Genomic DNA, 144179 nt, shown 5'->3' with positions numbered 1-144179 from the left:
CATCAGATAAATTTTACGATCAAGTATAAAAAACGCAACATAAAGATTGGATGTAAATTATGCTGAGCATAAAAGCTTTGTGGAAAAACGAAGTAGGTGCAAAGTAATTTTATGCTTTAGTGTACTGTAGTTTTATTTTTTGCGGTCACAAGATATAAAATCGGTCATAAACCGTTTGTTCTCCAATAGCGTTGCTACAAATTTTTTTGTATTATAAACAGATTTCATACTTTATTTATGAGAGCAACATGTAACAGTTGAAAATGTGTTTAAAATATGAATATAAACCATTCATTAAAAACTCGTACAATCTTCACACTTTTTCACATTTGCATTTACTTAATATATTTCGACAACTCTTCCTAACTTATTTTAAACAATTCAAACACATACATGATATATAATTCAAACACATACACATCACGATTGTAATATAATCGCTATAATATTTAGTTTCTAGTTATAGATTGCTGCGTTTCCTCCAACACTAAAAATAAACATACATGCAAAAATCCAATGCATTATTCGCAATAACTAATCTCCATAAAAAATCAAACGGTAACAAGGCACAAAGGTCTCGCTCATTCATATCTGATACTTCCCACATTATTTTTCTGGGGGACGAAGTTATATCGGCACACTTCCGGCAATACAACAATACATTTACGAAATAATGACTCATTACTCCTAGATAACCCTTCAAACACGCTATTTATTACTGTTAGGGAGAATTTACATTAACATCTCGCGTGAGTGAGCACGGCAAACTTATGGACAATAAATAAGTAGGAATTCATAATTTCACAAAGCTCAAAAGGTAAATTATATTCAAATACAATATGTGGTATTGAATATTTTGCATGTAAACTGTGTAAATTGATGTGAAAAACTTTTATGTACCATAACTTAACAATTAATGGTGAACTATCTTGTACTACTTGTAATACTTTTCGTACTTTTGTAAGACTTTTCGTAATATATACTAATAAACAACGTCGTCATTATCCTCATGCTATATGAAAGAAACTAGTCTAAATTCTATTGAATACTATCGCAATGAACCATAATACGCATTCCTCGATTAGCAATTAGTCATTACAATTTAATCCCTACTCATGAGTCAAGGCTCTACAATTAAAGCTAATACCCTAAATCGAATTCAAAACCCAGTGAAGCATCCCCAGGCAAGTTAAACCTGTAACTACCAGACTTCCGTGACCAATCGTGACGGATAAGGCTAATTTATCACGCCGTGCTTCAATTTTATAATAACTTGCAGGTTGCGTGTGTGACAGAGTATTCTATTAGTGCCGCCTTGGCGATTAATCTTCGGCCAATGTTATTACTGTCTAAGCTGGATTAATGATTGTTTGCTAAGCGATCGGTATCGGGCGATTATAATACCTTCTGTGGGATCAAATGCATCCCACTTCAATATACTTCGTCGCGGTTCTCATTTATAAAACATATGTATAATATATACCTACTTCTAGAACAGTAACTACTGCATAGTAATATATTTTTGTTGTTTTTGGGTCGTTGGCATTTGAAAATACAGATATATCATAAGAACAGGTGCTAACATTTAAAAAAGAGGTCTTTATTCTATACTTTTGATTTGATTGAGATATTATAAGAATTTCCGTCGTATTGACGTCTAAGATATTTAATAAATAAATAAATAAATAAATATTATAGGACATTATTACACAAATCGACCTAGTCCCACAGTAAGCTCAATTAAGGCTTGTGTTGTGGGTACTAGGCGACGATAAATATAATATTTAATATTTAATAAATACATATATAGATAATAACACCCAGACCCAAGAACAAATAATTGAGTTCATCACACAAATATTTGCCCTGACCGGGGATCGAACCCGGGACCGTCGGCTCAGTAGGCAGTTACTTTACCACTGCGCCAACCGCGTCGTCAAAACCGTGTATTATGTTTCTTCATAAATTATTTTCGTAATAAATAAGTTATAATAATATTTTGGTAGCGGATAAGAAATAGGTAAGTATCCACATACATAAACTTTTCGTCAAAAGCAATAACTAGTGAGGTTTTAAGCCACAAAATATTCGCAAAGGATGGCATCCCTTACTTTGAAACACCTAGACATTTCCATACGGTAGCCATTACCTTTATTGGCTAAAGGTATAAAGATAGGGATAATTCCGAACCCGACGACCGTTCTATTTATTGCTTTAATAAATATTTATGTCATAATCCGAAGTAATGGAAGTGAATTCCAACTTTGCTATACACAGCACCTGAATATTTCCCTGTGTTTTGAAATCTTCCGTGTTTTGCGGAATGTGGGTCAAGCTGTCCATGAAATTTTATCTGCTGTTACCTTCTATCTGGTAGAAAAAGCATAGGTTTATGTTTGAACGTATTATTTAGTACATAAAATTTTAACTTTTCTTCTACCTCATTAAAGAATGAAACCGACATATACTGATGCAGATTATTAAAACTTTAATTTGACTTTTGCTTTGATCAGATCTACATGCAGTATTCCCGAACAATTACTACATTATTGCCTTCAAGGAAAGATAGGTTGTCCTGATTCCTGGAAAGGTAGATAAGCTATACTGACTTTGATGACCACTTGACATCGGGTGGTCCAATTGCTCCTTTACCTGATTTGCCATAAAAAAGCTTCATACTGATGTTGCAAAAATAAAATGACGGAAGTTGCAATACTAAAAACAGCATAAAAATTGAACAACAATGTCCTGAAAGCAAGCCAACTCAGCCAATACATTTTACAGGCTAATCATTCTCTTCTATAGCATAGTAAAGTGAAGCGGAGAGAATTCATAACACGTTCAGTGAGCATAGGTCATTACCTAAGATTCATTGAACCGATTTCTCAGTTAAGATTGGTAGGATTGCAGTATGGCATTAATACAACGGATTGATTGGATATTTAGGGGAATTAGATTTGTTTTTATTATTTGTTTTAAGTGTTTATAGTTAGGTAGATTATTGTGTTAAAAACTTTACATGTATTAAACAAACAAAAAAATTTTGTGCTAAAAATAGTACCTATGTGATAAAAAATGCTCATGAGTGATCTTATAAATGTTACCAATTGAAAGTGTGATTAAAAAACTCAGATAAAGAGGTCTTATAACAGATTTCTAAATTTTATTATTGTAACTTTTGAGATTTTGGGTAACACTATGTATAAGTGTTACCGGCAGGTGTGCCTGTAGGTATACATGTTATATGCAATCTTGCTTACAATCAAAAATATTTTACACATTTTAATTTCAGCACTACGAGTCAATGTACTAAAATTAGAAAAGGAAGTCTTAAAGCTCTCATTATAATATTCAAAATATTTGATACGACCAAGTCATCGTGAACATATTTAGTGAAAATTTATTAGTCACTAACGAGAAGATCGATAAATTAAAACTTCTAAGCTCTGACAGACTCTATCCAAATCTTAATGCAAGTAGCTTTTTAACAAATTTCAATCTTCTCTAATGTGTTTTATGGTTTGGAAACAAGATGTTGGAGATTAATGTATGAGAAATAGTTGGATTTAAATATAGGTACTTAAAATTTAATTAAAATAATTTCTTTTTGAATACTTTAAATCAATGCATTCAAATTTTATTCAAAAAAAATAAAATACGTATAATGAACGAACGACAGTATAAATGGATAATAAGGAATTTAAATATTTTTATAATTAATTATTTGTGACATGAGAGACACACTACTCTCTTTTGTTTGTATTGTAATCATTTTCAGATGTTGAAACTCTTACAAATATACTTTAATATCGTTGAGATTAAAATAATAATCCCTATCGATTAATTAATGCAATAAATAATGCTCTTCAATATAATATAACAAACTCGTTAGAATAATGTAGGTAACTGGTTATATTGAGATCAAATCGCAGTTCTTTACAGACCGGCAAGTCAAAGTAAATTATTATAATTTATAAATGCTAAGAAAAAATTAAACATATCAGAATACATAATATATTTATGGAGTATGTTTTTAAAACGCGTCTGTTATTATTGATTATAACTATTAGAGATTTAATTAAAAAAACTAACTCAAACGTATAAATACAAATAAAGATGACGATGCCCGAATTAAAGCAACCTATCAACGGGTTAACGAGTCAAAGAATTAATATCTTACATCGTAAAATAAAAGCAACTTAACGTCATAAACACCATGGACTTTTCGAAGAAATATAGTCTTTGTTGAATGCTTCATAAGATTTTAAATCGCCTGTATCGGCGTGTTGTTATAACAATCGTTGTTTGTTCAATCATATATCTTGTAAGTGAAAAGCTGCGTAATGAGGTCTGTTTATGATAATTTTATGCATGGGCAAATAATGCTAGTCGTATTTTAATTATTATAACAAGGCGGGCTTACTAACAAATAGTTCTGTAATATATTGTTGGTGTCTATGATATTATGGCTAATGTACGGACCACACACATGTTGTAGAATCATTTAGCCCGAAGCTACTATTTAGACTTTTTATTTTTATCTCTCCTAATAAAGGTTAGAAACATGACACGTTAAGCGCAACGCGTCGTAGATCAAAGGGCAGAGGCAACAAAAAGACACGTCCCCTCGCCATTGTTATATGTCAATTTTTCGTCACAACACAAAAAAGTTGAACAATTAGCATTTGGAAAGGACGCAGCGCCGATAAATTGTATTCAAATTTCGCGTGACGCCTTCCACTGTTGACAGCGTGACAGACCGAGACAGACTGACATAAGGTGACAAGTCTCGCCTGCACTGGGGTTAACATGACACAATGAGTCATGGGAGACCAAGCGTGACAGAATAAATACGTGTTGCGACAAGTTAGCCCGTTGATTGATGGACGGCGATAATTTTTCATTATGGGGGTTACCGGCTACTAGCGAATATACGGGCAATGCACAGTAATCAACGAATATTTCATAAAAAAACATTGCTAAGGACCATTAATAAACTATAAAAGGAGAACAATACAACAGCCGTACAAAACGAAGTCTTAGAATTACATTAATACAAACAGAAGGAAAATAAAGTCTCAAGTATTATTCGTTACTACATAATCATAAGATTTCGCGCAAAAAGAGCGATCGTAATGTATCTGAATAATTTTATTATCGAGAATAAAGCTCGATGGCTCAGAAAATACTCATGAACGATTGTTACAATTTACAGACGGAAATCGGGCGGAAATTGAAAGTATAGCGAAATACTTATTTTGGACTAAATGCGGCTCTATCAGTGTTGAGGAAAAATACTCTTATACATAGGTAATAATGTTTACAAGATAGTATAAATATTTTTCCAAGTTATTTTCATTTCATAATTTTGGCTATAAATTGTTATAATACCTATGTTGTTGTAATTGGAATTAGTGGCTTGTTTATAGTCTCCACCTTTGAGGAGTTAGAGGTTCTATTTCGTGCCTTAATATTGGTGAAGAAAATATTTAACACTAGAGCGCTCGCGCCTAAAATTTTCCTTGAGTGCACGCGTGGGTCACATATGTCACCCAATACGACGCACGTTTTTTTTCATAAAAATCGTAGTTAAAAAAGTAAACGAAGTACTTATTTATGAATCAACTTTATTTTTAAGTGATGAAACAAAAAAAATATCAATATTTTCTCATTTTACTTAAATTATGAGCTAAACATAAACCTCTGTGAAAAGTAACTAATTTATTACTTATTGTGATCAATCAGTTTTTTTTACTTTGGAAACTACAAATTTGGTAAAAATAATCATCTAATTATAAAGTTTAAGAATAAGTTGTTCTTATCCAATAAAATTTTATTTTCAACTAGGTTTCCGCCCGCGGCTTCGCTCGCGCAGTCAAAGAAAACCCGCATAGTTCCCGCTCCCGTGGGATTTCCGGGATTGCGTCATTTTCCCGGGATAAAAAGTAGCCTATGTCCTTCCTCGGGTATCAAAATATCTCCATACCAAATTTCATAAAAATTGGTTCAGTAGTTTACGCGTGATTGAGTAACAGAAAGACAGACAGAGTTACTTTCGCATTTATAATATTAGTATGGATAAAAAATAAGTACATATGTCCTAGACCTCGAATATGAGTATTTTATTTCGATTTTAGTTACCCATATATAAATAATTGCTTAAAAGTATAAATTGATCATAAGAGCAGTAAAAAATAAAAGCGGTATACTTGATTTTCACTCGTAATTGTATGATTTCAAAAACTTCCTAGAACGCTCGCGCGGGGGACATGCGTCACCCATGTACTTTTATATTTTCGCAGAGTACACTTCGTTGCACCAAGGAAGCTGACACGCTGCTAAAATGTCCGGTGATTGGTAGTCGGGGAATACCTGAGACAACAACACTCAAGCACGATTGTTTAAAAAAATATTTAGCAATATATAGCACTGGGTGACCTATGTCCCCCGCGCGTGCGCTCTAGTGCTAAGAGAAATAGGCATATCCAGGAACTAAAAACTATCATCTGCGATGGTCGTTGAATATTACCACCCTTATAAAAACCCTGTAGCCCCATTATATTGATCACTTTTATGGCAGTAACTAATAGCAATTTTCCGGTTCTATACGTGATAATAACCTTGCAAAAATAGATGTTTTCAATTTTTTTATACTGGCTTACTTACAGCTTATTTAACATTATTTATTAAACATTAATTAAACAAGTTTGGTAATGGAATTCTACGAAAATTGAAGAGCACTGATGAAAATTGGCTTTAATATTTATCTAATTGTTTTGTTTCCCATCAATTAATCTTTTGCTTCAAGAGGAACAAATAGAATAACATTCCTGGAAATAAAATATGAAGATGATTAGTAGGCGGAAGTCCTAACTCCTACGGAATAAGAAATTTATACAAATTATTAATATGCCATATAAGCTTCATTCACTAAGGGCCGATTTTTCAATGCTTGGATAAAACTTATCCGTCCAATAAAGTATTACACGATAATATTAAAATGTCACGTAAACTGTCAAATGCGGGCAATTAGAATACGTTTTTAAAATGGTAGTTTTATACATTATTCGACGAATAAGTTTTATCCAAGCATTAAAAAATCGGCCCTTAGACATTTAAAGTTAAAAATTTATACAAATTTTGAATTATTATAAAAATATTATTAGTGCTGTAAATTAATTAAAACTTTGAGCTAAATATAAATACAATTAAATTATCATAATAAATCATGTTTTAATCGAAATACGTAAATGTCTAACGAGATTCCCATTGTTTATATTCAATATACACGTTGTTCTGTGTTATTAAATACATAACTGTATGTACCATTGACCATACCTACTCAAAAAGTACCATCATACATAATTATAGGCTGGTATATACAACATCATATCGAACATTAAAGTCAGATCAAATACAATGTCACGTGTTTGATATTGCGTGGGCGAGTCCAGTAAAATCCGATACGAGCTGTCGTAAACACATCGAAACATAAGCGATGTGCAAAGAAACAACGGTTGAAACAGCACAACTAAAGCGCGCTCTAAACTGTCATGCGGCATGACATGCATGCTTGTAGCATCGTCTTAAATAGACAGTGTTAAATTTAGTAAAAAAATTATGAAAACGAAACAAACAACTGTCAGAAATTAATTAACTGAGAAAGGAAAAACGAATAACACAATATCTTAATACAATTCGACTTAGGTACTAATGCGTCTTTTTGCAAGCTTCTTCCATCCTACAATGATATTATACAAGTACACAGTGGTGCAAAATAATACGGGCTAAGTCTCATCTTCATAATTTATATATTTTTCAAATTTAAGCCGCATTGTTAATAATATCATGCAGCATGACAGTCTAAGGAGGACTTAACACACGTCTTACAATTGTGCCTTTCAGTACGTATACTGTTATTTTATTTGTTCTTTACTCAGTAAATTCTATTACCCGCTTGATGGTTTTGATTCGAAGAACTCAGTGTTTGAATTGACTGGTTGCTGTCATAAGAGTTGTGAGAAAGTTTATGTATGACGATGTTTGTTTAACTCTTCATTGAATCTTGTATCATCTTTAAAGTATACATTAAGTAGCCTTATACTAACATTCCAATGTTGCAGTACCTCGTAGTCATAACGTCTCTTTAGTAATAAAAAAGGAATTAAAAACGCCTTTTTTGTATCTGTTGAAGCAAGTTTATTCCTATTAATAAATATTTAAAAATATAGACTTATTTTCAGACAAAGAACTAGTCTTTACATCTTTCGTTTTTGTCAACACAACGTAAACAACGTATTTTTCTATTTTTTTTTCTTCGTTTTTTACTTAACAAAGACTGGGTTTAAAATAATATAGTTGGTGACAACGTGTACCTCCACGATTGCCTCAAGACAAGTTTGTATCCAATATTTATTCGGAATCTTGCGTGCCCACATAATATTAAACCGTTTCAAGAAAATTACAAGTGGCGGGTGACATTAACATCTAAAACAGATTTAAGTATACAAATTTTGTCTTTAAAAAGTCTGTAATAAGCTACAATTGCTGTCAGAATACCGCTAGTCAAACCGGATTGGCTATTAAAAACTATTTACTCGTTCTGCATCGCGTAAAACATTTCGTTACCAACGAGCAATCATTATGCTCTAAGTGAAAGACAATGGAGCAATTTAAGCAATTTATATCTTTATCGACATTCTTACTGCCAACACTAATGCGCCACTGGTTTCTTGAATCGAAACAGCTAATGGACATTGTTATTACTTGCTACCTCAAAGAAAAAGTGCATTAGTGTACTGTAAGTGGGATAAAACTATTTGAATATACAGCTTAAGTAAAGTGCCCCGTGAGTGCTTGAACCACTTAACATACAACGATTCGCCTCATTCATTGTAATTACCGTATTTTATTCACTGCGCTGTTTTGGCGGTAAATACTTAAACGAAAACGAATAATATTCTGTGCCGGCCGATATTCAATTTGAAAATCGAACGCACGCTCTTTAATTACATTTAGTATCAATTCTATTGTTTCCAATTTTCGAATTTGGATTTAATATTCGTTTGTTTGGAACGCAAATATAGCCAGCCAGTTTTGGAAGAACTCTTCCAAGTAGGATATTTTATTTTCTTTGATCCGCAATTCAGTAAGACGTTCAAGTTAGTCTGGGTCTTTTTAAATTTGGTATCATTTAGTTTGTGAAGTTTTGAGTATTCCCTTCTTTGACTCTTATCACGGTTAGTTAGATGCTGCGGGAGAGACTCTAGGGGTATGGAAAGTGAGTGCCCCTTCTTTGAATATTGCATTTGATGTCTGAGAGTTTGTCTTAACACGGCAAATATCGGGGGATTTGTTAAAACAGAACAAAACCCGATTGATGCAACATTCCGGCTCCTGTAATAAATAAGATAAGAAATAAAAAAAAATCTTCATGACTTAAATCGCTGTATTAAAATGAAGAAGCCGTTTAACCAGTTAAATAACTTTTTTAACAATAAAAAATAATACAATCCGTACTCTACATTATCAACATCTTTTTTACGATACTATAAATCAGGACACATCAACAAAGTCGACCCAGATTAAGTCATTAAAGAATAAAGAGACATACATTATACTCAAAATAATTCAGTCGAAAGCTGATAACTTGTATTTATGAGCCGTTTTCGATGATTTACAATAATTCTGGATACACATTACGACTTCAAATACGAGTGTTGTGTGGTGTGAGCGATGCACACGTCCGAATATAATGAATTTCTGAGTCAGAATTGGCAAATAAATAATTCATTGTGAACGAGGTAAGTTCCTAGTGTTGAGAAAGCATATTTCAACCCATATCGTAAAGTTGAGAGAATGACAACAGTCATAAACTTTTATGCCCTGTACCATCGCGCCGTCTCAATTACAATTACAAATTATTACAAATTTCAACTTCAACTAAGCGTCATTATATGGAATATGCTAAAACCTTACAAAGTTGGCTGTTCGTGGATACTTTTGTTCGTACGCAGTAAATGTGGCTAATGGTTTTATTTCGATGCCTATGAAGTCTGCCCACGTGAAGTCAAAAAGAAAAGGAGACGGTTTAACATAACAAACAAAACTGGTTACATTGTAGCTATTTGTAATTTCACGCAAAGACTGGCAACCTCGTGCATTTACGGCTTTGGACTCGGCCGCGGCATTGAAAATAAGGCAAGTGAAATGGGCATCTACTGACAACAATCATGCAGCTCGCTCCAGTTCTAGTATCTGTGTTCGCTGTCCGAACATTCAGGTTAAGGGTTCTCTTACTTTAAATACATTTGATACAATTATATTTACAAAATGCGATGAAATAACTATGACAGAGCATATTTTCAGATAGCGGGTATCATGTTACAATCTGTACATAGACTTTTATCTAAGCTATCGTTATTTTATTAATTTAATATCTAAAAATTTATAAAAAATTATAGGTATCTTGTCTAAAAGAGACAATATTATGAATTACATATTTCACACTGAAAAAAGCTTATATCTCTACATTAAAATTAAAATTAAAACGAATTAAAAAGCCACCCATGTTTTCTAAGTATGTAAACGTTCCTGGAACTCATTGCGTTAAAATCAAAGGCTTTGCCGTTCTAAAAATAGTCTGTTCTAGCCTTAAGCGAATTATGCACTCGATTCCTGACCCACTATTACGGACTCTTACCCACATGCGTGTCACATAGCCTGTAATTTGCGACATCGGAGATTATATTCCGTGATTTATTTACATAAAACAATCGTCTTGACCTTTCTTGGAACGCTTGTGTGTTATTATGGGCTTGTAAGTGAATTAATTGTGTAAAAGTGAAATAGTATTTGTTTGATTAATTTCTCTATTCAAAGAGAAACAAATTCGAAGACGAACAATTTCGAAGACAGCTAAAGGCATCAAAGAGGCGCTTATAAAATTTATATATTATATCTACCTAAATGTTGTTATATAAAGGCTCTACATTCAATTTGATGATAATAAGCGTCTTACTATAAAAGATAGTTTTTATCGGAGACTGAAAGCATTGATTTTGGAAAACAATATCGACTTATTCCGTACTTGGCTAAACTGCTAGTTACTATTACAATCCGTAGGTGACCAAAACAATAGGTTTTATTATTGAGTATTTATAGATCGATATTTCGCCCGATTTCAATATTTCGTTATTCAGGATATTTCTACCTATATATCCTGAATAGCGAAATATTGAAATCGGGGAGTCTGCATCGGAAGATTCTTTCAGAAAAGTTAGTGCTGTGACTGATGCGAAGACATTTTTTGTTAAAAAGTACCTAGACTAAGGTCAAGTAAGTAAAATTAAAATCTGGCTAAGCCCAATAAGCAACTTGATATAAACTGTAACGAATAACTGCACCAGATCAAAAAACATTGTTATGCATGAAGGATAAAACTCCACAACTGTACGGGCTAAATATATTTGTTCCGACACAATTTCACTACCGTTCCATATAAAATATAGGAAAACGACCTGCGAGATACATTGCAATGTTTTTCAAACTTTCCGATAACAACACATTGGTTTAGATTTTATTTTGTTTTATTGTTCGACGCCAGCGTGTATCATTGAGGTTTACGATGAACGTCCGTTTATATTTCCCGAGGAAGTTAAATTTTCCAGTTTTTAACTATTAACTTATCGTTAATGATATAAATGGAGTTCAATTTTCTGTAATGGGGAGATTGTTTTAATTTATATACGAAATAAAATTACAGCGATGATAAATTTTTGATAATAAGCATAATAGAGTGCATTCTTATTTTGTAACATTACTGTACGACATTTTCATAAATTATTTAGGTACCTATAGTACCTATATGATGAAGAATGATAGAGAATTAATTTAAAATTATTATTTTTTAGCTAACAACTCCCCTTGACGAAAATAAATCGTACCGTCAACCCGACGTAAGCACGTCGCAAAAACATCATAATCCAAAAAGTCCGTCAAGTACATTTAAAAAGCGTAAACAGAAATCTTATTAAGCATAAAACATTGTGTTCAAAGGAGCACCGCAATTAATCCAGACACTGTCAACCGGCGGAAGGCGATTAATAACAAAAGCTGACTTGACTGAATCGCGAAGCTAACAACAACGCTGAATCGACGCACAATAAATTTGTGAAATAGACGTGCGTGCGAACTGGCGAAATAAAATTTTATGTGCGCGCCGTATGTACTATGTACTGCTAACATTTATTTGTAGTTGCATGATTTGGCCGAACGCTGTTTTACGATTTGGTATTCAATTTATCGCTCCAATTTTTACTATCGAGTGACAAAGGCCCAATGTTTTGGGTACATGTTTTGGTAACAGGGTGATAGGTATCTCGTTAAACTATGTATTGAGCTTATGCTATTGAATTGTTAGAACGTGTATTGTTTGTAGATTTCATATATTGTTAGAACTTAGAAGTATGATGATGATCATTCAAAACACGAAAATAGTTGCGTATTAGCCACAGTTGTGAAATTAAGCTTTCGCGGTTTTACGATAAGGTTTTCTAAACTAGTTTGGTAATTTTAGATTCCACTTTTATTAAATTTTATTCACCATTATTCTTATTTCTAAGGGCTAATTAATAGGGATAAACTTTTACAAAAATAATTTCAACCTGAAACTACAGTACATATTTCAGAGCTACGAGTAGGTACATTATGTTTACTTTATCATTAAAAAATACCATCTGTCCATTGTAAGTAATAAATAAATATCACATTTCTTCTTCTTTCACTTCAAAGGCTCGATCTAACCACAGAACGTAAGCTTAGAAGCTTACTCGGTGTACATTTTGCAAGCCTTAGGCGAGCTGGGGTTAGGGTCGTAATTAGACATCTCCGACAGTTGACCGCTAGAATTTAGTGCTACGTTCTACAAACTTGATTTTGCTGGACACCTCTATTAAGAAAATACTTGTTAGTCTAGTTTACAAGTTTAGTTATAGCTGTGAAAGAAATAATAAACAGAAAAGTAATACTTTTGAGATGAAGTAGAGCTGTCTGTAGAGTAAAAATAATTATCTAAATAAGTCCAGCATTGTATGAATAGTATACTATTTTTCAATTCATATCTCGTTTGAAATCGGCAACAGAAGATTATATTATGGTAGAACTTACGTTAAAAGATTTTATTTCTTAAGAAAATTAATTAATTAGCTTAAAATAACTTTATTTTAGAATCCTCGTTTAAACAATTTCAATATTCTTAGAAATTAAAGACTTTTTAACGGATTTTAAACGCGATTTATTCATTCTATTATTTTCCCGACGTTTCGAACACTTTACAGCGAGCGTGGTCACGGGGTGTCTCCCCGTGACCACGCTCGCTGTAAAGTGTTCGAAACGTCGGGAAAATAATAGAATGAATAAATCGCGTTTAAAATCCGTTAAAAAGTCTTTAATTTCTAAATGTATAATACTCGCGTAAAATCAAACATCAGAAAATTTCAATATTCATTTTAAACATTTTCATTGTGATGGTATCGCAACAGCGATCTACACAAAGTCTATAAATGTAGTTATAGTCACAGTATCATGACACAATAACCCAACAAGCTCTGCGTGCTGTAAAATTAGTACAATGTAGTAATTAATAAAACATTTTAGACATAATTTATGCTGCGGACAAATATTTGTGAAAGGCTTCATGTACTAGACACGTCATACGGCTCAGTAAATTAATAAATTCAGAATCAGGCTTAGATAAAATATACAGTGGAAAAAGGGTAATGATACCTTACGGTTATTTATGTATTTAATCACGTGGCAGATTAATATCTATTAGGGATTAAAAGAAATTTCATTTATCTAGTGTTATTGTAACCCAATTCAATATGAACAATTATTGTAAAATTGTAACTAAATAACGCCTTCATTGAAAAATAAGCTTTATTGATATACTTTTTATTTATCTGTCGACCATTTTACGTCGTTTGATATAAATCGTATTTATTTTAACCTACAAAGGATCCAAGTCGTAATTTGTATTTTGAAAGGTAGGCGGTCGAAAGGAACTTCTTTGACAATATTAGTAAAATGTAACAACTTATGAAACACTAAGGGCCGATTTTTCAATCCTTGGATAAAACTTAACCGTCCAATAAAGTATTACACGATAATATTAAAATGACACTTGAACTGTCAAATACGGGCAATTAGAATACGTACCGTTTTAGACATTATTCGACGAATAAGTTTTATCCAAGCATTAAAAAATCGGCCCTAAATAACGCAATACAGTTATTATTCCATTATAAATGTTCGTAAGTGCTAAAAAGTCTAGAAATGAATACCCATAGAAAACGTACCTACTAAATGCATTTTTAATATCAAAACAAGCAACTCCAAAGACGATTACCTATTTGTGAGAAAATACCGTAACGCCATAAATCTTGTACACATGCTTTGCAAACATCTATATTTTTTGTGCCCACCAACATATTAATTGACCCGCCATGTCGCAATTTTGTGAGACTATACATTCTACATCCAGCATCAATCATTTTTTAGGGTGTCGTACCGAAACGGTAAAACGGGACCTTATTACTGAGACTTCGTTGTCTATCGGTCTGTCTCCAGGCTGTATCTCATAAACCGTGATAGTTAAAAATGATATATACCTAGCTAAAATTTTCACAAATTATGTATTTCCCTTGCCGTTGCCGTACAAAAAATTAAAAAATATACATATTAAGGGGGGTCCCCATAGTACGGAACCCTTCGTGCGGGAGTCCGACTCGCACTTGGCCGGTTTTTTTTATACGCTTGAAGGAAATGAATTATGCTCTAAGTGTACACGGTCTCGCGTGAAAAAATGTGTGAAAAATTACGTCGATTACCTCTAACGACACAATGATGGTACTCAGAGCATTTTCGGGAGCCCAAGTGCCATCATATAAATTGATATAATTTTGACCTTCATTTTAACCCCCGCGATCGCGTTTTTTATTCACTTTTCAACGGGTAATGGATGTAATATTTAGGATGTTTAAGCACATTTAAGTAAATTTGTAGGCAGGTTAATTAAAATATCATTTACACAAAATATATTTGAAAATAACAATTGCGAAAATAACGTTCCGCTTATAATAATAAAAAGGAGGGGCTACTAGAAGACTTTATTACTCAATCATAGATCATAATTGCACTACCTAATATCTATGAAATTACGTCGGCATATAAAATCGAAACATTGATTGATATTTCGTTAAGAGGTTATAAGCTTTTGGCTGTTATTACGTGAAATTTATGTTCATCGGATATACTAAAATATAAAATAATACAACAAATAATTAGAATTTATTTCAACACATTTTTTATTTCAATTAAAGATATTCGCAATTCCAATATAACTTTATTACTGCATAAACAACGTTCAAATTGCTCTCGTTATCGATATTGTATTAAGCGTTCGGTCCAAACATTTTTATCCCTGACTCACCGGATTCGAGGCTATTCTAATAAACAAGAAGAGATGAAAGCGCGGTATAATATAAAACCTCTTCAATAAAGATCCGATCGTACTAATTATCATGGAAGTAACTCCTGTCCAGAACCCGTATCATATCTTAAAGCAGCATTAATTCCAGTGTGGAAAAAAGACAGCGCTATATGGGTCATATAGCGGCATCACTTTCCCAACCTGGAAATAATATTGCTACAAAACATAGTGGTAACCCGCCTGGACCCATTACCAAATAGCTGTCATTAGACGATAACGTTCTACCAGTCTACCACCCACTGTGACTGTTTATACTTCACAACTAATATTTCGGAGTTATTCTTATTATAATGGGCCTTTTTACATTAATTTCGATACACAACTGGAGAGGAGATATGAAAATTAATATTTACATACGTGTGGTCGTTACTTTTGTGGAAATATTTAAGCTAATATGGGTTTCTTCATATGCTATCTTGCATAATGCATAATTGTTATGTATTTCAATAAGAATATTAAGAAAAGGTATAGGTAGGAAACTGACTGTGTATGTTTCATCTTTATCTATTTATTAAAAGAGAAAGATATTTAAAAAGATTTAAATACTTGAATAAATGCAACCATTGACTGATAGTGCTTACAGTAGAGAGCTTTTTTGAATATTTAAAAAGTAATCGTTATTTAATTATATTAACATTTAGCAGATGCCTATAAAATTAAATAATACACCCTTCCGATCGATTATACTCCACCATAGGTAAAGGCATAGATTGTAGGGTATTACAAAGTGGATGATAAGAAAAATAATGTGAGAAACTTCGCTCGTAAATTTCGACAGAAACGTCTGGTTTCGTCGCGGTCCACGATCGGAACTGTCAGATTATCCTCGCTTCGACAGCCACAACGAACTTTTACGTTCTAACTTTATGTTATGCAATAATCTTTAGCCCTTTATCTATAAAACCACAAATCTTACACGACTCCAATCATTCAAATACACTGCTGCACGAATTGACAACAGCAAAGCTTAATGTACCGCCACACGCAATGTACAGCGTTTGTTTACAAAACAACACCAAATCTCGATTTGTGTAAATAATTCTCGATAATAGCAACGCTCTACCTCGAATTAATATAATAGAAATTTAAATAGATGTTGCGATACGTAATAGATTTTTAAACCGTAGATAAAGCATAAAATTATATAGTCGGTATCCACGAGGTGAGTTACCTATTATGTTTCGTAATAATGTCGTCTCGATAAAAATCAATTGTGGTGTTCAGGAGCTAAAATAATAACAGTGATCTGACCGGCCGCGAGCCACTGAGAGCCATCGACCTTTAATCTTTATGAAGTTATTCTATTTACAAATGATACAAAGAAATTAATTAAATATGATACGGTCTTGTGTTATTGTTTATTATTAGTGGGAATTAATCGTATCACTGTATAATGTTTATACATATTGTTTGGAATAACATTGTTCAAAAGATTTTATTTGTAATGTACTTTTTGTATTTCTAATTAATAGAAATAATACACATCCGTAACATACAATTCATACATTCACATTATTTCATAAAGGCTGCAGCCTTTACCCAAACAAAATATCCGAATTGATGATGTGCATGTACCCATGTTACCTAAACAAAATATTCGAATTAATGATGTGCATGAAACTACTATCAAAATATCCGAATTGATGATGTGCATGTTCCCATGTTACCTAAACAAAATATTCGAATTGATGATGTGCATGAAACTACTATCAAAATATCCGAATTGATGATGTGCATGTTCCCATGTTACCTAAACAAAATATTCGAATTGATGATGTGCATGAAACTACTATCAAAATATCCGAATTGATGATGTGCATGTTCCCATGTTACCTAAACAAAATATTCGAATTGATGATGTGCATGAAACTACTATCAAAATATCCGAATTGATGATGTGCATGTTCCCATGTTACCTAAACAAAATATTCGAATTGATGATGTGCATGAAACTACTATCAAAATATCCGAATTGATGATGTGCATGTTCCCATGTTACCTAAACAAAATATTCGAATTGATGATGTGCAATGATGTGCATGCAAACAAAGCTGCGAGCGAAGTTTATTAGTGTACCTACACATAGCTATTATAATGTGCACTAAGATCTTTTTCATCCGTAATTAGTAGCTCCATGCATATTATCATACATATTGAGATATCAATAAATAATTAAATAATTTCAGATATTTAAAATTTAAACCGTTTAGTGATAAGTAACCAAACCAACTTCCACGTTCTTTCATACTCCCCCTAAAATTTGCATTCATTGGAAGAACACAAGAACTTCCAACACTAGTAATTACGAATTTAAGCGTTAAATGTGCCAAGGCAACCATTTCCTTTATAATTACCAAACTTACCTCCAAATTAAATGCATTTTGTTTTGACGATAAGACATCACTGTCGAAATGCCGGGATGGGCGAGTGAATAATTTTATCTGATTTATGTATTTCGTCTCTACGGAACCTCGCTTCATTACGGGTTGACTTTGAATGATGATCGGTGTAAGAAAAATACCACGTTTAACCCTTCGATGTATGATTTAATTCCCGTACGTAAAAAGTAAAGTGAATTTTGAAAGGAATTCGATCTGACGTAGTGCGTATTTCGGTAGTCCTTTTGAAATTGAAGATTGATTTTTTATTGATTTTTACTTTCGGTTTCGCACATAAGGTAAAACTCGGGTATAAAAACAGATACTCCCACGATAAAAAGTTATCATTTACTTTCATAATTACCTTTATCTAGTTTTAATGGCACGTTAGATAGGGGCTGTATAGCATATGCCCTTCATTATTTATGTACTGATAAAAATAAATGCTCTTTAATGATATCATCACTAAAATAAATGTCAAAGTAACAGTCAGGGTAGCACACGGTGTAATTTTAATAAAATCATTTTTATATTTTAAAGTATTTCAATGGATTGTTTCATAATATTCAATTCACCAAAGTTTTTAAAGTTAGTTTGAAGTTGAAGTATTTTATGGTACAAAATTAAAGTAATTATATCCAGTTTACTTTCTAACAAAATATAGGTACAATTTGCTAGTTACAATATCAACACTAAAATTTACCTACCCAAAAATTTTCAAAAATCAAAAAGCTTTGTTCCTTTTCTTACTTATCAATCGCCAAAATATCCAACCTAGAGCATCACAGATAATAAAACGTAAACGTTAGCTATCTGCCGTCCGGAAACGGATCTTACTTGGCACACCGGATACCGAAGCAAGGCACATCGCCAACAAATAACGTAGACGCTATACTTTGTAATTAGACAGTACCAAGCTGGAAAAAGAAAATAATTGTTGCTACTAGAGAACGTTACTTCACTTTGTGCAATAGTTTTAAAACTTTTGCGTCACAATACATAGACGATTAGGAATCCAATGCCTACTATAATATATGGGGAAACTAAATGCAATAAAAACAAGCTATAAATAAAGAACAAATTGCGTATTCGTAACACACCTTTATTGGGACGAGTGTAGGCTTACATCTTTTTAAAATACATAAGATTAGCCATTAAAATTCAAGTCGATCCACGTCGCGGAATTACTTAAAACGTTGAAACATGAATCGACTTCATACCGCACAAAAATATTAGTATCCCACGAAATGTTTTCATTGCATTGTGTTTAAATTTACACTATATGTATGCATGCCACGTGACGTTAGGTTTTGTAAGGTAAAACGATTGTTTGATAGCCAGATGTAGACAAAATGATATAAGATGGGCAATAAGAAATTCTAAGGAGCGCGGCCCTCACTGCGGGGATCTTTGAATTAAAAACAAAACATTTCGGCCTGCGCAAGCTGCATAAAATGCGGCATGAACCACTTTTTGCGCTTAAATTAATTATATTTTAAACGCCTTGATTTATCTTATTGAACCATCTTGTTGCGTTAGAATAAAAACGTTTGCTTTTTTTATATTTACGATCGATATCCTTCGTCGTTGTATCCAGATGGTATATTTATATATAGCCTCTATAAATTTACATCCTCTTCAAACTTTACTTGTTTTATTAGGAGTATTGTTTTATAAATAAATAATAAGTGTATTTTAAATTATGTAAGACTTATGTTATATGATCCATATTATATAGAGGACCATTAACAAAATAATGTCAAGAACAAGTGCGGTATTCAAAGAATGGTATCTTTATTAATTTCACTTCATTTTTACAATTAAATACTCTATTAAATAACTACAATCATTGCCAAAAAGTACAACGAAGCTACGTTCTAATAAATAATCATTAATTATTCTCAAACATTTGATCCACAAACCAACAAACAGTTACTACCCTAAAGTGACTTTCATACGCACGTTTAAAATTAAATACCCGCTTCCCGGATAAAAATGCGCGACATATAATTCAGAGCATATCGCAATCCCCATATCTAGGGGTACTTCAACAAAACAAGTCACGTATTAAATGAGAATATTCGGGCGAGCCTCTAACTTATTTATCATTCTCTTCAGAGCTACACCCCATGAATTTTATACAAGATTGAACGATTTACTGGCAAAATTGATGAAACATCTATTGAATGATGTCGGCGCTTGATGAAGACAAGGAAAGAAGTGGTACCATTTATCCAATGCTTCACATAACTCATGTGTCCTTGGTAGAAGAATAGCAGTCGAATCGATTGCTTTTATTGTAGATGATAGAATATAAAGATACGTAACTATTATATAGATTATAGAGCACAATTTAGCTCTTCTAAAATCGATTGTTCAGTAATCGATTTTATTTGCATAATATAAATAATTCTAAAGGAACCATATAACACTACCAATTTTATTATTTAAACCCATCGAGATAGTATGTACTACGTACTGGAGAGGCGATCGCTACTACACTCTCTTTAACACGAGCTAGAGGCAAGAATCACAAGTCTCTTTAGTCTGTGCCGGACTGTGCCCCCCGCTTGCCGCGTCAACACGTGTTATTGCTCTGTTCAAAATGCCTTCGTGTGTGCTAAGATATTGTTTTAACAGTTCCCATAATACAAACAAAGCCCGAGGAGTGACTTTTCACCAGTAAGTTTCCTTATTATGAGTAAGTCATGCATTTTACTAATATTGTTAACATTTTGCGAAAAATCACCACGCGTTCTGCGTTTCGCGCCATTTTTCATAGACTAACAGCACAGACGTGACACTATCGATGAGTCTGTTAAAAAAATGTACTTAAGTGGATTTTTTAACTATGAAATATGAATATACAATATATGTATACTAGGAAAGATTACCGTGGTGTAGTACCTAAATATTTATACTTTTACCCGACTACGCAAAGTAAAACGGTAGGTTATATTAAGTAATATTTATTTATTTACCTATTTTTATTTATTAAAAAAAGGTTCATCAACAGTTGTTCCAATAGGATTTATAAATTATTATGCACAACAATTACAAATAAACACAACATTCACAGAAACTAATACAGTAAAAGTTCCTTAATCGCGCTTCCTTTATTCGCGTTTTCACTATTCGCGGATTAAAAAAATGCAACCCAATTTCTATATTCGCGACTAAAAATTTTTTTTATTCGCGGATTTAATAAGTACATACATAATAATAAAATTATTCCAATAGGTATCTTACCCAATATCCTTGTCAAATGGACTAATAAGAAAGTAAAATAGATCTTATTACAAGTTTGCCTAAAGTACATAATGTTATGTTCTTAAATGATATCGCCGAGGCCTTTGACACAAGCCGCCTTTGTCGCAAGCCGCCTCTGCGGCGATTGATGTTTTTGAGAATGTTAATAAACAGAATGGAAGCAACCTTGGCTTATAACTTAATAAATAAAGTATATTTTTAAATGTAGTTCCGTTTATAGTAAAAGCCGCTTTGCGTATTTATTGTTTCGTCTTTCACATTAGTTACAAAAATTGTGATCGAGTAAGGGGGCGTCCATAAATTACGTGAGGTGTTTTTTTAAATTTTCTGCCCCTCCCTCCCGCCCTGGTGAGATGTCGTGAGATTTTATTCAACCCCCTCCCCCAGCCTCGAATCTCACGTGAGATTTTTCAAAATGTGAGTTTCTTATACGTAAACGCCATCAACATTGAATCATCGTATCCATTTAATTAGGGCTATTATAAACCAATACTCCAAAATTCGATTACATCATGAAGCAAAAACTGATAAAACTATTGATTACTACACAAAACGACAAAAGCTTACTAAATTGATATTATTTAAAGGAAATTAAAATACATAGTTTAATATAAAATCCTCTTTTTATTAATTCCCTAGTATCAGTACCACCAGATAGTACCGAGTAAACAGATTGCACAATGTGTCGCATCTGCACGCATTGCTTAATCTTTGAACTTGAAGCCACGCCTCGCTCGTTCCACACGTACCCCACCACATCGGCCGCGCGCAATGTTTTTGTTTGGAATAACCTCTCTAGTAGTACATATATCTCGATGTTTAAACCTCAATATAACATCAACGATGAAGTACTTATTCAAACAATTGAAATGACGTCTTCACATATTTTACCAAAAGTATTATTAAAAAAGCCATTATTAAATATAGCAAAGGTAACCAAAAATCATAAAACGTTATTTAATAATACATATTTCTCTTCTCAGACTGGGTGGCAAATAAAACAAATAAACAAGTTTTTCTATTATAAACGAAATAACTAAGTTATCTGCTAAGGCTCTACTTTCAAAAGAAGCCTTAAGAGCTTTCTCACCTCTTAGACTTGTGATGAATTTTGATGAGACCTCGCTGTTTATTGCAAAGACCATTAATATTAACTTGAAATACTTTTCTCATTGAAAATTCTATTTTATTTTCTAAGTGCGAAAAATATTCAAATTAACATGATCAAATCTACGTTAAAACCCACGCAAACATATTATGGTACCCGAATAAAGCAGAACTATTTTCGCTCTTATTTCAAACCTATTAAGGTAAAAAATCTATATCTACATATGAAAATGAATGAAATATCTTTCAATAATTAAATAACATATTACAAAATTAAAACTGACGTATCGCTTTAACAACGCACAATCTACTCAGTATAACTTACAGTGTAGAATATAATATATTATATTTACCGCAACAAATAAATAACAAACGTCATTGTGAGTCCATAATAATTTTATCACGTACATCCACACCTCCAATTTTATCTTATAACTCGATTTTCAATTACACGATACACCGAGCACAAGCCCTATGTAATGAAAACGTTCAGTGGCTCATACCTGGCTAAAGAAATCACTTCCTAGCTGATATGGGTGTTCATATTGTATAGACATTGTAATTGAATGATTTTTCATTTATCTTCATGTGATTGAGTTTGTTTTTGTCAAAATATAAGTGAGAAAAAATGCAACACTGTTAACATAATTGCAGCTAGTGTCACACAACATAATTAAAAATTTAAAATAAAACGTAATTATGAAAGGCAATTGTTGCTCATTTAATTAATATTCTTCCAAGATAATATAGTAATGTTGTTGATGATATGTGCCTCTACATAAATAAACTCTACATTACATCAACTTATTGTTCAACCTATAAAGAACTGAATATTTTGTTCAGGTTCAACATAATAATATAGATACATAATGAAGAAAATAAATTGGCTCAAATTATGGCTAATCCTACTTACACTTTTTAATATGTAAGAGAGACAATACACATCTGTTAATGAAGACCGTACTTATACGAAAATGTATTGTAACTCTGCAGACTTCGTTTAAATGCCTCTGTTACAAAATATGACTTATTGTTACTTGTTATGCGCGATTTGCTTACAACATTATTCAATTTAATTATTACGGGTTAAACGAGCATTAAACTTGCTAATTAAAATTGTATATTTGCCTTTAGTCAGAATGACAGAAAAATAAGAGACAAAAGGTAGCACGTTCACTCAAAATTGATACTTATTGAATATTGTATTAATATTTTTTTCGTATATATTTTTATAATTGAAGTATAAGGATAATTAGCGAGTAATATTATATACTTAGGAGTTCATATGTGTATACTGATATTTCATGAAATATAGTTAAGTTCAACTCTTTCTATCGCAACTTTTACATTGTACGAGTAATGTCCATTTAACTACGTATTATAAATTATAATAAGCATACCAAAGACATTTTCATAATCACTATTAACCATAAACTTTTCATTACACATTGTAAAACATATTAGAAATTTGTTACAACTAATTTCCAATTAATAATCAATTTTGCTAATCGATATTTAGCCTTGAAGATGTACCAAAGAATCAAACAATTTTAATAAAAAAATATTTTTTTATTTTATATTTACACATCCAAATTGACATTACCGATAAAATGAAACGATCCAGTATATGCCCTAGTCATATAGAAATTGAGTAAACTATGTGTCACCACAAATGTATTAGTGTACTTAATATTAAGTCAAAAGCGATCGTTTTCAACTGGTCGAGTTATACCAAAAGATGGGCATCGTTCCTCACCTGTCATGGGATTCGCATAAATATAAAAGTGAATGATGTTCACGTCGGACCTGTCAGTACTGAGCTGAGCAATTAATTACACGTTTAATTGAACACGGCGAGCGAAGGTCATTGTGACGTATACGTTAACAAATAAGCAATAGTTTCAAGCATATTGTAAGTTTTATGTGACCTTTTGAAGTCGAGTGTGAATCCTTCAATTAGAGGTGAAATATGGCACTAAAGTGATTTTGTATAAGTCAGTGTATATAAGCTAAATAAATTTTTATTTCATGTTGTGTAATTTAAATAGACCTACTTCTTTGATTTGTATACCTAGAGGCTAGAAGTACTAAAAACTATGTCTTATATTTTATATTAAATCCAATAGGTATACTATTATATCTACAGAAATGCAATTAACACAGCATAAAACGTCGTTAAGATTTTGAACTGAATTGATTGATTGCATACTTAATGAAAGCAATAATCAGATATCCAATAGATTACACATTCACAAATCCATTAACACAAATCCAATTGAGTATTCACAATAAAACATGAAATCCTTGAATCAATCCATTTGCTAAGCAATTCGTTTAATCTCCGATACATAAATCCAATATTCAAGCTAAGCTATTGCGACCTGCTAACGTCCACTTTGCCGCTAAATTCCGATTAAGCCACTGCTTATCGTACTAATTGTAACTGAGCATTATTAATAGCTTAAGCTGATTATGCACGAACAAATTTGGATATAATAGGTATTGTTGTGTTGTGTACTTCATTGATATTGCTATTTTCATAGTAGCGTACCTGGTGTATCTCTATTGTACTTGTAACTGATTGAGTCTTCTTTTGATATACGTAATATATTATAGGTAATACGCCTTGCTAGAAGCGGGCCCTTACTAATCTCTAAAATTCAAAACCAGCATAGCTTAGTAAAAAACCGCTTACGTACCTACTAACTGCTAAGACAGTCTGTTAAATTTACAAGATCCATGCGTTATGAAGTCTAATGTCCTGGTAGTATGGAAGCAGATGCATAACACATTTATATAACAGGGAAATACGTGATCAGCCCTATGTCTCCTGCGAAAGTGAATTTTATTGTTTTCTCATTACTTGGTCGTATTAATGTCATTATAAAATATCCTCAGATAGTTATGTATATTTATTAATGGGAAATTACCTATTTAATACGTCGATAATTAGGTAGGCGTGAATAAATGCTTAATCGATTAAAAAATGCTTAATCGATTTTCATGAAATGTAGTTCACAACTTCAGGGTAACTTGAATTAACGCATAGGAATTTACACTATTGTACACACTTTGGTAAAAATGATACTTCAAAAACATTTACAGTATATATATCGTTACCTATGCTTAAATACTGAATAAATAAACACAACATAATACACCAAACAATGTTATAAATAATTACATACGTCGAACACACAACATTGATAAGCTAATCCTTATTAAAAATTTATTTTAAAACCACACATTTGTTATTGTCAAAGAAATCCGATGGCATTGAGCGATTGTCTTTTATTTTTGCGAGAATGTGCCAATTGTTATATATTGGACTGTCAAAATAAAAGAACGCGTGGGACGAATTACGAAAGCTCAGAGAATTAGAGGGACTTAATCATGTCCTTTATTTTTATGAACTTGTGTGTCTTTGAAACCAGTTTGTATTTGGTAGTATTTTATTAGCAAACATATTCGGATTTTCTGCTGCACTAAATAATGAATAAATTTATCGATGTTTTATTTGGAATAAAACGCCCTCTAGTTTAAACTAGACAAAACTATGTTTGACTATAGCCAAAGGTATATTTTTAATCGTGCCATAGGTATATTTACTTCCAAACTATGATGAATATGGACTGTTTTTTAAATAATGATCTTCTAATATTAGATGGCGCCACTCTGGTGCCGCCCATCTGAGGCACCAAGTTTTTATTTCAGCCCCACTAAATTGTCACTTGTTCGAGACGCATCCATTCGTAAAACGTTTTCTACAGATCATTATTCATCTGTTATCTTTATTATACTCTCTGAAAAAGAACTTAATTGGTACCATATGTTTCAAAAATATCGTATTGCTCTGTCGTCAACCGATATTTGTGACCAAATGTTTATGTCAACGTCACTATTTATATTAGAGTGGTTAAATTTTATTAGTTAACTGTGTCTTTAATTATTGTTACAAATATAATTGAAATAAAAAAGAAGTAAAAGAACAGTTAAAGTTAATAACCACTCGACTTATTTTAAAAAATCTTATAATATGATACATGAAATACATTGTTTCATTATATTCTTATCCCTATCTACATAAATAAACCAAACACTAAACATTTAAAGCTTTGAGTCTCGCAGCATTCTAACATTTTTGTATAAAAATTAATAATATAATTAAGTTTCTTAAGACAATAATGTCATAATTAAAAGCACTGAGAGAGATGCTCCTTTATAGCATCTTCCTCGTTCGTAACAAAGGGGTCGTGCCGCCCGCCATTTTCGAGATAGCAACAAAATGCCAGTAAAATTTTATATCTACGTAATGAATGCATCAAGTATTTAGATTTATGGCAACAAGAACGTTTTCCGCGTCTTATTTCAGTACATTGTTCCAGAAAAAGAACAGTAGTTAATTTTTTATCACCGAAATTTATAGTCAAAGTAGAGGAAGTTTGAAGTGTAAAGGAAATCGAATAAATCTACCACAGATGCGCCAAGTCATTCACGGGCTATAAAAAGTACACTGTGAAAGGGTTATAAAATTTTAACTCCTACATGAAAATAGATCTTAAACGAAACGCTAGTAAAAATCTGATAAGGATTCATATTTCATGCGAATTATATGGTAATAAACAAAGAAGACAAGCCATATTTCACTCGTTTCATTGCTCTCGGTGTGGCAACACTAACGATCGTGTAGTTATTTTTTTCAATTTTGCGAATATCATCTTTAATCTTTTTACAATAACCATAAATATCTCATATTGTTTTAGCACATTTATAGTTTCACCCTACGCGGCGTTCGATACATAATAATATATCTTTTTATATTCAGTCGATTCATACTAACCAGACGACTAATTTAGTTACATCCAAAAAACGGATTAAAATCAATAGTAATAATAATATACTTCCTCCCCAAAAAAAGTTTTTCTATAATACTTATAAGTATCTGTCTCTGAGTGAAAAAAAATGTTTACATCAAAAATACGCTTTTTCTATTTACTGAAAAACTAATCAAACCATACCGTCCTACATGCTGTTACATCCACGACGACAAATATGAAAATAATTCTCCACCCGTGCGTAGACAACGTAATTTATCTAAAGCCGGCTGAAATAATCCTCAATTTAATACCATATAAATGGTATCGGATTAGAGACGAACAATATTGTATGTAAGACGTGGATTATATGACACGTGTTCATACATTTCATTGTGATGAATATTGATTTTATAGTTACAATTAGATTCAATTATTTTTCTATTTCGTTTGTAATATATATGAAAAGATATATCTGTTAATAATTTTAGTCGGGCAAGCTAAAAAAGCAATAAAGCTTATTTAATCTAATATCTTTATTTCTAATAAGAAACAAATTGTATAGATAGACAACTAACATTCCCAAAAGGATGAAATGTAATTCAAAATTTATTTTCAGTATAAACATTCAATTAAAATAACCTGCTGAATTAATGTTAATTCTGACAATCTTCACACAAAGTGCAAACAAACATCACATGAAACATTGAACGAATAATCGTATTTAATTGATGCAGTCCTCTAAATTCGTACGAAGCTTACTAAATTGACTTTACGACATGCACGCAATATAAACTAAAGTGACAGAGTCCGTTGTAATTTTCATGTGTAATGACGCGTTTTGGACGTACAAAATGGGATGAAAATCATAATGACAGAGGGCCACTTTAGCTCTATGTGATTTTATTCCGCTTCTAATTTAAATATATGCGCTATTTGCAGATAGAATCTAGGTTTCTACATTTGTAATATGTGAAGCTATTATTAAGGCACAGGGACATTTAATATTTTTAAACTTACAATTGAATATTTAGGAATTTTCGTAATGTAGAGTTAAAAGTAATTTCTATTTGTACATTTCTCATGCATAAATGTTTACGAAGTAATGAAGTTTATTTTTATAAACAGATTAATGCCTGGAGGATAAATAGTGCGGATTCGGTTTTAGAAAAACTAAACGATTAAGAAATAGCAAATTGATATTTGTATGTAATGGGTAACTTCTCCGCTACTATCTAGGCTCTCCTTAATAACATTCCAATAATAATTATAAGCACTACACTTTTAAATATGAGCATTGATGCGAAACATTTATTAAGAACTATGAACTGTGCATCTGTTTATATATCAAAACGAACTTAACACGAATAAATTCACCACTCTCACATTAATGTCGCTTATAATTGCTAGCTAGCGTTCAATAAAACGGTACCGTATTCTGTTTTCATACGACATTCGTTATCGTGTGGTGTCATTAATCACCCCTGGCTCACTTTGTGGCCTGTTTCCCCATATCTACCTGTTTCCTGCGCCTCGGTGCTGTCCGCCGCAACTACCGTTATTTTCATGGAAAAACTATTTCGCATTTGATAGCTTTGTGGCCGTTGATTATAGGAAATAATTAGGTCGGACGGGAATGATGAATGAATGTAAGGAAATGTACGTATGATTTTTTACAATCATATACAATGTTATTATGTTCAGAATGTTTTGTACTATAGGCATAAGATTTATTGCATTTACCTAAAGCTAGATTTTTGCGTGTGTCTTAGCCCTTATTACATTCTCTTTGTGTTGCGCATAGTCTTTACCAGTGTTGACTAAATTTGGGTTAAAATTAAACATTTAAATTGTGTTCATGTCATTCATATAATTGAATTATAAAAACAAAAGCATATTCGTAGTTACGAATGTAATAATAGGTACGTATAATCTCGAATGAGCCTCTGTTTGTAATGTGTATGCAAAAAATATAGATAGATAATTATTTGCACTAGTCCAAGTCATCTAAGACAGTAAAACAAAAGATTTAAATGTAGACCTAATTATCATAGTCAGAAACTCGCTAAAACGTTACATCACGAGATAATTGCTTTCTTTAATGACGTCTTACGCTACAAAAAGCTCCAAGCTTGTTTTTTAAAATAACTACAAAAAAAAACTAATTGTATATAATTAAAAGTGTAATTTGTTTCACTTACACTTAAGTGTCACTAAAATTACTACGTTTTTGTGATTATGCGTCGTCCCTATTGCGTTTTTAGTTTCATGTCACCAAACTATAATCAATAGACGCAACCTATTATTATTACCACATGACGAGCAAAGCTACACAAAATTAATTTCGTTCCATACATTAGTCGCCTTTCATCAATAAATCCGACGTTGATTTATTGACAGGCGCGTCCTATTCTTAACAGATTCGATATAATTTGTTAGCCAAATAATCCTGGATTTCGACCCCACAGGGTTATAAATAAAAGTTGCCAATAAAAGCATTCGAACGATTACTGAACATAAAGTCGGCAGAGCTAAATTTCACCCACATTATAGCAAATAATAGCAAACAGTAGGCATTGCGACGTCACCCTACATTCCATTCTCGATATGTTACGCCTTAAAGCCCCTTTATATCTAAATGCACAACGGGAGATTCAAAAAAACAGTATAGAAGCGTTGGGGTAGAACCGTCTCAGTAATAATGTGAATATTTATGTCGAAGGCACGTGCTGATTCGCCGTAATGGTTACACGAAATTCGCATATTGGTAATTACATTGGAATTTATTAATGTTTATTTGATCGCTATAAATCTCTTTGATAAGCTTTATGTAAATATGTGTTCACGACTCTAACTTGTATTTAATGACGCTCTCGGTACTTGCTTAACATAATGTTGTAATCAATGTTGTTCACAGATACATTTATTAAGTCTAGGTTAAACGAATCTGGTATTTTAATTGACTTTTTCTGATTTGCTCATGTATTAATATCAAAACTATACATTTAGATTATATTAACAAAACGTATCAGAAAAAAGCAATTACCTATTGTAAAAATAAAATCATATTTCTACATACTATCGGTCCTGTTTCTTACAATAATAGAAAAACTTTACTCATGATTTTTGTACAAATTGAATATAAATATCAAACCGGGAATAAATATAATATTACGACGCTTTAATAAAATATAATAGCAGTTTTTAGTTATGTTTTTGCCAAACCGTTGTGGAGCGGACAATGGCCGCTCCATAAAAGAAGCCAATCTAATCTTTAGGTGGGTTTAGTTGTAGGGTGAAATGCAGACACGATTGCCTCGGGGTTGCAGTCTACGGAACGTCTCTAAGTCTATTAAGACGACTTGCTGCGCCCCTAGGGATACAATCCGCCCGAGGACCAGACGATAGAAAAACATTTTTTACTGGGAAAACCCACCTGTGCGGATAAATTGAGAAATCTCTCCCGCTTTCATATTTCTTTCGGGAATACAGAACGAAAACAACTTGTTTCATTTCCAATATTAAAACAGACAGCCCCAGTGAAATAAAGATATCTAAAACAATAGTACGAAGTAAATGAGACTGCGGGTTCGCAATTGCAATCGGAACGCTGGTATCGCTTAGCAACGCGGACTTAACCGATACAAAGAGATCCACAGAAGTCTTATTCATCATGATTTATCGTTCCAATATCTATAAAATGAAATTGCGGATTGTAAACTGTGCTACTTTTATACGTGGACGCGACAGATGTAGGGATATTCAGCGCCTCGAGGGACGTAGGGGACGATAACAATGTTAGCGAAGTTCAGACGAGGCCGAGGGCCATCGCCGGGCCAAATTGTGACCGTAAGGCCGTCTATTTGCTCTGCTAAATTACTCTTAGGTAAACGTACCTATGTTATTAAATAAGCGTAACAAAATCACGCTATAACAATTCTTGCGTTTGACTTCTTGACGGATTACAACCGTCATAACTGTACGCTACATTAAGATGTTAAGTTATTGCGTCGCATAGTGGAATAAATCTAATTTATTATAGAAATGAGTTGTTAATCCCGGACACAAGACGGCCTAAATTGATTTAGAGTGGCTGCAACAATAATAAGAATTATATGATGTATGCGTCGCTGCAACACTCTCTGTATAATCATATTGTCACAGTGTTCTATTATTTGCTCTGTTTATTGTGTTACGTATCTATGGTGATTATTATTAATCAATAGCTGTATACGAAACTGCAATACTTAACATAAACGGGTTTACATCGATATGAATCTAAAAACATAGTATGAATTTCAGAGAGATAAATTAAACTTTAGTTATATTATTGTTAAAATTGACAGTGAGCTGAAATACGTCCAACCTTACATTGGAATTTACGATCTTCGAACAAATGTGTTATACAAATTATATCTACTTATGCGCCTCTTACTAGATAAATTAATACAAAACACTTAGATTAAGGATTGGTCTCCGCGCGAGCGCGCGCGCACCAATCCTTAATCTAAGACAAAACAGATATCCAAACGTAATAAATTATTTTGTATCATCGACCAATAAAATTTTGAGCAATGAATCCCATAAATCTTTGCTTTCATTTCACAATATTCGTCCGTGGATTGCCTTGAATGTAAAAGTTTGAAATATCTCGGTAACGTCGAATTTTTCCTACTTTTTTGATATTGATTTTTAGAAACTAACTGTAGCTACTGTGATAGAAATATGGAAGTACTCCGGGATATGAGAATTTTCAATTTGTTTGCTAGGAATATTCGTCTAAAGATTTCGGGAGTCCAATTTCAACAGTTGCGTGAAATACAATAAAACTGCCTTCCAATCTTTAAATACATCTATTTTACAGCGAATAAAATTTTGTATCCTTTTTTTAAATATACAAGGGCTTTGATAATATTTCTAGCCTAGTTAGTAATGTCTTCCAACCGAGAAAATGCAAATTCTAAAAACTCTTGAAAGTTATGCAACATTAATTTGAATTTTAACAAGTAGTAGTAGAATTATGATTTGTTGTACTATTAATAGATCTAAAATTAGGTAAGCATTTAATAATTTGAGTAAATTAATGAATTTGTTATACTCACTCCATACTCATTTATCTCTATAGAGTATTGATAAAGCAGAGCGCTTGGTGAATTACAATATGTGCTTTTACTATTATTTATTTTGTGAAATACCTCGCATTTCGGTTAATATCTATTATAATCTCTATCTAAGAACTATGTATTATTAATATAAAAACATTTTGCTAAATGTCGTCATCCATCGATAGCTAATAAGCCCGATGTTTGTCGATACATTCGACATAGCAAGAACAATACTCTTTTGTGTCAGCGGTTCACTGGCAATGCCATTGTAGCTCCGATCATGTTCTATTTTCTATTCAGTAGAAAAATATCATTTTAGTAACACAATTTTCCGTGAGCGTTATGTTTACTGAAGCTTTCTGAACCGAAATCATAATGGAATTATTTGTGTCTAATGTTGGGTTCTTTTACTGAGTTGTAAGCTAACGTTATATATAATTAAGTATGTATTGGGGTTATACCTAATAAATAAATTTGGTTTGATACAATGCATTCTTTTAATTACGATCATAATCGTTTATATCTTGAATGTAACCCATCACTTACAAAAGTAAAGGCTTAAGAAGAAAGTTTATCAAATTGTTCTTTAAATTGAACCAAATATCATTTTTTTATAAATTAATTTGACCATTAATCGTTTCGATTAATCCATCACCTTTTCAATTTATTTACAAATAGACATATAAATTGAAACAAAAAACATCTGTAAATGGTTTGAAAACAGTACTACTTAAATCATTCAACGGACACGATAATTCTACGTTCCCGACTTGACAATATCCAAGCATCAGTTATTTACGCACAAATATCATAACCACAAATTATCAAACGGACAATTTTGATTTACAGCTACCAATTAGTTTTATTAAGATGTCGATATTTCTATTTATTGAGGCAGAAGGTTTAATTAAATAAAACAACCATTTATCATGTCTCGGGAATGGAAAGTAAAATTGTATGTTAGGAAATTTATGTCGCGTCTCAATTTATCGAAAAGAATAATGGTAGAAATTGAAAGAGACAATGAGGTTATTGTTTAAATGGTCATTTTAGTTTTTAACCTACTTCAAATGGATTAGTTATAATGACTAGAATAAATTATGAATACCTTTGGTATTATATTAGTATAATACCAAATGTATACTATATGTATAATATATATGTAACGTATCTTTAGATATACGTGTAGTAGGTAATGATCACAAAACTAAATTTTAAACTTAAGAAAAACAACGGGTAACTTTACACACATTGGTAACACACTACACACTAAAGTCTTGAAAGTAGTACACCCCACTCGTGAAAGCATTAGCTCCACAACATTTCACTAAAAAACAAACAGGATCGCAATCCGCTAACGATTTCGCACAAAATCCACGCTAGCTAAACAAAGTGAACATATATCTTAACAAAAGCTCATCGCTCTTTCCTTAAGTGCGCTATCGCGGATATAAAACAATGTAGGCACAGCGTTTTGATGGCAGGCCAGACGAGGCCCACACAGTTAGGCTCAATTTTAAACAATTACTTCTGAACGAAAGGTAAATGTTTGTTCGACTTAGGCCTGGTGAATCGCCCACACGCAACCCTGACAGGTATTCATTACGCTCATGCACTGCACTCGAGCGAGATTTTAAAATGTTCCACGATCATTCCCTGGATATGTTGTCCTTTGTTTGGCGGCGTGTAATCATGTTGGGAATGCACGAGAACATTGGATAGGTATAAGTTTTACAAATTTGCCCTTGGTTACCATTTCTGCATTATATTTCACTGTCAAAAATATAAGTCTATCTAATATTCTTACTTGATACGTATACTAGAACCTTTTGTTCTTATAGTTTGTCGTTATATAAAAATGTAGACAAATAAAAACGTATATCTCTTATATATAAAAATGAATCGCAAAATGTGTTGGTAAGCGCATAACTCGAGAACGGCTGAACCGATTTCGATAATTCTTTTTTTATTATATTCCTTGAAGTACGAGGATGGTTTTTATGTAGAGAAAACGAAAATATGTACCACGGGCGAAGCCGGGGCGGACCGCTAGTACTTCATAATAATATGTTTGATATAAAACGTCATTAAACAATGTGGGGAAATCATAATGCCCAATAAAACTAGCTCATTCTTTACGATAGAGTATCAAGTGCAGGTGCACTTTATGGTTGTTTTTATTAACTTGTCATTAAATTATCGCAGTAGAAACGTTACAAAGAGCAATCGCAATTGTAACCCGCATTCAACCAGGATCCGGTTAATCTAAATGATGTATGGGTAAAACAACAATATTGACACTTTTAATACACTGTTTCCTTTCGGCAAATATTCTCAACTGGTCCTTGCGATGCCTGGGTTGACCCTGGGAAAAGGGGCGTAAAATACAATAAATGTTAGTCGGAAATAATGAATTTAGTTCTCTTAATTTTAATTGTTTTGGTATTTACGTCATACCCACGGATTCTATGGATATTTATTTATTCATAGTAACAAACAAATATGCAACAAAAAATTCCTCTTTGTAATATTAGTTGAGATATCGAAGTTTAATTCCTTTGATCTTAGAAGTTTGTTCGAAACCGAAATTAATGAAAAGGTCTGATCAAACGTTAGATTATAAATACTTTGTAAAACTAAGTTTTCCGCGATGTTGAACACGGTTTCTTAATGTTTTATACAGTATATGATCTTTTTAGAATATTTCTCTTATATTTAAAAAGTTTACGTACTACGTGTAATTATTATTCGTAAACGTTACAAAGATAATGAAATCTTAGATTGAAGAAATTGCCATGTTACATATCCTCAATTGGGTACTCTACTATAGCGAAAACCACCACGATGTCAATAAAGTAAGTATAAATTGAATACTATCAATTATATTTTAATGTACGACAATATACATTATAATCCTTCAATATAAATTAAACTCATAATTTTACATTTAACATTACAAAACTTCCTTACACAAATACTAACAACGTTCACTGAAAACAAATAACTATATACATAATATTTTTGTGCAATATTTCACACTTAAAGACTGAAAAATTCTAAAACCTTTATTCCTATCCATATTGTTACAGGAAGTGCAATAAGTAGTGAAAAGGGCCATAGCATAGAGTAGAGCATACTAAATGTTTACGAGGACTCCCGCCCACAGACGTGTATCAATCTTCACCCACGGATTACATTAAACAATTTGTTTACAAATTTAAACGCTAAGTATGGCTTGATTGTGATTTACGGTCACCTTGATTTTATATTGGATAATAAATATAATTGCTTATTTATATTCTAACGCGCCGCTTCTTTTGAGTTTTAAATCACCATTATACAGCGGTGTGCGTACGGATTTACTTTGACAAATACAAGTAGTAACGATAAATAGACATCCTTAATGGCTGTACACGGGTAGAGTAAACGGTAGAGTGAACTAGCACACTACTCTACCAGTTCTCAGTACTTACTCTATCAGTTTTAGTAGAGTAACTGTCATTCTACCACAGTGCTAGCCACTCTACTCTACCAGATTTTAGCACTCTAGGTAGAGACCAATGGTGTCCACATTAGTATAGTAAGTAGAATAGTTATTACTCTACCGTTCTGCTCTACGTACACGGGAGAAAACGTCTCTACCCCTGTACAGCGGCCATAATAGATACTATGTATGTTGGATAAATATTGAAACAAGGAAAAAAGTATATCATGTCACATCCATCCCAACAGAAAAACAAAACAAATATACGTCGATAAATGATTTTCACCATTACGAAAGATGATATATTGAAAAATGATTTTCCTGGTAATGATTTTATTATCTTACTTTAATATTAATTATACAAATGTAATTAACCGCAAAAACCTATTGTTTCTCGTTGCTTATTAACTTTTTATTATAATATTACCAGAAATTCACTGCATCGAATTTCATTCAGCAGATTGAAGTATTAATATAAATTAATTTTATACGTAACGTTAAGCGGATTGTTGGAAAGCCAAACAAATGTTAGAAACTTATTCCTTATCTAAGGAAAACAATGAGGTAGCCGAGTATAGTGGAGTAGTTCTAGTATATTCTAACTTACATATTATGATATCTTGTTTAATAGGAATTTATCATAGAATATTATGTAGTTTTCAGAAACTTTTGAACACGAAGTCACTGTATGCGACTTACATTTATATTGTAAATAAGAAATTGGTACTAATAACTAAAATAAAGTACCTACATAGACATAATAAATATTATACTTATATATGTAATATCTAATGTTTTATGTTTATGAAATAATAAAAAAAATCTCTAAAACTCTGGAAGTATAAAAAAATACATATTACATAATATACAAAATACAAAATAATTCAGTGTCATAATGAAACACATTGAAAAACCAAAATAAATAAAACTCACATGGTTAATGTTTAAGTATGGACGATTTTTACACATATAAATACCGATCGTTCTATCTTTTATCGATCGTTGTATCTTTTCATCGCACCATTAATTGTGAAAAAATTCGTACGTGTCTTTCTTGCGTTGCAAAAGATAGAATGCAGCTTCATTTCAACAAAGCTACACCGCTTATACGTTTTAGAGAACCTATTTTCTGCGGTATCCTTTATTACGACACGTGCTTCCAAACGAACTTAGAAGATTAACATTCTTTCGTCAGCCCCTACTAGTTGTCGCAAGAAACAGGGGTGTTACTATAGAAATCCGATACGCATTTGTGATTTATTAAAATATCTAAAACATCCCGGTGTTATAAATTGCACTTGGGGGAGATAAGAGTATAAGAATCGACTTACATTAAATAAATCTTCGTCATCCGGTACAGAACTTAGGTGTCGAATGCTTGATAAGGGGAATGGTCGGAAAAAATAGTTTGTAAACAAATCTTGTTTATGTTACCGCCTGGCTGAATATTCGTGTTAATATTTTAACGGTACTTTATGATAAACTTGAAGGCTGAGTATAACGACTGGTCAATTGATAAAAAGGTAAGTAGATATTATATTAGGAGGTATTACAAATATTATGTCGCTGCATTTTTATATACGTGGTACCTATAGAATATTTTTTTAAATATATGTATAAAAGCTTCCATCAGGTCTTAATTATTTAGAAAGATGTTAATGAATAAAATGCACATTATTAAAATATATTCAAACGTGGCATTACATACCAGGTTGGGTTTTTACGCGATCACAAAAAAAAATCTCTAAAAAAGTTACCGAAGTAATTAATTATTTAATTATATTTAACAACAAACATTCATCTGTAGTAATACGACTATATCTTATAGAATATCGACTGTACTTAATTAATACAAACAGGACATTCCACGAATAACGACACCTTTGATATATTATGTAGGTATAACTATGTTGGATACATGATTAGTCTTTAATTAGATAGGTATATAATATATATTATATATAGGTAATTGTAAAATATATTGTAGACTAATATTGCAAGCGTTGTGTTAAAAGCCAGAAAAATTACCAAAAAATAATGCTATAAAATGATTTGGTAATTTAAGATATTTTATATATTAAAATAATAATATATAATTAAGGGTAACTAGTTAACATATTATAATGAAATCTCACGGCTGAGTTATTTTAAACGAAGAAACTCTGCTCTACATAATTTCACTTCTGAATCGAAAAAAACAATTTTAATTATAAAGAGTTACAACGCTAGTCTATAATTTTAATGAATAATTGAACATTTGGTTGTTATTAAATCCTTGTTGCTATTCATAATTATGTAAAAGACCCTTCGTATTCGAAGCGAAGGCAACAAAAAGCGGGTACAACCGACATTTACAATTAGAGCAGCGTTCCGCCTAAAGCCGTAATTTCATACCGAACTGGCTAATTATAATTGATAATTCGCCACATTTTTTCTGCATTTTTATTAGCTTCCCTGGATGTAGGACGAAAGCGGACATAGACCGTCGTGCTCTCACATAATTACGCCCCTATCGCGCCAACCCGCACCTACTTTGCATATTTTGTTTGCACAAACATTGCTACTGTTTGACTGTTAAAATCAAGAACGGTTTCAAACTTTAAGGGATGAGCCCGGGTCCTGTAACACATGTTTTTAGCCGCCGTTATTCGATCAATTTTGCCGAGCTGTATTTTGTACCCTTGTTATAAAACTCATTAACAATATAATTGTCACATGCTTTGAGGTAGCTTAGGAGCGTCGAAACGGAACAGTTTATTAGCAATTAGCATATGTTCATTATTGTCAATAGCAATTTCGTAAGCTTGTTTACCAATACAACAAGAATAAAAATTAAAAGTGCCTTGGCAATTTAAATAAAAATTATAATACAATTCAACTAAGCGCCGATTTTTCAATCCTTGGTTAAAATTTATCCGTCCAATAAAGTATTAAACGAACATTTTAAAATGTCACCTGTAAACTGTCAAATACTGACAATTGGAATACATTTTTGAAATGGTAGTTTAATACGTTATTCGATGAATAAGTTTTAACCAAGGATTGAAAAATCAGCCCTTATAAGAATAAGGAAATTATAATTTAAAATGTGTCTTAATTAAAGATATTAATACAGGGTGTCCCACTGTTGGTATACTAAGCTCAAAGGAGGTTATAGTTTTGCATACGCTGAGTACGTAAAAAATAATTAAAAAATTCCAGATTCATTTTTTTTCAAATAGCTGAATTCTTAAAACTCTATGTATACACCCATAACAAGCGAGCCGCCCAACTTTGCCACCAGCACGTGAGCTATCGTTTAAGATTATGTTTTCATAGATAAAATGCTCATATAAGAGAAGCGGTATATGCCGGCTGCGCGAAGCTAGAGAAGAAAACATGGATTTTCAGGAAAAATTTTGCAAAAAATTTTGGACGTAATTTTTTTTTTTAAGTATTTTTTACGTGATCAGTGTATGCAAAACTACAAGTTCCTTCGCGCTTAGTATACCAATAGTGGGACACCCTGTATATTAATACATATTTATATATCTTATAAACATATTACATATTTGTGTCTCATATAGCCAAAAATAATATAAACGCCATGAAAAAAGGCGCCATATTTTATATTTGTCTCATTGTGATGTGATGATAAAGGACCTCCGCAGATTTTCGATCAAGTGAGAAAAATGTTAAGGGATTTAGTATATTCTCTTAAGAATTACATATTGTACAATCCCTTTCATAGCTCCAATATGTAGCCCTTTGACAGACATAAAAGCATTGTCCTTCTTTGTTCGAAGGATTTACGTGAGACTTAGCTTACAGATCACATGTAAAGGTTTCCACTTAAGCTTTCCTTTTTGCCGATTTTATTGCCTTATGCGATAAAACCACGTCGTAAATATGGTTATGCATTATATAATATTCGTGACATTATTTTGTAGTTTCATTGTTGAGGTTTTATATAATTACTACAACATATAATTTTCTAATTAGTATTGTCGACAATAATTATTGTGTAACGTACACATTAAGCACTTTGATTAACCACGTTTAAAATTAAATTAACTAATTCAATTCATAAACGTTAGGTAATTGTAACGAATAATATTTTTTCCTTATTTTCACACATTTATTATGCAACTGATATATTATATTTAAATCGCAGAATTAAATATTTGATCGAAAAACAATTTTTATAAGGAAGTATATCTGATACACAAATATGTAATGTTAAAACATACCTACATTATTTTAAAATCCAATCGTAAACCTAAAAGCTAAAGCTCTTATTTTGTTCATTACATGACGTTTTAGAGTTGTAGAGTCAGAGTTGTTATTTTAGAGTGTTTATTATAAAGTATTTAACATAAAGCATCTTCACAATAACCAGATAACATCCAACCAATTCTTGAAAATTAATATGATATCTTGTCAAAAAGCGAAACTTTCATTCGAGTACAACACCAAGTAATACAATTTACTGGTCGGTTCCTCACAAAGGAATCCAGGTCAGTATTTTCACTCCACTATTCCTAAGTGAATATTTGCATGACGTTAATGAACTGCTACGAGGAATGGACGATAAAAAAGTAACTCACTTCTTGTCTTCGTGGCCCGTTTTAATTAAAACGTCATAAACGACCCGCTTAATAGATTCTAAGCGAGCATTCGTAATTATATTTTTAGTTTATGATAGGTACTCTGTTTTTATGTTGTAGGATGGAAAACGAGATCTGAGATCGCTGATGCTTTAAGACTACCTATAGGTAATCTTTAAGTGTCCTACTAATATTATAAATGCGAAATTTTGTGAGGATGGATGTGTATGTTTGTTACTCTTTCACGCAAATACTACTGAACCGATTACAATGAAATTTAGCACACATATAGAGGGTAACTTGAATTAACACATAGGATAGGTTTTTTTCCCGGAAATCCTACGGGAACGGGAACTATGCGGGATTTTCTTTGAAAACGCAGGCGAAGCCGCGGGCGGAAAGCTAGTATTACATATATGTATGTAATACACATATAGATTATTGACGACGATATTTAACCGACTTAAAAAAGGAGCAGATTTTTTCTCGACTGTTTTTTTTTGCCTCTGTAACCTCGGTATTTTAGACTGGTTGAACCGATTTTGACCTTTTTTTTATTTCAAAGCTAGTGTCTGCCATACAGTGATCCCATTTGGTTTAGTTCTGACAATTTGAAGGCAGTTTTTTTATAATTATTTAGAGAACCATACGAATGCATGATATCAAATTAAGATATTCATTCTAGACAGTATTATTTTAGGATAATAAACATCTCCATATTTAAACTTTATACGGACATCCTCCGTTTTCAGCCAACCCGTTGATCCGGCACAAACACGAAAGCAGAGCTTATTAATCATAACTCAACTAGCAACTGTACAATATATTACCTACGATAGGATGTGATGTGAACAGTTGGTGCTAATGGCTTGCCTTACCCCCGGGAATCGCACTGTAATTTTATGTTCCAACAATAGCTTGTAACGATTCGAATGAAGATAACTGTCCTGTGACGTAGTGCGTAATTAAGTGTTTGATTATTCATTGTGATAATATTAATGATAGATGTAATTTTGTTTTATTGCGAATGTGGCTTGTTTTGGTTAACAAGTTGTAGGTTTTAGTGTTGCAAAAGGGTAGATATATTTTTTAATATATACTTGCATATCAGGTACTAATTTTATATTTTTCTGTTATTATGTTTATAATTTAGCTTCAAATTAATCAATAAGCAATTTAAATCGTAGCATATTATGATATCGGAAAATACCCGATAATTTTGAAGCTCTTGTGGTATTATAAGTGAAAAATCCATCATTTTTAACTTACTAGACTTTTACTGAGAACTTACATAATATCAGCGTGTAAAAATATTTTTATATTGATGAAAATCTTAACACGAAAGTCATAATATTATGTACATTGCCGTTAATTGTGTTGACAAGGGTAATAGCTTGAATTAAGATATTGATACAAGGTAATTGATACAGACGGGAAAGGATTAAAATCGATATTCGATATGTATCCGCTTTTGACAAAAAGTCAAACTTAAGAAGCAAAATACTGAGATTTTTTTTTATTTGATAGTGTGATACAATAAATTAATGAATTACTTACTCATTTATTTTTCCAATAGGTAGGTGTCCTAATTACCAAAAATCCTTGATGTATTTTATTGTATTTTTTAGGAATTTTAGCAATTATGATTATTAATTACAAAAATTTACGTAATTATTATTGGATAAAGTTGCTATTGCATAAAAAGAAAACCTAAAAAATATCCCTGTTTCCGCCCGGGATCGAACCGGGGACCTTGTGCGTGTGAAGCACACGTGATAACCACTACACTACGGAAACTTGTTTAACATGGTTCAAATAATAATACTTATTTAACTTTTAAGGTGCATTATGCAGTAAGTGCCTTTCTAATTTCAAAATATCTTACTTCTTTTTTATTTCAATGTAGCCTTTTTTTCTGCAGTGTAAATAAAACCACAGATTATTAAATAATATTAAACTTTTGCTTTTCTTCCTCACACGTTCTTCTTAGACTGGTTCTGTAAATATTCCATAGCAGCCATAATGCAAAGATTGCAACGTATATTTCAGAATCGTATCGACATACACTTAACCGCACCTAAGAAAAGCCTTGAGCTATTTGCAGGAAGTGCCACGACTGCCGAAAATAGTGCAGACTTTACAAGCATAATAGGAAGCCCATCAGAACATTATTCAAAGGGTGTTATAACCTCGCTTAGACCTTCCACGATGTGTGATGACACGGCTATCGCGCCCTAGATCTTGCCTAGATGAGCGTTTTATTAGCGGGCTGAGGGTCTGTGTTATTAGAAAAGTTTAAATGCTCACACTATTTTATGGTTGAGCGTTTTATAATAGGAATGTTACCGTTTCAGAATAATATTTTGTTATATTAGGGGTGGGATTTGGTCTTGATTTAATAAAAACTGTATGGGAATGTATTTGGTAAATATAATTTACATGTTTAAACCTGATTCCGTACAAAGCAAAGTCTTCGAATACCAAAACCCTGCTTGTAATTTGTTACTAAGTAGTTTGTACATTTATCATAAATAATTATGAAAATTGAATGCTAAACCGGTATTCCAGGAAACTTCCTAAGTACAAAACAAATTGCAGCGAAATACAAAACGCATTTACCTGCATTGTAATAAATTTGTTCCACTAAATAGTTGGTTCACGATATGGTAATAAGTGCCGTGATAGTAGAACTTGGATGATAAAGCGGCGAATTTTATATATAATTTTATGTCGGATGAAACATTGGCACAAAACAAGTAGGCTACGTAACAGCTGCTAGTAACGACATCACGCGAGAAAGCAATATATTGGGAGAAAAGACGCCATTTTCGTCGAACAACTTATAAATAACATGCGTAAATTATTATGATTGAGTTTAGGATTATGAGCTTTTTATTGAGGAAGAATGCGCGGAATCAGGTTGTTTTTTTATGAGATTGGGGAATACAGGAGGTTGCTGTGGATATATAAATAGTGTGAGAAATAACTTCAACGGAATTGCTCATAAACTTATGCATAGTTAAGTTTTTGGAATAATAGTTTATGAAAATGGTCTACATTTTCATAAACGACGGGTCTTGATGTCAGAGACGTGAGACCTGTATTTTCCGGAACGTAAAAAACGTAGAGCACAGAATAAAGCTAGAGATAGTTTTAATGTTTGTCGATAATATGTTTATGAAGCCATAAAATGCAAATATAATTTAATTGAATGTAATCGACATTTCGTCGTTAACCCTTAAATTGTCACCCCTAGATAACTTGTGTGTATGTATAAAATGACGTTTTGGCGGGATTCACTTAAACACTCAACACTTTAAATTACTTTATTTTTACTTTAACACAATATTACACAAGTTACACAAGATCCACAAGATACACAAGGCCGATAATCGACATGAAATTTCTTATACGTATTCAACAAAACATTTCGCTAGTGCGATGCAAATCTAAAGTGTCGCCATCTATTGGTAACTTATGAAACTAATTGTCGTAACTTGACATATTAAAACATAATTAGACATTCCGCCCACCAAGGACTAGTCCGTAACAAAAAAAAACAACTAAAAAATACCTCTAAACAAAACAAAAAATAACTTAACAAAACGTAACCGCCCACCGTGATACATCAACGTAGTGGCGTTAAACTAGTAACAAAACAAAATACATCTGACACTTCAGTCAACTGACCTTCTAGATTTAACAATCTTATAAGATATTCTTCTATTAACTAATCATTTTATTTAGGCAAAACACTAATTTTACTCAACGGTCGTTTTAAATATCCATTCTTACACTTTATCGTTACAACGCGAGTTATATTATCTGATCCAATATGTTTGTTTACAATTTTTCCTAAAATCCATTTAGAAGGTGGAACGTTATCATCTCTAATTATACAAATATCATTAATATTAGGTTCTTCTAATTTCGAATTCCATTTATACCTCTGATTTAAAGTAACCAAATATTCTTTCGACCATCTACGCCAAAAATTATTTACCATTTTTTGAATAACATTCCATCTTTCTAATTTATTTATATTACAATCATCATAATTACGATCACTTATATTTATAACCGGTTCACCTATTAAAAAATGACCTGGGGTCAGTGGGAGAGGGTCATCCGCTTCACTACTAATAACAGAAATTGGCCTAGAATTAAGACATGCTTCGATCTGTGATAGTACTGTAGCTAATTCCTCATACGTTAAAATACTGTCACCTATGACCCGTTTCAAATGGTTCTTAGCACAACGCACTCCGGCCTCCCATATCCCTCCAAAATTAGGTGATTGCGGCGGTATAAAATGCCACGTCGTAAATTCCAATGTAAGAAGTTCCGCAATTTCATTAGGTAAATTAGATTTAGCAGAGTCAAACATTTCTCTTAAATGTTTGTCCGCACCAACAAAGTTTGTGCCATTATCGCTGAACAAATCCTGGCAACGTCCACGTCTAGACGTAAAGCGTCTAAAAGCGGCGATAAATCCCTTAGCGGTTAAATCAGTTACAGCCTCAATATGTATAGCCCTTGTGACCATACAGACGAAAAGACAAATGTAGCCTTTATAAGACTTTGCCCCTCGACCTGGAGAAAACTTAATATTGACTGGGCCTGCATAATCAACACCAGTTGCCGTAAATGGCTTGCAAGGCTTCAGTCTAGTATCTGGAAGCTGTCCCATTAACTGCACTCTCGCTGCTTTCGAATATCGTAAGCACGTGAGGCACTTCCTATAATATTGTTTTACTAGATCCCTACAGCGTACTATCCAATATTTTGTCCGAATGTAATTCATCATGATTTGCGGTCCACCGTGCAAAGTTTTTTGGTGAGCATCCGATATTAACAACTGGGTAAGATGAGACTTAGCTGGCATAATAATCGGGTGCTTCGTGTTATGGTTTGCGTGAGCCTTATCAATCCTACCACCGACTCTTAATATTCCATTTCGATCTAAAATGGGACAAAGAGTACGAAGGGGACTTCTCTTCGGTATATCCTTTTTATTCTCTAAATCCTTGATCTCTTCATCAAACGCAATTCTTTGAATCTGTTTAATACATCTCTCTAATGTTTCATTCATTTCATTTACTGTTACAAACTTCGGCAAAATTTTTCTTTCATCCTTCTTCAGTAATATTCTTCGACAATAAGAAATAACCTTTAGCATTTTAGTCAAATTAGAAAATTTTAACCATTCAAAATCTTCAATTTTATCTTGTTTTACTATTAATGATACTTGTCTTCTTTCTTCATCTGTATCTACTATCTCTGGATTTTTCATTTCAATGTTTCTGTTCTTCAACCATTCCGGTCCGTACCACCATAGTGAATGAGAAAGTAATTCAGTTGGAGTCAAACCTCTTGAGGCACAATCAGAAGGATTGGCTTCGGTTGAAACATGACCCCATTGATCATAATCCATAATAGTTAAAATCTCTGATACCCGATTACTTACAAATGTTGTCCATTTGCTTGCACCGCCCTTCAACCATGCTAAAACGATTGTAGAATCAGTCCATCCGTAAATGTTATCTTTGCACACCTTCATCACTTGAGATACTTCGTTCACAAGTTTCGCAGCAAGCACAGCTCCACATAACTCTAAACGAGGTATAGAAACTTCCTTCTCTATAGGTGCTACTTTTGTTTTAGCTGATACTAACCTGACATGTATGGATTCATCGTTATTGATGACTCTTATAAAAACTGCAGCAGCATAAGCAGATCTTGACGCGTCTGAAAAGACATGTAGTTCAACATGACTTTGACTAGTGCAACAAATCCACCGTGGTATTTCTACTCGTTGAATGTCCTTGCATTGCTGTCGTATATTAAGCCACATTTCGTTCAAATCTTCAGGTAATGCATCATCCTAATCTAAATGCGCCTTCCATATTTTTTGAATAAATAATTTGGCAACAATGATTACTGGTGCAATCCAACCCATTGGATCAAACATTTGAGCAATATTAGATAAAACTTGTCTTTTCGTGACTGGAAATTTTATCTCCGGTAAATTAATTGTATAAACAAATCTATCTGAACTACGATTCCATGAAATTCCTAAAACTTTTACCATATTATCAACCTTAATTAGCATAGATTCTTCTTTTTCTTTATTATCTTCTCCAATATATTTTAATAATTCCTTACAATTAGAACTCCATTTTTGAAGTGTAAATCCTCCAGATTTCATTAATTTGTTCATTTCATTGTAAATAATTTTAGCTTCTTGTAATGTATCACAACCTGTCATTAGATCATCAATATAATAATCATTTTTAGTAATTTCTGATGCTACTGGAAATTTAAGTTTCTCATCTTCTGCTAAACGTTGTAAAGTTTTAACAGCAAGATATGGTGCACACGCGGTTCCAAATGTTAGAGTGAGCAATTTAAAATGTTTAATTGGTTGATCCGGTAAAGTTCTCCATAAAATTCTCTGAAAATTTGTCTGTCCTGGATTAATACGTACTTGACGGTACATTTTAACAAGATCAGCCACTATACAAATGGGATGGGTTCTCCACCTCATTAATATATGTCTGAGATCTTGTTGGATTTTTGGTCCAATCATAAGATCATCATTTAATGACACATTATTTGTTCCCTTACTAGAAGCATTAAAAACTACACGAACCTTTGTCGTATCTTTATCCTCCCGTACAACAGCATGATGCGGAAGATAGACAGCCGTTGGATTATCTAAATCATCTTCTTCGACTAAAGACATATGATTAAGAACTAAGTACTCTTCTATTACTCGTCTATATTCCTCATATAATTTAGAATTATTCTTAAGCCTTCTTTCTAAAGCGAATAATCTATTCTTAGCTATATCCATCGATTCTCCATACTGGCACTCAGGATCCTTATTTTTAAATGGCAATGTAACAACATACCTTCCATCTCGATTTCTTACAGTTGATTTTTCATATAACTCTTCACACAATTGTTCCTCTCTTGTAAATTTCTTAACAATCATATCTGGTTCAGCTTCTAATTCCCAAAAACGCTTCAAAAAATCATCGTTAGTTCTAACCTGTAAATGAAAACTGTTAGCCTTATATTTATCTGAAAGTGAATCAGATACCTTGCCCGATAAAACCCAACCCAAGGCCGTATTCTGCGCTATTAAATTTCCCTTGGGTTGTTTCATCATACCTGTTAATAAAATCTCAGCATAAACTTCTGCCCCTAATAAAACATCAATCTTACCTGGTGTTGCATAACCTGGGTCCGCTAATTCTACATTCTCGAGTTCGAGCCATTTAGGAGCATCTAATTTCACACATGGAAGCATAGACGTAAGTGAAGTTAATACATAAGCCTTAACATTAATAGAAAATTCTGAGTTATGACGCGATTTTAAACATAGGGTTACTACATGTTTAATATGCATTTGACCATCTCCCAGACCTGATACTAAACTATTAACAGATGTACGTTTAAGACCGAGTAACTGAACAGTTGCTTCAGTTACAAAAGACGCTTGCGAGCCTTGGTCCAACAATGCTCGTACCATAAATAAGTTACCATTATTTGACTGAGCCTTAAGTAGTGTCGTAGCTAGCAGAACATGATAGCTTTTATGCTCTCTTTTGGCAAAATTTGCCACAATCTTTGATTCTACTAGCGTAGACGAAGTTTTATTCTCAATCCCATCATTTTCTTCTTGTGTCCTTTGAGTGTTTTCAATGAATCCTGTCTTCTCTAAATGCAACATAGTATTATGTCTACGTCCGCATTTCTTGCAACAAATTGATTGTCGACATTTACTTACAATATGTGTAGGTTGCAAACAATTAAAACATAAGCCCTTACTCTGTACGTGATTTCTTCGTTCTTCTACTGTTTGCTTCTTAAACTGTGTGCATGCATTTATATAATGATTATCACCACAAACTGAACATACATTCTCTGTCTTCTTATTCTGTAGGATAGCTCCGTGAAAAGAACTTTTAACCAATTGCCTTTTTTGTGACGTCTCATGTCTCATAGGTTGCTTTCCAGAATCTACCATCTCCAAACTCCGAAATCTTGCTTCTAAAAAATCCACTAACTGTGACCAAGTTGGCAATTCATCGGCACATGACATGCTTATCTGATTCTCCCATAGTTTATGTGATTGTACATCGAGCTTTGAAACCACCAAATAAATTACAATTGCATCCCAAGTTGCTGTTGGTATTCCCATATTATTTAGCGCTTGTAATACTGATGTAGTTGTGTCCAGAAGTTGCTTTATCGCTTGTGCAGATTCAATATTAATTTGTTTTTGTCCAAATAATTTTTTAAGAACAGCATTTAAATTATATCTTTTATTATTGTATCGTTTTGTTAATTGGTTCCAAGCCTCTTGGTAGTTTTTATCAACAGTAGCAAAATTTCTTAATAAATTCTCAGGTTCTCCCGAGACACTACTCTTTAAATAATGCATCTTTTGCACCGGTGATAATTTTTCGTTATTATGAATTAGCGACAAAAACATATCATAGAATGTCTGCCACTCCTCATATTTGCCCGAAAATGTTGGCAAATGTATTCTTGGTAGTTTTACATCGTCACTTGTCATCGTATTAATTGATGTTGATATCGGATTATTGGGCACTTCTTCAAATTTTTCTTTTAGTTCAGTCATATGGTCTATGTAAATTTCTTCAAACTTGTCATAATCGTCTTCCATAAAATATGTCAAGGATTCTCGTTGTTCCGATGTTACTATTTGAATTAGCTCTGTATGATTCCGTTTAAATTCCAAATAAAAATCTTCCAAATTTTTTATTCTAGTTTCCAAATACTGTTTAGTGATTCTACTTTTCGGACTCTTCCTAAAATTTTGTTGTGCCTTTTCTAATCTAAGTAACAAATCCGCTTGACTTTTAATTAATTTTGAAGCCATTTTAGTTTAAATATTAATAATTTAGTTTTATAAATTTTTCTTCTAAAATTATCAAAGTCTCAATGATCTTCCAAGTCTATAGAATAATCCAGAAATTTCTTCAAAGTCCATATAATAAATTCTCAAAATTTTCCAAGTCCTTAGAATAAAATCTCAAATATTTTCCAAGTCCATATAATAAACTATCAGATTTTTACAAGTCCTTAGAATAAAATCTCAAATATTTTCTAAGTCCATATAATAAAGTATCAGATTTTTACAAGTCCTTAGAATAAAATCCCAAATATTTTTCCAAGTCTTTCAAAGTCCAAAGTCCATCTTAGGTTTCGGCACCATGTATAAAATGACGTTTTGGCGGGATTCACTTAAACACTCAACACTTTAAATTACTTTATTTTTACTTTAACACAATATTACACAAGTTACACAAGATCCACAAGATACACAAGGCCGATAATCGACATGAAATTTCTTATACGTATTCAACAAAACATTTCGCTAGTGCGATGCAAATCTAAAGTGTCGCCATCTATTGGTAACTTATGAAACTAATTGTCGTAACTTGACATATTAAAACATAATTAGACAGTGTATAATGTCAAAATTTGGAGGATGTGTTGGAATTAGGATAGAAAAGAGGAAAATGAAAAAAAAAAATTAAAAATTTTATTTTTTTCTATGGTTTTCACTATGTCACATAAAACGGACATTGCCAATTATATGTACATGTTCGAATCGTCACATATAACGGACATTGCACATTATTCCTGCAACCGTGGTACATGAATACAATGCACATTTTCAGCTCTGTAACTCAAAATTGTTATCAAATTATAATAATGATCGATCTAGTATAAGCTTTTCAAACGTCTGTCTTAAAATATTGGTTAAAACTTTAAAGATATTGTTAAAAATAATGGATTTTAAAAAACGACACTACCAAAAATCACAGCCTAAGAATATGCTAAGAATGGGAATAGAAATAGTATTTCATAGCCTGAGAACTTATCTAATACACCAAAAAAGTCCTCCTCCCATTCACTAAATTGTACAGATTGAAATGTGTTTGCTTCATCGTACGCAAAGAAGTCGTATATACCATGCCTGAAGTACCAAAACAAACACAAAATTTAATTCGCTTTTTTTTTTGGATTCTTTGACATATATATCCATTTGTTGCCAGTTTTTTAATTTGTAAGGTATTATTATTTAAATTTTCAAACATTAGGTGGTATTTCTGGTAAGTAACAGTAAATGGTTAACACTGTTATCATAGCGAAATCACTCCCGTAGGTCTACATTTCCATCGAAATCGTCATCTCAACTCAATACCAGACTCTTCAGCTTCCGCCAGAGGTAGTGAGGGAATTTTTTATTGTTTGCTTAGTCATGCTATAAAACATAATAAAAATAGAGAAAAATATATCAAAATGAAGACGTTGAAAATGGAGGGCCCTATTGGCAACGTCCGTTACATAGGACATGTGAAGAATACCCTAGTGTATACTCCAAGTTGTCAACGTCCGTTTTATAGGACATCATAAATAAACTAAGATTTTTATTCCAAATATTGTAAAATATGTAAAAATTATGTCAAAATACTATACTTACAATCGTATTCTAACTAATAATATAACGTTATAAGCAAAATAGCCAAAATATTTACAGTTATTACCAATTTTATCAGGAGAGTCAAAAGATCCGTTTTTTGCAAATTTCAAATGGTCACCATTCGCGACTGTACTTCGCTTCGCTAATGAAACCTGCATGTACGCGAAGGACATAGCTAGTACCTTCCCAATATACCAATTGGAAATGCCTAGGTTAACTGTAACAGCGCCAGCATGTGTGTAAATACTATGTCCTTTAAAACGGACGAAATCAATTTAAGGGTTAAAATGCATCTATTACTCGTAATAAGCTATGTACCCTATAAAATCTAGTCTCTATTTTTATTGCTTTGCGGCTTTCCTTTGAGAATAATCTGATAAATTTATTACTTATAGATACGTTTAATTGATAAGAATGAACACGAAAATACTTATACTTAAAACGTAATGAATATATTTATTAAATATTCGAAATTGTGAAAATATTAAATCATCAAAAAATAAACTAGACACTTGTTTCCGCCCGGGATCGAACCGTGGACCTTGTGCGTGTGAAGCACACGTGATAACCGCTACACTACGGAAACTTACTTCTCTAAATCGAAATTTATATTTTAATATTTTTCAGAGAATGTATCTGATAATAACTTTCTAATTATGACGTCATTCTCTACCCATTCTTCAAAATATCGATGCACAAATTGAAAAATATAATCTTGCTAATAATGATATCTTTCTCTACTCCTGCATCGAATTATCGACGCACAAATTGAAACCTGCTCCAAATATCCTTCTATTTCCATTAAATTATGCACAAATCCAGTCGGCACTATTATTGTTTATTATGCCTAGCTCTAGTTTGTGTTTCATCGTGAATATTCGTGATTTGCGGCTCGCTAACTGTCAAAACAATGTAACCACAAACATGGCATTTTCTGGCGTGTTGCATACAACATTTTACAAGCAATCCAATTATTTTTAATGTACATACAATGCTGCATTATACAGCGACATCACGACAATATATTATTGGTAACATGATTATAATAAATACGTTATGGCATGGTGATGGATATTGTATTAATTCCAGCGGTATAACTTAGAACGAGGGTAGAATCGTATGGGATTTTTCTTTAGGGATAATACGAGGGTCAGAGTCTGATTGTTTGTGAATTCTCTTAGTTCAAGCTCTTCATTGTATTTTTTTTGTGTGCCATTTGACTACGACTTTCACAAGACGTTCTAACGTTGTGTATGGAAAAGTATGTAGGGATACATGTATATAGATTTAAAAAGCCTCTCAATCACTAGACCAAAGTCGAATTAGGGATAAGACATATCCAAGCTGCAAGCGAATCTACCTTGTTTCTAATGATAATGGAACTTTCGAGTGACTGTAACCCAACATTAATTCAACTCGCACTTTAACCTAATGGCGTCGGTTTTGCTAATTGCGCGTTAGAATAATTATATTGTGTCACGCGTACACGCATATTTTAATGGATTTTACGCATTAATATCGCGGAGTCACGTGGTGGCACTAATTGGATCCACCTAAAACTAATGTAACTGTAATTCGGAGGCATTTGTTACGGGTTTATTGTGCCTAATATTTAGCTTTGGAGCAGATGTAATGTTTCATGGCAAGAAGTAATTAAACGGGTTAATAATTATGAGCTATTGTGTTGAATGTAGTCGCTGTTCGTTGTTGTTTATTAGCGTGGGTAAACCCACCGAAATTTTTAAATTTTGAAGGTAACTTGCGAACTTAGTAAAGCGAACTTTTTAAATACCTGTTTTTCATCTCAGTTTAACTGGAGAATAAAATTATTACATTAATTCAATACCAAAAGGAGATTAATTTACATTGGTGTTTAAAATATTGAATAAAATAGGTAACATTTTAAATGATTGTAGAGTTTCTCGCATTGAATAATTTAAAATATCAATCAGTTTTCAATAAATTTCTTATAATTGGTACTTTAAGGCCGAACAAATATTCACTTTGAATAAAACATACATCAGACGAGTGAAAAGTATACCTACACAGAAAATTCGCAGTCGAAAACTGAAATATGATAAATAAAACTCATCAACATCGTCCTATTATGAATGATACAAAAAATTCAGGATCTTACAATCTCCAATTCAGAAAGCCTCAATTGGAGTGGAAAAATAATGAAATCGTTGTACCAATTGCATTAATTCGGCTGCATAAAAATCAGCCAATTATTCAAATATACGAGTGCCGTGAACCGAAGTCTGTAGCGATGAATATTAATTGTTTTTCATCTGGAAAAAAATCAAATAAAAGCCAATCCATTCTTTGCGACCAAGTCATTGCTTGACTAGATAGATCTCCATTCATTTTAAATTAAATTGCAAATTGAACAGTTAGATATAACTTTGCAATCAATTTAATTATTCTTTGTTGATTTTATTTTGTATGAATATTTTTATCCTTATTGAAGAACTGGCTTTAATAAATAATTTATGTTTCGATGAAGCTCTCGAATTTTTGATGAAATATTGTGTAGATAGATTGAAATAGAAATTGAATATGACATTGAATCAATTAGGAAACTATCAACTGCAATAATGTTCGCGTAGAAATACTTATAAACTATAGGTACTGTATTTAATACCCGATACTAATTAGAGCTAATAAAATCAAATTATATTATGACATAATTATAAAACAACATTTTGATAACAAATTGGGTATAAATATAGTAATTTAATCATATTTTCATTATTTTCTAGGTTTTTTAATGAATACATAAGCCTGTCGAGGTATTTGTGAATGTGGTATATGTGGACTTAGCTTAGCCGTGGAAAATGGCGGCTTACGCGCTTTCCTCGGCCGAGCTAATCAGCCTCGCGCGGAAAATAATTCGCAATCGCTACTCGCTCTGTATGGATTAAATATGCATTTTTTTGAATCTATTATTTTATAGCGTACAATGTCAAAACATGTTATTTTAAAACCAAATGTGAAATATTATTATTTACTATAGTAATTAATAATAATAATCATTTGATAGAGAAGTCTACCCATATTGTCTACATACAACAGTCCAAACTGACCCTTGATTTTATCTCTCCTTCTGCTTACCTTCAAAACATTCATTTTTTTCAATCTAAAAGATAATAATAAATACTTCAGTAAACAAATAATACCTGAAATGATTAAAACGTTCAATACATTGTATAGGTCGAAAACACACATTGAAACAATCATGGCTGTCAGGAACGGAAGGGTGCATATCAAATCGGTCAGTGTATGTCAGAACAGATGCTGCGGATTCGCATATTGAAATGCAAAATTAATACTGGTAATTGTTAGTTATTATTTATGTCTGTATCAAACTTGAGTTGAGTGTGGATATTGTGTGAACGTTACGCTTAAGTATTAGATATAAAATGATTCATTGTAGATGCCTCCACCGCTCTTGATAAAAACTTCTTGACATATAGGGTTGATGAAATTCTGCTACAAATAAAATTAAACCTGTTAGAGAGTTTTAAGTAAACCCCATAGATGCACACAAATTAAACTTTTCTATTTATAATATTAGTGCAGAAAACCAGCGGAAGACAAATACTGCCTCTGGGATCAATGGTTTAACTGGGTGCCAGTAAAACTCAAAATCGGTCCAGCCATTCTAGAAGAATTGGAATGGATTACCTTTTATGTTCAATAATTAATTTTTCTTTATGTTCTCTTTATTCAATTAGTAGGTACTTATAACAAATTATCAATTTAAAACATTATCATCAGACACTTTATTTACTTGTATAAAACTGAGAGAAAATACCTTGTTTAAAAATTATTTCCTTTAATTATTTGCGTAGAATTTATTTCTATTGAAGCAGCGAGAACTTTTATATCGTTTAGTTCTAGCGGAAAAGCTTTTTCGAGTTCAGGTCAAACAAAAAGTTGACATCTCGGTTACAGACTGTTTGTACTATTTTTTTCTAGAAGGATCGATTCGGAGTTTTCTAGTTGACATTTTCTTATTTATTGAAGACTAGCTTTCCACCCGCAGCTTCGCCCGCGCAGTCAAAGAAAAACCCGCATAGTTCCCGTTCCCGTGGGATTTCCGGGATAAAACCTACCCTATTTCCCGGGATAAAGTAGCCTATGTCCTTTCTCGGGTATCAAAATATCTCTATACCAAATTTCATGCAAATTGGTTCAGTAGTTAAGGCGTGATTGAGTAACAGACAGACAGACAGAGTTACTTTCGCATTTATAATATTAGTATGGATTTAATAAATTTGGCTAATGAAACGTACTTTTTTATTTTAGTGTGAAAATCAAATAAAAATTAAAGATAACTGAATAATCTTGTAATAAACATTATGCATAGATCGTGCACAGTGAAAATGAAAAACACAAAATACTACTATGGCATAATAATAACTATCATTAAAATAGGTATCTACAATACCAAACAAAATAGTTTCTCACTTATAATACCACAAGAGCTTCAAAATTATCGGGTATTTTCCGATAGGTTCGTTGCAAACAAATGAAGGAGTCAAGTTTTTAGTCAAGGTTAAAAAATCACGAGCGCGAAGCGCGAGTGATTTTTCCTAAAAAACTTGACGACTTTATTTGTTTGCAGGGAACCTTGAGGGAAATGCCAGATAATTTTGAAGCTCGTGTGGTATTCGGGAGATTATTTTTCCGTCCCAAATGTCGGCAAATAATTTCACAATTGAATTGAACCTGTCAGTTTGACGTCAACGACCAGAGAAAATTTTCAAAAAATTATCAGTATAATACCATGTAGGTTGTACCACGTGACGTCGAATGGTGGAATTCTATTGGTCGATATTTGGGTCGGAAAAATAATCAACGTAAAACAGCGCAATGCTCTTTTGATGTTTTTCGTCAAATAAAGTAACAAGAATTAATAAAATCAGTATGAGCGGCGAAATCATTCCAATTTCATTGCATTCTGTATTACAACTTATTTTATCACAAAACATTGTAACACCAATACAGCAACGCTAAGTAGTTCAGTAAATTGTCTCCGAGTGTTCTAAATCGCTTCTATTTATTGTTCTAATAATCTCACTACCAACACCTAAGTTAGCTGTTATTTGATTTTGTGCGAATATACAGTATACTGCCATAATTGAATTGCAAGGCAGCACGTGCGTCTAGAGACCGTCCCGACGATATTTTGTTGTATCTATTTTTAATAGCGGCGTGAGGGTTAATCAGCGGTGCGGATTTAAAAGCTTGTGGTCCGTTTTGCGTAATGTACTTTATGGTTATTGTATTTCACCCTGAAGTTCTGTTTATGGTTTTTAAATTTAATGTAATTATTGTTCGAAATTGAGATTAATTGGTGCATTGAAAACACTCTTGATGTAGGTTATTTTTTCTTTTAAAATAATGAAAGTTCCTTATTTTAATAGCAAATCATACAAATGTAGGTCGTTTTTATTAAATAACACTATCATTATACTGATATTATTAATGTTATCAGAAAAACCGATATTCCAATAAAATGTATATTTAATACAGATAACTATCGATATTTTTACAAATTTATTTTAATGTCATCACTGAAACACGGCTATAACATATTCATAAAGTCAATTAATTCCTCCTTAATTGCCAATAATACGGCAAATTTACGATGTTTTACAAATGTAAAGAGTGCCACATATAATATGGGCTTAGTAGTAAAGTCGCTGAGCCATAAACGTAAATAGTTGAAGAAATACACTCACTTGCACAGGGGTAATTGGTTAAGTTTATTGAGTCTACATACGCTAGTTTACGATAGGCACTTTGAAGGTTCTGGTCTAACTGAATGCTATGCGGATTTATGATAATGCGCTATTGCTAGCTTTTAAGTTATCGTTTCGTGTAATATTCAATTCCAATATTAAAGAGGACCAAAGACTGTTGAATTATAATATTAAAAACATAAAATAATAAAATGTATTGGTAGTATAAACATTTAACGCAAGCTGCATTTTATGAAGCTAAGTTGATAAATAAATAATACACAACGTAAATATGGCATCTTATTCCTTGATACAAAATTAAAGAGTACGACGTCATAGCAATTAGTTAAAGATAAGATTAGAAGCAGAGATTCGTTTACGTCATAAAGTTCTTAAAGAACTAGGTACAAACTTAAAATAAAATTCATAATAAACTTAGAATAGACAATAGAAAATAGAAAACTGAAAGTATGAAAATAGATTTATTGTATAAAAGCATCGAGAATAAAACTTTTTATAAGTGCGTAAATACTCGGGATCAGTTGCAGTTTCAAATTTAAAGTATGTAAATTCATGAAGTTAATTTAAGAAGGCAACATTTACCTAACTCGTTAATAAACATAGATTTTTATTGCATTTATTAAAACAAGTTGAATAAAATAGTGCTTCGTACACACGATATGTAAAGGTTATTCCACACGCAATGTTTCACGTCCGATGCAATCGATATGCATCGCGATTGTATCGAGTCGACATCGGTAAAAAGTGGCAGTTTGTTATCATGCGATGTTACGTTCCTACATAACGATGTTATCTGTGGAAATATAGATACAATGTTCTAGAACAATCTAAAGTTTCATAGAGCTTGTGGAAAACTATTAAATCAATGTTGACTACAGTTGTAAATTTGTGAAATTATCGATTTTTAAGTGGATATAGTAATAGTAAGTAGTAAACCTTTATAATAATCTTAATAATAAAATATGATGTTTTCTCTTGTCTGACGCACTTCGAATTTGCACATTATTAACTTATGCTGTAGTCCTAAATACAAAACATTTTCCATACCTACCGAAATGCTTTTGATTAAATTATGAAAAATTTATACCCATTGCCTTTTTCAATAAAATTCAATTAACATCCATATTGCTCCTTGGAATTTTACGATCAACCTGCAACATAATACCGTTTGACTTATCGAAAACAAAATTTACAACCCACCATTTGTGACAATAGATGACATCACAAATTGTAAAGCCCTGTCATTACCAATACACGACTGGCCCGATGCCAGACATGCACAGCTATATTTTAGATTGTTTCGTGTATCATTTCGGCATCGAAAACGATAAAATTTTACGGTTATGACGCACCATATGCTGGCAAAGCGACTACCGTATATGAGTGTGAAGTACCTTTATGTAAACTTAGATTAGGTTCTATGTGTCGCGTAATACCTGAATATTTAGTCATAAATACCGGTATCACTTGGTGTTTAGTGTTGCGGTTACAGTTCGGTGTAGTGCCTAAAATGGAACTGTGAAATTGTGAGACTATATTATATTATAAATATAAATTAATTTACCATTAATATATACTTACTTTGGATGTTTACTACTTTGTACAATTTAATCTCATGTGACTAATATCTACAAATTTTTAACTTCATATCACTTGATATTTTTTTTTATTGTTTTCATAAAAATACCTCCATTACATTAATTTGCTAGTACTAAATCTAACCAGATTGTGATACTGAATATTTCAAACGTGGTATTAGCGTAATTCAATATTATGGCAGCAAACAAAACTAAGTTGGGGAGGTAATAACTATTCGTGGACGGAACTCCAACAAGCAAAGACAAATATTGAGCCAAGCAAGTTTCAGACAAGACAAGTACACACATAGTGTTAATTATTAACTTCGGGTTAAATTGCATTAATTTTGAATCCTGCGGGAAGTTTTGGAATGTTACATTGTTCGTTTGTTTAAATGCTCTTTTTTAGATTTTAGTGGTACGTTTTGGACTAGTTCTAGTTTTCTAATGGGATAAATATTTTTCAATAGAAAACCAAAAAAATATGTATGTAAGTCAAATTGAAAACCCACTCCTTTTATAAGTCGGTTGAAATTGAAGTGCAATATCAAATTAGTAATCTTATATATAAAAATGAATCGCAAAATGTGTTGGTAAGCGCATAACTCGAGAACGGCTGAACCGATTTCGATAATTCTTTTTTTATTATATTCCTTGAAGTACGAGGATGGTTTTTATGTAGAGAAAACGTAAATATGTACCACGGGCGAAGCCGGGGCGGACCGCTAGTCTTCTATATAAAAATGAATCGCAAAATGTGTTGGTAAGCGCATAACTCGAGAACGGCTGAACCGATTTCGATAATTCTTTTTGTATTATATTCCTTGAAGTACGAGGATGGTTTTTATGTAGGGAAAACGTAAATATTTACCACGGGCGAAGCCGGGGCGGACCGCTAGTATTTATTAAAATTAGATAAAATAAAAGCAAAACAAACAGGTCAGGACATTTCTTCTCTTCTATAACATGGGTTTAAAGTTTAAACGAAACCACGGCATTAATAATTTAGGTGATTGATTTTTAATCACGTTATTTAAATGACATAATCCCTACTTAGGTATATTAAACCACTTGCAATAATATATCTCTATCTCACAAATAAGACGCAAACTTAACAAACGTACATTTACGATTCCAAAACACAACCAGCAGAAACATCTAAAAATCGAAACGGTTGCGGTATGCTGGCTGGGAATAATTTGCGAGAGAGCGTTTGTACAAAGTGTTAACTAAAATTTGCATAGTTCGACGGGACTTCGGGAAGTGTAGATCAATGTCCCACAGGCGAATGTTCGCGACCAACGCGAATTTTAATGCGAAAGCCCACAATAAAATACATTGCAACTATGTTATGCTTTGTTGTTCAGCTTTGTTTAAATTTAGCATACGTTAAGGTGGCTATAAATTTGTTATTACTGGTGATAAATATGTGAAATAACAATATCATTTATATTAATATGGATGATCATATTGCAGGTAATCGATACTTATGCTAAAAGCCTCGTTACTTTATGCGAAATTGATTATTAATGCTATAAATAATATGGAGGATAAATCGGACAGTGTATATTATGTAGCCTTCATTGAATTATTTGCAAATATTCGTTTTATATATTAAAACAATCGATTAATTTGTGAGCAAAGCCATTTGAATTAAAACCAAATTAAAGATCTCATACCCTATACGTCGTGTATCCATTGAGCTATGGCATCCTTAATTAATTTATGTCATTTCATACCAAATAAAATCCATTGTCATTACAAAGGAACAACATACCACGAAGTTTAAAAATTACACTGCCAATAAATCTTTAAACCGCTTTTAATTAGCCAATAATTGGGGTAATTAACACAGCTTATTTGGTTGCCGAATGCAATGATAATATAACCTCATACGAACTTAAGTGGATAATAAAACATGGAAGGCTGCATTCATTAGCGAACAATATAAACAGAGCTAAACGTCGCCAAATGTAACCCTCACTTTTATGACCGATATAAAATTTCAAATTTCGCTACTCAGCGCGTTGGCAGCGACCGGCACCTTTGTTTACCAAACGCCTTTATCACTGACTGCAAATCCAAATTACCTCCGACCCACGACAATATAAATGTTCTACAATTCATCGCTCGTTACGTATCTACCATAGCATAGAACGTTTTAATATACGAAGCAGTGTATCGTATCGGAAGTAATTCACACCGAGTTCAGTGTACGTTAGAGTCAGGCTTAAAGGCGACAAAATGTTTTTATTGTTCGACTGAATTTCTCTTACACAAGCATTTTCAGCTGTATACATTTAATGCTATTACACATATTACTTTCCTGATAAAATTCAGCGCCAACCAAAAATGAGTACCAATTTGAATAAATATTCATATTAACGTTCGCCTTTATGAGTTTAATGCCGCAATAAATATAAATGTTTTAAATCAATTGTTTTAATGCACACTTGCGCGTATTTGACTGCTTTAACCGCATCGGTTTATTACAAATCCTTTTACTATTTATTGCTTTATTTTTACCTGCAAATTGCGATTATTTTTTCATATTTTACTCGTAAAAGGAAAAGTTTAAAACCAATATTAATTCAACCTCTACATCGCTTTTAAAGCTTCACGCGTCCTACGTACATTATTTGCTCGTAACTAAATCAGTATTTTATAGTAGGACGCGTGAGAGGTAAGCGCGTAAGCAATAAATACGCAGTTCCTAAATAAATATGAGTAATGACCATTCATAATTAGGTAAAGAATGACTGTCTTATTTTCGAAACTTTCCAAAAATATTGAAAAATATGATGGTCATAGAAAGCTTTAAATAATATAATTCTACCAGTACCTTCTTACTCAAGTATTATTCAAACTAGTTTAAGAATAACAGTGGAATGACTGATAAAGATTAAACAGGATGGAATATACGGAATATTTCATACTGGGTACCTATCTGTAATAATATTGCGTATGAGGAAGTTTTATTTATGCATTTTGTGCGAACATTCTTTGATTATGATTCTACAAGCATTAGTATAAAGACACTCAAAATAAACATTCTATATGTGCACTATAACAAAAAGTAAGAAAGATTTGACAAATAGTAAAGGAGATACTATTATAAAGTTTTCACAAGTTGCGTAAATCATACTTACATACTTATTACTTATAGCTCTAACAAAGCTACCGACTGCTCCCACAGATAGGGAAACTTTTTTATTCCTTGTACCAATATATCAAGTTATTATGTCTAAAGTTTTCCCTGCAATCATGTCTGATAATATTCGCTTTTTTATACCGATGTAGCTAATAAAAGTCTCGTACAATATACAGGCAACGTCGATTAAATGGAAATGTCTTGTCTCGCCAAAATGGGATAGGAAAATGCTTATAAGATATAATATTTTCTGAATTGTATGGAGATACTTACCTTCTATCTAATCCCAACATGTACTGTGATACAAGTTCCGCAAAAACGCAGTGGATATATGTATTAGTTTAACCTATTCTTGAAACTCAAAAGTCAAAATGCATATCTTTTGAAAATATAGGAAAATATTAAAACTAAGAATACAGTAATAATTTGTGTAATTTTATAAAATAAATTATTTGATTACCTTGTCTGGTATAATTTAATTTTATTATTTGAATCCTATTTATTTGCCTACACCAAAAACAGAACCTAACAGATTACCATGAAAATGCGCACTTACAGTAACCACGGTTCATTTAATATGAATGTGCAGCTGTAACAGTGGGTATTTAATAAATATATATCTGCTATGTCGCATGCCACGTCAGCCTTGCGGTGACCGGCGCGACGGACGCTACATCCCTCTATGCAATCATTGTGTGGTGTCGTTCATGAGCGGACGCGGTTTATTGGTATGAATTTGTATGAAAAAAAGGTATGTTTGTAGATGTGGCAAACAGTCATTTTTATGTAAATATTTTAATGCTTTACAGTAAGTAGTCTTATTTTAATACCTATTGACGCAGATTAATTGTGTTTAGAGAAACAAATATGCATTGTTCATATTGAAACGTTGCATTTATATCGTACTTTTTGATTCAACTTCTTTGGAATGCATTATATCCTACATTTTTACCGTAGAGTTTTGGGAAGGGTAAAATAGAATTGAGTGCAGTAAGTTAAATTTATATTGAATAGTTAAATAGAATTTACATTGTAAAAATCAATTGAATTATTTTAAACTAGTTAGATGTATTTGTAGATGCAGCATAGGTAATAATTTTTTGTGTGTTTTGGTATAAGCTCAAAAAAATGTTTGTTGATAATTTATACTAATGAAAAAAATATTACCCAAATAGTGTTATTCTTATAACTTGTTCCACATCCACCCTAAATACGAGGGCGTGAGCACACAGACTAATGTATCACCAGATTATGTGTGCAAAGGACTAGATGTGTATATTGTATATCCTAGGATATATATGAAATCTAAACAAACATGTTTTATATATTATGCTTCTATTGCACCTGCGTACGTATAAGCTTTTGTATTCATAATTTTGCTTGTTTTTTGTAGTTTCGTATATTCGTAAATTCGCCTGAATTTTATATTTTTTGAGATTTATTGAGTCTCAAATAAAAATTTGTTTGAATTATATTTTAATAATTTTTATCTCTCATTTCGTTCAATATTATTTCAACTGGGTTTTACATTACAACAGATCACGCTCCATTGCTATAAAATTTAATAACAAATCCCTTATCTAGCTGACTCGATAATTGCTTGTGATAATTGGATTTTACTCATAAAAATGTAAAGTGTGGCATTTGAATCGCCTTTTGAGGGTCTTTCAGGGATGCTTATTTATATGCAAATGAGCCGCAGTAGAAATGCCACGCACGCAGAAGGTGCACCTGTCCAATTACAAGAACAACATCCCCCTTGTGAATTTTCATAGAATTTTCTGCATAGAAATTGAGCTAAATTCTGCCACGTTTCGACGTTGCACCTCCTGCTAAGAATTTAGGTGTTGTACAAACGAGCAAGCGTTTGTATAAATATTAACTCTGAAAGCAACGTGAGTAAAGCATGTGCAATGTAGTTATTTTAGAAGGATTTGCTGCATTAAATGTTGGTTACTGAATAACAATTTTATTTAATCTTGCTTGGAAACGTAATATTACACTTTCCGTTGCACATGTTTTGATCCTTCGAGTTGGATATTACTTTGCAAACTTGTGAAACCAATGGAAGACAGAAAATGTAAAAAAAACACAAAATTGAATCTGGCAATAACATTTATGACTACGATTTCAAGCATCATTTATGTTTAGTAGAAAACCTCTTCTCCCGTAGAGACACGTTATACCTTTTATCGGCGAATCTTGATATATAAACACATTATCCTGTGCACACCTCCAGACCATTATCCGTAGTTCCATTTGTATTGCTGATGTTTCTTCCCCCAAACATTAGTATTCATGGAAGTCAGTCGATTGAGAAAAGAATTTTCACGCGCGAACTTGACGTTACAGCGGACCACGTTGAGTGGCTCCCATTTCCTTTCGCCTTTTATTTTTTCTTTAACAACTTAATGGAAATGAGCTGGTATTTCATTATAATGTTAACTTTATCCTGCGGAACGCGAAATTATAAAAGTTCGGGGCTTATTAAAATGAAAAGCGCGGTCCTACGTAACCGAACTGCGTGCTTAAGACTTTTTTAATAAAGCTCGGATTAATAAAGGTATACGATTAATCCTGGAACGTCTCCTATCCGTTAATTTGACGCGACGGTAAACACGCCGCTATGACATTTCATAGCAGATACCTTAATTGCCAACCGTATACTTATCTCATAGAAGTCTCGTACAGGAGAAAAGAAAAAATCACTATAAATTTCTAGAACAATTTCTCACTGGATAAAATAACTTAGTATTTAAAGTATTTCGAGCTGCTTCCCGGAGAGAGCCGGCACATTCATAACATAGCGCAGCCAACAACTATCTTGCAATTATCCTTTAGTAATTACTATTAAAATAACTTACTGAGTTATGCGTAGTAGTAGGTTAACAGAGGTATGCGTGAACAGGTAGTTTCCACAACAGGAATAGTTCGAAACTTCATAACAACATCTTAGAAAATATGCACCAACTTCATGTAAACATCCCTTTTCCATCACATGGGAACTAAACACAAGAATGTTTCAAAAGCAAATCCTGTTATTCCAGAATTCCGTGGAATATGCGCGGAACTTCGGAAGACAAATTTCCATCGAGTTGATTAAAGTTGTCAGTGTCGGAACACGAGATGCAATTTCTCCACAAGCAGCAAATATTATTATCGAATTGGATTATGAACTTCGTGACTTGTGTGTGGTATCGATGTCGATGACGTCGAATGCTCTCGAAGATAAAAGTATCTAGTCTCAGTAATGACACTGCGGAATTCAATTTTCTATCAGGATCACTATATTATCTTCGAAGTAAAGTTACACATTTATTCAAATTCTGTTCATCAAAACTGTTGTAATATATTATGAAACTAACGTCTAAGTTTTAGTGAGCTTTCTTAGCTAAGCTTCGTTTTTCTTAGCTTTCTTCATAAACTTTTCATGTGACATTCAAACTTACTTGATTAAACTGGAAGTATATAACCGAAAGTATTATTCAAATGAATACAATCTAGATACTATGTGTTTTCGAAATATCAGAAACCATCGTATTAATATAAAAATACTAGATTTCCGCCCGCGGCTTCGCCCGCGTTTTCAAATGGAGCGGGTTTTCCTTTGAAAACGCGGGCGGCGGATATTTCCCGTTCCCGTGGGATTTCCAGGATAAAACTTATCTTATGTGTAAATCCAAGTTACCCTCTATATGTGTGCTAAATTTCATTGTAATCGGTTCAGTAGAATTTGCGTGAAAGAGTAACAAACACACACATATCCTCACACACTTTCGCATTTATAATATTAAGCATTAGTAGGATAGGATGTTAATCGTATGAATTTCAAATATTCCAATTATCTAATAGGTATATATATATATATATATATATATATATATATATATATATATATATTTATATATATATTTATTTTTTTTTGATATTGACAGTATTTGTTAAATAAATAAGTTTTGCATTTCATAAATTCGTTGAATAGTCACATATAATTTTCCGAAACACAAAGTAAAGCATAATAAAATACGTAGCGCGTAGCTTCACAGCTAAAGACCAATAAAGTGGCCTTACTGGAGATTATAACAACCGTGAATACAGGGATATGTCACATAGAGCCGGCACAATACGGCGTATGAAATATTCCAGAAAATTCCTAGAAATTCTAGCGGTTACCATGGTTACGCTGGCTGAAATTAAAATTCAACAATGTGAGGTATTTTCACGAAGAAGCTATTTACTAGAATTTTATTTATTCCTATTTTATAAGACAGACATACCTACCAAAAATAATCTATTTTGAGAGGTAAAGTTTTCAGTTTTTCCTAAAACGGTGCAAAAAAATAAGTACGCATTAAATAGATAATATCTAAAAAAACAAACCCATTTAAAGAAAAACATTCTAGAATTCATTGTAATCTGAAGAAATACATAAAGTAAAAATGAAAACAATAAAAGATTACTAATAGACTACAAGCCCACATAGGACAAAAATATGGGTCAAATGAACCACCAGGGGACATATCTAGAACGATAGCAGAGCAAAAAATAATAAGATTCATCACTATGCCGTCACTTGTAAGCTGTCCAACTGAGTGCAGATGAGAATTGAAAAGTACAGGTAGACTCGGTAAATTTTGGTCATATATTTTTGTACGGCATTCTTAACCATCGATAGATCCATTAAAAATAATAAGAAACCGCTCAGTGCCGTACAAAAATGGTGGTCCACCAAGTCGGAATTTTTATTTAATTTCCGAGAGTTACCGGGGGTAAATTTGGTCATTTGACCATGTACGGCATCTGTGTCATACTATTGCTATACTGCTTTTAATCCATTATTCCGCAACGCCGTACAAAAATCATCATCATTGGAAAGCATGCTATATACCTATTTTTTATTATATTGTTATGTAGCTGTTATACATAGCAGTTTATTACAAGCTCTTTATTACTGAACCCCTTCTTTTACTTTAGAATTAGTTACTGATACAAAATTTGCAATATCGAAAAACATTATAATTTAAATATTCTAGTTAAGAAGTTGAGAGATATGTTTTCGTTCGTTTAAAATAATGTTTTAGTTACAATTCAATATAATTTACAATTTCACCATTTTGAATTAACTAGGGTAATTTCCTAATATATATAAGCTTCCATTCAAACAATTGTTTACCGTCCATATCACAATGTCATTGAACAAGCATGCCAACCAGCATTAAAACAACAATTTTTCCGCCATTTGTTACGTGGCGTGCTTTAGTAATTATCGTGTCAGTTAATTAACGTTACATCGTAATTAGGATTTAATTAGAGAATGTTCACAAAGAGCTTTGTTTTGAAGAACAAGAATGTCTAGTCGACAACTTTTATAAAACTTCTCTTTAATTACAGACACGAGGTAAACGCTAACATCAAAGGGTAATTTATAAGTGTGCAGTAACAACTAAGTAAAAACTAAGTAATTGACTGTTCTCCTTGACGTGAGAAATAATGAAAATCTATTTTATTAGATAATGACATAGCAATTTTTCGATGACCTCAGGTATAAAAAGGTTGTTACTACACATACACATACTTACATAATTACAACATTTTATTGGCGGATTAGCAATGAACCTCTTTAAAGTTTATTAAGTTTAATACGATCGATGCATCGATGAAATTTTTTTCCACATAGGTATCATTGCATACTAACACAGCTTCTAAATACATTAACATCAATGATCAACACTTACGAAAACTTATACAAAACAGCACGCATTCCCAATACTAGAACTCGATAAACGTAAAGACAGCGTCGCGACTCGCGTCACACATCACACCATAATATTATATTTATACGCTATTTTTTTACTATTATATTATGTATATACATGCAAAAAATCACATATTCCCAATACGTATATAAGAACTCGATAAAACCAAAAGACGTGCGCGTCACATGTCACCATAATATCACAGTATTACATTGGTAAATCGCCAAATCAAAATATATGCAGCTATCAATGATTGCAGTCACGTCGCAATAACGAAGCAATTGAGTGACAGACCCCACAGCACGTCCCAAGACCTGTAATAATGTTAACTCCCCTGCCTACGCTCACCCTTTAGCTGCAGTTATATTCAATTTAATTCCGTTGCTATATTGTAGGACATGTTGGGAAAGCTAATTTTCGTTGGTAGGTTTTCGTGGTTTTGTAGATATCATTTTTGATAGGGAAAGAAAATTATGAAAGAGAATAAGTATGTTAATATTTAAAACAAATTATAATTATCTACTTATTAATTTTTCAGACAAACTTCATTAACAAATAAATATTCCTCTTAAATATAAAGGAATAAGATTTAGATTTTACTTACATTTGATATTATTATAGTGTTAAATTTATATGCATAATATTTTGATTTTAATGAGTTTTATGAATTGAACCATGAAACCTAAAACAAAGGTCACGAACAACCTTAGAGTATGCAGGCGGTTAATTATTACAAACGGTAAATAAATTTTATAAAAAAAAGTGTAATGTCACTCTCGCAGAACCTTTTTCCTCTCGTTATTTTTCCACAGAAACACGGACGCAATTGAGAAGTAAAAAGAAATTTATGTATAAAATTAAAATACAGATCACGATTCTACGTTATTCTACGAATAAAAATCATTGAGACAGCACCCCTCGAAATATTGCATTTCGCGCTATTTTTGACAGAGATGACGTTATTCCATAAATAAATACGTTGGAAGGTTCTATTTTTGAGCGATTTTATTACTTTTAATAAAACTTTATACCTTCTTCCTTCAGCTACATTTCATATACCCTAGAATATAAAGAGTATAATAAAACATTTTAATAATATATGTACGTTCAACATTACCTCTTTTATAAAACTAACGATTACGTTAAAACCTTACGTAAAATCTTCGTCAAAATTAAAACGATATTAAGCGAGCGCTATTCATCAAACAAACAAAAATTACTCCACACAAAACCCAGCACAAACTGACAGCTAAAACGTAGTTCTCATTAAGTTCCTTCCAAAGTATACATTCTGGAAAGAACGGGCGAAATAAATAAAACATATATCAGTGTCACAATGTCCCAAAATACAATGAGCGTACATAAGGGTGTTCCCAATTTTCTGAGCGAAAATAAAAGCGGATCACATTAATTAACCGTGTATCTACCCTGATTAAGAGTGCAGTTCGGAACGTGGCGGGGTCAACTTTAATTGGCTCGCTCTTGTATTTTAGATGTGCGATACTGTACGGGGTCAATGAATAGACCAGCGTGTGGACATATGTTATTGTTCAAGTGCTGTTTTGTTAACGATTACATGCTGCTCCAGTGCGGGCTAAACTGCAGCCGATTTAACTGTGACATACAATGAAGGTTAAGTGGCTAATCATTTCGATTTTCCTTGGCTCAATTATTATCAAACGATTTGTTTTATGTTATAATTGATAGGATTATATTTTATAGTGTGCACATTTTCTTTGAGGATGAGTAGTGCATTCAATGAATGTATGTTTACATAATTATTAAATCATTATGTTAGACAATGTAGGTACCATAATTAAATAAAAGCAATAATTACAATCTAGCATAATTTAGTTTTTGGCAATATTACAAGTATTTAAAAGAAAACAATAAATATTCATTAGTGTAAACTAGTTTTTACAACTCCATTCTTTCCGCAATAAGTAAGTAAGTAAGTGAAGTCCCGTGTCCCCGTAGTGGGGTAGGGGGCAGATGTATTATTCATACATCTGTTTCACTGATCGATTTTTCTTTAGGGACAAGTAGGTGATCAGCCTTCTGTGTCCTGCCAGACCGAGACATTTTTTTTTTCGTCTCCACCGGGAATCGAATCCAGGACCCCTCGGTTCTACGCTCACGCGTCAACCACTGTACCGAGGAGGCGGTCAATTCGGTCTTTCCGCAATAAAGAGCGCATAATTTAGGCTTTGTGCTTGTTGCTTTATAGTACTAATGAAATCTTTTCTAGTTTAACCTAGATTTTAATATAAATCTCGGGCGTTGTCTTTGTCATACTCGCAACTGGGTCGCCTCGGAAAAATAATTAAGTCCCCAGAGCCTTATAATAAACCATTTGGAGTGTACTACTGGTGTCAAGATCTCACAATTATTAAATCTTCACTATGCATGCCACACGTCTCATTTATGCTGTTGAGTTTTTATTTAACTTTAAAAATGTACGACCTTTTTGAATAGTCCCGCTAATTATTGAGATGTATCTTTGAGTAAACATTTGGGTAGTAGGTATGCATGAGATTATTTTTGTTGTTTCAGTTTCTATCAACTCAAAGAAAAATACGTCGATGCATTATCATAAGTACCTACCTAAGTAATATCTTATATTGACTTCATAAATACCTTAATACCTATAACAGATAAATAATATCTTTATTGGTAATAATATTAGAAAAGTTCTAGAAATAACAATATTCTGTTAACATATTTTCCTATATCTCACCGATCGACTTTCTTTACAAGTACATGGCCTACTGCCAGATGGAGATATTTTTTATCTTTCCCGGAGATCGAATACGCCTGCTCCAGTTCAAAGAATCTCTACATCCATCAAAAATATATATCCAATATCATTTAAATTTTAAGTATGAGCTGTGAGCGAATCTTTGATAAAATGTTAATAGGCAGCACTCGATTATACGCCGCCCAAAGTGTGAATTAATGATGGTCGTAACGAATTTCATCATCTAAAATTCAGAAAGCGAATAACAAAAAGACAGTAATTTGTGCCCGAAATTAAATTTTAACTGAAAACAGTCGAAACGAGTGCCTACGGTTCTCGTCGGCCTGTGTATTTAACGCGGATGTGGATTTCGCCGCATCCGACCAAAAATAAATGAGCTTTCTTCCGCTTACTTAATTTACTGCTATGGCTGCCTGGGCTTACGGACTGAATAAATTAAAATTAATATTTTTCACTCGCTTAATGTCGCCTTTCCGTTGGTACGATTTGTTAATGCGCTACAGTTGGCCTTCGTGTAAATCATTCTCGTGTTAGTAGAATTCACGTATTCACTACTTATTGCTCACGGTCGCACATATTTCTTTCTTATTTTCGTACACTTTTCACATTTTGTCTCTACTGAATATTATCATCCAATCAAGCCTTAATAAACTAAACAAGCAAGCCACAGCTAACCACAAGCAGTAAGTATTTATTAATGTTTTTATTGCTAGTTAACTAAATAATGAATCAATTTTCAAATCCTCTAGGTAAAATTTGTGTTATACAGTAACTATCTACTAATTTCAAGAAGAAAATTTACATAATACAGATACATCAAAATTACTATAATGAAGAAGAAAAATATGTCATCGTTGCACGGCATAGTCTGTTTTAACATGCCCTTCACTTAGGTGCATACATGTATAGCATAGTATATCTTTCATTCGTCTTTTATATAATTTTCTTCTATATAAACCTGTAACTTTTATTCCCCACACAAATATATCACGTTATTGTGAAACGAAAAACGCCACCTACTTTAAAACAGCTACACTAACTCGAAACCTCTACAGGCGTGCGCACAACATACGATCAAAGTTTAACATTGCGAAGAATTTTACAAAGGAAATCGCACTGAGTAAACAAATAACTTTTATATAAGGTACTGGAAGGCTTTATATCTTGTTTATTTATTTTAATCCAATTATTAAGGTTTAAGTTTATGTTTAAAAAGTTTTACTAAATCGTGCAAACACAGCAAACTTAGTCTACATAAAAGGTAATTAGAAAGGTTTAATACTATCTAGCAAATTTGCTATAACATTTGGTTATTGGATGAAACATGAAACAGTGTAACATAATGAATTAAAAAATTATATAAAAAATGTTGCACCTACAAAATATTACCTTAGCTTAAAATTTTATCTACACTGAAATAAATGTACACACATATTATATTTTTTTTATCTTTTAAACAAGCTGCGGTTGCAAATTCTCCGCCAAAGCTCCCTTAAAAAAGCTTGGTCCAACACGTTTCAATTCTGGACACAATTTTATGAACCAAACATTCCAATAGTATTAAACAAACAACACTAACATAATCCCGATCCCAAATGGTCCTAAATGTGAATCACAACTTACAAACCAGTCGTTACGGCCGGCAATATTTTCAATGCGTTAGCAAAATGTAACACAGCGGGGCCATTAATTCGCTGGATGGTGTCGTGAATGCTTACACACCCGTCGAACCAGTGATATATTGAAATGTACAACTTTGGTAATGATGAATTAATCAGAATATTCTGTATTCAAATAACCTGCGTTTTTGGCTGATGGGTTGTTTTGTACAGAGAAGTGCATCGACATGCAACCTTAACCTGTAATAATCAGTAGGTAATGGTACATTTAGAATAGAAGCACGATAATTATTGTTGTAAATAAAAATAAACAATATACTATCAAAGAATTTTTTTTAATAAATTGCAGATGCAGGTGATATTAAATAATACAATTTTATACTTGTTAATAATAATTATTAGAACCATCTTATTATTTGTTTCGCTTATATCTATAATAAAGTTAGTTGTAGGTCGGTTTAGTAATAGGTTTTAGTAGTAGGTTGTTTAAGTAATATAAGCACATACCAGTAGGTAATAAATTCATGTTCTAAAAATGTACCTTATCGAGAGGAAGGCCTACATGGCAGACAACGAAACTTCTGACGACAAAGTCGGCACCGACAAAGAACATGATGGTTGTATGCAAATAGCATTTTTTGTGCCTAGACTACTTAATTTTAACATTTTACGCAATACATGTACGTATTTTAAACATGAGGTTATCTGGGTGCGAAACGAAAGAAAATAAAACACTGTTCATTTAAACAACTGTGTACTTCATCCTGTATTGTAAATTACTTTACGAATGAGACAAAATTGCTACTTTTTTAACTAAGTATACGTGCCATCCTGAAAAATAAATCAACATCAAATAACGAGGCTAATTACCAAATAACAACTCCCAAAACATTTCCGTACCAACATAAAACAGTAAATTTAATTCAGCCGAATTTACAAGTACACTCGTTTTCATCTTACAAACGAGTCATTAACACGGAAGGTCGTTAAATCTTCGAATCGAATATCCAAGCGAAACGCGTTTAAAAGGCAATCGTTCGAATTAAATTCAATGGTGAACTATTACATAATAGACAATGCTCCAATTAACGATATCTGGTGAAGCGATGGGATATTGCTCGTAAATTAATGAGAGCCGTTGTAAGACAAATGTTCGAGCTACCGGACATCGGCGCACGCAGCGCTCACCGCTACTAGATAGGCTATGCTTTATTTTTTAATCATGTAAGCTTGTTATACACTTTTAATCATTTGGTAAGCACATTCGTAGACGTCACGATCGGTAATACCGGTAAGTTTAGTATTGCTCATTATCAAGAGTAATTGAAATATAGTAATTAACAAGCTTTAAAATTGACAAAATCAAAATGTAGAGACTGTTTTTATATGAGTTATAATTTCTTATAAGTATTATCTGGAAAGACTAATAGGTATATACACCTACTGCACTGAAAAGATAGACATAGCTCGTCTGCTTTTTTCTTTATCTAGATAAAATTATATAGTCGTAGAGTATTTTAATTGTTTTTAAGAACATCATCTAATGCTTCTCTTCTAGTGCTTAATGTAAACAATGTTTAATCCAATATAAATAATAGATTTAGCAATTCCGCACACATGTATATTGTAAGCATATATCTCAAACTTGCATAGGTACAAGGGACTGCTACAAAACGTGTGTGGGAGGCTACGCTGTTGCCTGCACGCTTCCGACAAACCGACACGCTACAGAATATTGTTCCTTATGTATTAAAGAGCGAATAATTATTATTGGAGTGAAACTTGCCAAAGAAGTTTCACTTCTGATACGTGTGCTCGGCATACACGCTCTTTTTATGCAAGTATTGTCGAATTTAACTGCTGTAGATAAGTCAATTCAAGTTAGTTCAGTGGAATTTCAGATGAAACTATTGATGTACTTATGTAACTTTAGGTAATAGAAATCTAAACGAGCATCACATCTAGTTGAAATTATTTGTTTTCAATGTTCACGCTCAAAATGATAGTTTTGTAAACTTATTATATTATGAGAAGCATAATATATACCTACATGTATATTTAATATTTAAACATCGTGACAGAAATTCACAATTGGGCCAACAAATCGGTCATATTGTCCATAACAAACAGTTCTCTCTAGATCAAATAAATCAACGTTCCGAGTAAATCCATTCCAGTAGAAATCAATTTCTCTACGGACCGGACTAGAACAAGTTTTAATTAAGGCAAATATCTCGTACGGAATTGCTATGTGGACATTCCCTAATAGTGTTTAGCTCGGGATAATGAAAACCGTGTAATATCACCACAGATTGTAAAGCGACCTAAATTGCTTAAATTTTGCACGGATAGCGGAATTTTCAATTAGACGCCGATATACTTTGTTATTCGAAAACAAGCTAATGGACTGCTTCATACACCGATTTAATATTCGCACTGCAGGGAATACTTTAAAGGTTTTATTCATTCATGTTATAATGCATTTTAAAAGATCTTTTCAATATTTCCCTCAATTTCAATTTGTATGAAAACATAGTTGTTCAGAAATAAAATTTTACCCTTGTTTGTTCAGTATAATATTAGCTACTGTTAGATTGAGTCACGTTATTCCTTCGGCCTGAAAGCCCCGGTCAAGATACATAAGGAGAAATATAAAAAGTATACAGTGGTTCTGAATTTTAACGCTCTAACTTTTAAACTGGTAAGAAAATAGCACAAAGCATATTAAAATTACTTCCAAAACTTTCTAATTGTGAAATATTAGCATCATAAACATCGTAAGCAGATACAGAAATATTATTTGCAATGCGACCTTAATATATTTTAAATAAAAAGGGGATTAACAAAACGTTGATTGAAGCGGCGAATTATAAAAAATAAATGGCACATAAACTTGTTTGATTAAAGTGACGTTTCCTATTCCCTCGGCAACTCGCACCCAACATCATTAGGAGGCACGCAAAGGAAAATTATCCTCACTTAACCCTCCTAGAGGCGTTAACTGGCACCTCAGAAGAGTACTCGGCTACGATTACTTTATTATACGGATTGAAACAATTTTTCTTCTGGAAATATTCATTTTCAATCGAGCGTCTTCGAATATCCTTGAGTGTTTATCGCGATTTGAGTGTTAGCGTTATTCCTTTTATTGGAATCAATCATTTCAATTTTTGTTATTTTGCCAAAGAAATGTATTGGTTGAAGTGATGTCAAGTAATTTACGATAAATATACAATTTTCTTGTGCTTATTTTATTGGGAAGTTAATTGATTTTGTTATTTAATACACAACTGGCACCAAATTAGATCTTAAAAATGAAACAGTCGGTATTTTAAGCGTCAATCTATTTTAGAATACTTTTTAAAAAGTGAGACGCTAAAAAGGGTTAAAAAGACTTATTATATTATATATGGTCTTATTCCCTTGTTTATAAATATAATATAACATATTTATACGACGAATTTTACTCTAACATGCACATAGGTAAAAATGTTATAAAAATACCTTTATTTTCATAGAAACGTAACATAATAAGAAGGAAAAAAAATCTTAAAAATATAATAGCATAATATTAAAATTCGACATTTTACAGATTGCATAAACTCATATAAAATGTTCGCTAGTGAACAATGTACATGCAAACTGTAAGTTAAGTTTAAAAAAGCATTGTTATTCCACTACAAGAAATATTTTCTTCTTGCTTGAGCAAAATTACGAACTTTAACTATTTCTTTGAACGTACAAAGCAACAATAAGATAGCTAGCAACATTCTTATAATATAGTTATATCTTTAGCATTTGGCAATTTATGAAATGCCACATAACGTTGAAAGTTGAAACATTTTCACGTTAATTTTAATCTTACACTTATTTTGGCTTGAATGGAAGGTCAGAAGAGTTTTGAACTAAATCTTAACACCTTTAAAATATTTTAAACAATAATTCGAATAACGGAGAGAAACATTTTTAAATTTGCAATTTTATGATATGATTTCAACAACATATTTTGATATCAACAGTTTGGATATTAAATAAAATACTTATTAAAAGCGAAATTCACCAAAACTTATAATATATTCCAAAACCAAAGTGAGTGGTGAAGTAAAATACCAATGATACATTAGCAAAATTATTTGAACAAAGCGAGTGAAAAACTGAATGAAGAAAAATTATTGAAACGATTTCATTTCACGTCTAAACGCAGAATCAGCAAGAACCCTAACCAAGCTTTAATTTTGTCCCTTCAATTCACGACTCGAAGAATAATTGTTTTTCCGAATGAACGGTTCAAAATAACAAATTGGGTAGTTGGTACTCCAGCCCCTTGTAACGTCAGCGGTTCTGTTTTGTTCGATTGGAAATTATCAAGAGCTAACTGTCTATTGTGACTGATCTTAACGATAAATAAACATCCTATTAGGTACGTTTCATTTACGAATTACTACGTGTGGAACTTATTATAATATACTGAAATGTATATTCTTGATTCAAGAAAGCAGCTTGGTTTCTTTAAATTAAGCCTTTTTTTAATATATGAACGGAACACCTACCTCAATGTATTATTTTTAATTTTAGTCAAATAGTTTGAATATTGTCAAGCTCCTAGTGTTTATAAATAAATGAATGTAAGTTTGCAAGAATACTATCTCATAACTTTTCTGAGTTCATGGGAATGCATATTTGTCATATTTTCAACCGAAGGACTTCCGCTGCTGCAGAAAGATTTCCAGCACGGACGGCCACCTGCATCCATTGACTCCTTGCCAGGTTGTCTGTCATGAAAGATCGACACGTTTCATGTTTCTATTAAATTTTATTCAATAATTAATTAAAATTGTGATATTTTTTTCGCTACACACGTTATAATAAGATAAGACATAACAATTAATTGAATAATAATTCATTTAATCCAAAATTCAACTGACTTATACAATTCTACACGCACAATTTATTCAAATCTCAACCAGTCATCAAAATAGCAATTACAGCAAAAGCTTATTAAGCCGGCCGAAGTTTAGTGTAAACGTAATACTTGATCCAGCGTCGCCATACAATCCCATTGGCTGCGGTTTCGTCATGATGTCACAGCTAATATTTGCGCTACGTGGCAATCACTTGCAATATAACTGACGCAATTTCGCTGCTACATGGTAATTCGTCGTTATGAGGCGTGCTCGAAAATCGATAGCGTTTTGAATCACGTATGCCGAGATGCACGATTAAATCAAATCTGATAAAACATTTTTATATTTATGGGTAGTAGAAAAGCAATGCAGTTATATTTAATTAAATAATAAAATTCTCTTTCGTGTGCCACATGATATGAATGCAAAAAATTAGAAACCAGCACAAACATGTACAAAGACACAAGAAGAGAAGAAAGTAACAAATCACCATTTTTCAAACTTTAATTTAACGTTCATTCCCATACAAAGAAGATACCAACTAAAACGTCCATCACTATCAAATTGCAGAATATTATGAAAGGTCCAAATAGAAGTCACACTACAAAATTGCTTCCGAGTATTCGGCGAGATAACAAAGTGTAGCACTAAACGAGCGAGCGTCTCCATTTCCGAAAGTGACACAACATTTCTTCAATCTACTTTCAGCTCCATGGATCTCCAGCAATTTTGTCCATTCGTCACACGTAAGGTCTCAGTACCTTTGTCACGTCCGCGCTCTTACAAACTTTTATTACTTTACGTCCCTGTAATTGTTATACATCCCGATAAAAACTATTTTGTACTCGTCTCAAATATTTTAATGAAAGTAGTTCGGGTGTTGTAACAAAAAATGCGTATTAATAAATAGTGAGTCCAATTTATTCATCCTTGTTTATTAATCCACTTGATATATTAATAATTATATAACGTAATTTATTTAGTCAGTCTAGAAAATTAAAATACAAAGAATTTGCATGTAATTCTAGAAATTTATTTATAGGATACGGTTAGCGGAAGCGGATAAATATTAAATCTGTGAAGAAACATTGATCTCCTTATTTTATACATCTTATTAAGAAAAGGCTCTATAAAGATATAAAATCCTTAACACGGGTAAGAGCTTTACACTTTATTGATAAACTTTTAAAAAGGATCCTTAACTTCTACGTTCACGCAAAGTTCGGCAGACAAGGAAGTTCATTTTCATGTTATGGTTGATTTTCTTCCTGAGTAACTATTATTAAACTAAGGAAATTCATACTTTAATTGGAATACTTTATATTAAAATTCTTAAACAATTTCCGGGAAAACAAGTTTTGAAAAGGAAACAATTTTAACGGAAAAAAATATTATGTACTTCAATTTTACCAAGAACAGGCGTGGTACAATAGCAAAACTCGGTATATTAAACATTAAACATTAAACATCTCATAGTGTATTAATACATAAAATAAATACATACATATACATAAATAAATAATATTTTTTTCATAAAATATGCACACTTTAGTACGTCCCTCCTTCAATATTTAAATAACACAGCTAGATTTCGTTAAACAGCATACTTTTTTCCAATAAGATGGCAAGTAATTTCGTGAAAACGCGCTTCTAAAATAAATTATTCATTGGCGACGAAACGCCTGAAGCCTCGTATTCATTTCATTTCTCAATCTGAATTCCACTTTTCTTGCCCGCTTTTTTCTTTATCGTACCTCAGACACTTTCAATAAATTTTATATAAGCGCTCGAATTAAAACAATCTTGTTCCGAGTATATTTCGTGTCCTATTGGGAATTTTTGATTGCTCCATTACGAAACTTACGTATTTCATTTTTCGTGGCATTAATCCACGATTTTAAATTTTGTCGTATAGAAATAGGGGCTATAATCCCACAAATAAAATTAACTTTCAGCACCGCTGTGATTAAAGTTGTCGAGTGAACATAAAATTAAGTTATTAAGGAGATTTATAGCGCGATTATGTTTAAAAGCATTAAAAGCGACCTAGATACAGAGCACTACTTATACCTGTCGTTAAAACTAAAATCGTACATTACAAGCACAAAGTTAACTCGTAATTGTTATCAGGGCTATGGCCGATCGGTTCTCGAACTAAAGTCGTTCATGGCGTCACAAAATATGAAGGTCTAACTGAGCATAGGATAAGATAACGCGATGAGAAATGTAGATCGTTGTTTTGAATTGCTTTTATATGTAGACGGAGATAGAAACACATTGCTGGAATCAGAAGTCGAATATATATTGAATGAGAAGGCTGAGCTCATACGAAGACACTTGTGGATCAAACGCAATCGCTTTATTATTCAATTTCAATTTTAATTTTCTTTTTTTTTTCAAACTCATTCATTGTAGACTCACTTAAACAAATCAGAATATAGTATTTACTTGCTTGAAATAATTATATTAATCAGCAATTCGATATATTATAAATAAGAACGTAAACAGAAGTGTGTGAATTTTAATTGGGTGGGTTTTACACATTAGTGAACCTACTTAACATAAATACCTAAATATATTGCGTGTCGTATAAACCACCTTATTTAGAAGCACAACTCGAGTATCGTTATCTCAGAACACTTGTTATTACACGCGCATTTTGCTCATGACCTTCTTTATATTCCCTTTATCCCTTGTACCTGACTCAGTTAAAACATCCATTACTTTTTATGAGACCTAGCTTTTACCTACAAATTCATTGCTCCCGTTCTGCCCACTTTTATTTCGCAATTGTGTTTGCAAACTATGTGTGCTTGATGCATATTTTAACTCAATGCTTATTGCTTTGAAAATTTATGTTTTTGTATTGATGCTGCTGAATTTATTTGTAAGATTGTGCTTTTATTCTAAAGTGTCTATTTTATGGTTATGGTATGCACGTTCTCTATTTATTTTAAATGTACATGAAATATTGACGAATACGAAACACGTTTCACAAATCTTAGAGATAAATTAATATCAAGAGATTTTGAATATTAAAATTTAAATTCAATTATTTCAATATAAGATCGGATGAAACACACCTTTTTGTTTTCATATAATATTGACAATAATTTCATTAATTTTATAACGAGTTTCATCGTTATTAATGTTATTAACCCTATAGATTGAAAACCATTGCACGCGAAAATTATCCAGACATCTCTTACCCAGAAAAAGTGTGCAGTAATCCCATTATAAGCCGGACAATTGATTTAACATAAACTACACGGTAAGTTAAACGCGTAACCTAATTTAGCTTCGCATTTATTGTGAGTGGCATATTGGCGTGGTTTAATTAACAATTTACGCGAAAATACGAGCAGAATACGCTATAACTCTCGCTGTGACGTACTTCTGTACGGTGTTGCCTCATTAATTTATCGCGTTGTTGTAGATAAAGGATTTCACGAAAATAAAAAATTGTTCGAGCGAATTTTTGTTTGCGAACATTTTAAATCTTAGCCTATTTACGGACAAAGGAAGTAGAGCCTATTGTACTTTTGTGAATAATATTGGGGTCACTACAAATTATTACGAAGTCGGTGTGTTGAATTTTAAAAAATATTGGCTATCTCTTACATTCGTATACTTTTTTGTATCATGGAAAAGCAAGAATAGACACTTCACATGATCTTAAGAGACACACATCGGATAAAAATCGGCAGCACTTAGTTGTGGATGAGCTGTGCTACATAAAAGGGATTATAGGGATTAGCTAGAAAATAGTCAAGGTTAGAAGTAAAAGAATAGGGAGAGTAGTATAGAAAAAAGAGACTGAAGCATTTAACCAAACAGTTGGTATATTTTTATAATATCATTTCTAAATTTTAAACTGTATAACACCGTACATGGATTTATTTGCTCCTATCATTTATAAACTGCGGACTGAGCCGATTAAAAATGTATAAAGTTTTTTAAGAACGAAAATTTTATGAAATTTAGACTCATATTGTTCACCACCTTCCACTAGTTGTTATAATATATTAAATAGATAGTAAAAATACACACAGATTAAAAAAAAAAACACGTGGAAAACAACGAAAATTTATATTGCATTTCTTTCCCACGTTCATTATTATTAAACAAAAACTTACATGACTTTATTATCTTAAAGTAGAAATAGCAGCTAAGGATTTTCAATTCGAAGTAGTTAAAGTTTTGTGTAGACTCTGTTAGTTAAGTTGGGATCCTGTTCCAAGTTCCCGTGTATAGAAACTACGGTATTAAAAACTTTTCATGCGAATAAATTCACATGTTAAAACTTAATCTTATAGCAGTTAAGGTGCAACTTCGGTTCATGCACAAAGGATGAGAGTGCATTCATGTAACATTTTTTGCGCAATATTAAAGTAATACTGTTTGTTAAACTTTATGTTTATAATATTATACAAGTACAATTTTATAAAGAAAACACAGTCTTATATGATGACAAATGGGTTATAACAATTTAGAGAAAAAAAAAATGTACGTACAATTAAATGTTGACGAGTTTGATTTGCTTCCATCATATTTTAGGATTGATTAAAAGTCTCTGAGGCTATTAAATTGATACATTAAATAAACTTAAATATTTTGACATAATATAACAGTTTATGTTGATGCTAAAACAACGTCAATACCTCACAATAACTTCGTTAACTGAGAATGAGCCTTCAATAGCTAAAGTTAAATTAGGGTAACATAGAGTGTAGAGATGTCTACAGTAGGTATTTTCGCTCCTTTACAGCCCCGTTTTAAATAATGGTGTATTTGATAACCTACAATAACAATAAAAGTACGAGTTACGTTTTTGGTACAATGTCTTCAAAGACAAACAAGAGCATAAAATGAATTTGCTCACTACAATTATTAATTTAAGTATATTATTTTATATTCGTATATAAGTATACGCCAAAATAACACTACGTTTTACTTTAAACAAAACAGACATAAAAATATGAACATAAAAACATTTAAAAACGTTGTGAGTGGATATGGGTGAAATGTCATTTTGACAGAACTGCACAGAGTACAAATAATGAGGTACCATATTACACATACTAACGTTATTTTAGACACCTTATGAAGAATGAACCTTATTTAAAGATGTGTAATCGTTTTCACTTTTGCTCTCTAGACGTCCCGTATGCAAAATGTAGTACAGTATAATAAGATTCGTAAATTCAGGTAAATCCTAAGCAACTTGGAGTTAAGTAATCCTATTCAATGCTACATTACTCCCATCACCTGACAGCCTAGAACTTTTTCTTGGAAATAATAATATGGAACCTTTTAAGCGTATGGAAAATACAATTCACTGAAGGAATTTATATAATTCGAGCGTATATTATCATGAACGGATTCTCAGAATCTTGACGATTAACAAATTCTCACATTCAGTTCTTAGACGAAAAAATAGTTTTTCTTATAGTTTCTTAAAGAGACCTTTTTTATTTATTTATTTGATTTTTTGACTCCATTACCATACCCTACATTAATTACCATAAAATAGAAGTACTTATTTAATGTGGTTTATATTCATCTTGCATTTCTCAGAACCTTACGTAAAAAAGTACCAGAATTCATTGCATAATGTCATTAAACCCAGCACTGCAATTTACCTATTTCCTACATCTATTTCAGCTCTAAGCCAATGAATTTTCGCAATTTTGCATTCGCACAGGTAAGCTAAGTGCTAAAAGCGATCAATCAAAGTATTATTATGTTGAATCAACAATTTGATCGCGTGACTCGTGTGCGTGCTTCCTTCATTTAATGTCGTTTTCTATCGAACAAACTTGGTACAGTTAGCAATGGTATTATTTCCATGAAATAATTTACATTTCTGTGTCAATTGTGAAGGCGCAGATCGTGATCAATAAAATAATTTGAATAAGGCTTAAATGAATTCAGGACGTTTTTAAGTTGCCTGTATTAACAAAAATGCATAGTTATAGTCGTTTTATTTGAGCATGAGTTGGATGTCTCATTTTTGTTATCTGTTTCATATTTCTAAGTAGATAGATTCATAGATAGATCAATCGTTTATGTTTAGCATGAGAAAATTAAAGTTGTTATATAGTTTTCTCGTGTCTAAAGATAAACAATTGAAAGTGAAGTTTGTATTCATCAATTAATAATAATTATAAAAAAAACGCATTTGACCATCGATCATCGGGCTTAATAGTCACACTGTGACGATATCTGTATCAATAAAATACCCCTCACATACTGTAAGTCAATAGGCAAATGCTAGGAAAATTGTAATTTTCAAACAGTCTCATTCAAGATAACGAAACTCTTTTTTCCACCAAATTCCAAACACAGAGATAAAGAAGTCAAGTCACGAAGTCTCCGGTAAAGCGTCGGCCGCTCCTGTTTGGCCAAAACCGCAAATAAATATTCTCGAATGGGACTAATTGGTTCCCGTTGGATTCGACAGGCGTCCGGACGCCGGACGGTGTGGTCCACCGCATAATTTATTGGACTGACTGTACACCGATTGGATTATTTATGCTTTGTGTATAATCACAATGGGATTATTGTCTATGACGCTTTTCATAGTAATGAGGAATTAGGATTGGAAGAAATGGAATTCTGGTTCGATCGCTTCACGCAATTGAAACGTGTTGATGTTTTGATTAAGATTTTTCTTCAGAGTTCCTATTTTTTTCCAATTACGCCTCTCAGTAATTTAACTAATTTGATAGTGATATTTGTCATTTTTATTATGCGTATAAGTAATTGTTAATAAAAATTCATAATAATTTTATGTACATAGTATCATTATAATAATATAAAAAGTTGCTGCTCTATTTACTCGAAGAACGAAACAAATCTTTTGAAATAATAAAGCATCAGAATATTCTCTTTCCTACTTAACCGTGTAGAAACAAATCTGTAAATGTATTTTACCGCTGAACAAAAAACCCGCAGCGCTAGCTGTTATAACATAAAAATGATCGTAAATAATTGGCGCGAACTGTAAATCCGCTTTCCTTTCTTCAGCAACGTTTTTGCCCATTTGGATTCCGTATCGTATCCAACTGCGCCTGTTATCCTCAAAGTTTGCGTTCTCGCTGAAAAACTCCGGCTATTACCGTAAATATCAATTTGTATGAAACTAGAGGGTGGTTCCGCTGCTCTTAGCTTCACAACTTACACTGCCTCAGTCAGTTACAAATTGAAACCTTCACAAGAATTTAAGATTTTAAATTCTAAAAAGTTTCGAATTGAAATATTTTACATACCGCCGGTTCTCTCTTATATTTCCAGTTACAATTTCTCTTTGTTCCACGAACTAAATTCTCTTCATAAAATACAAATGCTTATTACAAATAATGTACCTTTGGTATGACTTCTAGAAAAGTTTTCTTTGTTACGCCATTTTAAATATAAAGTACAAAACAAATATGCTTTTTAAAACTTTACGAGATACTGATAAAAAGTTTTAAATTGCAAATTTTATAGAACATTTTTAAGACTCGCTCACACTACTTTACCACTATTAACGTTGTTTAAGTGTAAAAAATGCGTTCAAAATTAAATTAGTGTTTTAATGTTAGACAAAATATGTTTATGCTGAAATACAGAATACTTTCGAGGTATTTAAAAAGGCACAAAAGCACTTAAGCGAGCCCTTTCTCGCTAAAAATTTATTAGTAAATATTTTATCCCGTACTGACCGCACTAAATCTAGTAGCAGAGGGTATGCGGAACCGTAGAAACTAATTCATTGCAAAGGGTGCCTTACTACATAAATTCGTGGCCGTCTTGATGACAAATTGCATGCATTTATCGGTTTTCTCATAAATATTATCGCACAAAAGTGCGCTCAGGAGTTTCAGCTTTCAGCTTTTCATGGGAGCATTTTACGATTACGAATAAAGATTCATGTGGGATTTTATGCTATTGAATGCATCTCAATTTTAAATATCAGAAGGAGAGAAAATTATTCATAATTAGGATATTATTATAGTTTTCTATCATGATATATTTTGACCATGGTTAGTGCAGAATACCAAACCACCTAATGACATGTAAATAGACAAACAAACTATATACCTTGTATAATTCTGCGAAAAAAGTTTCTTAACCTTTATTATAAGTTTTATAAGTTAAATCTTCGTTGTTTAACATTGCCTTGTTATACTAAATTCTTCTAAAATCTTATTAAAAAAGACATCAAAGTTAAGATTCAGCTTCAAGCCATTTAATGTTGTCTTGTAATAAGTTTTCTAAGAAAATGGAGACTTAAGACTGCATTAAATTTATAAGATGCCTTGTATACTGTAACAAACTAATGTTTAGTTAAAATAATTGGCTATGTTTTTGATATTTATGATTAATTAATATTTGGAGATTTTACTTACAGATTAAATATTAGTTTTGTTCTACTATAAATTCATTATATTATCTTGTATAGCAATTTTTTTTTATAATTCTCGTACTTAATTACAATAACAATCCTTACACTACACGAAAATTAGAAAAACGTACATTCAATCAGAACAATGCAATAATACACTAATTAAATTGTAATTTAGTTTGTTTGTCGTAATAGTCTAGCGTAGTAATTTACGTAATATAATCCAGGCATTAGTGGAAGCAGGTCACAAGTGCATTTTATAATAGGCTTAATGTGTGTTAACTTTAGTGACAAGGGTCTCTGGGTCACTAAAAACCTCTTCATTAAGAGGAGTCAAGTTTGAATTGTGTACCTAATAAGTAATAACTTTGGAGGGACGTATGATGTGGCCAAGTTTATTTAGAGGGTTATATTGGCGTAAGATAATATTATACATAATATACTGAGATAGATTGAACAGATTCGATTGTTATTAAAGAATATTAGGGAATACAAAAGCAATTAATTACACAGAATGAGTTTAATTCATAAACTGCACTTTCACTTTCAGTAGTAACAGTAATTTTCACCTGAACTAGGTAGTATTTTTAATTTAATTAAAACTACTCTGTGTTTACGTTATAAACTTGAAAAATTAGAGTACAAAATTTTATTTACTTCAAGCCAAGATAGAGGATAATAATATGAAGCGTGGATAAGATGATTTAAAAAGAGTTGGTGCCCATTGAGACTAATAAAAAATGTTACAAATTCTCGTACATCAAATACCTTGCATAACCGCAACTCGCCTCAGGTTTTAAATGTCCCCTGTAATGGTGATCTTAGCGCGGTCAACTTTTCCACTTCATTAAAGTTCTGTCCTTTAATCGTACATAATGACACAAAGTTGGGGAGTTCAAAAAGATTTAACAATGCTTGTTTTGAAGGGTCTTTTCCTGCGACGGATTCCTGTGCTCGTTTCCAACAAAGCTTTTTGCTTTTCAAAGTTACCGAGTCGTGTTTTAATGAAAATTTCGGTGAGTTCTGACCTGCTATTATTAAACTTTCCTATTCCTATTTATAATTGTTTTCGAATCCTTAATCCCGTTGAAACAATAGCGTCCAACTTTTGAGTGTATTTAAGTGTTTTGCATTACGTCAACATCAATGAATTCCCATTACCTAAATTAAAGATATCCTTGAATGTTTTTTATTATAGAATGAATAATATAATATACACGCAATAATTGAGATTTAAGAGATGTTCTTGTTTTGTAGTTCATTAAACTTAATGGTAAATTTACCTCTACTTACGATAAATATACATCCCAAGATCAAATTTAATCAACGCATACAGTAAAATCGCAATATTGAAGCCTAGCTACATTGCAGAATTTAATTATGAACCTAATAGCTTGGTTTGATGAAAAATTTTAATCCTCCCTCAAGTTAATTTCCTCAGAATCTGGAGATTCATTTTCTTATTCACATATCTACCTCTAAATGAATTAAATCAAGATTAGAAAAGTTTCGTCTTATTTAAGACGTCTTATTTTTTACTCTCTTTTGCTTATATCTTTAGAATGTTGTTTAGGTATATCGACACGTAGTCTACTCGAGAACTGAGTTTCCTACCAATTAGTATTAACAAAAATCATAAAGACGGCTCCTATTATCGACTATAACTTAAAAAAAATGCGGGGTAATAGAAATGGAGAGAAAAATTGATTCTAATTTTCTTAACAACAAAAATGATATACCTAATGCAGAAGTCAACAAAGTCTTCGTTTAATTTGATTCTGCTATCATATAAATTGTTTTATATTTGATAGCAATATTACAGCACAAATAAGATTAATGGTTGATTTAATGGAATAGCTGATTTTACTGAACTACATCATCCATGTTTATCATATGTGTTTCCCCCTTTTGTTTAATACCGGTAAACGAACGCTTTGCTTTCAATGCCAAATTCGAAACGATAATGATTTTCACTATTATTCCATTATGCTTTTCACCTCAGCATTATACATCAGTTTTACTACCTACACTATTCTATAGTCAAGTTAAAATTATTTAATTTATCGAGTATCGCAATTCTCTTTACTACCTTTCTCAATGCTTTTCATCATACTTACATGGTGTCACCACGTATTATATATTCAATAAAAGTAGCAACATGCATTCTTTATTGCAAATTTATCATAAGCCACGTGCGATCGTAAAATGAGAATAAGAGTACACATACTCCAGTGAGCGAGTACACCTAATCCATCGTAAAAAGCGTTATATCAAACTTATAATATGCATTTTCTTATATTGAAGCCTTGCAGGTGCGAGCATGCTCTAATTAATTGAAAAATAGTTCGATCCAGACCATTAAAAGTTTCATCAAGTTTAGTTCAGGAACAACTAAAACCAGCTCGACGAATGTAAACATCTGGTATGCCAAGTGTTTGAAATCAACCCGTATTTAGTCACTTTGAATAAATAAACCCTTTCTCTGAAACTATTCACTATTAAAAATGTATTTTTATAATTAATAATGAAGATTTAAAAATAATGCTGTAAGTATCTTATTTCTCATGATACAAAATGTATTTCATACCTTAAGTTATTTTCAAAGGCAATTAATTTTAAAATTCTATATATTACTGATGACCAAATTCCACAGGCTCCAAACATCAAACCACGACCAAAAATAGACAGCGTTCGCTCTAAAAAATAAGCTAATAATAATAACATACGTTCCCATAACCATCAGTTTTATTAAGCAATAACGATAGACGAAATTAATCGCGACCAAGTCGAAATTAATTCAAAGCAACGACGTCTTTATGAGGTGTGAGTCAAATATGGTCGTGTATACTAAGAATAAATCTGTCACGCAAGTAACCGACGGTCACAAATTGTTATTTATCGTCACGTGTTCCAGAATCGTTAGGCTTAATGATACACAGGGCACCGATGACTAGACATTTTCATAGCTCACAAAGACAATATAAATTCAGTTTGGTTTACTGTTCGGGACTGTACGGGAAAATTGTCGCAACTGTATTGGTGAAAACCCCTCTGGTAATGTTCAGTAGACCTTGGGATACAAACTAGCAAATGACTATTGTATGTATGGAATCATAATAATGTCAACGGAAGAAACATAAACCAAAATGATTATTTTTTGAGCGTGATTGATTGATAGGTATATGTACTTTTCTTTTTCCTTAAAAATTTAGTGGTCTAGTTATATAAAACATAACCGTTTTTGCACATTAAGTTATATAAATTTTAAATCGTATAAAGTAGCTTTTTATTTACTCTGTTATAGTACAATAGTTTTATTTTATTTTGCACATATTTAATTGAGCTCATTTGAAGTAGGTGAATAAAAACAAACCATGTATTAACAATTTTGCGGTACAAACCGATCGCTTCAAACGTGACGCTTAATTTCATTCAAATACTAATTTCATTTGGAGGCAATAGCGGTCCAATATTAGTTTATTTAACGCGATCACTGTCCAATATCCCAAGCGACCATCTAATAGTACCTCAGGGGAGATGACGCTCCACTTTCAACTGTGATTTGACGTTCACAGCTGTAGAATTAATATAATCTAGACTGTGCAATCTATTTACCATCAATTCGATTTAAAATAAACGCTTTGTTGATATCTTTATTTGGTATATTCAGTCTTTATTGAAGAGGAATAGATGGAAAGATCTCTTCGGAGCTGTAGAAATGTTCTATAGAATACTGAAAGATATTGTATTGATTATTGATCATAATATTTATAATAGAAATATAGGTACCAAATTATTTAAGTCTTTAAATTGAAAAACATATAAGTATTTAAAGTAACATTTATGCGTATCATACTGAGTTTTATGTATCGAATAGTACTTAAAGTATATTAAAAATGTAAAAAAAACTATGTACCAAGAGAAATACGGAGAAATCAATTCAGTATTCTATATCTGAAGCAGAAAATCGGATGCTCCATTTCCCCAAGGCTTTGACTTCCAGTGCCGGAAATATTCACCTCCAGCATTCATAATCACGAGGAAAATTGCATATTGATTGAAAAAACTGAATATTATAACATTTTTGTCAGTATATTGTCTATTAACTTTTTTTTTGTAAATACATTTGGATGTACATGTAACAAATTTGTACACTTTAGAGACTCAAATAGCGGTTTTAATGTTATTTGTTAACTTGCAATTTCATTTAAGCTTTCTTTTCTCGTTTTAACCAGTGGAGAGTGAATTTACAAAAATGCTGTCTTAGTATTTTCAATTCACATCACGTCCAAGACATTTTGAACCTTTATGTAAAATTCTATGCTTCTAAGTTCCACTGCTTTAGCTGAACTGTAAGTTAGTTTGCTTTCATTCAATGCAGACAAAATACAACGCAAATCAAGCTGCTAAAAGATTGTGTCATTTAAGCTATAATATTATTCTTTAACGTCACAAAAATAGTGTTATAAATAATACGATACTCCAAAACAAAGTAAATAGCATTATTAGAATATTATAAAGGCATATTCACATTCAATTTGACGTCACCTAAACTATATTGCTGCCTATCTGGGACGCGGTCTATCCATTCTTTATCTTTAACTACCCAATTTCGTCAGCATAAAAAGCGCTTTCTTGCCATTTAGCGCTGTTTTCGTCCTTTTACCTCAAAACCGTGGCTATAACACCTCTCCTGGGTGCGGTATTATTTGCATTTAGAGCGAACGACTGATATTTTGACCTTATCAGAGGAAGATTGTATTTGGGGGACGCATTCTGATGACGTAAGTAGAATCACTCGGAAGTCGGAACTCGTGCAAGGAAATTACTTAATATTACAACGTATGAATTTTTGCTTGTAGCTCAAATTGAATTTACGAATAAATTGGTATACCCGTAGTAGGGTATGATATTTGATGATAAGCGCTACGTTTAAACATATTGTGTCGATGTTTTTAGCTTTTCGTATAATGGTACAAAGGATTAATTTCTACTATTTTAAAGTCTACATTCGATTTTAATTGAAGCTTAAGGATTAGAACAATATGAAGGGTTATAGCTTCGGGTTTGTAGATCTCAGGTATGTTAATAGATTTCGCTGAAATACGTACCTAGGTACCTACCTAGGTATAGGTATAATCAAATCCTGAATGATGTTACGAACCTCGTGGGTGTTTAGCTACGTCATATCGGCTTATTTATAGATTATAATACAGATTTAGAATATTCTCGTAGATATCTAAATTGTATTTGAAACTTAGGTACTATGCTGTCCCTGTTATACTCAAATAATTTCTAGAAACAACACGACTAATAGGTATTACACGCATATTAAAAAAATGTAGCGTCATCATTTCAGGGCAATTTCTTTCAACTATGCTGCAAATATGAAAAAGTTGAAGTTATACAGTTGCACATCTTACTATAGAGCCTCGTTTCTGGACAAATTGAGTCAACAGTTCAAAAAAAATTATGAGTGCAAGTTGCTTAATTTAATACTAGATTTATTTAAAACGTTCTTTTCTCAATATTTTACATATTATTTTCACAAAATCAATTATTTTTCATCGCCTATAAAATTATTTTAAATCAAGCTAACCCCTATTACTGAAATTAATTGGATCGAATAAGTCTTATATAAATATATTCCCTCGATAAAATATTTTAAATTACGGACCCTCATTATAACAAGCTTAGTCGAAAAGCCGAAACCACATAATTGATTCCATTATTTGGAAATTGATTATTATAACACTCGGCCTATAATAACTATTTTGGAGCTATGAAATTATCGATACCATCTAGAGTTAATTAAAAAGTGGATACAGTATATAAAAATAGATACTTCTTATATATAAAATTCTCGTGTCACAATGTTAGTCTGCATACTCCTCCGAAACGGGTGGACCGATTCTCATGAAATTTTCTGTGCATATCGGGTAAGTCTGAGAATCGGCCAACATCTATTTTTCATATGTACCACGGGCGAAGCCGGGGCGGACCGCTAGTCTTATATATAAAATTCTCGTGTCACAATGTTAGTCTGCATACCTACTCCTCCGAAACGGGTGGACCGATTCTCATGAAATTTTCTGTGCATATCGGGTAAGTCTGAGAATCGGCCAACATCTATTTTTCATATGTACCACGGGCGAAGCCGGGGCGGACCGCTAGTATATCAATAATTTTCACGATTTAACGTATTAGAAACGTAGGCTTAACGTAGCACGTTATTATCATAATCACCAGCTATAAAATCGCATTCATTAAACGTTTATAGACTTTTAACAAAATTAAAGTAATAGAAAAAGCTTAAAAAAGAAAACCATAAGCTTAGGAAAGGAAGGATAATTTTATGTCACAGCACTTCTTATCTATTCATCCTGTTGCTTATGAAAAAACTTGACATAGACGAAAGAATTATATAAGAGCTATTCAACTTCCAGATTTGAAATTCAAATAATGTAAGCCGAAATCCATTTAATCGTGAAAATATGACAAAAAATAAAAATAACAAAAATCCCAGCAAATTCGCAGTAACAAAAACACGCATTCAAATTAACCACAAAACAGGATGCTCGTTACGTGGGGGAAAAACAAAAAAGTTTTAACCCTTCGCTCGTCTACTGATGTCTATTTTACTTTTTTATAATGACAAATTTCTTTCTCCTGAATAAATGTTACACCAAAAAGGTTTAATACAACAGACTCATTATGGAAACTTTCAGGCAATCATTATTTTAGATATGTACCTAAAGTGGGTGGGTTCAAAATAATGAAACTTAAAATATTCATCTCTTATAAAATAGAGAATTGCTATAATAATTATTGTTTAGTAAATTGTTTCTTGTATTTAAAGTTAGACTTTCTGAAACTTTTAATCTCACGCAGTGTCGTAAAATATTCAGGGAGGATTCAGGATACATTCTCTTCTATTTTTAATTTACAGCATAACACAAAATATCAAATAAGTTTTAGTGAAAATCTTTCATCAATAAACTACCAATAATAAAACCTCACTAGAAGCAAATAGGGTTAGCCAAGTACAAAGTTTAGGTCCGAATACAATAATCATATTTCAACTACACTTCACTTGTTGCCACTCGCAAAATTCAGGTAAATGTAATTTCATCGTTACATTTTTAATGTATTTAGTAGCTGTGTTCAATGATCTATTTTTTTCACATCAACTCGCATTTAATTCCGTTGAAAATATGTGTACGAAGTCAATTATATTAGTAAGTTCATTGCCACCTAAGCCTTACTGCACGCCATGGATACTAAAATATAAAATACCCACCTAATATCACTCTCATTTAAACAATTCCATTCCAATGACAAGAATATTTTTACTTTAATGCTAGAAATAAGTACCGATTGCAAATATATGCAGATTATTTGCGTGGGACGCAACGACGGCAATCAAATTAAGCAGCGGCAAAAAGAGCAACGAATAGCGTGTTAAACCCTCGCCTGTTTTCTGCCATTCCTATTTGCTTTAGTACAGTCAGCATAAAAATCGTTTCACATTTATTCAATAGCTGTATGAATGAAAAATGTAATTTTGTTAAGAGTTTTAGACGAATTGTTGTTTTATTGCATTGTGCGGGCTATAAGCGATATTATATTGTATATAAATATGTAAATGCAATTACTTATTATTTGTTTGTTACATACATTATTCAATTTTAAAACATTCTCTACATTATTTCATTACTTACGTATCTGATTTTATTTAAATATAAATACGCACACACAAACAAAAATAATATTCTAAATAAAACAAAAGCATCAGACGAGCTGGATAAGTACATAAAATTAAATATTACATATATTATTTTTACAAGGTTATTATTTCTTGTTGTAAGATGTTATCATAACATCATTCCTCTATGTTATTATATCATGGTCTCAAAACTTACCGAACATAAAATATTTTGATATTATGCTTACACAAAAATAATAATTGTTATTTTGACTGGTTTGCGTACGTTTAGGCAATTGTTATTTTATTCAAATTATATCGAGGCTATCAAAGTTTCGACATTGACCATAATCTTTGGTATAATTTTACAACAGAAGGTTTATTGACGCAGCCGTAAAAACTTTATTGTAATATTAACATAGAAAAGAGGAGCAATAACGTAAGAAACTTTATTTTACTAACTTGCATTATTTCTACATGATGCATCACTTTCTAGTCTTATTTTCTTCCAAATGTCTCATTCTATATTGTCATATTGGTTTTTGGTTTTTAGTTTAAAAAGTTCAGATTTCACAGATTATTTCGGTAGTTATGTACTGGTTCGACCCGTCTTCACAAAGGCTACATCAGCTTCATCGAGTCGGAATACGGACGCTTGGCGACACGTCTTCAGCTGATGGGCTACTACAACAAAGCTTGAATTTTCCAAAATTTGTGTTCCCATGTTGAACACATTATGAACAAATTGCTTTACAGACATTAACCGCTTTTGTATAAAGTCTATAATGTCATTATCTATGTTAATTACCGTATTATAATGCTGTAAAACCTGCAAAAGCCTAGCCAATTTTTAGTTCTATTCTCAGCTAATAGCTGGATACTCGCCAAAGTAAACTCAGCCCAACTCTAATATGATTTTAGTTTAGTTGCGAAACAAATCCCGTATTCTGCATCCAAGCGAGATTACTTTTAACTAAAACTTTGTCCGCTCTAGTGGGTGAGGCGTGGCAAGTAAATGTCGTATTAACTGCCTAACGAATGGGCTTTAAGAATAGATATTATAATCTGCATCGAGTTGGAATAAAAATGCGTAATCGCTTTTGGAAGAGATTTTTTTGAAAAATGATTTATATCCTGGAAGGCTCTATCAAATAAGTCAAATAAGTAATTACAAGAAATTATATCACCATCTAGTGAATATGCCAACCAATAACCAATGAAAATAATTTTATCACAGAAAACCAATAAATTATAATTCTTATTACAATTCAAACGATTTCTGTCCAATGCAATTACCTATATATGCCTTACCACAGCTCAGATAGATTTTGAATTTACACTATATATTTAACGTAATAACTTCGTATTTCTCACCGTGTTGAAGAAATGGTAGAAGGCATTCTCTTTTAGCTCTATATTCGAAAATATTTAACTGGCTTATATCTGTGACTGTGTTTGTAGTGTCTACCTATAGGTCTATCACGTATTGACATAATACTACTTAATAAATAATATTAAACGTTTTTTTTTTTAATTTAATGTTCTCATCATTATGAAATTTACCAAAAAGGTATTAATTAAAGAACACATATTTTATGAACACTGAAAATTAGTACATCATTGTATGAAGGAAATTACAATATATAATAATATTTCTAAAAAGTTACGATCAACGATGTATTAGTTTTTTGTATACATCAGAAGCGGTAAGCAAATATTTTTATAACATAACAGTTCCCCGAAGCTATAAGAAAGCGAAGTAACCACAGACGAGGAAAGGCAGAAACCTCGTTAATTCTATATAATATCTAATGTTATATTTAGCAGAAAACCTTTTTTATTCCTCTATAACATACCCAAAATGTGTTTCTTAAGATTTTATCCTCCACATCATTTTCATATGTTCGAAGTTTATAAATAGACTATGAATTACGTATTTTTTTATCCACTGTACTGAACTGTACTGTACTGAAGTTTGATAAACAATATTATTAATTATTTAATTACATACTTTGGGATTAATAATAACAGCGATAGTCATTGTATTCTATGTTTAAATAGTATAACTAACTATAACTCACTGCCATAGCATCTGATGAGCCCCCCTAGTCAAGTGATTTCTGTTAGCGTAGCGTTCAATAGAATAGACTACGAATGTATGAGATTGACGTAACCTGTAGATACGTTTATCTACAGCCTACGTCAATCTCATACATTCGTAGTCTATTCTATTGAACGCTACGCTAACAGAAAGCCACTTGACTAGGGGGGCTGTTCTGATACGTTTTCAATAGTAGAAGGATATATTTATAAATAAATATTAATGTTTCATATTTAAAAATATAGAAATTAAATTAAACCTCAATCTCAAGTAGGTACTCTGAAGAGGTGACAGTTTCCTAGTCAAACTAAAATCCTGGATAAAGTTATAATTGCGAAAGTAACTCTGTCTGTCTCTTCTTCACGCCTCAACTATTGAACCGATTTGGATGAAATTTTTTACAAAGATAGCTTGAGACCTGAGAAAGGATGTAAGATAGGCTTTATCCGAAAAGTTAGTGGAAAGCTTGTTTAACATAATATTACTGTCGATTAAAAGTAGAAGAATAAATAAATTGTAAGACAAGACTAGTAAGAAACTAAGATTTATGTAGAGACAGATAATAGAGGCGAAATTCAAGTGAAAAGTTGTAAATGACGTCACGTCGTTGTTACAATTATAACTCAGTCTTTCCTGGAACAGTTATCAGCTTAGTCTAGATGTTCTCACAACCTAATTAACATATATTATTTATGAAAACAAACCCTCGTTAACAGAATTATATCACAAACAAGACATTCTACTATCTATATCTATATATTCTATGATGTATTTCTACATCGCTGAGGTAGAAATACATCTCTAAATCAAACTTTTCAAGTGTATTTATAACTCATAAAAGAAGATAATTTATTATTTAATCAGTTTGCTTAATACAATAATTTTTCAATTTCCACTAATTAATGCGCCATTCCGTAATATCTCTAATATTAAATGGAATTCATCCTTAACCGAAGCTTTATTTTTTTTGCCATTATTTTAATTCTCACAGTTGAAAAGTCTTTGTCGAGAATTCAAGACTCTCTAAGGTCAAGTATTTGTCGTCTTTTACTGTTTACTAGTCAGTAAAAAATGGCACAGGAGACATATTTTTCATAGACGAGGTACATTGATAAATAATAATTGGTATAAAAAATTATGTGAACAGCAAGCCTAGAGTAAAGCCTAACTTTACCATCCACTTTTACCGAAATCATATTGCGAAAAAGGAAAAAATACCATAATTGCGCGCCATACGCTCCGTATGAAAACTTTAGACCCCCAAATATTTACGAACAGATCGGGAAAGTTGCTTTTCCGTCAGTAATATGTTCTATTGAACGATAAATTCGCGTTCCGATTTAATTGATGGTCCTTCACAAAATCTGACATAGTCGAAGTTAGTCATAATTGGGCTGCCATAAGTGGTTCGCTAACGAGGTCCGCATATGCCAAAACACGGAAAATTTTGCAAACTTGCCAGAAGTGCAAACATGCATCCCGATTTTTAAGTATCCTTAGATCCTTCCCGCTATTCAACAGACTCCTACTATTTTGGATTTGCTCGTTTCGTTTGAAAAACACGAAGCAGATCTGGCTAGTTATGTATCTTACCTCGTGATTATGATACTATCAAACAAGGTAATTGCAAGAATTTTGTTTAGAATTTCGTCATTATATTTTTCTCAAAAATCTTTGTAATGTAATCAGTTAAATAATATTAACCAGCTTAATTGCTTAAAAATGTCAGTAAGTATGATATGTTTTTTTTCTATTTTCAGTGTCAAAAATACCCCATTTTAATATAATAAAGATAGAAAATACCTCCCACAATCACGTGGGTAAGTGTATTTTACTTTCAAATTTTACGTTTCTTTTTCTCTATAATATTTAATAGGCTTTGTCTAGATCGTAGAAATGGTAAAAATGGCTCCATTTATGCACAGCGAGCTTAGCCTAGTTAACTCTGAGTGGCTTAACTTTAATCTGGTTAAAGTCGAGATCAACCTGAAACACTTTTTATTTTTATTTCAATTTTCTTTCACCGCCCGGAGATTACAAACTTCCTCTCTACCCGTCTATGAGAATTAAGGTTAGATACCATTTAAGTAACCGCTGTATTATTTTACCATGATATAGAGAAAATTATTTTGCTTTACATAGACCTTATAGTTTTATAGGTACTAACGAAAGGATATTATTTTTTAATCGTCAGCCTAATGTTTTAGATATGACAATAAATTGCTATATTTTTAGATAACTTATATTTTACTTGTTTAAACAATAAAAAACTTAAGTATTATTTAGATATTCGACTACATAAATCACATACTTGAACATGCACGAAATACTCGTGTACCTACTGAAAAAGCCTTAAATTTGCAAATTCATTTCAAAGCTTTGCCAGTAAAGATAAGAAAATTGGAGTGTTCCAGAGTCATATATCGCGATACGAACAAGAGTATAATGGTAATAAACGTAAAATTAATTACAATATTCCCATAACAACATAAATAAGGGGAGAGATAGAGACGCGTTGAACGAAATTTCAATTATTATCTGTGGAGGGAAGATTGCCTGCTCGACGCCTTGCTACGTTTCTGTTTACATTTTGTTAAAGGAATGAGAGTTAAATGGAATTTCTTAGACTCAATTTTCGGTAGAAGCCAAAATAGAGTCGCCAATCGCAGAATCGTTAGGCTTTGTCCGACGTTAAGCACAGTTTTCCTTCAGAATTTTAAAAGGCACACATTCGTTCCTTTCTACGCAATAATAGGAATTGTGCATATTCATAGGAGATTATTTAAATGAATAATTATTTGAGTGACTAATTGATTTCCAAGTTTTTCCTTTTAATTGTTCTATAAATTTGTTCTACAATATGTGAATGTGTGACCTCCTATTATATTTTTACAAAAAAAATGCACACAGGTATCACGTAGGTATCACATTACAACAATTGTCAATTACAAGGAATAAAAGTGATGACACTGCCACAAAAAAGTCCACTGTTAAAAGAAGGATCGTTAAAACTTTTTCGGATATAACTTATATTTTCTACGAGCAACATTTTATTTTCCAAAGTTAGTACGGCGCGAAAAAGCTTATAAGTATTTACAAGAATTGCTGATGGTATATTTACCATTTAGGTATATTTTGTTATTTCTTGCGTGATATTTTGTTCGCTGAAGTTTCTTATATTTTCTATATTCACTTCTCGAATTGCTATACATATTTTGTTTATAAAGAAGACACAGAAGAACAATTTCATACCGTCAGTATCACATTTTCAGTAGGTTAATAAAAACATAACCTCACAGGCCTGTTAAAATAACGGTACCCAAGGATAGGCCCAAGTAATTAACAGAGCAATAGCGCTCTTATTTCGACGGGCACATTTAACGGTTGATGACAGCCACGGGCGATGCGTCCAAACAATGGACCACTGTGGACCGCAAGGGAGCGGGCCAAGTCATGACGGTGACCGGGACTCTGGAAGTATCAATATGATAATCTTATCTTATATATAAAATTCTCGTGTCACAATGTTAGTCTGCATACTCCTCCGAAACGGGTGGACCGATTCTCATGAAATTTTCTGTGCATATCGGGTAAGTCTGAGAATCGGCCAACATCTATTTTTCATATGTACCACGGGCGAAGCCGGGGCGGAACGCTAGTATTCCTATAAAAAGTTATTACAAACGTAAATACAAATATATTTTAAGATTTTATGTGTTATATGTTATGGCATCTACACAAGATAAGAGACGAATTTCTACAAATATTACTGAAATTAATACTTGCTAGAATAAATATACCTACTGGGAGTGCAATTCAAAAATCACTTTATAAAACGATAAAGTCCAAATATCGAATAAAAGCATAACGAAATATCGAATAGGTAAACGAAATAGTTGTACATATTGCAATATGAAGCTCTTGAAATAATCTAGTTCCTGTCCAATTACTGGAACAAAGTTTTAAAATCGTGATTTAAATTAGTTGGACTCATACAATTTAAAACCGAAATAGACATCCAAAAAATACAAAAAAGACAACAAGTATAAGAAAAATTTAACAATATAATTAAAAAACATGTTACAAAGTATAAAAAATCGCGTATCTCCCATACTTTAGACAGTTTAAACACCACAATGATGTAGCGACCACACCTGGTGGAATTTCGCAGCGGTCATGAGAAAGTTTCGGGTAAAAGCTGTATTTGTTCGGAAAATTATGCCTTTGTTTGATAATAAAAATACTTGTTGTTTGAATTACCTCGTGATACTAAAGCTGAACATTATTCAACTTGGATCATTTTATGAAAATTTATTCTAAAACAGACTTTCAATATTACTTTACGAATGTTTAAAATTTAATGTAAAAAATACTTCTACAATTGATATAAGTTAAATTACATAAATTGTAGTAACCTCTACAATTTACCAAACTAGAAAGTAAAAATTTACAGGTAAAACAAATGAATAGCTCCATTAGTTTTCTACATTTAGACTGAGGTAAAGATAACGTTATTCCGTTATTTTTATTTGCAGACAGCGAAAATTAATAAATAAATTATTTTTTTTGCGAATTTGTAATAATTACGTCTTAAATATGTGTAAAATAATTTCGATCCAGCTAATATAAAACATGTTAATGTTAATTTATCCCTGCTTTCACTAGAAGTCGAAATGTAAAAAATTGCCTTAATTACGATAAATTTCATGTATTGTTATTAATAATTACTTATTTATATAGAAAAATATTGATCTTACATATTATTTTATATTAAAAATCTATTTTAGGTGTAAATACGATTTTTCCTACATACATCACAAATAAAATGTAAAACCATTTAATTTGTAAACAATGGAATAGTTTTATATCATGCAAGATAACGCAGCGACAGTTGAATAATCGGCAGAAGCGTTTATGTCTCAACTGCTATACAGCTTCCTGCACAAATAGATACCTTTCCACAAGCCGGTTGTTAATGTCCCGACAACGCCCCACCTATCAAGAATTGCCATCGAAACATTGCCAAGCAATTCTGGAACATCCCCCATACACTTATCGACGGATTTCCCCTGAACCTATTTTCATCCAGCGATAAAATTTTCATCGATAGTGATGTTAAAGATATTAAAACATGATATAAACACAACACCCTGAATATCATGTTTATACGAAAATGTAGTTTCCATAAAGTTTTTATGATAAATCGATAAAGTTAATGTGTGTTCCATATAAACATGAAAGCTTTTTGTAGCTCCTCAGGTAGTCATGACTTTTAATGCTTGCTCAAAAATAGCGGTTGTAACTTCACTCCTAGCAATAAGGAAAGCCTTTTTCTTTATACTACCATCTTTATACGACCTAAGGCTTTCATACAAAGAGAAATAATTTTAATATTAAATTTATTCTTTAATATAATAATAATATCTCCTAATGATTTGATTGTCATAGCCAGCGACTATCACATACCATCAAGTTAGTAGAGTTGCAATAAAAAAAGTCAATATTTTAATGGTAAAAAATGTAATATATCTATACTTCTATAATCGTCGTCTATACTTCAATATCGGTTGCAGTCCACATCGCCGACGAGAAAACCTCACAATTTGTATCTCATTTCGGTAGTAATGACAAAGTGCGCGTAATTTACGTTGCGTCGTCAGTTACGCTGAATATTATAACATTAACATTAAATTGCGTTCAATGTAGGTCAACTGGAATACTCATTAATTACGGTGTCATAATGGCGATTAAATTACACGGGTGGTTGTCTGGCTTCGTCGTAAATACATCAGCCGTACCGCGAATGCTGATGTTTGACAATCTTAAAATGCTTCATTGTTATACATTTGGGGCAAATTGGATTTCTGAATGTTACGTAATGCGCTTGCAATTTTTGTGATAAACAAGTTGATGTTGCGAATGTTAGATGAATATTGTAACACTTTATAACATGGTGGTGTTTTTTTTTATAATTTTGTGAATTGTTTGGTGTGAGAAACCAAAAGAAGAATAGGGACATCTTGAAAAAAATATGACATTCTTATTTGTATAAATGGAAAATGTTAAATATCATTTGGGTACAATGCCACATGAATTTAAATCAATATTGAAGTCAACGGTTGGAATTTCTTAAATTAATAGATAGAAACCAATAAAAATAATGTACATATAATGAAATTCCAGTACAAATATTAAATTGTCTATTTATACGCAACCTTCAGTCCCCTCCATGTAGAGGTCCGCGCCGCAGTCCAAAAGCCCAGCGGCGGCGCGCCGGGTGCGGCACCCGGCGCGGCGCGGCGTCGCCGGCGTGGGCTAGTTATTTTTAAAGTTATTAGGGGGTGGGCGGGCAGTAGAAAAATCTCTCTTTAAGTTTAATAAAAAAAATATTTTTATTAAAATCAAGTAGCTTAACTATTTAGTGATGAACATGATAATTATAAACATTGCCAATAATTTTATTGGCAATGTTATGTCAGAGCAAGCAAAGGAGCAGGTGGGCCACCCGATGTTAAGTGGTCACCACCGCCCATAAACACTTGTAACACTATAGTGTTACAAGTGCTTTGCCGGCCTTTTATGGACAAATAAGCTCTTTTCTTGAAGGCCCCAATGTCGTAGTTGTTCGGGAACACCGCAGGTGGCAAATCATTTCATAGTTTCACCGTACGCGGAAGGAAGTTGCGGGTGAAGCGGACAGTGGTGGAGCGCCAACCATCCAGATGGTGCGGATGGAACTGGTTTTTACGGCGTGTGGTCCAGTGGTGGAACTGTGCGGCTGGTAAAAGGTGGAACAATTCCTCAGAGCACTCCCCATAGTAGATTCTGTACAGTATACAGAGAGACGCAACGTCTCTTCGCACTGACAGTGGATCGAGCCTATCGGAAAGCCTACGGTGATCGACAATTCGAGCTGCTCGACGTTGGATGCGGTCAAGAGGAAGGAGTTGATACTGTGGGGCTCCAGCCCAGAGATGAGAACAGTACTCCATATGCGGTCGCACCTGAGCCTTGTACAGCTGAAGTCGGTGGGCCGGCTTGAAGTACTGTCTCGATCTACTGAGCACACCAAGTTTTTTCGAGGCTAATTTAGCCTTCGATTCCAAATGACTGCGGAATTGAACGTCACTCGAGATTTCAACTCCGAGGATTCCGATATACTAAGGGGAGTACTTTTAAACCGATGTTCTACGACAAATGGGGTCTTTTAGCGGTGAACGCGCAAACCTGTGTCTTTAGGGGATTGAACTCGACAAGATTAAGTTCGCCCCAATCCGAGACTTCTTGGAAAGAAGACTCGACTTCAGACACAAGTTTGTTTCGACTCTCATTGAGGCTTTCCTTTGAGGTGGGATAATCGATATATCGATATAGTACATCGATATAGTAGACATTGTCTACTATATCGATGCGACGTTGCCGTGTTGTAGACAACATCGCGTGCGTGACACATGGTTCGCGCGCAAAATTTGAACTCGGCGCCAATTTTTCTGTGACCCGGCGGCGGCGGCGGCGCGCCGGGGTCTCTCGGCGGCGGCACGCCGGCGTGGCGCGGACCTCTACCTCCATGTTAATAAAGTAAATAACGGAAGGATATTATCTGGTAAAATTACATATATCATGATGAAATACAAATATTCACCTCGTAATTGCTTAATTATAGACTATTTAACCCCCAAAATGTATAATTTTCTTAATAATGATATAACAATATTACAGTTCAAGTATACTTTATCGATATTGTATTATATTATGTACTTACTTATAAAATAAATATTCAAAATACTTCTTATATCATCAGAATGTTTTATAAAAAAGGGTTAACTATGCTTATTTACAGCATTTGGAATAAATGCAACACGTGCATGCATTATATTTAATGCATCTTGTTTACCAATAATGGTACAATGGGCCCATATTGAAAGCAGATATATACGTTGGCACCTGCCTTATAAATAGCCACTACTGCTATAGAGGTGATAATTAAATGTACATACAAACATACATAGTTATTACCGATTAGTACATGTCGTTGTACATCATTTATACAAGATTTTTATATGTTGACATGAAATTAAGAAACATAACTATTTTGCCTATTTAAATATAATGCAATGCAATGCATATTTCACTCGAACTTGTCTTGTTTTTTTTATAGCGTCCAATTTTATAGATTGTTCCATTCAATTTGTATAAACTACTGGCTAATGTTTTTCAAATTTGGTTCCTGTGATGCCAATATTTTCCTAGACCTTACACAATACGCTGATCAACTCTTTTAACTATGTAGGTACTTAAAATACGAAATAAAACTTCGAATAGCAGGAATTTCATAACGTATTCGTAAAGTTGAAGTAAAAGTATAACATATTTATAATTTAGCAATTACCTACAAAGAAAGGACAGGATGTGGGCATGCTAATTACTATTGCTTAGCAAGCGAGTAATTGCAATGTGGTATGTAGCCTTAACAATGGACTAAGACGTTCAATAGATATTATGCTATTAGCATAATTATACCACATTAACTAGGGTACCATGATACCCTTGAACTGGGTTAAGGGCTTGCATTATTTTAAAATTGCTCTATTTTCCAAAGAAAACTTTTTTATCGTTAGATTTGGTGAAGAATGTAACAATGTCAAACAGTAGAAATAGGACAGTTGGATTTGGTCAAGCAAGCATAAAAAAATACGCAAAAATATCGAAAACATTTACCTATCCAAAAAAAATGAATTTTATTAGTTAAGTCCTTTTTTAGTTCTATCTCCTGTAAATTGAAAATTAAGAACAGGTGGATAGAAAATAATTTTATGTTAAAATTAAGGTTTTCGCATTTACATAGCAAATGAAAATTGCGCATAACATGACCCAGTGTTGGAAGCAAATTGGGTTAATTCGTAACAACACTTTGGGCACCACTTATTTAAATAAGTGACTCAAGCGCTTGCCCATTACATAAAATGAGCCATTTCATTTAACGATCTCTAATTAGTAAATAAGCTAATTTATTCCGATTGACTTTCCTATTTTATATTTAACTTGTTTCATTTAATGTAAATGATGAAGCTTTCGCTAGTGGTTAAATAAACTAATATTTGTTGAAGTGTCGTTTCGTGAAAATTTTATATTACTCATAATAAGATTAGTAGATATACATCTACGTAATAAAAAATATATAACTATCATTAACTCTAATTAACGGTCTCATTAGTATAAATTTAATTAGAGGGATATCGGGCGTGAAAATGCTATCTACTCCCCTTGTGTTACATTATATCTTAATGACGGAGGTCCATAACGTTTCTTTACAAACAGAAAGTAAAAGATAAAAATACACGTAGTAGGTACAAAATTCAAAACGATTATTGATGAAATTAAAAAAAAGGTTCCTTTTCTATTAGATAGAGACATAATATTATATTAAGGGCATTTCACGCGAAGCGGACACAGATTTCAGGGTGAGGTTTCAGATTTCGGTTATATTTTAATATGTTACACCTGTATATGTCCTCGGTATGTATACGAAATATTTTTGCATTTAGAATTTTAGTTTTCAAAATACAGGTCTTTGAAGATGTCAGTAAGCGCGAGGTATGGGCGACTTCGAATGTAATTATCGGTTCAAGAAAAGTAATTTTTAAATAAATTGATGACTGAATAATATACCCCATTAAATAAACTTTTTATCCTCATATTTCGAATTTCGAATTTATATTTAAATTCCTTATAAAAATAAAAACATATTTTTGTTTGTCATTTTTTACAAACTTTGCGTATTTTTAATTTTTTTGAAGATCATTAAATAAATGGCTTATATCATGCTTAAACTTCATGCAAAGTTCTAGAGTGGTCATCGCATTACTTTAGAATCTACATGTATTATAATGGCGAAGCGCGGCAATATCCCCATACTAGCGCCTAGCGCGACGCACTGCAATATTCATAGAAACGGGGACAAAAAATAAATTCAAGAAATTTGAATTAAATGAGGTGTCAACAGTGTCTTTAAAAATTAATTGAAGGTTTATAAATAAGTTTTATGCTAAAATAAATAATTGACGAGATATGCGTATTCAAAGTGGTAAAAATGTCATATTACTTTACTGAATAATTTTTTTTAAGAAAACAAAAGTAATATTTTCTTGCTTGTTATTTACCACTATAAAACCTAATTAAAACTTGAAACGGTGTTATTAACTAACTATAATGAGAGAAATACTGCAGTACGGTGCGCTAACCAACTAGGCGCTAGTATGGGGATATTGCCGCGCTTCGCCATTATAATACATGTAGATTCTAAAGTAATGCGATGACCACTCTAGAACTTTGCATGAAGTTTAAGCATGATATAAGCCATTTATTTAATGATCTTCAAAAAAATTAAAAATACGCAAAGTTTGTAAAAAATGACAAACAAAAATATGTTTTTATTTTTCTAAGGAATTTAAATATAAATTCGAAATTCGAAATAAGAGGATAAAAAGTTTATTTAATGGGGTATATTATTCAGTCATCAATTTATTTAAAAATTACTTTTCTTGAACCGATAATTACATTCGAAGTCGCCCATACCTCGCGCTTACTGACATCTTCAAAGACCTGTATTTTGAAAACTAAAATTCTAAATGCAAAAATATTTCGTATACATACCGAGGACATATACTTACAGGTGTAACATATTAAAATATAACCGAAATCTGAAACCTCACCCTGAAATCTGTGTCCGCTTCGCGTGTAATGCCCCTAAATATTGTTATTAAAACATCTATAATTTGTAACATTCTTGCAAATAAACAGAATTTGAATTTGAATTTTAATAATGGAAAATTTTCATAAATTCACTTTTTTACAAAAAGAATCAGGAAATATAATTAGAAACTATAATGAATATAACCGTGGTTTAATTGTTTGCTCCCCTTTACAACTCCTGTACACCACTAATATTAATTTACGTGACAAAGACACGTTTCTGGTCCTCCATCCCGGGAGCACTATATAGGTACATCTACAGTCTACACTATTGAGTAATTATTTGTTTATACACATACTAAACAACTCTTAACTTTACTAAATCTCGAATATCGTGTAGTTTTCGAAACACTAGATCGTATTTCAAAGGACGAAAAGCGATGCTCAAAAAACTGTCACATAAAGAACAATGACCTCTAACGTAACTATTCGCAAAACAAGAAACTATGAACTGGAGTTCAACGGTGAAACAGGACAAAAATAAAATGTTCACCACAAAGCGTTCTTGCGGCCGCTTTGCATCGTTTTCAATCTACGTTATGAAAGCATTCTGTAACCAGCGGCCTTCCACAAAGCAATATCTCTGAAAGCTTAATAAGTATTAAGTATGAAATGAATGCGGTTTTACCAATAATGTATTGTATGTGGAATGTCTTTGTGGTCGTTTTATTCAGCAATATTTAATGTGGTTATTTTGATATGTATGACGAATGCCTTGATTTATTATCTATGATGGAATGTAGATTTTATTACAAAACTTTGAATGCTTACAAAATGCCTACAAACCAACACAAAATTTTTTTACATGAAAACGTAACAACAATTCAAATAACACACTTAAGAACTTGTCTGGAACAATAAGCAGAAACTTAATATTATGTGTAGGTACAACAACATGAAAATTAATGGTTAATAGCACTGTTACTGATTACATGTACTCAATTTTATTTTGAATCAACTCCAAATCTGTAGTAAGAATTTTCAATCGCAAAAGTTTAAATTGTATTGCCTTGTTGTTATAAATTTAGGTCAACACAAAAGTTTGGTCACAGTTGACTTAAGTTGCGCTTATTACGTATAACGTACTAGCTTTCCGCCCGCGGCTTCGCCCGCGTTTTCAAAGAAAAACCCGTTCCCGTAGGATTTCCGGGATAAAACCTATCCTATGTCCTTTCTCGGGTATGAAAATATCTCTATACCAAATTTCATGCAAATTGGTTCAGTAGTTAAGGCGTGATTGAGTAACAGACAGACAGACAGAGTTACTTTCGCATTTATAATATTAGTATGGATTACGTATTTAATTTTACAACACCTTTATCGAGTAATTGAAATTACAAATAATATACTGGTAAACATAGCTTTATATATGTCATTAGTAAATTATTGTTATAAATGTTTAAGCTATATAAAGCTAATAAAATTAAGCTAAGCTTATAAAATATTATACAATCTTAATGTAATATAATATATGTCTAACTAACACATATTATGTTCTATATGCAGGAGTCCACCAAAAACTCCACAGAGTATCTACGCGATTTGAAGCGATAAAAGATTTTCAATTTCTATCAAGCAATCCAGAATAATTTTAAAACAATACAAGAAAATATATAGGGCGTTTAATATTTTAGCCGTTTAAACTTTACGCGTTTTCTCGTTTCGAAAGGGGAGACTGGGGAGAGGGGACATCAAAGTGAATTAGCAAATGTTGTCTAGGGGCGTCCGTTTGTAAGCCTCTTTGAAGTTACTACCTGCGGAGAACTTGGGCTAAGCGTGAAGCGTTTACCATACTAGAAACGCTAACTAAGTAGCTTGATACACATTTTTTACTTAGGTTAACGAAATAGTTACATTGATAGTTATGTTAGTTTACATTTTAATGAAGCATGTGAGCTAGGATATCGTCTAATGACAAATTATTACATTGATAGTTCTGTTATATAGAGCTCGTATTTTAAATTATGAATTACAGGTATTATGGCAAAGGCGGGGTCAACGGCCCACTTTAATATGTTGTCAATTAAAGTGTTATTTGTATAGGATACGTACGGGATAGGAATAATAAGATTCTTCATGAAATACAGAAATAGGATAAGTTACACTATGATCTGTATTCTGTATTGATCTATAAAACAAAAAAAAACAAAATCTTTTACTTATTGTTTTACTATTATCTATAAATGTATAAATAAATCTTATTTAAGACTTGAAGCACTCAATTTCTAGTCTTTACAGCCTGAATAATAAGAATATCTTATAAGACAACAGCACAACCCCTTTCCTAAAAGTATGTACTAACATTTTATAAAATAACTCACTCATTCATGCATTACATTTTATTACATTTTTAAATTTTAAGTAAAAATTTCATAGTAATACAGCTAAAATATACCACTACGGCAGTCTGCATAAACCCGACTAACTTTTTAAAGACGTAATCTACTTCGCTCCTTTACATAGAAAATTGAAAAGAAGTGCAACAGACAAAGGCTTGAATAGGGTATTATACTTTAAAGAGCTCCATGGTAAAGTGTCTTGGAAATATTTTGGTCGTTCGGAACCGTGTCGGAGCGGTGGCGTAACGGATCCGGAGCGATAACGACTTGATACGAGTCGCCCGTTCTAAATGGAAATCTTATTACCACTGTATCCGGAGTATTTTTGTAAAATGGCTTTTCGTTTGTGTTATGTTTTAAGTAAGAGCTAAATAAACGTTATTGCTTTTCAGTGTAAATTATTAGGACAAAATCTAAAACTAATTAATTAAAGAATTATAATTATTAACCTTCTAACTATACATCACTAAAAAGGTATGTCACATTTACAGATATGTAAATAACCATAACAAATAAATGAAATTCTGATAAAGTAACTACAGTCTGCACCAGGAAGATTCGAAGCATCCTCTTTTTGGATAATGTACTAAGTACTAAGTCTCTTGCATTAAAATGTGAATATACAGAAATCATCTGTAGAAAACTATAAAACGATCGGTCTTACTTCCCTTGTTTGGGTTAACTATGATGGTACCTAGATTAAATTAACTCAAATAATAAAAATACCCTCAATTCCAATAAGCTAATTAAAATATTTCCTAAACAAACATATTTGTTATTATTCCACACAATACAATTACGTACACGTGTAACTGTAGCAAACTAAATATTCGCTATGCACGTGCTTTATATGCGAACATTTTCGAACAATGTTAGAACTAGTATAGTTACAGAAACAGTATAGTAACTAAGCTGCGCCATATAACGTTGTATGCAAAGATTTTCTGCCACGGCTGGAAACCCGCGGTCTTGATTGCATTTTCCCAACTGCAATAGAATAATATTATGTTAGCAAATACAATTTGAAAGCTTGTACGTTTTAGTTTTTGGTAAATTTGTCATAAAGTTGCAAATGTCTATAATATTAATTGATTATACTCCATATTTATACACTAAGGAATATTTACAGTACAAAAACGCATGTACCTACAACATAAACGTATATTATTTAAAAACGTTCGTGTTCGTGGCAAATATAAAATGTTAAGAAAACTGTAGCTTAGAAAACTTACTGCATCGTCCAAACATCGACATAAAAAAACGACACTAGCACAAATGTAACAAAAATGCTATTCCAATGCTTTATCAAGCTTTATACTTAGTACTTACAGACAACGGAGTTTATATTTATTATTGCCTACAATAAAAATAACATATCATTGTTCTAAAATAGCCCCGTAAACCAGCGTACGTGGTAATAAAAAGATAGTAAATGTCTACAAAGATATAAGTTGTACCTGCAACGACGTACAGTAGACACAAAACAGTGCCAGCATACGTAAGAATAAATTTCTAGTAAACTAGAGACCCAATTTTCACGCTCTAAGTAAAACATCAGAGGACCAAGAGCTGGAAACTATTTTGCTGAACGAAAGTTAACATCGTTGTATGGTGTATCTGTATACATTAATAAATGCTGTCTCATGTCTGCCTATCGTAATATAAATCTGTCTAAAAAATAATTCATAGTAAATTCTTATCGATATAATCGCATATTGAATTATTCATAAAAGACATCGAGGCACAACCATTGCAATATATCAAATATTTATTCACAAAATACATATTATATAGATCCAACAATTTCGCAACCCGCTCTCGTACTACGTAAGAATCACCCTATTTTCTAGTTTAATATTACTCGGTTGAAAACGTTAGCCATGCCAAATACAGTTAAGTAAAATTTCGTTGAAACAGAACTTCTTTTGTTATTTTCTTGGCTTGAGCCTCTGCAACCGATTATTCACGTTTGTGCAAATGGACCATGTGCATATTGACATTTTCCAAGTCGTAACTTTGCATCTGGGTCAGCTAAACAATAGCTTTATGTCGTGTTACACAATTTTCAAAATAAATAATCTTATTTGAGCTCGTAAAGTTCCGAGTGGCTGCAACAAACGAGCGTTTTACGCGAACACAATTTTTATGTTTCAATAAGTAAATATTTTATGGAATTAAATAATAACGAAATGTGTAAACAATTTTTGAATGTTATATTTATTAAAAAAGAACAACATTATACATTAATTTATATGAAAATTACATTAAACTCTAAAAATTACAATAACATTTGCAACATGCTTCATTTTGCAATGCAAATCACATCTAGTAAGGACAATATCGAATGTTCTAAACAGTATTAATTTCCATATAAATCAACAAAGTACTTTAATTTAATTAACATTGTATACCTACTGCACGTCCGACACAATACAATGAAACTTGCTAACAGAAATGGGTATTAGATAGAAATGAATGCATGTAGCGAGCGCCTGACTATGTAACTAAGTGCGAATGCAATGTATGAACCCAATACAAACTGTTTTAATTAAAACGACACCTAGTTTGTGGATCTAGTTGTAGTTTTAATATATTTATTACCTTTGACAGTATAAAAATCCCCAGCCAATATATTTTCCTATTTCCACTTTCGATTACATTTCTGTGATACACTGATATACTGCATCAATATTTACATACATCCAATTTTGAAACTTATACAAGAACAACAGAAAAAATCTAAATGTAAAATATGTTTCCTTTTGGACCCCTTCTCGGAACAAAACTTACTTGCAATAAATACCATCTCATTCTTATGTATTAAGGTTCGAAGTCTCCCCACAGAGTGTTATAAAAAATCATATTTATATGCAATATAATCCACGAGAACCGACACAATTTGCGTTTTGAGAACCCGTAGGCTAGATCACTTAGAAATATAGTGTACCCAAGGGGAAGCTTCGTAGGTATAGTACCAATACGAATATAAAACCTAACTCGGCAAGCCATCTACATTTTAACGATACAACATAACACATAACAAAAATATAAATAATTAATCATAGTTTTATTTGCATAATATGGAATAATATAATTAAGAGCCTATAAATACGCAGTTAACTTTACCTGCAAAAAGAAAATTGTGCCAAATATTAACAATCATTATCTATATTGCTATGTAGAAGTAGTACTGCTACAAATATGTCTCTCAAAACTTAATTTCTTTCTGTCACGCTCTATTAGGTATATTAAGAGACAGTAATTCGCTTCCATACAATGCCACCCTAAAAGAAACTGGGTCTCCACCAGTTTTCTTTGCTACGTAAACAATATCCCTTACCAGCTTGTGTTAATAAAAATAAGAATTAACTGTCACGTTACATAACTTATAGATATAGCTGGAGGCGGTACGTTTATCGTACCCAGCCATGCAACTTCTCTAGCTGTTTATTAAAGCAACGCACTAAAGGTGTTGATGTGGAAAATGCATTGCTGTTAACAAGCTCTGCAATCTATGACAATGTTCCTGTTACAGAGATGTGTACGGCTGCATAAATTACCAATTACCCTAACTGCGTTTAATATTCTTGTAATTGATTGGACTGTTTAGAAAGTTATGATTATTGGAGTGACATTTGCGTATTTAAGATTGCATCGAGATACAACTTGTTGCTATAAAATTATCATGTATTCAAGGATAAAGATTTTTACTTTAACTTTAAATATTATAATATTGGTATTGCTCGTTAGCAATTCCAATGCAAAGCGTCGTTACGCTTTTGACAAATAAGCTATAATTGCAAGAAAAGTGCTAAAGCAATAAAAATTAATTTAGCTGTAAAAATAAAATCGATTCTTCATTAAAAAAAAGTCTCGTCTTACAAGATTGGTAATAAAACGCATTCAAAAATAAAACAATTTCATTTTAATCCCTATAGAGTTATATTAACACTGGAATCAGTTGGAGCGATCTCGGGATCGGCTGGACCGCACGACCACTTGTGATAAATTGTGTAGATTCATCGAAACAACTACAAGCTTGTAGCGTATGTGATAAAGTACTGATGGATTACTTAAGTATATCGCAACCCGATATATTTGAAATACATTTGTTTTATATTAAAATGAATCCGACTTTGTAGGATATTTTTCACAATATGTATAGGTAATTAATGAAATATTTTGTTTCCTGTATTAATCGACAATGAAGTTTATTTAATTTACGGAATTATATCCATTTTGCCTAAGTTAAACCAAAATAAATTCTATCAAACGATAATTGTACCTGAAAAATATACCTATTAAATGTTTACAATAATACAATTGTCTAAGTTGTCTATTAAGAAATAATAGTAATGCAATGTACTTTAAAATATTATATGAAACGCTTTTCTACAAAATCATAGCATCGGATGGATAAAATGTTCATTTTATAACGACTACGGTTTAAGAAAGGAATATGAACTGCAATTGTGCCATTAAAAGTTTTTGACTCAGTGGCTCGAGATAAACAAATTTCTTTTAGCTGACGTAATATTCAACTAGCCTGCGTCTTACGAATACAATTTTATCGAAGAAGATTTAAAGATCGGGTAAATTATTGCACGTAAATAATAGTTTAATTTTTAGGGTGTTAAGTAGGCGTGTATTATATGCGTACGAGCGAATTAGGATTGGTTACATTTTTGATCAATTCAGCCTCTCATCATGATTTAACTAATTAATAAAATAAAGTTTTGTAAAAAAAATTAAAACTTTTCTTATTACTGTCCCAACAGTCAAAGTTTTTATTATGTTGTGTCATATTAAATTGTAGAGATTTTTGACTAACATGATTGTCTGACTTATCTATACATATAATAAAATCGTAGGAAAGTCAAAACTGTACATTGAATATTTTTTTAAAAGAATACATATTCCATGATCTATAATCGATATAGAAGCCAAAAATATAGTTTTTAGAATTTTTGTCTGTTTGTCTGTTTGTCTGTTTGTCTGTTTGTCTGTATGTTTGTCCGAGCTAATCTCGAAAAGTACTGCATAGATTGACTTCAAATTTTGCATGAATATTACTAACAGGTCGAGTGAGGTTTTTTTAAACATATTATCATGCTATCACCTCCGGGGGAGGAGCTGTGAACCTTTACTTTTCTTACGTATTCCGTGTACTACGACAGCGTACAATCTAAAGACTCATGTTTAAATGTTGTTTTTGAGTAAGCCATGCTATTATCTAGCTTTACACTATAAAAACTACGTCATTTACGTAATTTGGGCAGAGAAACTGTTTAATGAATCTTAGTACTATAAAGACAAATTTGATTCAGCGCCATCTATGAGATTTCGTAAAAATCAAATCAATTTACATGTTAACACTACTGAACACAATGTTAAAAATTAATAATTTAAATATAATTATGTTATTTATTTATTTAACTCTTTAACCCATAATAAATCTTCCCTTCCCTATAAGGTGCGCTTATAATTCGTGTGAATATACTACATTTTTAAAAGTGAGGGTAGATGTATATTATTTTAAGTCAAACTAGACACCATTACAGTTAATCTAATATTGATTGTGTTCATTGGTTACATTTTTAAAAATCTTCGTGTTTTAATAATTCGATCACGAGGCGGGACTCTAATACAAAAAGGTTAGTTCGTTGATAATTATTATTCCTTCATCATTTACATGTTGTTAGTAAAAATATACTTTGACTGTTAATACTTTTGTTCAGTATTTATCTGTATGATTATTGCTTGGTAATTAATATATTTTCATGTCGTATACCTAATTATAAACATAAGTGTGATGTGAAACTAGCTGGATTTATTTTTACACACTCACAGTCTTATATTTTGTGTTAATGTTAAAATAGTATTAATAATAGTGTAAATCATAATATTTTTTCAAAGTTAAAAATATTTCCTTTTTTCTGATGGTGTTGCCATCGAATTAAACCGCGCTGTCGTTTCGTTCACAAAAAGTCATGTTATTAGGACCGAATATGTAGCCGCCTCAACTTACGGAAACGAGAGTAACCTGCGTTGTCTGTTAGTTATTGTATAGTCGAATTTAACGTTACATGGAAATTGGAATCTAAATATATGTATACCTACTTATATTAAATCTGTAGAGGTCAATTCTGCACATGAAATATATTTCCTAAATAACTATTATTTTTCATATTCGTGAGCAGAGCAGCAACTCCATTTTTAAGCTTTCGTCGCGTGTGCGTTCTTAATGCGTGTATCTTAATGGTTAAAGCTACACAGAAATCAAGTATGAAAGAAATGTTCTCCATATTATATAAAAAATATCTCCCGACATCATAAATGTCTATCTTTTATGGTTGAGCTTAGGAGTTCAAAGCTTCCTGATTATATTTGTCTACTAGCTGTCCCCGCGACTTCTTTCGCGTGGAATAGTGACTATGGGACCTATGACCATGGGCTCAGGGTGGGGCAACAATAAAAAATCATTTTTATTTTCATGCTCCCACTCCCGCGCCCACTCGCACTCCCACGCCATATGCCACGTTCAGTCCCAATCCCACGCCCACGCCCACTCCCCTTCACAATTAGTACCTACCAGATCAAAGCCAGGGTAAGCGCCCCACCCAGCCCCACCGTGGCTACGCCCATGCTGAATTACTACTTAAGATACAATTATTGAGTAAATACGTACTAAAGTCCGGTCGCGAAGCAGAAAGAATTTCGTACAATGACCTCTTTACCTACTGACAGTGGTCACAAACATTTTTGAATGAAGTGCAGTTTACATGAAATATTTGGAGGAGAAAATGTTTTTTACTAATTTATTAAATAAATGTCCTCTATTCATTTACAATACTTATTAGTTAGTTACATTTTAACTTTTTCAATAACAACGATATATTATATAAAAAAAAGTGTGCGTATACACACATAAGAAGTGAAACTTCTTTATGACCTTATTTTTCAAAAAATAATTTACTATGTAGGTACAATATTACAGAAATACGTTATTCTAACACGCGATTTCGACTTAGGCGGATTTTGATTGGACATAAAGAGTTTGAGGTTTATTCTTATAAATTTTGAATTCACAAAATCATAATTGAACACCTGACACCAATCAAGCAAACACAAACCTTACGCTCTCAGGTTAAAGGTTTACAATCCCTAAGGACGGCGGTCATTGCACCTGTGCGAGCAAGACACATTATTTTTACAAGGGAGTGACAGTGACAGGTTATAACAGGTTAATGTACGAAATTCTTCCTGCTCCGCGACCGGACTTTACCATAAATAATTAAAAGAATTGTTATTAAAATTTCTTACTAAACTGAGCTAAAAAACTTACGTACCAAATTATTAAAGAAAATCAAGAAATGAAATGCCTAACCTATACCAAATAGTTACTACATAATGTAATTAAAAATTATGATTAGTATATAATATCGAAAATCAAAAAAGAAATGCCTAACTAATTCTACGTAAAATTTCTTTTAAATTATGTCATATTATTTTTTAGGAACCAGGGGGGGGGAGAGGAGCAAATTCTATTTCCTTCCTTTCTTAAACGGATGTTTTTAATAATCTATGGTGTAGCCACTGATCAGCTTAATCGATACTCAGTTTTTATCAAATCCAGCAACAAATCCAAATTAGATCTTTCCTGTCTCACGCACGTAACTAAACCGTTTAGACGAAGAAAAGTGTATAGAAAAAGGAATAAATAATTTCATAAACTTCCCGACGATCTTTAAAAATAAATTATAACTTTCATTTTTTTCATTCCCACTTTTACCCCTATGTAGGTATAATAAGTGGATGAACCAATTTTGATACACTTTATCTAAGAACCAGCGTCGGAAAATATTCTGCCTAACAAAAAAAACCGCATCTAATTCGGTTTACCTGTTAGCCAGCTACGGTGCCATAGACAGACACACACACACACACAGAAATACATAGCGGTCAAACACATAACACCAGTATTTTTGCGTCGGGGGTTAAAAATATAATACGACATAATTTAAAGGACATTTTATGTAGAAAATTTACCTATACACCAGGGTAGATAATTTTTGAAACAAAAAAAAATCGCAGTAGGATGAAACCCATTAGAAAAGGATATGATAAAAATGTAAGGAAAAATCAATTACGGTCAATCGGAGTTCGGGAAGTGGGAGGGGGGGAGCTTTTAAGAGAAAAAAATGGTTTCTCTCGATTTCTCGATAATAATAACACCTGCTAATTTTTTTCTACATATTTTAATTGTACAGACATCACTTTTCCACAATTTTATTATATGTATTGCTTCACAAGCATTGGCAGACGACAAGCGCTTGTCGCCATCCGTCGCGATTTGAACTGAGCGTTCCCACGGCATGTGTGCGTATGGCAAGCACTGGCGAGCGACAAGCGCGCCGATTCCCATGGCATGTGGTGTGGTGTGGCGCGGTCGGATTTGTGAAGCAAACATGTCGTGGGAATCAGGCTTTAACTTAATTTTTATTCACCCGCATCAGTGCCACCTAAAAAATCTTTATATCGAAATTCGAGCAAAGTTAAGAAAATGAGAAATAAGAGTTCTCAAGAATCGTTAGAGATAAGAGGCTTACTATTGACCGAAAACAACATGTGTTATGCCGAACCTGAAACCGCTTCACAACGAGAATTGCGGCTCACAGCTGACCGCGAACGGCATGTACTATCCTGTGAGACCGAAACCTTCACTGAGAGGGTATAACGTCTCACAGCTGATCGCAAATGGCATATTGTACTATCCCGTGAGACCGAAACCCTCACTGAGAGGGAATTACGTCTCACAGCTGATCACGATCGTCATATTTTATCTCGAGAATCTGAAACTTTTACTCAATATGAAGACCGTTTGACAAATAATAGGGTGCACCATAATATTATTCGATCTCTCGAAGATGAACATGAGCATAAGCAATGACTAGAGTAGGGACGCGAATATTACCATTATTTGAGACAAGAACGATTAATAAGTTTGTTTAATGAAAGATTAAGAATTGAAACTATTGGTCTCTTGAAACGGACGAATAGCGAGAGGCCCGTCTTACTGCAGACAGATTTCGACATAGTCTTAATGACTTAGAGGTAAACATAGAAGATCAATCTACAAATTCGGTGGTGTGGTCCGACAAATATAAAAGTGGGTTTGCTTATAACCTCACAATTGATTACCTACAGATCATCTTCTGTATAGGCGATATTAACGTAGTATGTTCTTTTTGTAATGCTTTAAAGTCCACTTTAACGAAAGCCGACTCCTTACTCCAGTAAGGAGTCGGCTTTCGTTTGAAGATACGCCGGAACCTTTGAAATCACTACTTTTAAGTTTTAGAGGAACATGTGCAATCTAAACAGTTCTTAGACAATATTAGCTCTTATAGTATTGCGTTTTAAATGATCCTTTGGTGCTCAACAATTATCAGATGCTTCTTTCATTCTTACTTTTAAGATACAAGGTCAAGTTTATCATTTGATAGGATCCCTTTTGCCTGAAGGCCAACCTAAGTTTCTTTAAATATATTTTGTATTCGACTACGACGAATAATCGAATACAAGAAATCAATATTTCTCGAATTTAAAACTGAACTCATTTCACAATTTTAGAACATGTTAATTCATCAGGTTAATCCGTATATATGCGTTTTAAATCGACATTAGAAGCTTTTCCTCAAGATGGTGATATTAATATAAAATTGGTATAAATGCCGATAGACGGAAGTCTATCAGCACTCAGGAATTCCCTGAGCGTGTTATAACGCCCAGGCCACAGTATTACAATTTTTCCTACAGTAGGGCGACGAATGTATTTTCGCATAGCAACGGAGGGGAACTCGTGGGGGGTAAAGTGACGCGGGCCACGTACCACAAACATGCTTAGTTTGTGGTACCGAGCGCGAAAGAAAGTCATCGTGTTTTTAGTAAAGTTACTATGTAAACTAACGTAATTTATTACTTAGGTACATATTCTATAATGGTGCGCTCAAACTGTTAATCTACATTTAATTTAGATTATTATTTTAATTACTAAGAAATGTAGAATTTAAATCACATTCATTCATGTTTTCCTCAGATATTCGATGTCTATGATTTTCGATGATTTTAAGATTTTCTTATCAGAGTATTCAATTTTAATGTAGTTAAATTTTATAAGAGACAATTAAGAACATTCAAAAATAAAGTGTCACGTATTTTTTTTAAACGACGAATGACGAAAAACGACCGAATCGCGGACGAAGTCGCGGGCAACAGCTAGTTGGTTTATAAATTGAAAAAAAAATCACATTGTCATCACCCTAAAACAAATCTGCTCCCAAAATAGATCTTGCGAGCTTCCGCATAAATTATAAAACAATACAAGAACAACAGGAGCAGCGAATAAAACAAATTAAAAGGGTATTTAATTGAAGAGTCCGATAATTAAGCATGAATGTTTAAATTAATTAACGAATTTCGCGGAATCGACGCGTTGGGCCAGATTGGTCCTCGATAGAACAACCAAGCTTCTGTATTTCACGGTCAGTAATGTGACCACTCTCCGATGTACATTAAGATTGAAAACAAGTATTTAAACGAACATTATCTTTATCTTTTATTGACTTTATTTAAATTGTTATTTAAGTACACGGACAGGGATCTGATTAGAGATATACTTGTATTGGGTAATTGTACTTTACGATTTACTTTTTATTGCAGTTCAATTTAAACGTCTACCATTATTTCCTAGAAATCCTTAAATTTATACAAATTTAAATAGGTACATTATTTTTATTTAATTATAATAAATGTAGTTCTAACAATAAGTAGTACATACTGTATTTTTCACTGTATAAAAAAACGAAAGTCGATCTGTCGAAATTAAAACAAAATATTCATATAAATTTATTCCTTCACTCGCTTAGCACACCTACGCATTCATATGCGGCAGCGAGTCTCTGCGGAACTACTGCGTAGCGAAATATCTGCGGAACGTTAGTACACAGCAATGTTTTCGCAACTTTTTCGATATGATATGCCATTGTAATTTTCGAAGACTGCAGGTGCAGACGTAATTTCAGAATGTCATCTCAGTCATCGCTTTCAGATTCTGAAGAAGAAGAATTGTTATTGCTGGTGTCAGTACTAAAGAGAAAGCGTAGAATCTGGGTGCATGAAATAAATCAGAAACGACGGAAACTTGGAGAAAATAAACTGTGCTTAGAACTTCAATCACATGAAGATCGTTTCTATACCTATGTCAGAATGAAGCCAGAAACTTTTGAATATTTACACAATCTTCTTGAACCTCATATTAAAAAGAAAAATACAAACTACAGAGAGCTATTCCAACAAAAGAAAGACTGGCACTTTGTTTAAGGTAAGAAAATTTATTACTTATAGGTAATGTTTAAGTATTTATTCACGGTTCATTCCAATTACAAAGAAATTCATGTATATTTTTGTGTCTTATGTTGTGTTGTGTTCTCGTTTTTTTTGTTATCGTGATACTTGGGTGTGTGTAATTCTTCTGCCACTGGGTATGTGTATCAGTGTAGGATTTATAACGTTTTGAGTGTCTGGGATCGAATGTGTTTGCGTGTTAGGTATATGTATCTGTGCAGTTGAAACGTTTTGAGTGTCTGGGATCGAATGTGTTTGAGTATTAGGTATATGTATCTGTGCAGTTATAACGTTTTGAGTGTCTGGGATCGAATGTGTTTGAGTATTAGGTATGTGTATCTGTGCAATAGTCGAAAGGTTTTGAGTGTATGGGATCGAATGTGTTTGAGTATTAGGTATATGTATCTGTGCAGTTGAAACGTTTTGAGTGTCTGGGATCGAATGTTTAGGTATGTGTATCTGTGCAGTTATAACGTTTTGAGTGTCTGGGATCGAATGTGTTTGAGTATTAGGTATGTGTATCTGTGCAATAGTCGAAAGGTTTTGAGTGTATGGGATCGAATGTGTTTGAGTATTAGGTATATGTATCTGTGCAGTTATAACGTTTTGAGTGTCTGGGATCGAATGTGTTTGAGTATTAGGTATGTGTATCTGTGCAATAGTCGAAAGGTTTTGAGTGTATGGGATCGAATGTGTTTGAGTATTAGGTATATGTATCTGTGCAGTTGAAACGTTTTGAGGGTCTGGGATGGAATGTGTTTGCAGTTCTTCAGATGGTGTCGATCTTGAAATGTTCCAGTCGTTATCGACGTAGTAAAAATTGGGAGTACTAGAGGATTAAGCATTGCTGAAATTAGAATTTGGCCGGCTATTATTCAATTCTTCAAGTTGAGCCTCAGTTATAATTTGTGTTATTTGAAGTTTAATAATAGCTTGCTTTCGTAGAGAAAATTTCTTTACAGTATGGGCATAACCTAAAAAATCCATGTCCATTCGATCACACGGTATATTGACAAGATTTTCTGTAGCGTTTCTGTCCGTAGTACCCGTTTTTCGAGTCTTTTTTATAATCTTCTCAGCGGGATCGTCGTTGCTTTCACGGTGTCGTCTCCTCCGGGATACTTCAGTTACAGTTTCAGCTGTAGACCATGCTGTCTCCAGTTCTTGAACGACAAGCTCGTTCTGTTCATTATTTGAAACCTGTTCGGCTTCTGTAGAATTTTCATATTCATTCTTTATAGATATAGTACTGGTATCCAGTGTACTTTCAGTTTGTCTCAAGTTTGTGGATGAATCTATGAACGACATCTGTTCAGCCCATTGCCAATTAGCAAGCTTCTTCGCGGCTTGTCCACTGCTTGTTTGCTGACCCTGTTTATATTTTTTATAAGTGTCCCTTAGGTTTCTCCATTTATTTTTCATAGTTTTAACTGTAACAATATTTCAGGTTTTTAGCAACTGGTGACACAAACACAACAATATATTTCTCTTATCGTTTGGGTGAATGCACCGTTTCAAAGATAGTAACTCAAGTATGCGAACATTGGAAAATACTACAGCCAGAGTACATCCCGGTTCCTTCTACTAAAACATGGTTGGAAATAGCTGAAGCATTTCAAACAATATGGGGTTTTCCTAATTGCCTCGGGAGTATTGACGGCAAGCATATTGTTATTAAATGTCCACCTAACAGCGGCTCACTGTTCTATTGCTATAAAAAACGATTTTCTACTGTGTTATTGGCAATAGTTGATCCACATTACAAATTTACTTACATAGATGTAGGATCATATGGTAAAGATTCCGATAGTACAATATTTGAGAACTCATCATTTTATCAGCTTTTAAAAAGTGGACGGGATCTGAATTTGCCAGCTCCAAAACCTTTGCCAGGTTTCCAATAGACTACACCACATGTATTCATTGCAGACGGAGGATTTAAATTAGAAACCTTTCTAATGAGACCTTTCACTAGAGACGCAGCAATGAATGACAATGATTAAAAAAGATTTAATAAATCATTAAGTAGGGCACGAGTAGTAGTAGAATGTGCGTTTGGCATTTTAGCACAAAAATTTAGAATATTCTTGAGGCCCTTTGAAACAGATTTGAATAATACTATTAAACTTGTTAAAGCTGCAGTATGCTTGCATAACTTATTGCAGATACAAGAAGGTGCACACACATACGAAAATAAACAATTTTCGGACACTTTAGGAGCATTCGTACCAATGCATGCCAATAGACATAGGGCAGACTTAGCAGCGTTTAATGTTCGATCACAATTTGTAAATTATTTCAAAGAAAATTAAAAACATAAAATGTATGCCTGTATGAAATATAAACAATAAATTTCTTACCATCTATCCGAGTCTTTTCTTGAAGTTTTCTCCATGCTACCTCTTTTTTGTACATATTTTTATAATCTGCGTGTCCAATTGCGTATAATACGGGATAATCTCGAATAGAATGCAAAAATAATTCAGTATTTTCGGCATCCATGGCGCGAAAATCTGTCCTAACCGACAGAACGCGAGCTGACGCTTTGCGATGCAAAACATCACTAGCGAAAGGTATGCGTCTGTGTAACGGCAGTTTCGCAGGTCATTGCGAAACAATACTGACAAGGACGCAACTATTTCATCTATCTATGTGCTAGAGTGAGACATATCATATGCGGAAACCTGCCACACTACTCACAGTTTTTTCGTTATTTCGCTGCCGCATACGAATGCGTTGGTGTACGCATTAACTTTAAGCGAAATACACTCATAATAAGAACGTTATGTACGTATATCAACGGTAAAATCCTTTCAGAAAAATAAAACGATAACTATCAAAGTCTATTGTTTTAAAGCCCGGCTCCCTTTGTCTTCCATTATTGCCAGTGTTATCTTTTTTTAATTGGGACAATGAAACTGGTCACCCTCATTGTAGTATTCACAAAACGAATATAATTAATGGGAACCAGACAAATGTTTCGCTATTGTAGATCTTCTATAATTTATAATACTCTCCTTTTAAGCTCAATTTAACGCAGCGGTTACTTAGATCAATGGGTAACAATTAATCAATTTCGACGGAATGTAATTAACAATTAAATGTTTGCAATTGTTGTATCCATTTATAACAACTGTGCTAGGTGAAATCTTAGGGTCCTCTGCTAAATACGGTTCAATTTAAGATTTAAATAAAACAGGGAGAAACGCTCTAGGTATATCAAATCCTGGGTGGTGACGAGGATTTATTGTCATCTAGTAACTATATTTTAGTTTCAGACAATCTCAGGTTATTTGGTAGAGTTTTAATCTACAATATGAGGTGCAATATACAATGTGACATACAACTGCCAAAAAAATATAAATACATAATATCTAAAGAATTTCGCACGCACCTTACACAATGTATCCAAGGCTTCTTTACGGTGAAACAGTATTGAAAACTATGTCTATAATAAGTACCTAATTTCACAAATGTATCACTAAAATCTAACCAAAATACATCACCGGTGTGGAAATATAAGAAAAATACACGGGAGAAAATTAAAGCAACACAAAAAGGACGTTAGGAATCCGTATAAATATTATAAAAGGGAATGAAAAGAGAAAGTAATTCTGTCGGATGCGCGTCAGCTGGACAACATTAGTCAGACGATGCGAGAAAATTTAATAAAAGCACTGCTTATCGCTTTCTGGACGAAAATGGCTCTTCTGCCAACCCTGAAACGGGTGGACAATGTTTGAACAATATGTCCTTAATTTTCACGATTTACTACACTACTTTGAGCATATTTATGTGAACGTAAATTAAAACATTGATGGAAATAAGAAGTATTACAAATTCGTGTTCAAATGATTAAAAAATGAATTTTATATGACATATTTTTTGATAGCTAAAGTGTAAGTTAAAGTCACAACTCACAGGAAAGTATCAAACAATGACAGACTTCATTAAGAAATGGTTGTTCAACTCCATAGAACAATTCCATTTATTCATATAAAATTCCTAAGAGCAATGCTAAGAAAATAAAACTATTGAGCTCAATCATTTTTATCCTTCTGTCTCATTCGAGAGTGGGTATTGTTCTGGAATGTTCGAGAATGTTTTGATGTTGTCAATATACGAGGAGGATGGATAATGAAATTTTCATGCAAATTGTGTTGGGTTGGAAAGCGAACGAATATTTCTCCATTCGACCAGGAGAATGTTTAGTACGTCGATCTTTTTGAATATTGAGTTAAAACAAATATGAGCTCCCCTAAGCCGTTTTACATACACATGTGAAATGGAAAACGAAATATTGTTTTAGTCATTCTCTTCATATTATTTATACATTGCTTACAAATATATAACGACAGTTAACATGATTTAATAGCTCATGTAAAGGTATAAAAATAATCAAGATATTTCTTTTCAAAAACGTTTATATTTACACCCAACCGCATTAGCTTCTACGAGTATGAAATAGTTTGCTCTATTTATATTATTACAGAGTAGGTAGTCTCTCTTTAATTATTTTCCATTTACTTTATATTCTACCGTTACAAAAAACACCACTAAAATACACTGGAAAAGTTTTAAAACACGATGTTTGTATTATATTCGTGTCATGCAACGCTAAGGGCTTTATTGCGGACGTTTAAGCCCTGCCGTTTACAACGTAGGTAGCTAAAAGAGTAGATAACATGAACGTATATTGAGTGCTCGGGGACACGAAATGTCAATAAACCGACAGACTTGTCGGATTTTATGCAAATCGATAGCGTCTTAAGTACTAACAGCTTTTCGTATCAGTAATTACATTTTATACTGTTTTATTATTTCTCTATAGTGTACGTTGTCGCCACTGAGTGCGACTCGTCGTTAGTATTCAAAATGCAAATTACTGCCAGCACTCAGGGCAATGCACCCGTCTCAGATCTTACTTTAGCAGAAATAATTTCATTAACATCAACATAGCTGCGTATACCTCGCTAAATTCCTTTGCGAAAGAAAATTTAGGCGCCTGCATAATGTCAACGTCGCACTCCTAAATGAACCAACGCTCAGCGTCCTTTGCAGTTCTCCATTATAAGTTTTAGAAGTATTCAAGTGAATGCAAATTTTATTGCTTTTTGGCAAGTTTAGAGTGTTCATGTGAAGTTTAAGTTCATTAAATATATTTTTAATACCAACACGCTATGACAGAAACTACACGATCCTGAAAATGATAAAATTTCATGAAACATTAAAAAGGTACCTTCACAAATACTTTCTCCTGAACTACACAACCCTATATTACTACTCCATCCATATTTGATAAAAGCTATGACAATAAAATATAATTATTAACAGGAAAACACAAATAATCATTTAGCGTTAAACAAGCCAATTAAATCTATAAGACAATTAACTCGCCAATATGTACAATCGAAAAATTGTATTTGTTTTCACATGAATATTACGCCTGACTTAACGTCTGTTTGTCATACGTTGATTGTTAAATATTTATATCGAATCATGGAATCAGCACAGTTGATTGCAATTAACTTGATATGAATGATATTATCAGAATGTTTCGCCATTGTATCTCGCTGTACATAAAATATATGACAGCGAAATTCCGTGATCTATTTATTTCTGGTAATTAAAACCGTATTTATACTGTTTGTATAATTTATTGAAGAAAATTAAAACAACATTATTGTACGTTGTATTTCATACCTGTATTAAACGTGATTAAAATGCGTTCAAATATTTCAGCACATCTGAAACATGGTTCTCGTCTTTAAATAAATATCATTGTACATATTATTACAAAAGTAAAAAGAGTAAGATTAATAATGTAATTGTACTTATTTAAATAATTATAACCGAAACAAAATTAAAATTGCTTTACCTTGATAAAACGATGATTTTTTACAAGAACATTAATCATGGAGAAAATATAATTCTTACAACTTTAAAATATAATTTTAACAACTATTTTATATTTTCCTGCTTGCATTTAATTTTTTTTCAAAAACATTCCAAATTGTTTTTTTTTTTTGTTAATTACATTTTCAGCATATTTTTTTAAGCTTGTTACCAGCCAGCATTGTACCAACATATTGGACCTCCTTTTTAAAAATAAACACTATACGACGTTGAAGACGATTTAAAAAGCTATCGTTAACAAAACATCCATTACCTAATCTCCTTTAGCAGTATCTAGATCTAAACAAACTAAAATACAAATGGAACACACAAGATGTTCGCTGCGACATGCTCGTTATAAGAAAACCATTTTATCCGAACGATCGACGATTAGAGATGATCGGATTCCCTGCATCAGAGCTGGATACCTAATACGTCAAATATCAATTTCTCTAATGGAATCAGATATTTCCTATCTCGAAGACTTTTGTTGTATTTACTATAGAATAGTTATATCAATTATTGAATATCACTAGTATTATGTTAGATATGTTTTAGTTCTTTGAAAATGGGATAACATAAATTTTATAGTATTTTTAAATATACATATAATATACCTCCCTATAATAAGCATGACATGTCCACAACATTTTCCAAATGAACTTTTTATACGCAAAGCTTTTTACTTTATCGCTTTAGTGTCGTATAAACCTAACGTTGAACATGCAAATACAGGCTTCTATTAAAAACCTAACAATCTATTACTGGGTCACCTATATCGAAACACAATTTATGTGTCGATCACAAAAAAACACTTTAAAACAAGCGCAATGCATAATTCGCTACAATACGGAATCTAAAAAAGGTCTGTTTATATTTTGGATAGGAGGTCGTTACAATTCAGCCGACTTATATGTTGTTTCAGTCCACTCAAAATATTTGTTGAGAGAAATTCACTTGAGTGGAATTAATACACTCAGTTGTCGCAATACGGAGTTTTCGAACAATAAAGTTGAAACGCTGTCTATTTTATTAAATTTAATGTTTTCACGGAATCTCCAGTTTGCTCAAACTATTATGTCAATAAATAAGAGTGCACTGAGTGAGTTTCATAGTTTACCGTCTATTGTCTGTTTAATCATGATTTAATGGAGACAAAGTATCTATTATTAAAGATATTAGCGGACACGGAAAATTGCTATATAAATAATCCAATTTCCTTGATATCGTGTTTAACACATTTATTTACTAAAGAAGTCTATATTTAGGCATTATGAATTTCAAAAAGATCAAGCATTATGTTCATAGTATAGACTATAGAGTATAGACCTGTCTTGCTGTGTCCGACTTACATATAAGCTAAGAGATACTTAATTCAATTAAAAGCCCACGCCACACCCTAATTTACAATGAAAACCCATACAAATGTTTCAACCTGATAAATAATGCACATAGCCAACATAAACTTCGTACAAAACCGGAGATCACGCGATTTAATAAATAAGAAGCGAAACATAAATATAGAAAAACAAATTTGTTGGGATAATTAACATGGAAATCAATCAGTTTGCCAGCAAGACCCTACGACTCGCGCCTCATTACGGCACCAAGATATATTTTGTGTACACACGCGATCACTACCGTTTTTTAATTTACAACTTCATACCATGCTGTGGGAATGGTGTTATATTTCGTTAAAATAAATTCGATATCGAAAAATTATGAAAGCACTTAGCTCGATATACAGCTTGGGTTTTTATAAGGCCGTGGGTCCAAATGGATTTTAAGACGATACACAAAAAAAAATCCACTGCTTGGCGGGCGGAGTCTTATAGTTCGCTATCGCGAACGCGGGTGTGCGCGAAGTCATTCTTGCATACTCGACGCGCTGCCGCTGGCCGACTCGGGACAAACATGTATGGAATCGTCATACAGTTATAATATTGTTATACATTTATTTAATTGTTGATTTATTGGTTTTATTTTCTTGCTTATAAACAAATAATCTTCTTTTTAACAATTACTTAGACATTATTAATAATTATAATTATTTCGTAATGTTTACTTTATTACAAAATAATACAGGTTATAAATAATCTTTAAAATAACAAAAAATATTGTTACTCTGAAATAATGAAATGGTACTAAATAACGCGGACTACTGAATTCATTTAGATAGAATTTGATGCTGACGTAGATATTACATCATGCCCAGAAATGAAAGGTACTATTTCTGAAAGAAGTTATAAACCCTAATTCTTCTCAGTCAAAGTCAAGAGTGGAAGATATCGCTAATACAGTAAAACTGATGCGAAACTTTGGATGTTAATTTGTATATTTTTTTGTTAGTTGTTACTTAATCACGTCAAGACTACATTACCAATTTTGATAAAATATAGCTAATTGCCTGGATTTACACATAGGATACTTTTTATCCGAACTGAACACTTCTGTGGGATAAAACAGGATTCACGATATAACCTAATTCCACGCGGGCAAAGCCGCGGTCAGAATGATATTTTTTTAAATAAAAAAATTGTTTTAAAAAAAACACAAAATATATTGACGCATGTATTTATTTTTTGCACTCTATTATAATTGTAATTATTCATTACAAATAATCAAAATAAAATAGCCAGAACAAAGTTAGGCCCTGGTAGGGTAGGTAGGCAGGTACAGCAATGTGAGACGAACACTGGCTTATTTATACCAATAATAATGTATTATAAACATTAAATTAAGTTTACTTTCTAACAACAAAAATACATAATATTAGCTAATGTGAAAACGAATCAACCAATCATCCCACAACAATGAAATGTGCACACAAATATTCATCCAAATCGGTTCATGTGATTAGGAGGAGTGACTGCAGCGCCATCCTCCGGGCCCAATTGTGTTTCCAGATCACCAACTCAATTTAATATACTTACACAAAATTTTTCGAAATGAAAACTCACATTACTATGTAAATATGAATATAAACCGGTTTTAGTACTAAGCAATTTCCCGCACAGGTGTAGTAAGTATAAATGAAATAAATATCAACATCAAATTCTTTATACAACATACTTATCTACCACCTACTAAGAAATTCTTGAAATTTTTTCATATTTTTTTAAAATATAATACTACTCCAACGAGCTCCTGTTCCATAATTCCATATTACGTCCACCATACTTCCACTAAGTTCACCATGATTTTTTATTTCTTTGCACTTTGTTGCTTTTTGCTAAAAATGGAATCATGCGATAAAACCAGTAGAGCGTTGATAACATACATTTTTGACTGAATAAAGGTACTTACGAAGGAGTGGGTTCACATTGTGAACAATCAGTGGGTTTATTTTCCTTCTGGATTCCGGATTTCTGAAAAGATTATTTATGCTATAAATGAAAAAATCTTACACATTCGTTATGTACTTAAAACAGGGGTACTTAACAAACATCGTCTATAATACAATTATCGTCAAATTTAAAATAAAACCAACTTACTTAATTAATTTGTTCCAATTGTAAGCATTCTTTTTCCTCCAACCTTTATGTTTCTTCTTCTTATTTTCTTTATTGTCCCCATTTGTCTCATTTTGTCTTATCGTGTTGTCACCCTTTGTAACGATTGCGCGAGCGACACAAGTTCCCCGTGTGACGGCCGTAGCGGGAATGACTCGTGCAGCGAATAAAGCGATCGGGGTAGGAAGGTACAGGACAGCTCTCGCTATATTGGCTGGTCGCGCGCTAATTTCAAGTATTTCTTGTTTATTTCAAAACCATCGCATATTTCAAAATTCTAAATCGGTAGACGTATAGGTTGTATATTTTATAGTTAATATCCAAAAATTCGTTACTTTACGTTTGTTATTTTGAAGATGCCAGAGATTAAAAAAAAATAACAATGACAACTTTGTATTTTTTTTTTTATCGAGAAAATAAAGTTCAAAACTATGTGTTGTAAAGGTTCAAAACTATGTGCTGGCGTGACTGTTGTGATTTCGATTGCATGTATGAGTGTTGGCCATTTTTATTATTGTTTACACAATTAAAGAAATCTACGGTTTGTATTTTTATTGCAAAAAATAGGGCATTGAAAAATGTCATTTGATTCCATCATACGAATAAAGCGACCAAAAAATTTCTTTAATAATACTAAATAACAATTTTCTCAAAAGTTCAAAGTTTATCACTGTGATATAAAACAATTCATAGTTAATAATATCCGCTCTACCTTAAACGCTGCACGTACAGCTTAGAAAAATGTTCTTCTAACCCATATTTACAAGATTCTTCCTTCCTACATAAAACATTTAAATAATAACTCCACGAAATTCTTCATAGCGACCTAAATAATGTATTCACTATCCAACCGCGCACCGTTCGTATGGAGCTGAAATCCCGTGAAGGAATCCCGACATAAATTCTCGTAGTAAAGACAAATTACTGCACCTTTTTTTCCTTTACAGCTCGAGTACTGGCACAACAAATCCCTTCCGTATCATTTAATAGGATGATTATACTGCATCTGATTTATTATGCAAGCGTTTCACTCGAAGTTGATTGTTTTTGGTGATTTTGTCCCTTCTGATGTAGATGTTTGTGAAGGAAAATGTCGTGTCGATTTGGTCCTCTTCTCTTGCTTATACTGACTCATAAGGATTATTCTATTCGGTATTAAAAGGACGTACAACTTAACACGACCATCATGTTTAGGTACATTAACCCATTGACCACCGAGCGGCCCGATCGGGCCGAGACACAATAGATTTTCTATTGTGTCTGTGATCCGAGGACTGACGGATTAAAATTATCTACACTTCTTTTTTGCCAAGATTAAAGATAAACTTTTAAAATTATGTATTTACTCTATAATAGGCCTTATTTTCGCAATAGAAATTAATACTAGAATTAATAGGGCACTCGTTACTTGAAAGTAAATAAATATCAATAGTTATTTTACACCGCTATAAAAATTTAATAGAATAATTTTGGCAAAGCATGCCTATAAATAAAAATATACTTTAACATTCGCATAAAAATGTACAAATCATTTTAATAATTCTTGGCTCAGCTCCTCGGTTGATACATTTAACACTTTAGTAAAAGCCGCTTAGTCCGCCATTTTTAGTGTCTGGATTTGGTAAGTCGCTTCTTTCTCTTTAAGTTTTTGTGAAGAAACTGGCCGGAAATATTGAAATGGCAGCTTACCTATAATTGTACAAAAATTTGAATGTAATAAACAAAAATAGATTTAAAGCATATTTTATCTTAGTGCTGAACATAATTTGCATTGTTTTTTTAATATTTGGTACTTTTAACATCTATTTAAAAACAGTCTGCATCATCAGCCATGACCGTCGAGTTAAAATGTTTTTTTACTCAATGAGGATTGACAAATTCAGTTTTGTAAGAAGATAATATAAATTGCCATTCCGGGGTTATGAATGACTAAGTTGAATCACAGCTACATTTCGTAAAATTAAAATAATTCTCACCTTTTATTTAAAATTCAATAGACTTATTACAGCTAAGTAATTGAAATAAAACTAGAATTAACATTTACAAAATTTTATGAATAAGATAGACTTCGATCTATTTCAACTTTAGTAATACATTGTAGTTATTTTTAACTACAGGATCAAACGGGCTACAATATTATGCTTACGTCATAACATTTGATTGTGGTCTTTGTCTCAATATACGCAAGTTCTCATTAGTGATCCTTTCCGATGTTTTTCTTTGATATGTGTTCGTTTCTGTTTACTCATGTCCGAGAGAAGTGAGAGCCCTAATCATTGATATTGATTCTGTTATTGCTTCACGTATATTATTATATACATGTATGTTTCAACTGATCTTTTTAGGGTTCCGTACCTCAAAAGGAAAAAACGGAACCCTTATAGGATCACTTTGTTGTCCGTCTGTCCGTCCGTCCGTCTGTCAAGACCCTTTTTCTCAGGAACGCGTGGAGGTATGAAGCTGAAATTTATATCAATTACTCAGGTCTACTGTCCCTTGAAGCTGTGAAAAAATCAAACTTCTAAGCCAACGCAATCAAAAGATACAGCCGTTTATGCCGCAAATTTTCGACACTTGCAAGGGCATCAAAACCTACAGGGTGCTTCCCGTGAACTCAGAATCTTGAAATTTGGTACGAAGCAACGTATTATAGCATAGATAAAGGAAAAATTACGAAAACCATAAATTTTTAGTTACATCACATACGGAACCCTCGGTGCGCCTGTCCGACTCGCACTTGGCCGGTTTTATTTCTATTTGATACTGATATGAACTTATAAGTAATATACAAAAGTACTTGAAATTTATTTAATAATATTAACTATGAAATACTTATTATAATAAGTAGCTAATGAGGGATGTGACAAAGACTGCAAAGAAGAATATTATATTTTTAATATTGAAACAAAAATGGAGCAGCCAACAATTTCAAGTCACCTAAAACATATCTCTATTATCATTCTATCTAAAAAACGATTACAACAAACAGTTTGATTATACATAAAGGGTACAGATTTAAATTACGTGCACTCCAGGGATCTCCAATATTAAATCATCCAAATTCGCTTTCCAACAACGAAAGATTATTCCATATACTCCAGATAAGTAACGCACAATTTGGAGCACGTGCGGGTCCATCCATCGCTGTAATTGCCGACAGTCGGAAGATAGCTGCTGAGTTATGACGTCACATAACGTGCTAATGACGTCATAACTGCATTGGCCCGGAGCGCCCGACCTGCCATGGATGCAATGTAATTTTCTAAGCAGATACCGTTAACGCGACATTTAAAGAGATTTCACACCTGACATTTAAGATACGTGTATCATGTAGGTCGTAGGATTATAATTATACTAGCTGCTCCGCGCGGTTTCACCCCCGTGGCTCCACCCCTGTTGGTCGTAGCGCGATGATATATAGCCTATAACTTTCCTCGATAAATGGGCTATCTAACACCGAAAGAATTTTTCAAATCGTACCAGTAGTTCCCGAGATTAGCGCGTTCAAACAAACAAACAAACTCTTCAGCTTTATAATATTAGTATAGATGTGTATGGATAGTATTAACGGTAACAACAACTGACCTAATTAATACATGCCGCACCATATTATTATATGCATCAGACCGTCACTGAGATTACACAAACGAACTTCTAATTTAAGGAGGTGTATAGAAAGTGTCTATGCAAAGTAAAAAAATTAAAACTACATTTTACTAAGTTCCTGTTAATGTTTAAAACTGCTTCTGAAAGCACTTCCACTAATGTCCATGAAAAAAACCGCAACTTTAACGGATCATCCCGTTGGGAGTTACAGAGAAGCAGACAGATGCACTTGTTAAACTAATATCACCCCTCGTTATTGTAGGGCTAAAAAGTCGTGTAGAGTTAAATAGGATATAGATTATAGACAGGAATTATCGAAGTACTTATCACAAAAATCTAAACGTGCACACGCTTTTTTCAATATATAGATTCAAAATATAATACAATTATCTATATACTTTAAAATAAAATTACATTCGCACTTTGTTAGCAAATGAATTAAATACATTCCAATAAAGACGGTTTGTTTATAGAGATGGTACAATAATGTCCGAATGTGGTCTCTATCACTCATATTACTGCGGTTTGGAAGCACTTATAACCGAACAGAATTCAGCAAAATTTGTATCAGCAACCAAAACAAATTCACAACATCCATACAATTTTATCATCCCGCCCAAGAGGATAAAGGGATGCTTACTCCGTGCCCCCATATTGGAAACTACGCTAGCCATAAAAATAAAAGCAAACATTACGTCGCGTGCGTTAATGACCCTTAAAACTTGTTAAATCTGTTTCATGCTCGGCTTGCCTCATTCATGATATTTTGATAATGGCGTAAATTTATGCGACGGTACCTCGAAATCCGAGACTGCATAATGACTTGGTGTCGGGCTTGTTTTATGCTAAGTACGGGAATGAAAGAGCCTGCAAATATATGCAGATCGCTTGCGTGGGAAGTGGCAACAAGTGCACGAGACGTTGATTCTAAAAGACAAATAAAAACCCTTTAATAGCCGAAATTAACCGATGTTTTAATTAAAGCGTCGAGTCGGTACAAGAGCTTGTAGGCACGAAAACCACTTACATTGTGTTCTTCGTTTTAAAATGAATTGTCGGCTCTCAGATACCGGTTCATATTTCTTAGTGGAGTTACTTCTGCTTAATTAAATTATTCAGATGGCAACAAGAGAAGTCTCCAATTAAAGCGAAATTGTATGAGTTATTATCGTGGCTATTCGGGTTTCTTTATATTTTATTTTTGGCTGCGAAATTGCTTTACAGCTATAGAAAAAAAATTAGAGCGTATTAAATAGGGTGAGGTAATTTTTTGCAAGCAATTTTAAACAACAATCAATATTAAATCCATTAATTTTGCGATTTAAAAGGTCATCAGATTATATGCTCAACTCCAATAAAATTTTCTCTATTATACACCTAAATATAGCACTAAAACTAAATTATATAAATACATAAATTAATATCCTATAACATACACGATATAGTCATTTTTACTACAATAAATCGAGAATCGTCTGTTAAAATTGATCAACCAAACGCGCACTAAATTCTCTGCAATAACAAAAATTAATTTAGCACAAGCGTAAAATAATTTGGCATCACTTGAACATCAATCGGCGTTGCTTATCAGAGACGATACATTAAGGCGAATACAGGCGTGTCGTCGTGATGCTATCGCAACACCGTAATTACCATCCACTAAATTTTCACAAACGCCCTTTATCTGATCAGTATGTTAATATCACATATCCCGAATACCGGCGGCTTGTAATCTTTTTTCCCTTCGTTTAGGGACAGCGCTCAGTGGAGTAAAGGCTACTGTAAGTACGGGAATTATTACACGTGTTTTATATTTGCACCTGTAGAAAAATAGTTAATAGTTTAAAAGAGTAGAGAAATAGTTAATAGTTTTATTATTAATTCAAAGCAGTGTGACTCTATCCGGTCTTTACATTAAATTTAACCTATATAATTTAATTACAGTAAATAAATCTGAAGTCGTTTGAATGATTGCAACACTTTAAGTTTTTGATATTATTATCTACTCGTTTTTTTTGCCTTTTGCCACAGATATAAATACAAATGTTAATACATCATAAGGTTGTAACTACGTTTAATTTTGAACAATAGGATATTTAAACATCAAAATTAAATAATATATTATGTTGTATCAAGTGAGCCACAACCTTTTTATCTTGCTGCGTAGATGAATAGGGATGTCGTCGCTTTTATTTTACGATAATATCAACATCATCATTATAAGCGGAATGGCTTTACCATAACATATTCATAATAAAACATATAAATATAAATAATCAATCAAAACATTTATGCTGGAATAAGAGAGAAACTCAACTTCACATAAAATTAACACAAAAAATGGCAACACAATCAAGAATTAGGTAATGTATGCTGATTACGTAAAATATAAATATAAGACCTATAATAAACATACCTACTGTTGTATAATTTTTATTTGAAGACAGTAGAATCCTGATTTGTTTCCATTCTTTAAATGCAAAGGTAAATTATTTACCAACATGCATTACATATTATAGGTATACAAAAAGTCATCTCAAGTCTCAACTGAATAAAATAGATTAAAGAAAACAAGGTATATTCTCTTCCATTCTGAAAAACAAGTTATAAAATATTATTATACTAATAACTAATTAGCACTCATAACACTTCTTACATAGGGACTATAAAACACAACTCGTCCATAAAATAGCGTAACCAAAGCGAAGATACGATCCTAACATACTTATTTTCTTACGATAACAACCTCGTCAAAACATAATGTACGCTTCAATAAACCTCAGCCGTTCGTCCATTACCTCGTTAATTTAATTATATCTCAGTACTTAACCTCTAAAGTACTCTCGACTTGGTCATCAACCCCACTGTCAAAATAAAGGGATCTGTCATCGCCTAGGGGCAGGTATCAAACGTAAAATGGTGAACATTCTTGCCTTTGATGCTATGTTTAAATAATGTTCTATTATTGCAAACGACATAATACAATTAATTTGTATAATAGCTAATATTAACTCGCTCTTTTGTATTTGTATTATTTTTTATCCGTCTTGTATCAACTCTCTATGGTGATTACAGAATAACAATAAACTAGATATATGTAATTTTAAACGATAGGTACATTTTAAATAATCGTGCCTCTACATTTAGAAAAAGAATTTGCCCATGTTTGCCCACTTTGATATTACATTTGTAAATTTTTCCGTAATAAAATTATAATCAATATTCATCTCCATCATCATTTTCTTTTACTTTTTGCGCTTCCCGATTTTAAAACTAAATCAAACTAAATTCTCTCTCTCTCCAAAATATTCATATTTATACCCATTTATCAATATTATTCCCAACCTTAGAATCTCTGGGGAACTTTATAACAATAATGTCTCACTAATTGCGATCTTTATTGCCAGATATAAAATTATCTGCCACAATTGAAGCGATAAGTGTCGCCTGTTTATAATAGTGCTACAATTTGTACCTACTGTATGTTGCTTATCTGTGAACATTAATTTTAGCAATCCATTTGAAGTTTCAAGATAATTTCGCAAACGGCAACTAATCGGGCAACATGTGTTTAATAATAACTATAATATGGAATATATCGTAACTGGTTTTTCTTGTAATCATCAGGTGGTTAATGAAAGAAACATGATATGACAAAATCTAGTTTTTACTATGTTTGTATTTATAAAAGTAGCAGTTTAGTTGCACGCTATTAATAAAGTTATGCCCGATCTTAACGAGACAAGGATCTTGGTAGTTCATTAACGATTCGTAAAGTTTTAATAAATAATAAAGTCATAAATTAAGTTGAGTAAAAAAAATTAGAAATTAGTATGACTTATTCTTTATTATTAAAAAGAACTTGTAACAAAAAATTATATCATGTAACAACAAACCAATGCAATGGATCAAAATTTCTCTAAAACATCATTTGACTGAAGTAGATGTCAGAAACTAGAAAATATTATGTTTTCGGTTTTTATTATTTGTTTGTATGTGCAACTTGTATGAAATCTCTGAATTAATATATAAATAAATAAAGCAGATGTCATCTTTTATGTAATTAGTTTTAAGTCCTATGATTTAAAATATAATAGCATCACAGATTCATAACAAAACTTGAGTATTTATACCGTTAAATACTCATAAATTTTAAACTTAGTTACGAGTTTGAACTCACAAGATCTGATAGAGGTTCCGCTTTGGGGAAACTATTAAAAGCCTAAGGGAAACTGACTTTGAATTTTCTATCCATACGTTATTATTATTAATTGTTTTAGTTTGAAACTTTCGATCGTTATAATATTAGTGGCTTGCGAGCAACAATTTCTAACGAGTATTTTATAAATATGTGGATTATCATACAATATTTTGGCTCGGCATTATAATAATTATAAATAACATTAATATTTAATTAATAGTTAGATACATAATAATTATAATGATTTTTTTTTTTTTCATCAAGGTGGCATAATTATGTATGTTGATTTTTTAAATGCATTTTTACATTTATTTGTATAAATAATGTGTATTTATACTTATTCCTTTCAGAATAAACACACAGCGCAAACTTTAATTATAATCAATTATACTTATTAGTTATTACTTACATTGCAAGCCATTCATAACCAGGCTATATGATCGAGTATGAAAGTGTCTCTATAAGCGTAGTTACACGGGCCGCACCGCAATTTGTCCGAAGGCCCGTGCACTACAAGAGCATGAGTGCCTCCGGGTGTAAGTAGCTCTAATAGCGGCGATTACAGAGCCCACACACAGCCAGCATCTTAGATAAGCCAATATCACCCTAATAGCCCCACAAAACGGAATATTTACGATCTACTTTCCTATAATTATTACCCGTTTAATTTATCAGTTACCTACCTATCGTATTGTGGAAGGACCATCCAAGTTTTAATTTGATCTCATCTAATGAATAAAATTCTGGTAGTCAGTTTTAATTAGCTTAATTAACGGAAGGTCCTCGCTATACAAGTTCAGCTCTTAAGTGTCATTGCAAATTCACTTTTCTCTAACTGATTTACAAAGTTACAAAAGTTACAAAAAATAAACTTAGGAACGGTTCAAAATAATGTATATTTTCAGTGTTGAATATTCTAGAGTTTTATGCCTTGAAAAAATAATAACTTACTTTGTTGATACTTACAAAAGTTATACAGATACACTTAATTTCTTTTTCTCTTTCTAATTAAAAGCAAATATAACCGTACTGCTTTAAAATTCCCTTTGAATGTTCTACGATTTTCTCTTGAGATGAAATAAAAAGGAATAAGTAATAACATAATCATGTACGGTCTTTGATATTCTTTTATTAAAGTCAAAACATTATACAACAAATCTCTACTAGTAAAATAATTTATATTCTCATGAATCGCTCCAATTATTATCTCATTAATTTCGTATGCAGATTGATTTATTGGCAATAATAAGCTACAATTTCTTTCTCTTATTTTTGCAAATAGTTTTATTAGTTAGAACGTTTAACAGAGTTTTAAATTTGGTGGTTGAAGCAAATAAATCCATTTTGCTCGCTGTTATAAAATAGTTCCACGTTATTTCATATTTGTATGTAAAGTTTACGCCTAACAAGGGATAAAATGTCGAAAAGCAAATAAATCATGGATTTATAAATTTCGTCGCCTTCCTTGGGGACCTTGTTATGATTTGTTTATTGTTTGCCTGTGTCCAATTTAATTGTTTGCCTATCCCTTCGCAATATGCCCGTTAAACGTGTTTTACTGTCGCGTGTGTTTGTATACGTCTTGTCATTATTTAAGGAGTCTGCAAAGAAAGGTATTGAATGTTAAATAGGTGTTCAAATACATAATCTAACTGCTTATAGACCGGGAGATACTGACACAAAATTTCGAGTCATTTGTAACAAGGATGGCGGTTCTACAGGGGTCTTAGTACGCAATGACAAAAAGAAAAATGATGGTGTGAACGCTGGTACCGGTGGCTTAGTCGCGTGGGCGTTTGTCGAACTCGTCGGAAAAATAGCGAAAGTCAAACGATTTGTAACACAAAAATTTTAGAATTTACCGATAGCCCATAAAAAAGTAGTAGGCGGTAGTGTCATGCCATACTTTTCCGGTGTGACTTACAGCCCGCCATACCGATGCGAATGTGTTGATTTAAATAAAACAATCATTCAACCATTTGTACCAGGCTAACTTTTGCACAGGTAACTATCGTCGTGCAGCCATTTACGAAAATCGCCATGCCATACTTTTCGGACGATTCCAAATGGTCGCCATACCGCCGAAAATCTGCAAAAAATTTTTATTTCGCCAAACTTTTTGTACCAGTATTGCATTTGGATTTTTGGAGAGTATTTGATAAAATGTGACCATTATTATATTTGCCATACTTCTAGTAGGGGGAAAAAGTGCTGTCATACTTGAAAACTTAATTTATTATTAATTTATATAAGTGAAGATTTCCAACACATAGATCTTTGAAATTTTGTATTTATATTTGTCGATCCTCAAACTTACAGGAAAAATAAGTGCCATACTGTTACAAATCGTTTGACTTTCGCTATTTTCCGACGAGTTCGACTAACGCCCACGCGACTAAGCCGCCGGTACCAGCGTTCACTCCATCGTTTTTCTTTTTGTCATTGCGTACTAAGACCCCTGTAGAACCGCCATCCTGTTACAAATGACTCGAAATTTTGTGTCAGTATCTCCCGGTCTATTATTATTTACAATGTATCTTATAAAAGATGTTATAGACTAATCAATTTGCGAATGCATCACTCAAATTAGTGGAACTCTATCATTTTGAAAATGCGAAAGATTGAATAAAAATTGAATGTTAAAGCGCTCTAAGTACCATCCTGAGTAGGTTATAGAATTTTATTTACACTTTCTATTTAATGTGTAGATACTGAAAAAACAGATAAACCTCACGATAGAATTAAATAAAACAAAAAATGCTGTAGAATAAACTTTTCAAATACTAAAAAGTTATTTCATAATTTAGCATAGCTCTATTATATTTTAATATAATTTTTTAGTAATTGACCACTCATAAACATTTTCAGCATATTACCTATAATATCATCGATATATCATACCGCAAATGTATTTTAATAAAACCATTTCAGTTTTAAACAACACGAGAGAATTACGTATCGTGACAACAATATACGGAGAAGTCACAAGTTCAGGGACTTAATCAAATGGCGATTAGCCTATCATCAATCTTCGGACAACAATGATCCTTTAACAAAGATGCAAGGATAGGGAATAATCCAGAGAATATATCGCTTTAAATTCACAGAATCCTATATCGCAAATTCTGCAATCTACAAAAATAAATTGAAGAAATATTTATTTTACTTTTAATGAGTTTCGTTTAAAGGAAATATGATATTTTATCGTTTCGTTTAAATCTGTATTATCTAATATCGAAATAAAAATTTTCAATTTTCATTTTACATGAATTTCATTTCAATAGCGTATTTATATCTTACCGAATATAGGTATAATAGATATTGAATGAGTGAACTGAATTCAAGTTACATTCCGTGGAAAAGCTCATTCGTAGAAAGTCCTCTAAATATTTCATTATATACAAAATTCTAATAATTATCATTAAATATAAGCAAACAAATCATGAATCACACTCGGATAATATACTTATCCAGTATTCCAAGTCAGAATATTGTGCGTTTCATAATTAAATTTATACACATTCCAATGTAACAAAAGCTTGCGGATTCATCGTAATTCACAGGAATAATATACAAGGCAACAAAACGAGTGGGCGACACTACAGCGAACCTTAATCAAACCATAGTTAATAGAAAGAGACGCGCGACGCGGCGCGTAGGCAGAATCATTTTCGATTGGAATCGATGGCTCGATGCTTGAACATCGATACATCGATACCAATTGATTAAAGCCGAGATCAAAGATGTGCTTCCGCATGACGGCGGGCAATCGTACCCCCACTGATAGATTAACGAGACGCTTCCTACACGAATACTAACGACAGCAGAAAATTACTAAATCGATTCACGATAATCGATCTTATTAAAACCGAACAAATGTCAAACTACAGTATCTATTCGTTCTCGAATGATCGCATTCATATGTGAAGTTGCTTAACGTTTATCCGACTTCGCTAATCAATGCACTAAACCTGTTCGGAACAGAAATGTAAGTATTTATTAATTTGTTGTTTCTGTTTTCGATTCCAGTCCCATGCGTTAAGCTTTAAACATTTCATTCGGCTAACTAAGCAGATATTGTTCTGTGATATTTATGGCTTTTCATATGTTGGATACATTAATTGTAATGAAGAAGACCAAAGTATGTTATTGTGTAGTTGGAAAATTCTTGGTTCTGTTTTCAGTTCAATAATTTCTAAATATTTTGAATAGAACTGTATAAAAAATTAAAAAGTGCGATTTGTAGAGGCGATAAATATATAATGGAGATATCACAGATTATAAACACAAATCTAATAGAATCGAACAATCGTATCAACGCAGTACGTATTTCACATTAGCATAGCTAATTATCTACGGTTACAAATTCGGCATTAACGGGGTACACCAATATATCAGTGCTCTAATGAAATCGCTCTGTAATCCCACTCAACAATTTACGAGCCGAAAATTAGGGGACACTCGCTGTTACCGTATTCTACGTTCATTTAATTACTCTAAATTTGAAATATGCTAATGTTCGCTTATTAGGTGATGTGATTAACCTTTAGTGCAACCGAACTAATAAGCGCTCGAAATATCTGACATTTTAGCGGCTATCATCGTTTGGAGTTATTTGCGTCGAATGTTTAGCAAACAAAAATGCATTTCCATATTCAAATTCAAGTCTAAAAGTGACTCGTTTTACCATCAATCAAATAAACGTAAAAGGTCAAATGTGATTTGAACTTTTATCAATATTAATTCTCCTTTTATTCCGATGTATGAAAGAAGAACTATACAAATTATGAAACCGCCACGTAAAATATAAAGTGTCTATCTTATCTACACATTACAAACGGTCTGCCAAATATCATTTACATATAAATCGCTGCAATTATTTATCTCACATCATCTCAAGAATGATGTATTGAGAGATGCTAGTGTTCACAAATTCGTGTCGAGTCAACTGTTAAGGGTTAACTGGCTCTGAACGCTTATCACGATCTCCATCGGTGACCCAATAGTTTTAATGAAAGTCAACCGAGTAGTGGAATCGATTAGTCCCATCTCGCTTGATACCATCACTAGTTTGCTGGGACGGACTAGGATGAGGAAAAGCTTAATTCTTATTCATGTTTTGGTGCCTTGTATGAGTTAGCTTACGTTATTGAAATACTTTTTTACTACAATAAAAACATGATCATTATTATCTATCTCAGGGTAAGTAGTGTAAAACTATTGGGTTACTATTTTCTCTAGAACATAAAGTTGGGGCTCATTCGGTAGAGGCCCCAGCAAAGTCCGGCCCTTGCAAAAGCCACTAGTTAGCTATCATTGTCCGTTTAAGCCCCGTTACCGGTAGTCTAGAGATTAATGATAGAAGTTTCATTGTTTGATACGATAGAAAAATCTATTGAATCTACATCGTCCATCAATGACAGAGTTCGACTTGAGTGCGTATTGTTTGCTATGAATAATTTAAGCTCGATTTTTGTGCAATTTTGCTTAGTGGATTTGGAATTAATTAATGAGGTAGGATTAATGGTTGTCGCATTGTTTTTGTTTAGTCGTTTCTTTGTTTTTTGCGGTACCAAATTGATAAATGTATATCTAAAGTTATTAACAGATGAAAGATTTTTTGATATATTTCTACATTTCTATATTTTCTTCATATATTTGTTTAAGTATATAAAGGCTGGTGCAATAGGTAAAGATTGAAATTTATACATTTCTGGTACCCAAATTACAGTTTTGATAAAATTTTATAGGTGCTGAATTTTATCAATAGATCAGATAACATAAACAAAATATAAAGCTGTTGAAAGTAAACTTATGCAAATAAGAAAGAAAAACGTATCTACAATCAAATTTGATAACCGTGTGAATTACTTTAATGCAGACGTCAAGTTTTAACTGCATGGTGTTTACAATTTACCCTAAATATGAGATCATTTAAATAAATGATATAGCTCCGAAGTGTGTACTGCCGGCGGACTTCCGAAAAACATATCCGTCTGCTTCCCAAACCTTAGAATATGTGCCAACCGTAGAGAATCCTGACGTTTTATATTTTCCACTATTTACTTCTTGAGATTAAATTCAATGCGGCATAGATAGTGGATGCTCCAATCTTCTCTCTGCGGAAAATCTTTTACTTTTTAATATGTTTTGCCCCACATATGAAAGGAGCGTGCACTAAAATGTTTTAATATTTTAGTGGACTTGATAGTTTCGTATTTTTCTTTGATGGTAATATTTAATATTAGCTGATTAAATATAATATCATTTATTCATTCGTGATGAAGGTTTTTCTGATATTAACATATATATATTGATAATTTTATTGAAGTAAAAATGAAAATTGTTATTGTAATTTATCACTAAAATTAAAGACCTAAACGTTACGTTTTGACTTTAATACATATTATGTATTATGGAGTTAATCTGTCGTACATTTAATAGAAAATCTGTTTTTCTAGAGTATTGTCATATTTTATCATTTCTAATTTTAAAATATGGTTATTTTTTAACATATACGGATTAGGTATATAACTGTGAAACAGCTGCATAAAGAGCCAATATGTATGTGCAATAATTTAATAAAACAGGAATTCACAAAATCTCTTAAACCTAAAGTTTAATACAAAAATATTTCAACATTCGGTGCTACGCCCATCCTAGTTGGTCAGTTAGTTTGAAATTAATTTCGAAGTTTGATCGAAAAATGTTTCCTCAAAGTGAGTTCGTCGTGGGGAAGTCACCGCAATACTATCTGCTATAACAATAGGAAATGAAATGGACGATATTTTGTGTGAAACTTAGGACAATATCGGTAAGCTGTGGCTCTTGTGTTGTGAAATCAATTCAATTAATATCTAGGTTCTATATACAGGGTTACAGGTTAAGTCGACCTATTCCTGTTAAGAGCGTGTAGTAGGGGTCAAAACAAACTGATTTGATCTTATAATACCATATCCAAAAGTTAGCCGTTGAAGAGTTATTGCAATTTTAATTTTTTTCTTGAAAATGCCACTTTATCTTCGCATTTAGCGTTTAATTTTTTATTTTACTTATTTGGTCTGGGTTTTTTTGAGTTTTAATGTAAAGGTTGAGTTAAACAATAATTCTCAGCAATAAAAATCCATATCGCTGCAAACAATTCAAAGAAATGGCTTTTAAACTAAAAATAATAACATTAAAGTAATTAAGTTAACTCGTTTTAAACAAAGATATTGAAAAAAATCTCTATGAAAATGTGTCTGCAGATGTTTTTAAAAACATGTGCATGTTCTTAGCTATGTAAAAAGGTATGATAACCTCAGGTAGCATTCGTAGATTCCAAGAAATCGGGGATAAACATGGGACAGTGTTAGTAAAGTACAACATCAGAATAAATTTTGTGATAATTTATTTTTCTTAAAAACTTTACAGTTCCTGCTCAACATGTCTTCCTCTATTGCGAACACATATTCGAAACCTTTTCCGCAGAGAACTCTTGACTACCCCAGTTGTTAATTGGTTCCTCATCTTATTGGCTGCATCGATAATTTTTTGTCGTAAAATATCAACAGATGGAATCGGGTTCGGGTCATTGTACACCAGACTCTTCATATGCTCCCATACGTAAAAGTCCATGGGGGTTAGGTCTGGACTTCTAGCCGGCCATGGTATGGGCCCACCTCTTCCGATCCATCTGTTTGGATAGTTGATGTCTAACCATTCTCTAACACTTCTTCTGTAATGTGCAGGGCAGCCATCATGTTGGAACCACATGTCTCTTAACAAAGTCAGGGGTATGTCTTCAAGAAGGTCGCTTAAATGTTGGCGCAGAAAGGTCTCATAATTTTCACCATTTAAGTTGTCCGGAAGGAAGTATGGTCCAATTAATTTATTTGAAATTATCCCCATCCACACATTAAGACTGAATCGTCTTTGT

General features: G+C 32.4%; 3 protein-coding genes, 1 long non-coding RNA gene and 2 other non-coding genes across 9 annotated transcripts; all 6 read right to left on the bottom strand.

Annotated features, from left to right (window-relative positions):
• Positions 1–42018: 42018 nt before the first annotated feature.
• On the bottom strand, positions 42019–42091 carry TRNAV-CAC (transfer RNA valine (anticodon CAC)). The gene has a single exon. It is a non-coding gene; the product is annotated as a tRNA-Val (tRNA).
• Positions 42092–44033: 1942 nt separating this feature from the next.
• Positions 44034–46148, bottom strand: LOC149487111 (uncharacterized). Its single transcript, XM_089697359.1, has one exon. The coding sequence runs from the start codon at positions 46146–46148 to the stop codon at positions 44034–44036; it is 2115 nt and encodes a 704-aa protein (XP_089553485.1).
• Positions 46149–46178: 30 nt separating this feature from the next.
• On the bottom strand, positions 46179–93173 carry LOC149487109 (uncharacterized). The gene is made up of 4 exons (XM_089697358.1): positions 93047–93173; positions 53906–53925; positions 52132–52212; positions 46179–49211 (listed from the first exon to the last, which is right to left on the bottom strand). The coding sequence occupies exons 1-4, from the start codon at positions 93171–93173 to the stop codon at positions 46179–46181; spliced, it is 3261 nt and encodes a 1086-aa protein (XP_089553484.1).
• On the bottom strand, positions 51333–51405 carry TRNAV-CAC (transfer RNA valine (anticodon CAC)). Its single transcript has one exon. It is a non-coding gene; the product is annotated as a tRNA-Val (tRNA).
• Positions 93174–108159: 14986 nt separating the features above from the next.
• LOC149487108 (uncharacterized) lies at positions 108160–121625 on the bottom strand. Of its 2 annotated transcripts, XM_089697405.1 has the most exons (3): positions 121408–121625; positions 120022–120477; positions 108160–108628 (listed from the first exon to the last, which is right to left on the bottom strand). In XM_089697405.1, exons 1-3 carry the CDS (start codon positions 121547–121549, stop codon positions 108549–108551), a joined length of 678 nt encoding a protein of 225 aa, XP_089553531.1. In that variant the 5' UTR covers positions 121550–121625; the 3' UTR covers positions 108160–108548. The 2 variants fall into 2 exon arrangements, with proteins under 2 accessions (XP_089553531.1, XP_089553530.1); XM_089697404.1 differs by lacking the exon at positions 108160–108628 and having other exon boundaries at positions 118509–120477.
• Positions 121626–127500: 5875 nt separating this feature from the next.
• LOC149487107 (uncharacterized) lies at positions 127501–128578 on the bottom strand. Of its 3 annotated transcripts, none has more exons than XR_016315841.1 (3): positions 128437–128578; positions 128249–128310; positions 127501–128174 (listed from the first exon to the last, which is right to left on the bottom strand). It is a non-coding gene; the product is annotated as an uncharacterized LOC149487107 (long non-coding RNA). The 3 variants fall into 3 exon arrangements; XR_016315842.1 differs by having other exon boundaries at positions 128480–128553; XR_016315840.1 differs by lacking the exon at positions 128437–128578 and having other exon boundaries at positions 128249–128371.
• Positions 128579–144179: the final 15601 nt, after the last annotated feature.

This window comes from Colias philodice, chromosome 7, assembly GCF_061535455.1.
Source record: "Colias philodice isolate Cphi_HAF_F1 chromosome 7, ilColPhil1 Martin Lab GWU primary, whole genome shotgun sequence".
Classification (NCBI taxonomy): domain Eukaryota; kingdom Metazoa; phylum Arthropoda; class Insecta; order Lepidoptera; family Pieridae; genus Colias; species Colias philodice.
Note: the sequence above shows the minus strand (reverse complement) of the source record. Positions and strands in the feature narration are given on the sequence as shown.

What these genes read in the sequence shown, in the direction of transcription:
- LOC149487111 (XM_089697359.1), bottom strand. Translation starts at nt 46,148, where the DNA reads ATGTGGCTTAATATACGACAGCAATGCAAGGACATTCAACGAGTAGAA.
- LOC149487109 (XM_089697358.1), bottom strand. Translation starts at nt 93,173, where the DNA reads ATGGGAACACAAATTTTGGAAAATTCAAGCTTTGTTGTAGTAGCCCAT. An exon ending in TGTGAAGACGGGTCGAACCA is followed by an intron (nt 53,926 to 93,046) that starts GTACATAACTAC and finishes GAAGGTAAGCAG; the next exon opens with AAGGAGAGATAAAATCAAGG. An exon ending in TTATCCCTAATTCGACTTTG is followed by an intron (nt 49,212 to 52,131) that starts GTCTAGTGATTG and finishes AATATTTAAACT; the next exon opens with AAAATGGCTTCAAAATTAAT.
- LOC149487108 (XM_089697404.1), bottom strand. Translation starts at nt 121,549, where the DNA reads ATGGATGCCGAAAATACTGAATTATTTTTGCATTCTATTCGAGATTAT. An exon ending in AGAAAAGACTCGGATAGATG is followed by an intron (nt 120,478 to 121,407) that starts GTAAGAAATTTA and finishes ATATTGTTACAG; the next exon opens with TTAAAACTATGAAAAATAAA.